General features: G+C 49.2%; 4 protein-coding genes across 10 annotated transcripts; 3 read left to right on the forward strand and 1 right to left on the reverse strand.

The window, feature by feature from the left end:
• The first annotated feature begins 20,780 nt into the window (after positions 1–20,780).
• On the forward strand, positions 20,781–57,950 carry WLS (Wnt ligand secretion mediator). Of its 2 annotated transcripts, none has more exons than XM_056356099.1 (12): positions 20,781–21,223; positions 36,556–36,828; positions 46,102–46,226; positions 47,397–47,558; positions 48,504–48,640; positions 49,012–49,180; positions 49,367–49,464; positions 49,622–49,685; positions 50,564–50,707; positions 52,336–52,422; positions 53,899–54,052; positions 54,584–57,950. In XM_056356099.1, the coding sequence occupies exons 1-12, from the start codon at positions 21,118–21,120 to the stop codon at positions 54,691–54,693; spliced, it is 1,629 nt and encodes a 542-aa protein (XP_056212074.1). In that variant the 5' UTR covers positions 20,781–21,117; the 3' UTR covers positions 54,694–57,950. The 2 variants fall into 2 exon arrangements, with proteins under 2 accessions (XP_056212074.1, XP_056212075.1); XM_056356100.1 differs by having other exon boundaries at positions 20,786–21,223; positions 52,339–52,422.
• Positions 57,951–64,891: 6,941 nt separating this feature from the next.
• DIRAS3 (DIRAS family GTPase 3) lies at positions 64,892–67,050 on the forward strand. Its single transcript, XM_056356543.1, has 2 exons — positions 64,892–65,922; positions 66,158–67,050. The coding sequence occupies exon 2, from the start codon at positions 66,242–66,244 to the stop codon at positions 66,836–66,838; it is 597 nt and encodes a 198-aa protein (XP_056212518.1). The 5' UTR covers positions 64,892–65,922; positions 66,158–66,241; the 3' UTR covers positions 66,839–67,050.
• A 15,370-nt stretch (positions 67,051–82,420) lies between these two features.
• On the forward strand, positions 82,421–109,254 carry GNG12 (G protein subunit gamma 12). 6 transcript variants are annotated; one of them, XM_056356221.1, is made up of 6 exons: positions 82,440–82,507; positions 86,038–86,164; positions 90,718–90,775; positions 91,405–91,502; positions 105,938–106,054; positions 107,107–109,254. In XM_056356221.1, exons 5-6 carry the CDS (start codon positions 105,959–105,961, stop codon positions 107,230–107,232), a joined length of 222 nt encoding a protein of 73 aa, XP_056212196.1. In that variant the 5' UTR covers positions 82,440–82,507; positions 86,038–86,164; positions 90,718–90,775; positions 91,405–91,502; positions 105,938–105,958; the 3' UTR covers positions 107,233–109,254. The 6 variants fall into 6 exon arrangements, with proteins under 6 accessions (XP_056212195.1, XP_056212198.1, XP_056212196.1 ...); XM_056356220.1 differs by lacking the exon at positions 86,038–86,164 and having other exon boundaries at positions 82,421–82,507; XM_056356222.1 differs by lacking the exon at positions 91,405–91,502.
• A 4,046-nt stretch (positions 109,255–113,300) lies between these two features.
• GADD45A (growth arrest and DNA damage inducible alpha) lies at positions 113,301–115,233 on the reverse strand. The gene is made up of 4 exons (XM_056356528.1): positions 115,068–115,233; positions 114,883–114,984; positions 114,559–114,775; positions 113,301–114,107 (listed from the first exon to the last, which is right to left on the reverse strand). The coding sequence occupies exons 1-4, from the start codon at positions 115,202–115,204 to the stop codon at positions 113,994–113,996; spliced, it is 570 nt and encodes a 189-aa protein (XP_056212503.1). The 5' UTR covers positions 115,205–115,233; the 3' UTR covers positions 113,301–113,993.
• Positions 115,234–121,896: the final 6,663 nt, after the last annotated feature.

Raw genomic sequence — 121,896 nt, forward strand, 5'->3', positions numbered from 1 at the left:
CTTAACTTGTACTTACTATTATCATAAAACCCACAGGGGTTTCTTCTTGCTGCTGCTTGTTTTGTCAAAGATCCAGTAATTGGTAACATGTGAATTAACATTTTGCAGTAACAGAAGAACAGAGTGCACAAACAATGATGAGAAGCTGTGTTCTGAAGTCACTTTAGCATTTAAATCTGTGGCAAGCATCAGGGCTAGAAAACCACAATCTTTAGGAAGCAATGGACTTACACATCAAATAGGTTACATTTCTCCTGCTGGTAACCACCTATGTGAATATTTACAGCTAAAATGGAAACATGATTAAAAATTAATGAAGTCATCACAGATCCTTTTATGCGATGCCTATGTTTTTTAAAAATCTTTGCATCAAATTCTGTCATATCTTCACACTGGAATTGTTTTATACTTGGTTTGTATGTACTCCCTTGCAATATTATATTGCAGTACGCTGCTTTGTTATAATTTTAGTTATTGCTTTACGTGTTTAGCTTAGTTTGGTGCACTACAAAGTATGCATATGGTCCATGTATACGGGTTGTGAAACATAGTGAACAACTACTAATGCCAGAAAAAGAATTAAAAAGTAAAATTGGAGTCAAAACACCTTGTAAAGTCTTAAGGTACATTTTAAAAGGTTGATGGAAGGGTTTTGAATTCTCCCGTCTCCTGTGGGTTACTTCTATTATACAGGCTAGTGAATTACTTGGATCATCTTCCCCCTGATATCCTTGACTTAATTGAGCTGTAGTGTGGGAAACATTTATTCAACAACTGCAGGCGCCGGCACTGCAGGGGAGCTCTTTAGCTGGGCTGCAAAGTGAGGACTGTAAGATTCTCAGAGATTGTTCAATACAGCCGTTAAAACACAGCAATGGATAAAGCCTTCTTGAAACCTCTAAGTCACTGGATAGATCTTTTGATTCAAAATCTTTTTGAACTAGGGTCACCTATGGTTCCTTTGCAGCTCTCAGCCTCACTGCTGCATAAAAGAGGCCTTCAAATTTCACCCATTTTGTCTGACAAGATCCTTTTTTCAGCATTCATCCTTCATGACCACAATTTAATCATTTAAGATGACAAAAAACACCTAACAGTGGGTTCTCAATTTTAATGAAGTAATTTTTAGCTGGTATTGTCAGTAATAAAGTAAAAAAGGAACACAGGCTTTCAAACTGGAAGCAACCCGGTGCTTTTAAAAAGTGATTCCAGGCAACTGAATGAGCAACGCTAAAGAAATGGAAGGAAATTTAAATTCCTTCTTTGCCAGATACTTTATTCCAGTATTTATAGCAACGCTGTAAAATCAGGACTGTCCGAGAAAGCTCTGTAACTTAAAGGTCTGTAACATACCTGGCCCTGCTTTGTGACAGTAAGCACAGCGCTTACTTACCTTGTCTTAGTTTCCTCTGGTTTTGACACTGGGATGAGAAGTACCTATGAGTAAGGCTGAACGTAGGCACGATACAGAAAAACGATGGAGCAACAGGTTTTCTGCTGGCCTGTGGGACTGGGCGCTTCCTGCAGCAGATGGAGCTGGGGGACCGAGTGTGTAGTCCTTGTTGCCCCTCCAGTAAATCCAGTCCACACTGGTGACCTGAGAATCGGTGTAAACAGGGAACTTTGGAATGTTTGTATAGAGGATATTCTAGAAAGCCAAGAAACCATGGCTGGGATATGCAGTTAGCAGAGAATATTGCCACAAAAACCTCAAAGAGATTTCCAGTTGAAATGTTTTTAGCTTTGAAAATATAATCCAACTTTCTCATTTTTAGGTCTCTGGCCATTATTCTCTGGTCCCAGCACAACAGCAGCAGTGTATTTAACAGCTTCATTAATACCAGATTAATAATTATGTACCACAGGAGTGGCTATTGCATCAGGAATTTTTATACCAGAACTGCAGTAGCATTCTGATTCATCAGAACTCAGAAGCAACGTTTGTAAAGGTATAAAATTAGTTGAAAAGATATGTAATCTGAATCTAAAACAGTACCAATATATTAAAAAAGAGAAAATGGGAGCCTGTGAGCTGGCTGCACTGCAGAACAGGTAGCTTACACAGAGTGGGGTTAGTTATAGCTGCTCAGAGTAACAGTTTCACCCTCCACCCCTTCACAGAAAAGACTGAGGCAAAAGCGCAAGCTGTTGGCTGAGTAATTAATCCACAGAGAATGGCTTACCCAACGAGTCAGCTTTGTGCAGAGATTTGAATTGTAACAGTTTGAAATGATGCATTTTAATTTCTTTCCTTGCTACAATGTGATCACAAGTTATCTGCTGTGATTTTTTTCTGTGCAGTATTCCAGAAGGTGTTTCATATTTATAATTGGCCACAAGATCCAAATGCCAGTTGCTGTTTTCTTTGTGATTATTTATTGATTGTGTTCATTACATTTATATGTGTAAATGTAATATCTAAATATTCTCAGAGTTATCCTACTATCAAAACATGCACAAAACAGTAACAAAACTAAAGTATAAAAATGGACAAGATCTTGTGGTCTTTGCTGATTTATAAATTGCAGATTACTAGCTGTGTGTGAATCACACAGGTGGGAAAAACAGATCATCTGTCATGTCTTCTTCCTCTGGATCTTGAAAATAGGAACTGGAGCTGACTCAAAGGCACACTGCAAGAAAATGCAGTTTTCTTTTAGAGAAACTTGCTTGGGGAAACAGAGATGCGAAGCTTTGCATGTACTTACAAACTCTTTTGATCTTCATTATGAGTATCTGAGACCTTACAATTTCTTCAAGCATCAGGACAGGACAGTGATGTTATTTTATAGTAAGGCCTATATAATGATAGAATTCACATGCATGTTTTCACATAGTCCCTAGGTAATCAGTTGGATCCCTTAGTGACTCTCTTCTGAGATTCAGGTTAGTTTCTGAAGTGTAACACTTCCAGAGCCTTCCCACCATTCTGCCTATGTCAGGTCTTTAGTTTGGTATTTAATTATTGTCCAACCTGTAAAGAAGGAGGAAACCGAAGCAGAGCGTTTGGGACCAGCCACAGGGCCTTGCACCCTGGCACCTACCTATCTTCATCCCCAGATCACCTGTCAGGTGGCAAACAAGGTGTCTTTGCGCTCCCAAGATCTTGGCTTAAACATTATTTATGCCTTTTCTTGCAACTTGGCCAATCTGCATAGAACTCTGCTAGGGAAGTCGGGGCATGCTTTATAAACTGCCTGTAAAGCTACAGCATGTGGCAGCAGCCTGATGTTTTCCTCTGCACCCACTCCCAGTTGCACACAGAGAAAAGTGGGGAGAGCAGAGGCGAGGGGCTTTCACACCCTGGCCCATTACATCACTTTGGCACTGCCCACTGGTTATTTGCTCTCTATATCACTTCCCCCCAGGGGGGCTCAAAGAAATCAGCAAATCTCCCCCAGCAGAGCTACAAATCCCTAGCCCAATTCATTCAGGCGCAGCGGGAAAGCTGGGGATTAATCAGAGGGGGAATGCTGTGAATTCCTGCGCGCTCTTTCTTTCCCTGACGCAGCTGGTGGCGAGGATACTGCCAGATGAAAGCGGGGCTGTCAGCATCCATCAGCCTGGCTCTGGCGGCTGCATTCCAGGGGACGGACTGGCCTCAGCTGGTAGCTCGGGTGCCTCTTCCCTCTGCCAGTTTAGAACCAGGAGGAATCCAAATTCAAGTACACCTTGCTGTTCCAGCTTTTGATCTGTTTTTCAGAGTTCCAAATTCTCTAAGACAAAATTAGAATGGGGATGTTTTGAATGTTAGGCCACAGCATCAAAGAAACAGGGGGCAGGAGAATTTATTGACAGCCCATCTTCTTGCTACTTGTTCTTTTTCTGATCTTAAATTTCCTAAATGAGGTTTCTGTGATGTAACAGGGAAGCTATTCTTAAGGAGCTTTTTATGGGGAATCATAATAAACTGAACAATGATGTCATTGTTCAGTTATGACTTATTGTTGTAGTTCACAGTGGTAAAATACCCACTGATACTGAATTTTTCCTTTTTTTTCCTCACAGAATCCCACTATATGTAGTAATCATCTTCTGTTCTCCAGCCCCCACAGCGCTGTCCACGTGTATTACCATTACATAGCTGCACTGCGATCATACATAGGAGTCACTGAGTGGGTGCCCGTGTTGTTTATTGTATCTTATTTATCAGAAGAGTGCTCCACTGCATTGAACAGTAAACAAGTATCAGAAATACTGTGATAAATGAACGTTAGAACAGCACAGCACGAAGCAGTGGCCCAGCAGCTTCACTGCTAGATCTTACCATAAAATTGGGCACTCATTAGGTCTGCAGTATTATTCGAAACATGTCCCTCCAGGTTTCCTTCCATGAAGACAGTGATCCCCAGTAATCCCCTGCTGCGCTGACCACCAGCGATCTGCCACATCACAGTCAGTAGCCTGCAGCTGGCCGGCAGAGTCATTTTCTATACAGTAATGATGGGCTGTGAAAACTGGTAGGAAGGGGGAAAATTGCAAACGATTGCTCTTAAGACAATTTAAGTTCAAGGGCCAGCCTGTGCCAAGACTAATCAGAAATGTGGTGAAAAATATATATGCAATCTTTTACCAAGATGAGAACCAATGCATATTTAATATAATTTATAATATTAATTAAATTTGTGAGTACATATGATTTTAAGTAGCAGTATACTCATGTTCAAGGTCTTTATTTAGAAATTTGGGATTTGGTTACATTTTAACATTTATAATTTCAAAAACTGTAATTCTGTTTCATTGCTATTTGCCATTCTGCAACTACTTTTTCTTTCTTTCTTTGATTTGATTTGGTTTGATTTGATTTGGTTTGATTTGAAAGACCATTTCAGGCCCATTTTAACACCTGTCTTTCCAGAATAAGAGCATTTACCACTTGGCCATGCAAATAGTTGTGCCAGGGTGGCACAAGGCTGGGAATAAGCAGTCAGAAATAGTAAAGGAGCTGTACCTTAAGCCAGTGGTGCCACTGAAAACTGTCTCAGGAAACACAACCGGGTGCAGGAGGGGAGGTAGAAAAATGAACACGGCAATGAAGATGAATTACATGGGGGAAGAAATTCTTAAATCAGCATTGCTGCTGGAAAAATCGTATTTTTATCCATTTCTACTGTATCCTTGGTGTCCTCAGGCTCCTGAACTTTGAATGTGAAGAGCTGAGCAGGCCTATGCTATTCAGTACCTTGACATGCTTTTCTGTGGTTCTCTGAATGTATTTATCTTGTACATGCATATACAAAAATCTGTTATTTTAGTTATTGTTTTCCTTTCCAACCTAAAGCTTGTATTCCTACTAGCAAAGACTTGCTGGAGACTAAGTGGGCATTGTTTGAACGCTTCCTGTCTAGCTCCACTGGGATACTTCAATCTGTCTTGCTAAAGAGAAAAAAGATTAATCATTCTTGGGGTTGGTTTTTTTAGAATACTTGATTCTGACAGCGAAAGCAATTTGTGTGGCTTAACTGTGATGCAGACACTTTCCTCCTGTTGTTTGAGTCATAGTATCTTATTTTATCCAAGTTCTTAGAAATAACTCTCTGAAAGGTCAATCTTAGTTTAGTAATTGGGATTTTGGGGGTTTGGTAGGAACAGTCTAGTTCCGAATAATTAACCTGGGCAGCTTGTCATTCAAGGAAGAAAAAAATAACTCTACCATTTGTCTGCTTTCCTCTTAGATTTCTGCACAGGTTACCAAGCCCTAGGGTCTCGGTGTACAGTTGTACAGTGTGTCTCCTCACGTGTTTACCCCTCCCAAGAGGCAAGGAATGAGCAGAACGTGTCTGAATTCCTTCTGCGCAGGATAGCTGAGCTGGGGGTAATAATTTACTGCAGATACAGACCGACAATAAATTGGTACGCCCCCAAGAGTCTGGAAGAAACAGAGGAGGAGCAGTGACTCATTTCTGAGTCATAGAGCCTCCCCGGATTTATCCTGGGATGATGTACTGTATACAACCACTCCTTGATCTGGTCTGTCTCGAAAGGACAACTGAGCCCTCAACAGCCCTGAATATAATTATGGAAAAATAAATGCCAGCAGCAATCATTCCTTGGCAGCAGCAGGCTTCATTATGTTTTGTAAGATCTTCCCTGTATCAGGTCAGTATTTTGATAAGAAATGGTGAAGAAAATGCAGGGCAGATTGGTTTGGCTGCTCATTCAGTCTGCGATCAGAAGTTGTCAGATGACCCCTCTGCAACCCTTGGCATAAGTTATGAGAGCTGCTTTGGGAGGGTATTGGGGAGCAGTCAGAGATCCCTGCACTGTTGAAGTGGTGGACAGCTGTGCAGCAGCAAAGACAATGCTTGCTGTGCTTTTTTTTCTCGGTTTCTTCTAGAAGTTGTTTCTCTGAGAGCATTTTCACTGTTTAGTGTTGTTTGATGCCTGAGGCTGCATCAGTCTCCCACCCAGCCAGGATCCCCATGGCTGCCCACCGTGGGTGTGCTCAGGGACCTGCCCTTCTCAGCACCGACTCCTAACAGCAGAGGAGGATGGAGGTTCAGACCTCTGGCACAAACAAGGCGTCCTATAATCAAAACCATCTGGGTTTATATGGGTCTTTTTGAATTGGGTAGAAACCACCACTTGAGAATACCAATTGTACCAGAAGCTTTCTCAGTCAAATAAAATTAATGTAAGGGATTTGTACCAGTCCTGTGCTCAGTCAAGGGGAGTATGAGATAACAGGAGCAGAGGTATCTGGAAAGCCCTGCAGTATTCTGTGGTTGGGGCTCCAGTGTAATTACAGCAACTTCAGACCCTTGTATGGCAGAGCATATAGGAATCCTAAAGCTGCTTTAAAGTCATGGTCCCTGTTCTTTGCCAAAGCACAAGAACAGAGGGGCTGAAAATCTGGAGTTCAGGCTTTGACAAAATCTGTTCTGAGGTGGGAGTAGTTCTAATTCCCCATAACCTTGACAGGATGGCGTATATACCAGGTTTCCATCCTAGAGCTGTGACTACGTTTGTCTTACCAGGCACCAAAATCAAGATTTGAACCCCTGTTAATGAAGTATTTTGGCTGAAGGCACTTGAATCTCTTTGCAGCGCTGACTATCCTAGCCGGCAGAATAGCTGTGCTAGTTGTACAGTGGACTGTTTGTTGTTAATTTTCACAGATTTTTCTTTTTATGGATCACAAGTATTCAAAGACTTTGTGTGTGATTCGGTGAACAATCTAAAAGGAGGAGGTTGTATTCCCTCTTTTTTCTACCTTTGCTTTAGTTCAAGCCTTATGGTTCCACTTCCACTCTATTGTTCAAAGTACAGCACTCATTAGACCTTTTGGTGAGCTGATTTAACTCCCCATCTGGCAAGAAACTCTTAGCTTTGCAAGATAAAAAGTGTGCTTTCTGCTTGGTTGGCAGTTGGAGAGGCCCAACAAGCATCAGAGCCAGCACACGATAAGCTTCAGGAATGCATGGCTGTGAGGAGGAGGCATGGTTCCTCCCCCTTTAAGGATCAGAGCGCTATCAGATCAGCTCGCTCCATCTGCTGTAACTTCACCCTGAACCTCCCACCATGTTCCAAATTTGAACAGTCAACAGGTTAGGAAAAAGTGAACAGGCTTTCAAACTCAGACGCTGGTGCAGGATGAGGGGACCAGCAAGCTAAAAACAACCACAGAAACTCAACTAACAGTGCAAACGGGACGAGAGAGTTCCTATTTCTCCTTGTCTGTCTAACAGACCTCTTCTGGCTTATGATGCCTATTTCCTTCTGAAAGTTTCATGAATAATGTATCTTAAGTACATTAAATGTTGGATATTTTGGCAGGGGTCTGTCTTAATGACAGTTCTGTTTTAAAGGTTATGAATGTCCACTGTAAAAAATTCATTTATTCCCATTGACTGAGATAGGTATTGATAACAGTCTCAGAAGATGAAGCCTTCAGTTGCTAAATGGTCATAAGCCTTACAAATGTACATTAAAAAAAAAATTCTTTTATTCCTATTTCTTTTGCACACATCAAATATGGTATGCAATGAGAGCTTTAGGTTAAAGATTAGTCCTAAGTTTGATCTGAGAAGATGTAATGAACTAAATGTAATAGACACCATGCTGAACCGTACAGTATCACCAGTAGCAAGTACACCTGAACAGAAATGCAAAATTCATTAGAAACATCATTGCACAAGAAGGACTATTTATTTTGACTTTTCTTTCTTTCTTTTCTTTAACCTCAAGAACTTCAACAAGGCCAAACATAAGGTCCTACACACAGGTCAGAGCAATTCCAAGCTCAAATACAGGCTGGGGGCTGAATGGATTGAGAGCAGCCCTGAGGAGAAGGACTTGGGGGTGTTGGTTGGTGAGAAGCTCAAAATAACCCAGCAATATGCGCTCGCAGCCCAGAAAGCCACCAGTATCCTGGGCTGCATCAAAAGAAGTGTGGCCGGCAACTCAAGGGAGGTGTTTCTCTCCCTCTACTCTGCTCCGTGGAATCCCACTTGCAGTACTGTGTTCAGCTCTGGGGCTGGCATTAGAAGGACTTGGACCTGCTGGAGCAAGTCCAGAGGAGGCCACGAAGATGACCAGGGGGCTGGGGCCCCTCTGCTGTGCAGGCAGGCTGAGAGCTGGGGCTGTTCAGCCTGGGGAAGAGAAGGCTCCGGGAGACCTTAGAGCACCTGCCAGCACCTAACGGGCTGATGAGAAAGCTGGGGAGGGGCTTTTCCCATGGGCATGTCACGATAGGGCAAGGGGGAATGGCTTCCGGCTGAAAGAGGGGAGATTTAGGGCAGGTCCAAGGAAGAAATTCTTCCCTGCGAGGGTGGTGAGGCCCAGGCTGCCCAGAGCAGCTGTGGGTGCCCCATCCCTGGCAGGGCTCAAGGCCAGGCTGGACGGGGCTGGGAGCAGCCTGGGCTGGGGGGAGGGGTCCCTGCCCGTGGTGGGGGGTGGGACTGGGTGGTCTTGGAGGTCCCTGCCAACCCAAACCATGCTGTGATTCTGTCAGATGAAGTCCTGCTTCATGAGCAATTCTTGCTTCCTGCTGCATGAGCAGCAGTTCTTATTGCAAATCTGTAGGCAGTTCTAATCCACCTAACTATTAAGTAGTAACAAGCTCTCAGAACCAGTACGAGGATGTAACTCAACATTAGGTATATCTATTTTTTCATATAATTTTATTGAGTACAGTTTAGGAAGCTTGACTAATATTTTTTACAATAACTGAATCAAAAAAAGCAAGTTGCTACACCTATAGAAACAGCAGTTACGGACAGACCTCCAGATGAGAATGTTATTTACAACATTAGATTTGTGATCGATGTCTGTGAGAGAGTGTTGCTAGAAATAGTCATACGCGGCATTTGCTTCCTGCTAGCTCAGTACAGTTCATGCCCCAGACATTCTGCAAAGAGTCTTCTGGATTTTATCTTCAAGTACACATAGAAGAAGCAAAGCCACTCGACTCAATGGAGAACAAAAAAAATTGTCTGTGTTCTTAGATTGCATAGCAGTGTCATGTACTCACCGAAGGCAAGTGACCACTAACTCTGCCTTTGCCTTATGAGGTTATATTTTCATTCCAAGAAGAATGAATATATACTTTCATTCCAAGTCTTGCATTTATGCAACTCTGGGTTAGCAGATCATAAACAGGAGGAAAGCTTTGCCTGCATATGCATCCCACAGTACGTGGGGTGTTGTAGTAAATCGATAAACTGGTCCTCCAGTCGCAAATCTCTTTGAACTCAACTGTGAGGTTTGTCTCTGGATCTGATGCTGCCACCTGGTGTCTAGGTGATGCTCTAGGCTGGCTCCAACCGGGAGGTGAGGGCCACCCCTGGCCCCGGGGCTGTTGCCATCTATCCTATAAGAGCTTGGGGTAAGAGGACAGGGATAAAACAGGCTTGGTTTATGCCTAGCTGCACCTAAGGATCAGCTGGGTTATCTCCAAATCCACAAAAAGCTAATTCCATCTACCACGCTGTCTGCAGCGGCCGGTGAGGAGGAATCTGCGTTGTGACAGTCCTCCGCACTAGCTCCGGTAGTGAGGAACCGGGATTCTTCTGTCTGGAGCAATTATGGCAAATTCTCATTTCATCTCCCATCTTCCCAGCAACAGCAGGTAGAAGAGTGGCCCTGGAGACAGAACAATCCCCACAGAGGGGTCCAGGGCTTTAGGATGGGTTAGTGCCAGAGTTAAAAGATGTCTCCTAGGAAGCAGAACCAGGCTTCACAGTAGCTTTCCATTTACAAAACTGGCCGCACAAAGTGAGCAGGACGAGAGACCCAGGCTCTGAAGGGTGGGAGGGTCTGGCCGGGCTGGCACTGGGGGTGGCTCTGCTGCCGTGTGGGGCGGCAGCACTGGGGGGCAATGCTTTTGGTAACGGTGGTTGATTACACAGCCCCCCCGCTTTTTCTTGTGTCATGATGTAATGTTGGTAAAACTGTGTAGCCATGCTGTGAATTAGGTTAGAAGCACTAAAATAACTTTGATGCTGTGATTCTGTGAACTAACACCCACCACACCTCTCTTTATTTTTAACATAGATGAATTCCTCATCCAGTTCACCCAGCAAAAACACTTCTACAAGAATTCGCACAACCTCTTGATGAACCGGATGGGAAATCAATCCAGCTGGAAAAATAAACATCTACATCCCCATTCCAACATAAAAATTGTTTCCCTGCCAGATCAGTTCCTCAGCCTGTGCCATGCTGTGCAAAGCCAGGACAAAGTGAAGAAGAAGTGAAGAAACCCAGCCTTTGAATGTGAGATGGTCTAAGGCTACACCTGGAAACAATTTGCTCTCCACCTCTTTTTCTTTCTCTCTTTCTTTCTCTGCAGCATGCCTTTCTGCTTGGTATCTCTCCACGGTACCACAAACAGCTTCACGAGCATGGAGCAGGGATAATTCCTGTGCCCAGGGCTGGGCAGAGGAGAGGCTGCCTGAGCTGCTGCTGCTGCCAAAAGAAATGTCTTTGGAACTGGGGCCAAGTAATCAGGTAAAATGCTTTCTGTCTGCCTATGCCAAGCAGTGTCTTTTGCTATTCTCCAAATATTTATGTCTTTGCAAAACATAAACTTTTCAACAGTGGTCTCTTTAGCACTTATTTCTAGCACTTAATGTGAAGTTGCTGTTTCCATGCTCCTAAACCTCCTTCGATATGACTAATTCACACTGGGTGAGCTCCTGACTTGTCTAACCAGAGGCACGTAGCCCCATAATATGAGAAACAAACTCAGACAGAGAAGTGACGGGAAGTGGTGACGGGGATAGCTGCGCTGCTGCGTGTTCACATACCTGCAACTGAAGTTCACATGTCGTTATTTCTTTTTCCTTTCTTTTTTCCTTCTTTGTCCTTTCCCGCAGTGGTTAATATAAGAATTTGAGGTTTAAAAAGTGCCTGCCTCTGAACTTTCCAAAACTAACAAAAATGCAGGAGAAGTTTGGAAAGTTAATGTAAATCTATATTCAGCCGGTATATTACAGTTCAGTGTCTCCTTCACTATTTATTAATAATTTACACACTTAGCATATCTTCTCATCTTAAAATTCTGAACTCCTCACTGATCTATACTAGTAAACACCCCGTCACATAAGAATTTCCCCAGTTAGGATGAGTAATTGAGGAGCTGAATTAATCAACATCGTGTGTTCTGTGGCAGCCAGAAGATAAAACTCCCGAGTCCCCGTTACTTCATTTACTTTCTGCATAAAGCCTTCCTTTTATATTTTTAGCGCTTAGAGGATGGCATGTACATAGCAAGTTACATCGAAATAGCACACTCTCCAAAAAGTTTGCTATTTTCTTAATGTTCATGAATATTTCAGGAACTCGTGCTAAGAGGTTTCAGTGCATTCCAGGACAATGATTTCAGGTTTCTGTTTTGCCTTAAGAGGAAACATGGCTTACTGTGACACATTCTACATGGTTTGCATTATTCTTTCAGACAGGCTTTATTACTGTTACAGAATCGGATGTCCTGAAAATATACTACCTTTTTTCTTTTTTTGTAAGAAGGAGTATATGTTCTCCCAACCTTCTCCCTGTTTTTCCATTCTTGTCATCAGTCCTCGACATGAGATGGGCATAGTTTTCAGCTGTTGTGAGAGCAGAGGTCTCTCTAGAATTTCATTCTTACAAGTCATGAGCAACACTGGAGTTAAGGAATAAAGTTTACTTTTCTCACCCTTTCAGTTTATTGTTTTCCATTGCTTGAACTGGTAAATACACTTGGATAAAAATTTGCCATGACAGCAACTCACAAGATAGCCACATTAGTCTTTTCCAGCTGAAATGTCTGTGATTCTATTGTAAAATGACTACAGCGATTGGCATCAGCATATATTATAGTATTTGGGAAATGTTAACTTAGTCACAGTACAAGTTACATTTAAATATTTAAATGTGTGATTGCATTAGTAATCTTCCTTTTCTTATATTGATGCATTTTTAACACACCGTAAGACCTCTTGAAAATAATGCTCTGTTTAACAAATACATTTTCTGCCTACAAGGCACATGTTCTCAGAAAACTGAATGAGCGCTTCAATAGCATATAAAATCCATGTCAGAGTTCAAGATACATACTTACACTGATTGCTTTTACTTTAAAGAAATGCCTGATAGCAAACTAAGGAAATTATTCTAATTTAAAACACTAGCATGTGAGAGAAACCAATATTTAAAAGTATCTGGGTCATTCCTTCTTGTAGTTAGAGCAGAGAACTCAAAGAGCGCTGAGACATGAGCTCCAGCAAGTCCCTCTATTGTAACGTAACACGAACTTGCCTTACAGCTGGTTTAGGTGGGTTTGCTGTTAATTGGAGCAGCTGAGATGCAGCCATTTTGCCAATTTGCATTTGGGAGCAGAAAGGCAGAGGGCTCGCTAATAACCCAGACTGCCATATATGAATGTGAATCATTGCATGAAGACTAGAGACCACAGATTATTTTTCCCTTAAGTTAGCCATGTCCTTCATTAACTATTTTAGACTCGGAGTAAAAGGAGGATGGCCAGGTTCAGCAATGCAATGTTCTTTGGCCACATTAAATATTTGTGTTATTTAGCTCAGTTAAATGATGCTAGAATAGTCAGTGACACAGAGACAGCAATTTACTACTCCAGTTACAAGGCACTTCCCTGCCAAGGGACATGGAGCTGTAACTCCTAATTACAGGTGGATTAATCTGTGACAACTGAGGCAGTTATTACTGCCAGCTGCACTCTTCTGCCGTGGATCACCTCCTTGCAGGTTTGGGATCTGTCTGTGCTTCTTGGCCAGCTCCGTTTACAGCCCAATATAGTGATGTAATTTGAAATCAGTGACAGTTAACATAAATACGCTGGGTTGTGAACTGGGACAGCTGAGGAGCAGAAGGTTCCTTGACTAGGATGTGTAGCTACAGGGATGGAAACCTCCAAGGAGCACAGCTCACAGCAATAATTGCTTTAGCCACCCCACCTCTCATCATCTGCTCTTGGAATAAAAGCCCTGCACTTGGGCTCAGATGGAAAATAAGATTAACAAGAAAACCATTTTTCTTTCTGAATTTTTACCCTGTCTAGTACACGCACTTTTATTTAAGAGGACAAAAATCCCCTATCTTGCTAACTCCAATTCAGTCCCTAGTCTGTGGGGCAGCTTGCCTTGATTACATTGTATTAAATTACTCATCTTGGATATATGCTTCCCTTTATTTTCTCTGCCAAGAGCAAAAATATGATATTATTTGGCAAGAGGAATGTGTATCTGAAATGTCAAATTACAGCTCATAACTATTACGGGATAGTTTTGGCGATAGCCCTTTGTGATTGTTCCAAAACAGATGTCTCTTTCTAGGAGATCCTTAAAACTAATACAAGCTTTATGTTTGGTTTTAGGTGGTATTTTGAGAATGTCTCACAAGGACATTATCTGGGTGCATGCATTGCTTTAGTTTAACTTCTTACTTCTAATTTCTCAAGACTTTAGAGTCTTCAAATTGCATTAACTGATAATTCTGCGTGTACACACAGCGCAGACATTGAGAATTGCAAGGCCTTTTTTACAATATCCCGTACAGCCAACCTATGTAACCACATGTTATTCAACATAACAGAAGAAGAATAAAATGATAAAGCTAGTTCATATTTGTCAACATTTTCATCTGTGTTAAAAGACTGTTACCACTGGAACTTGATTAAATCTCTCGTGCCTCTGCCATCTTAACTAACTAGTATCAGCTTTAACTAAAATTGAATTAAAGTGTGTTGCTTGGTGTTACAGCTCTGAAGCAGGTACCACCATTACAAATGCTCAGCCCATGTGCATTTGTTCACTTCTCGTGGGAATACAAAAAAATGGCTTTGTTTTAAATTTAGCTGCATCTGCTAATTTGGTCTTCAGCACTGGACTTAGAATGGATTGAATTCATGGGAGTATAAAGGCTTAACAGAGAAATGGTAGGAGGCTGTCAAAAAACCCTCTGGAATTCATTTTTTGTATTCTGAACACCGATAGGAGCGATTGAACCATGAAGATTTTACTATAAACAACTGTACAATTCAGCAAGTAGAAAGAATTAATTTTTGTTAGTCTTACTGTCCTAAGATAGTATACTGGACATAATTTTTAATATAAAAGTATCCATATCTATTATTTTAATATTACAGTATCCATATCTATTAGTAATACAGCTTTCTTTGCTTGCTTTTGAGGAGGTTACAAACCTGGGAAAGGCAGTCTCCCAGCCTGGATGAATGCTCAAAGCCATTCTGGTGGTTCGCTGCTCCTGCATGTGGTGCCAACAATTCCTTGGAGACCCTTAACCGTGTTTAAGCTGGTATTGGTGCTGTTCATCACTGGAGTGGATGAAAAGACAGACACGTAGGTAAGGAAATGCCAGACTGGTGTGGTCTTTGTAAAGGAAAGCCATGATATTATGGTAGATGCCAGAAGTGGCAAGTTCTGAATGGGGTTTGATGTGGAGATTCAACACAAGGTGAGAAGCCCTGTGAGAGGTGGAGTGACTGTGGTAAAAGCCATTGCGGAAGTTTGATGCGAGGTGGGAGGTTCAGTCTGAGGGATGGTGGCTGAGGAAAGACCCGGCTATAGAGCGAGCCCTAAGAGAAAATAAAAGAGCAGATCTCTGAGCTTGCATTTTCACGAGGACTGAGAAGAGGTAAGAATAACTGGTGAAGTGGTCCATGGGAAAGCTGTGAGAGGCTGAGCACAACCTTGGCTGATCATACGTGGTCCACTGCACACTGATCATGCAAACTGACACTTGGCAAAAATACCAGGGATGCCATTTGAACTGGTACAACAAATTTAGACCAGGCTAGCATGGTGTATTGTCAGCTCTCAACTGCAGATAAGCAAAGCCTTCCAAGTGACCTGAGTTACATGGCTTTTGAGCTGTGGCTTTTTTTTAATGGATTTTGTAGAGGTGGGAAGTAGTCATGTGGGGGTGGAGGGTGTTAGGAGTGTTTTTGATGAGAGAAGTCTTCTGGGCCTCCAGATGATTACTCAATCAATCAAATAGAAGGATTCAAGTAGAGCTGTACTTACTGCCAGATGATCGTTATGTAATGGAAGAGGTTTGGATAGAGGAACTTGGAAATTCAATGATAGACTAATGATGAATCTTCCCTAGGCTTGTTCAGCTATCCCATTGCAGAAACTCTGCCTCTTGATGATTGGATTAATGGTTGAAAGAGACAGCTTGGCAGACTCAAATAAAAGGCTTTCCACAGATTTGCTTTGGAGGGCTTGAGCCTTTTAACCACATGGTAATTGTAAAGACTATAAATAAAACTTAAAAATCTAGCTTAAAGTGTCTTTAATAAATTATTTTAATGCAGTGTTATTGGCCTCTCCTTCAGGATATCACAAGTCTGCACTTTCAGTCTGACAAGCTAAAATGTGCTCTCTGTCAAATTATCAGCTCAGTTTTGTCTTGCATGTGGAATGGAAGCTTTGATGCCCCTATTTGTAGCTGTGGTGCTTAGGGACATGGGTTAGCGGTGGGTTTGGCAGTGCTGGGTTAATGGTTGGACTCAATGAGCTTAAAGGTCTTTTCCAGCCTAAATGATTCTATGACTCTGCTGAAGCTTCATCCTAATGCAAGCAAGGTTTGCCATCTGATTGAAAGCACATCAGAGAAGAGCCATCAAGAGAGAGTAACCTGAGACTGTTCTCTCAATGTTTTTCAGATGCTGGTCCACACCCAATGAATTATGGCTTTTCTTGCCCAGTTCCCTACTGAGACAGGCAGGACTTGGTGAGAAAGCAGAGGGCAGAGTGGAGGCAGTTGCTCTGGAGGACCTAAGTGGGACATTGCCACTCACCCAGTGCTGCTGAGGAGTCCGGTATGTACAGAGTGGCTGCGAGCACATGTTTGGGGCTGTACTGTATAGATCTTCTTAGCTATTTGTGGTCATTGTATGCTTTAAGATTAAAATCTGGGTGACTGGGTAATTCCCTTGCTAAGATTGTGTTTCTTTCTTTCTTGCCATCTTGTCATCAAAGAAACCATGCAAGGAGTCCATGACTCCTGGCAGAGATGGAGCTTTGGGTTGCACATGTAAAGCCTGAAGAACAGCATGGGATCTCAGATCTAGCAGGCTGGGTGGCACTTAAGTAAAAGGCATCATGCAGGGGGAAAAAAAAATAAAATTAAGCCTAGCTCTCTTCCCAGATGTAGAAACAGTGGCAAAATTCAGCTGTCCTGGTTCCTAATAAGTGGATGAATGTTTAGCCTTGAACTACAACGGGGCTTGGAAATCCCTCAAAATATTTATGTTATAGAGTGGGGCTTGCTTGAGATGAAATATTGCATATCTGTCGATTTCCTTCCTAATCCAAACCGCAGTGGGCAGTTACAAGTTGCAGATCTCTGTCTACTCACCCATCTCAACCCCCACATGCTTTTTTTTTTGATGCGTGCTGCGCTAAGTTTTACATTTGAGTATCTTTACAAACCATAGAAAAGGCTTTTCTTACAAACATAAAATGTTCCCCACCATCTGTGCACTAGAAATAACATAAAACGCCCTTTTCCTGTTCTATGAGAAAATTTTCCATGTTATCAGTATTTGTAAGAGAACAGAACTATAAAGTTACCTATAAAAGCAGTTAGGAGTACTGAGAAGTAAGCGGTGCTTTTGAAGGCTTTTAATCGTCTTTCCCCTGTAGCAGCAAACTACACATTATTCATTACTAGGGGTAACTTTGTAATGTATTAGGTGTGTTCAGAACAAAACGAGAAACTGCAGTCATATCATCGAGCAACACCAACACCCACGCTGAAAAATACAGCCTACAAACTGGAGACCAGAGCCAAAGCTTAATCCCCACAGGTCTGGTGGTGTTATGTTGCATGCTGTGTTGTAAATAAAGTAGGCAAGTACGAACAAGCATTCAAAAATTTATATCTAGGGGTAGATGACCATAATTTAATCATCTTTTTGTCCACTACTATGCTTTGTATTTTACGTGTGGGATCAGAGTCCACTGTTGTGCTGGTATAAATAGCAATACTACTAATATTAAAAAAACCTTGCCTTTGTAAAGCAAAAATGAAGCAGCTCAATAGTGGACTGCTATGCAGTGAATTAAGTCCAGATTACTGTGGTGGGGGTTTTGATTTTGGGGTGGTTTGGGTTGGGTTTTTTGGTGGTTTTTGTTGGGGTTGGTTTTTTGTTTTCCAAAGCTAGAAATTATTACTATGAGCATGTCATTTGATTTATTTGATTTTCTAATCTAGATCCTAGATATTCCTCTGTCGAGCCTTTATGGTGTATTTGAAGCATATGTCCTTTTCTTACAGTTGTGTTTGGAAAATACCTCTGAATTCTAGCCTTTTTTTTCCAAATTATTTCTATTAACCATCCAATTAACATAAGACAACAGAGGAGAAAAAATACTGAAACTTCCAGAGAGTTTGATCTCTGTGCAAACTGAGCATCTAAAGAATGTTTCCTCAAAACTTTTGCAGTAACTTGTAGCACAGACACATAGCACCAAAAATTAGGAGTTTGTGGAAATTCCGCTGAGCCCTTACCTACATCTTTAGGCAGCTAAACCTCTTCGAAAATCTGGGCTTTGGGCCCAACCCTGCAAAGAGTTCTCTGTGGAAAGACTCCTCCTCCTGCCTGGGGCTGACTGTAGGATAGCTATTTTAATAGCTGAGGCTTTCAAAACAGCCTAAAGCAGTCAGGAAAAAATAATGTAGTAACCAGCAAGTAGATGAGTTCCCAGATGATTGATTCCGGAGATCTTACAGAGGTAGAAATTGTGATTTGTAAACAGCTGAAAAGGAAAAGCAATGGCTGGAGATGTACTTTCTAATATGCTTTGGGGCAGTTTCTTTCTTGGATGATTTTGTGTGTGGTCATTTTCTGGCAAAAGCGAGGTCCCAACTCACTATGGTATTTGCTCTATACGCCCTTTGGACGTGTGTCAAAAGTCACATGTGATTAATATCTCTAAACTTTGCAGTATTAAAGATGTAGGAATGTGGCAGAGATGGCAAGTGTCTTATAAATTTATTGTTTCCTATGTTTTTGTTATTTTACTTTTTTCACTTAAGAGTTTTTATGATGGCAAGATCTTTGCTCTACCTCTTACATTTCTGTCCCAGAAATACATTGCTTGGAACAAATAGGACATTTAACAGACGACTGTAGCATGCAACTTTTGTAGAGTCATTAAGGCAGATTGGATTTAGTGGCACTCGTGGCTCCAAAGATGTTTGGTCATACAGGTCCCTGCATTTGGATACCTGTGGGACCTTGAAGGGTGGCCTGGACTTGTAAGGCTCTCTCCCAGTCAGCGGTGATTACAGACCGTAAGGGAACTGATGGAATTCAAAAGCCTGTGCCATTTCCAACGGAGAAAATAGCAAAAGTTGTCACTCAGAATCAAATGTTAGATTAGTATTAGATATTTCAAAATAAGCCTTTTTAATAGCAATTCAATAGCAATTGCTCTATGCGTTGGTTTTGTTATTATCATTTCAATATAAAGTATTTGGTATTTTAAGTCTTTAATTGTCTCTGCCAAAAGCCACTAACAGGCTTTGATTTTGGAAGCACGTCTGTGTGAATGATCCTAGTGGGATCATAATGGGTACAAAGGACTTGTCCATTAAGAGCTATTTTTAACATTGAAGTCATAACTGTAATGTAAAAGTAAAGATTAAACTAAAAAAAAAGTTAAACTTGCAATACGCTGGAAAATTAATCTGTCCTGCAGTCACAAAATGTTTAAAATTATCCCTAACACCTATAATTCCAACTTATATTGGCGGAAGAGAAGAATTATTTAGCTCTGCAAATTGAGAAAAGATCGCAGAAGTAAAACACCACAACAGCACATGAGCTTAATTTGATTTTGTTTTTCAAGCCCAACTTTGGATGCCAAAGACTTAGTGCTAGAAACCCAGGATAAGCATTTGGGGATCACCGCTGCAATGCTTTTCAGATGGGTTCTGTTGTAGCCAGGATCTTGATCGTAGCATGGCATCTTATGACATCATCCAAAATACCCCGTGGGATCACCGGCCGGCCTCTGGCGTTACGCCTTCGCGTGTCTCTGACACACTGGGAGCCCAGCACATTGAGTGCTCCTGGAGGCATGGAGCCTGGAGGACTGGGCTCGAGGCTCAGGAGGGCAATCAGCCCACGTCCTGAGGGGGACACCAGCTGCCAGCTGTGGTCCCTTCTCTGGTCAGGGAAAGGGTGCAAAGCAAGTGAGTGCTTGAGGCCTGATCTTGGGCAGGGACACATACCCTCCATCTTTCTGAAGGGCACCTCTTCCTAAAAATCTATCAACAAAACACCAGGTACATACAGTTCTTGCGCTCCCCTCCTGGCGTTGACTACAGGTTGTATGGCCAAGGTCTGGCACAGTCATTCCTTACGAGTGAAACCCCGCGCCTTCTGCTTCTCTGCTCTTCCTTGAGTTTCCAGATTCACTCTCTGTGCTGCTTACCCATGCCGTTGTAATGCGCCACGCTCCCATTAGGCTAGGCAAGGCAAATCAGCGTGCAGACGCTCTCTGTATCCCAAACTGACCGAACGCATTCCTGGAAGCCCAGCAGGTTTGGCTACAGGGCTACCACCTTGCATTGCCACCACTTCTGCAATCTTCCTGCCATTTTTTGTTGGGTTTTTTTGCATTTGTTTCTTCTGAACTTTTTTTTCTCATCGCTGACTCTTTGCTTCAGCTTATTATTGGTTTGTGCCTCTTGAGTATTCAACCCGATTTTCATTTTGGTAGTTCTCATCTATGTTTTTGTCACCAGTTCTTCCCTTTCACGGCTTGTTTGTCCTCAGGGAGGTTACTGGCAACACCCGGTCTGGTTGCGCGCGATGGCACTCTGTGCAGTGAAGTTGCACGGCGAGGAGGGCGGCGTAGCACGGATCCTTGTGGTATCCCATGAACTGCTGGAAGGCACTGCCGCTGAAAACCAGAGACGATGGCAGGGGGTAGTGGAGTCATCCTGGGTCAGCGCGTAAAGCAGAGCGCCTCAGAGCGGGCGGCAAGCATCTTCCCGGCTGGACCGCAGCATCCCCGCTGCCAGCCCTCGCCTGGGAGATGGGGTCGAAGGGAGGGTGGCAAAACTCGGAGAAACTGCTTGGCGCGGGCTAGAGACGCATCGAGGGAGCGCTCGGGGAAGGACAAAGCATTGCCTGGGCGCCACGGGGCCGCCGGCAAGCCGGGAGAGGCAACGGCGCGTTTCAGCCGGAACGGAAAGCCGGGTGCCGGCGGGGGGCCGGGGGGCCGGGGGGGGGGGGCGGGGGCCGGCGCCTCGCGTCCTGCTGCCCCCCCGTGAGGCTGCCGCCGCCTGCACCGCCCGTAGGTGCCCGGCAGCCCGGGCGTTCACCTGCAGCGCCGGCCGCGGCCGCCCCGCCCGCAGCCCGCCCGGGGAGCGGCCCGGGGGGCCGGAGCGGGCCCGGCGGCGGGGCTGCAGGACCGGGGAGGGGCGGCGGAGGCGGCGTCATGTGACCCGCTCCCAGCTCCTTTAAAGCAGCCACATGCAGCCGGGCAGCGGCCACAATCACGGCGGGCGGCGGAGCGGCGGCCGGCTCCCGGCGGGCCCGGCAATCAGTGCGGAGCCTGCCCGCCCGCCCGGCCCCCCGCCCGGGGAGCGGCGGGGGGCGCCCAGCGCCGGGCGAACATGGCTGGGGCCATCATCGAGAACATGAGCACCAAAAAGCTCTGCATCGTCGGGGGGATCTTGCTGGTTTTCCAAGTCATCGCCTTTCTGGTGGGAGGGCTGATCGGTGAGTGCCGAAGGTGCAAACTTTCTCTTCCTCCTCGCCTCGCTCGCGTTGTTTAGCTACTTGTTACAGTATCGCTGACTCGCTCCTATGATCTAATTAGCCCTGCTATTGTAGTTAAGAAAACACGGCTCCCTGGGCCTCTTTGTGCACATTTCACTCTAGTGCCTGCAAGAAAAGAAGGGGCAGAGAAAAAGTTTTTCTGGCCTGGATTCAGTCCGTACTTAAAGAAAGAGGAAGGGGGGGAAAAAATCTTCAGTATGGCGACTGGTCGCGCAGGGAAGCCTTGCATTGCAAAGTTGGGTTCTTTTTCAAAAATATATTTATTTTTTTAATTTTTTTTTTTCTCCTCCACTCTTTTTCTTACCTCTGCCCCTCCCCGTTTCTCGGCCTCCGAACCGACCGCAGGAGGAAACCTCGCCGCTTGCCAGAATGATAACAACAAAAAAAAAAAAAGTAAAAATAAAAAAAAAAAAAGAAAGAAAAAAGGGAAATTAATGGGCGCTGCCCCGGGCGAGGCCAGGGCTGGTCCTGCTGTCCCGGGGTGCGGTGCCCGCCGCCCCCCCGCCAGCAGCCGCTCCCCGCGCCGCCGCACTCGCGCTTTTGTCCGGGGTCGTTTCTCCCGGGGACCCCCCCTGCGCCCCCCGATCCCCGCTGGAAACCGCACGGGCTCGGCCGGGGCTTGTGGCTGCCCGGGAGGGGGGTTGAACCCGCACCCCTCCCCTCCCCGTGCTGCTGCCCCCCGCCCAGCCCCGGGGGCGGGCAGCGCCCCCCGCGTCCCGCCTGCCCCCAGCCGCTTCCCCGCGCCGCCGGGGCAGCCCGGCTTTTCGCACGCGAACCTCCTCGCATAAAACTTCTTTTTTAAGCCCAGATTGTGTTTGTTTCTTGAGGAGCTCGCAGGGAGCGTTACAAAATCCTTGGGGAAGCGCTGGCACGGGTGGAAACTTTGGCAACAAACTTGCAGTCGGGAGTTGCCATCGCTCTACCTCCGAGGGTTTTTGGGTTTTTTTTTATTATTTTTATTTTTTTTCCTGGAGTTGGAAGGAGAAAGATGGAGGAGAGCATGGTTTTGGGGCAGTCCCGGGAATTTTTATTTATTTATTTATTTGTTTTTTTACTAGAAAGCAGCTGAGTTATGCGCCAGCTCCTTGGAATGAGCTTCGTGTATATGTGGCTACTTTGGCGATTTGCGGGGGGGAGGGGGGTGGGTGATACCCTCCTGCGGAGGAATCCTGCCCCCCCAAACCCTCCCCGCAACTCCCTTCTCCCTCGGGGCCAGGGCTGGCTCACCCAAGGGACCGTCCCCCCCCTCCTCTGGTGCAGGCTCTTCTCGGGGGCTGCTGGCATTTTCCATACGGGCTGTGGATAGCTGAAGTCCCATTGCTCTGAAAGGGCGTTGGGAAAATTATTGCACTTATTTGGGAGACTAAGGTTGGACTGTCCAAGCGGTGGTCTTTATATTGAAAAAATATCTGTGGCCATTCTTCAAAGCAGATTCTGTGTTTTCTGGTGCACGCCAGTGCTTTGTATTTGTGCCCTCTCTAATTTTCAGTTTCTAAGAGCTATAGACATACTACTACATAAAATTTTGAAAAACTAAAGTTCCCCTTGTTCTCTAGCTTCCTCGTCTTTGCTTAATCACAAAGTTGTCGCTGGCACATAGTGGATAAAACCCAGTTTTTCTCGTCTTGTGGGCCTGAACCAACACTGGAGGTTGTCAGGATTGGCTGGGTTTCCCTCCCCCTTTCCTTTTTTCTCTTAAGAGCTGGTTCAGGAGCGGGTTACTGAACGCGATGCTGATTCATTAGATAAAACGTCTTGGCCTGTGTTGTGTGGAGAAGCCAGGCTCGGTGTTCAACTTCGGTGTTTTTTCTAGTAGCTTGTTGCTTCCAAGTTTAAAAAAAAAGTAAGTTGCTTGTACGAAAGGAGGGTGTTGGTATCAGAAAGCCAGGTTTCTGTTGTCATCTGGGGGCATGTGTGATAAATAGATATGTTTCTGTTTACAGGGAATGAACAGAAGTATTTCTGTTCAAGTTTGTAGGGATTGCGAGATGAAAGAACTTGGATGCTATTAGTTCAGTCTTCCATCTTCCCTGTTCCTTCCCTCACTGGCTGCTTCTGCATCCATGATGGATCCCCATCCTGGGTGGGGGGCCCAAGCTGATGTTAGGGCTGGAAAGCTGCCTAGGCAGGTCGGTGATTTGGGGCTGGATCTCAATGCCTTGCACAAACTCTGAGTAACTTCATACAGCTGGAGTAAGTGCATCTATCTGCGGGCGAGTCCTAAAGGGTTATTGTGGGCAAACAAACTTTAATAGCTGGAAAACCCCACTTCTGATCTTCTAGCAGATTAAACTGCCCTAATCAATCACCCAAACTGGTTTTTCATCCACAGTATTTACCACTTCTGAGTGAAGAGGCTCATACACACACCTCCACACCCTTCAGTGTAATGGCTGTGGGGCAGCAGTGCTGAGGGGCTCCTCCTGGGAGCTGGAAACTTAAGCGTATATGTGCCTGTGAAACAACTCTTTTTAAGTTCTTACATGTAAACTAGTGTGGTCCACATCTGGCACTGCAACACACGGGCAGGGCATCGCACCTCAGGGGTCTACATGAAACTTCCTGGGAAGCTGCCTTGGATCTCCCCTCGCCCTTGGGGTCCCTGTGTCCCTGGAAGCTCTGAGCCAGTGGCATGTGGTGGACCCTTAGGCTTGCAGCTGTGGGGTCCTGGCCCCTTCAATTAGTTCCTAGCACGAGGCATTTTCTAAGAGGCATCTGGTGAGTAATGGGTCGGTGGCCGATGTTCTGTGGTGTGGCTGGAGGCAGCTGGTAGGGAGTGAAGCGGTGGTATGAGTGCTCACACTGCTGATAGCTCTGGCAGCAATGACATGGCCCAGCTGCTTTTCAGAGAGGTGTGACACAAGGTGGGATGGGAGCTGAGGTGTCACTGAAATAGCGTTCTTGGTCTGGTTTGATCCAGCGCACCAAGGATCTAGTTATTTTAGTTTATTCAGGTCTAGACAAACCAAAATATGTACACAACTGGAACACAGCTACAAAGCTAAACCAGCCTTTCCTTTAGCAGTCAGTTAGGTCATAATTCAAAACAATGACTAAGTGCTCTATTTTAACAGATTACTTGTGCAAGTCCAAAATACAAAAATGCATGCATTGGTACCTGATACGACAATGACAACAAAGCTTCATTTTTCTGAAACTGGGGGTTTCTGCCAGTGGTGGTTCTCTAGCTGGTTTTTAAGCAGGTAACTGTGAAATGTCTGAGTTTTAATACTGCTTGCACATTTCTGACAGCTCTTTTTATCTAGAAGCAGGAGTCTTATTAGCTGTCACATGGGTTTTGCTTAGAACTCTGTTGGCAAAGCATGAGATGTACATGTATGGGAGTCATTCCCTTACCGAGGTGAAGCTCCTGTGACGGTCTAAGGAGGCTTTGCAAAGATGGGGGGGTCAGAAAATGCCTCAAAAGAAAATTTTATCGAGCCATTTCTTTGTTGTCATGCTGTGGTAATGAACTGTTGGCTCCAGACAACTGGGACTGTCGCAGCTTCAAACTGTCCTGTTTTGAAACGCTGCAGAATTTTGGGTGTCTGCTCTGTTCTGTGGTAAGCATCTTGTTTAAAGGTTATGCTTCTGGATTGCGCGTGTTATGTGTTCAGTAAGGATGTGTCAGTACTTGATAAAAAATTATTCATAAAATTAGTTGTAATACAGCCTTGTGTTCACTATCTCGCTATAAATGCTAGCGTACATGTATTACAGGAGAATGGAATCAAACAAGAATGCTTTCTGTTATCATTCAAGGCAGCATTAATCTTTGTGAGAAATTAGGCTAACGCTAATTTACAGTCATGCTGGCAGTCCCAGGAGCCCTTGCATGCTATGCATATGTATGCTCTGCCTTTTCAATCTATGGTGGGGGTTTAGCCAGATACCTGGCATCCTGGCTGGCTCCAGGAGTACTGCCAGGCTTAAACAGGCATTGAGTTGTGCTAACCAAGTATAAGAAGCCAGGTTAGCTGGTGACGGTCTTGGACTCGGCATGACGACAAACCTTCCCACATCTGGACTAGCTGCAGCATCTGTCTGGCCATGCTTGTTACTGGGAGTTTGGATCAGGGTGTTTCAATGGAGGTCACGCCACGACTGCTGCTCCAGGGCCAAAGCTGAGCTAGGACACCTTGTGTCCTCCCCTGACTGCTGGCTGGGTGGTAGAAGTGTTGTCTGTATGGAAATCTGACTTGACTCTAGTGTGGGCTGAATGCCTCTTGGTTTGCTGTAAACCAAAGCTTTTGATTACAAATTTTCTTCCTCTGTATACCTTGTGGGAAGCTGTTGTCGGTGTCCCTCTTTCTAATTTCCTTTGCATCCTGGAATTCTTTTATATATATACACCATTTTACAAAGAAGAAGAAAAAGGGAAGAAAGAAAACAGACTTTACTGCTCAAATCCGTCTGGAGTTAATGGGGATAGCAGGAAATTTTGGGTTAATCAAGTCCCAAAGCGTGGGGCACTTTTCATAATGCTCCGTAGCTCTGCAGCTCCCGCAGAGTCCTGGAGAATGCTGAGCCTCTCAGGTGCTGCTGGCACCCAGGCAGGATTTCGTGCATCTCGGTGGGCTTTGTGCCACTGCCTCATCGCCACAAAAGCAGCGGGGCAGCCGTACAAACCTGCAGCCTCTGGCACGCTTGCTGGCTTGCTGTTAAGGCAGCTTGTCCTGCACTGAACAGTGTGGTTTGTTCTAGCAACCCAGGGTCAAGAAATTACCCCACCTCCCCTGCAGCTTTCTGTCTTTCCCCATTGCTTTAGTCGAGCAAAGCAATGTGTATCTTTCCCCTGGTTTTCCAGTACCACAGGAGGATGTAGGAAAGAGCAAAGCTGGGCAGATAGGCAGGCTGAAATGGAAGGTGCGGGAGGAAACGGAGCAACAGATGTCTGTGCAGCAATATTCCTGCTTCAAAACTGGTATTTTTTTTGTTTGGTTGGTTTGTTCCTTTAAGTTATTGAAAAGGCAACTGCTCAATAACTTATTTTATGCAAGTTACTTCCAGGACTCCAAGGATGCCTCATCCCAAGTCACAGATAGATAGATAATCTTGGTTTCAGTTCAGATGAGCTGCCAATGCAGGAGAACCTCTCTGTGATGAAGAGAAAGTCCAGGAGCAGGCATACATACAGTTAAGGACTGAAAGTCTGGTGCCCAAAAGTACACTTTACAAATTTAACTGATTGGAAAAGTGGAGGTATTTATTTAGCACATGAGTCTTCTGAGGCGAGGGGGATGCATTTAAGAAGGTGCAGGTTCACTGCTCCCTTGCCTCAGCTTAAGGTTGAAAAAACAGAATTGTTTTGACCGGAGCAAATAAAACTCTTACTTGCGTGTCTCGCCCAGAGAGATAATGAGTCATGTGTATAAATGGCTGAGTAGCTATCAACAATTCCAGTTCATTATCTAAATGTCTGATTTGGCTCCTGAACAGTGAGTTTCCAGGATTTAATTTTCTTTCCTGGGATTTCATTACCTTCTTAGGGCTGAACTGATCTTTTGACGGCAGAATACTCTGATTTCTAAGGTATGTGGATATAGCCTGCTTAGGGAAGAGTGTGGGCTCCAGGACAAAGACCATTTTTATGTGCCTGACTTTCTTTCATCACTGGCCTCTCCAGAAGATGGGCAAGCTGTGCTGAATAGGTCGGTGCTGTACCGTGGACATGAATGCCAATAGACTTCTCTGTATAGACACATTCCTTTAGTGCTGCAGCCTTGGCAGAAGCACTGGGAGCCGATGAAAAAGCAGACATGAAAGGTCATGTCTATTTAGTTTAGGTCTGCTCAATTCTTCTTTTTAAGAGCTGTAACTGTAGCTGAATGGGCAAATGTGCCAGAAATTGAGAGTTCCCAGGCAGCAACATCCGCACTGGGGGCCTGAGGAGCGGGTGGCACAGCTGTAAATCCTCCAAGGTGCTGGGTTTTTTTTTTTTTTTCTCTTCTCTCAGTTGCATCACTTCCAGACTATTAGACTGGGGGGAGATGCATCAGGGAAGCTCTCTGCCTTGTAGTTTATGTGAAGAGGATGGTCCTCTTGCTCCCTCTCTTTTTTTCTTTTGTGTTGATTCTAACTAAGCAGGTTTGGTTTTAAAACATGACCTGAACGCTTACCAAGCAGTGGTCGTGCTGCCTCTCTGCGCTTTGCAAGGGATAACCCTTATGCAGGAAGTCTTTTTGTTAGCAAATAACGTTTATGGTCTTTGAGGCCAAGTTATAACTCTCTGATAGCCTCGGAAAGCCTTTGAAGGGTGGCAAGGTGTCAGTCTGCCCCAGGACTGCCTGCTGCTGGCCCCAGCCTGGGGATCTGCTCCCTCCTATTCAAATGCAGATGAAATTCTTTACATATCTTGAGCATTGGCGGGTTCAAGGTATCTTGTTATCTGTAGTGTGCCACTTGGGGAGTTTCAGGCTGTCGCTCAGGAGAAAAGCTGCTGGATAACGTCAGGTCATACTACTATTTTAGACCTCTGTTTGCAGGGATTTAATATCTTGGCTGGGCGTAGCAGGAAATGCATTTCATCTGAGTCGAGAATTGACAAAGGACGACTTGGAAGAAGATCAAACTGCCTGTGGCAATTAGTAGATCAGTTCTGCTTTTTTTTTCTCTCTCTCCTTCTTTTAAATAAAATATTTCTGAATATATATTTCTGCCTTTATGGAACTCATACTGCTAGTGCTCTCTTCATCTGCATTTGTGGTTGCTGTTGCATATGTATATGAATCGTGGAGGTCACTCATTTAGTTCTCCCAGCAAATATATTTGTACTCTACTGCCTCATAAAGATTTTCTTGTGTTGTGACTTGCCTGGGGCTGAGGGAATAATCCCTTATCTCCGAGAGCAAGACTGTTCCCCAGAAGCCCTTTGGTTGGTAGTCGGTGGCAGCAGCCTTGCAGGGTGCTTGGACTCTGTTCCCACAGTGGGGATCCCGACTACACTTTCAGTTTTAAAGGCTGCTGGCACAGCTGCTTCTGTGGCTCTTTGAGAACTTACTGAAGAAAATCTCTAATTTGTGCTGCTCTAAAGAGGCTGTGTGCTACATGGAAAACTTTTCTGCTGGTATGGCCCAAAGCTGCGAAAGTAGCATTGAGGAACAAATCTTGAGCAAAAAAACCCCAAACAACACCAGCTAGCCCTCCAACATGAATATGCACACGTATCTCGAGCTACTGCATGGTTATAGGGAGATAAGCAAGCATAGAAATTGCTCAAAACCTCAGCATGACTGTTCTGCTGGCTGTAGTGTGTGGTTAGGGACCTCCACATCCTGGCAGCTCACTTCCCACCCGGGTCTGGTAAGAGGGTACCTGGAGTTCGGCAGAGGCCTAGGCTGCCCTCCGTGATACCAAATACCGCCTTCATCCAGCCGTCCTCTGAACTGGGTCAGGACTCCCACCACCTTCCACATGAGGCAGAAGAGCCTGAGCCAGTGCAGTCCCTAGAACAGGCATGGGCACAGCCCGTTGCTGGCTTGCTCTCCGCATCCAAAGCAGGGGACCTGGATGCAGAACACCAGCTTGGGTCAGGAATCTCCCAAACTAGGCTCTGGTGGTTTGGGCAAGTTCATAGTCATGGTCCGAAACAAAAAACAAACCCAACCCCACCAAAAAAAAACCCCAAAAAAGGACAGAGAAACCTGTAGTATTGAAAAAATCCTATTCGAGATGACAGAAATAGAAGTGTTCAGCTACAATAGCATGTCTGGCAGCTCCCACTGTAACTAAGGATGGAAATGGTGCCCTGAGGCTTTAAAGGACTATGGCCTTGATAAAGCTCGAAGCCAAATGATGAGAAAGAAGGACCTTCCCCAAGGGGAGTGAGCTTCTGGGGGGGGAGGTGTTTTGTTTTGTGCTTTCTTTAGAGATGAGTGAGGAGATTTAAATATACAGCAATTCTGCACATAAAAGCTGCCAGTGTTCAGAAAAAGGCTTTCTTGTAGCTCATGAAATAGTAACTAGTAATAAAAACCCAGTAACTTAAAGACTTCATTAGTGGTCACTGTCACTAATGTATTAAACCGGTAGCGTCAAGGTCAGGAAAGAAAACTTTCACAGTGCAATAAATACATATTTATAAATAATAAGTATATGTAATGTTATTCAGGTTCTCAGTGTTCTAGTTGGAAAAGCTCAGTCTGTCCGATGATAAATTAGCTTGTTTATTCCTATCCTGCTGTTGGTTAGTGTAATGAAGCAGAAGTCCATTGTGTGTGCTCATTGGGTAGTGGTGGCTCTGCACAGAAGGGGGTAATTGAGTAGAAAAGCAGAATGCTCCTGGTGCATGGGAGAAGTTAACACCACATGAGGTCAGTAGGATTCAAGCTTTAATCAATGTAGACACAATGCAATTGAGAGTTTCTAAAGGGCTTGTTTATAGTGCGAGAGCAAGGGTCAGTAGTTAATCTGAAATGCTGTAGGTGTTCTAGATGAGAAGGTACAAAATATATATCATAGAGGTAAGTATTCATGTGGGAGAGGAGAGGGGATGTTATCCTTGTAACTGGGCTGAATGCCTTGTTTGCGGGAGTATGGAGGAGGGGAAAAGGAAGGAATTATTCGAGAGTTTATTGTGGGAGCATTTTAAAGATCTACTTAATTTTATTGAATCTAATAAACTGAGTGATGGTGGCTCTTATGCAATCTAGGCATATGTATTATTGTAAAATATTGAAAAATTGAGCTCACTTAGAGTAGAGTTTCTTTAATTTAAAAAATTAAGTCTAAATATAGAAAAACTGTTTCTTTCTTCTGAGGAATAGTTCCTGAGTTAAGCCTCTTTACAGGTAGGATCTTATTTGCTGCTTTTTTTTTTGCTTTTTTTTTTTGCTTTTTTTTAATAGAAAAGAAAAGAACAGATGAATGCTTACCTGAGATAGATTGCTTCAAGGACAGTGTAGCTGAAACTGAAGGAAAGCTACTTACTGAGGTACTAGAGAGAAGTTAAAGCTGTCAAGCCTTGAACTGGGGCTTTGAGCATTTAAAAAAAAATTAATAATAAAAAGTTCTATAGCTGCTCAGTGCTATTTGCTGACATCTTTCAGGGGAAGTCCAGTGAGCTGTAAATGGTGCTGAGTTTCTCTAAATGAGTTTTCTCTGTTCCACTTGCCCTCGCCCATCGCCATGTGCCATCACCACCGTGCTTTGCAGGAGAGGTAAAACCAAGAGATAGGTGGGAATAAGTTTTGCTTGTGGCACAAAGATGTTGAAAAGGTATTTATTAACAATGGATAGCTGTTTGGAGAAATTAGGCTTGCTTTCTTCTACCATTCTTAAAGGCATAACTGGTTTAACTCTTGGTTTTTTTTAAATGTGAAGGTGAAATGTCATTTTTCCCTATGCTTGAAGACTCACTAAGATCTGTGGCCACCAAAAGGCCTCCTTCCTCAAGTGTTACTTATTGTCAGTCTTTGTACTTAACCTCAACTCAGTTAAGCTTTGGGACCCTAATTTTTCTGTAGGGGCAGCGAAGCATCAGCTGTAAATGCACCCAACAGCGGGAGGCAGTGAGTTGGGTGGAGAAGAGCAGAAGCATCTGTGGGGGTGAGGGGACAAAGCACTCAGAAGATCTGGGAGCTCTATGGAAAACCAGCTGTGACTTTTCAGAGTGGAAGAGTGAACTGTGTTGACCAGTCGTGTTTATGTCCGTACGATGTGCTCCCCGGCAGGTGCCCTCATGCAAATATACACAGATTGTAAATGTGATTGCTGCTTGGCATGGGGAGGCTTCACCCTAACAAAATAAAGGTTGGGATGCTCTAATTAATTAATTATGCTTGTATTGATTGGGGGAACAGGTGTTTACTTTTCTTTTGAAGTAACCAGACCAGGAGGGTTAAGTCTCAACTAAAACTTGCCAGCTCCCCCACCACCAGAATACTCCTGTTTGTGTAATTTAGTTGGCCGCAGTATTGTCTTGAACGGAATTAAAACTTCCGCTTCTGAGGATTTCTGGAAGCCAAACTCAGGAGCAAAGTGGTAACCAGGGTCTAACCCAGTGATTCAAGAAAGCATGACGCCAGTGACGGCCAGCCCTGGATCCCCCAGGTCCCTTCCAAGTACTCTGCTAGTTACCAGTTTGCTGGGTATTTGGGGTAGGATGCTGAGTTCCTTCAGCGGATGCTGTGGGGTTTTACTGTAGAGAACTTAGGGGAGCAGAAGCAGCGTTGGATGGCGCAGGGTGTCTCAGCTGTGTGATCAATCACTTTGGCTGTTTGCCTAGGCTCGTACTCTGTTTAGTCTATGTGAAGTGAAAGAATTCTGAATCTGGTTGAGAAGAGGGAGAGAAATCCTCTCTACCTTGGCAATGAGGATGGTCACCAGTGCTGAGAAACTAAATGATGACATCTTTTGCTGAATCAGGTCATAAGATTTTTGACCTCTCTGGCTACTAGCTATAAAGTATGCTGAGATGTCTCTTTCAGATCCCTTTAGCTGGAGTTGCTCTATAACACTGCCATCCTTGGGTGAAACACCACTACCAGCTCAACACAACACTGAGTGGGTTTGGATCATTCAAAACTGAAAGCAATTCAACTTATGTCTGCCCCCCCCAAAGTCTCCCTTGCTTTTAACTGCTGCTGTTTCTTGGGGACATACCTTGAGAAAATTCATATGCTTGAGCTATACGGCTTTTTTTATATAGGCTATATGGTGCTGCCAATATGAAAAGAGAGAAAAATCTCCCTGGACATAATATGAAAAAGTTGGTTCAATCCATAAGACGTAGCTGAAATGGCTTTGAAAGTTCATCTGAAACTTGCCTGGATGTCTGATGTGGTTTCGCTCCCTGGGAAGCGGTGGCTGTGCTGCTAGAAGGCACATTGATCTCCGGGGGCTCGCTGGCTGCTCACGAGGAGCCATGCTTCCTTGGCAGGGACAGCAGGATCTGCCTTGACCTCCTGTAACTTGGGATAGCCTTGAGGCCTTTGCAGTGAGCCGGGCACCTCCGAAGCCTTTGCTGGAGGAGATGTGGTGGGCCGTGTCCTCGATCCCCAGCAGTACACAGGCTGGCTGTGCCAGCCGGTCGCCTCCTACCTTTAAGACATTTTGTGTTTATAGCATATATGCAAACAAACTTCAAAGGGGCTAAACTACTCACTCCCCAAACTAGTATGAAAAGCAGTGAACTGCAAAAGAGAGGTTGCTCAGACTGCGTTGGTTTTATTTTCATGTCTGTGCTTGCCACCGTTTTCAAGGACGATTTAATGAAGGTCTGTCCCGTCGGAGCTAAGGAAGGTGACAGAGGTGCTTCCCTTGGGCACAGGCACGCTGGCTTCTTGGAGATCCTGCCTGTCGCTCTGAAAGCGTTTGCTGTGAATCATCCTGTCTCTAAACTTGTCTGTGGGAAGTTTTTTCTCTTAAGTAGGGGGGTTGGAAGTATCCACCGACAGTGCTAGCAGCTCTGGCAGCCTCGTGCCTACGGCTTTTGGCATCTGTGACCGCAGGGCTTGAAGCCCTTGGTGTGAGGGGTCCCTGCCCGATGCCTTCCCGGGGCTCTTTCACGGGGGCTCCCCAGGCAGCCCCAACCCAAGTGAGCGGCCTCTTGGGGAGCCACGTTCCTAACCAGCTTCTGCAAAACTTTCCTGATAAAAGCCCTGCTCTTTAGTTACTTTGTTAACCCCTCCAAATGGTACCTGCATTAATTACTGCAGTGCCTCTCATCACAGCAAGCAGACTGGAACACAGGCCGAAGCTTATCCGCTGTATTATGCATAAATGGCTATTTAATTATTTACAGGCTGACATATATCATTTAATATATAAAGCCAAAGCATCTACCAGCCCACAGGCAGAATAGCTGAAAGCAGCCTGCTTGGCACCATGTTTTAACTGAAATCCCTCGATGCTAGCTTTGTTTTGCATAGCACTTTGTAATACTGTTAGTTGACTTGGCTGCAGTTTCACAAAGCATTTTTTTCCACTTGGTTCAACACTCGCTTGAATTTAATGGGACTGGAGCCAAATAAGTAATGGGAGCCAAGTGCCGACGTTTGTTTGGTGTGCAGTTCCCAACAAGGAATATATATAGCGATTGTCTCTTGCTCCTCAAAGCTGTAACTTTGGCAGAGGGGATACTCAAGGGAGCATGCCAAGTATTTAAAATCATAATCGGTCGGTGATGAAAACATGTATTTATGGCTATAATGAGTTGCATCAAAGCAAGAAACATTAGTCTTCTCTGTAGAAGTAACAACGTCTTTTAATTCAGAAATGCCCACTCTTAAATCACACCGAGATTGGTCAAAGTTAAAAAGCTTGGAGAGCTTGGCCTGGATAGCTGGCTTATTTCACAGCAATATTCCTAATACTCACTTACAGCTGCAGTTTCAGCCGTGGTTACTAGGTTCTGCATCCAGGCATGATGAAGGAATGTTGCACCATTTTATGCATTTGTGGCATGTCATTGAAGTGTTCTGTAATCCTGGACTTGCAGCTAGGTTTTTTGTTTGCTTGTTGAATGCTTTTTTTTATTCTGGTTTTGCTGTTTCTTTCTGGCCCATCAATGATTTGTTCTTCTGGGGGGGCTGCTGTAACACATGAGCTTTCTGTGGTTCCTGGGGGACTGCTGGATGCAGCGAGGGTTTGAGAGGCAGCAGTGCTACATCTCTGTGATGTGCTTAGGCTGTGGATTGATAGCGAGAGCAGGTATGAATCTGGGAGTATTTCTGCTTAAGCAAATCCCTTTCCTTTCAGCCCACCCTTTATGCTAGCATCACTGCTGCTCTTCAGCAAGAAGAAACTTGCTGCTGTCAAAAAAATTGGAAAAAAAATGCAGTTTATAAACAACTGCTTTTTAATAACTTCCTCCCGACTGGCACGTTGAGTCATCTCTCCCCTGCCTGTAGGAAGGAGTGCGGATGTCATCTTTCTGACGAGGTGGCACGTTAGGGAAGATGCTATGCAGGGTTCCTGGCTTGGATCCCAAAAAGCAATAGAGCTGGTGTTGTGATGCTGCGTCCAAATTACCAGGGAGCCAGGTCTGAATCATCTGGGTGTAGCGTGTGCAGATGTCGGCATGCTGAGCCGGGGAGCCCTGAGCTGGCCCTGCCTGGGCTGAGGCTGTGGGTGGCTGGGTGGGCATTGCTCAGGTTTTTTTCTTATTGGAATACTTGGAAGTTTGTAGGTAGGGTGTTGTTGCTTGCTGCTGGAGTTTGCTGGTTAGCTGTGATCTGTCCAGGAAGTTACAGAATCATAGGATGGGTTGGAAGGGACCTTAAAGACCACCTGGTTCCTGGGCAGAGACACCTTCCACTGGAGCAGCTTGCTCAAAGCCCCATCCAGCCTGGCCTTGAACATTTCCAGGGATGGGGACCTGGGCCATTTGTCAGGACGAAGATGGTGACAACGTGAAAATAACCTTCTGCAGGAGCTCACGGGCTGGCCAGCTTATCCCCAATTTTACATGACCACCTTGGTGTCTTTTCTCTGCAGACTTTGACATGAAGTCATCTGTTATTCTGTGTGCCTGGGTATCTGTTATTCTATGTGCTAATTCTGTTTTAATTCATAGACAGGGACCTTTCAATGCTTATCACTTGTGTTAGAGCATTTTTACATTATTAGGTTTAATTTGAACTTAAATTTTTCAAGTTCAAGCCTTATTTTCATTTTTAAAAGGGCTGGATAGTTCGGGGTTTTTCATCAATGTCACTTCACAACTTGGTAATACATAACTTTAATTTCTTCAAATTCTAGTGAAAACAAATACCAAGAAAACTCTTGAATAGAGTTAACCTGCTCTGTCTGTTTCCCCAAAGCTGTGAAGCTGGAAGGAATTTGTTACAGCATGTCAATGGTACCTCTCTGGTAATACTTCAAAAAATAAGACCGTTCTGGCTTAATTGCAGGGAAATATATGGAGCTGGCCATTCTGCCAAAAAAATACTTTCTATGACAAAAGGGGAATAGATCTGTAAGGGACAGGAGAATTATCAACCTTCTGGTCACTGGATGTTCTGACCTGTGGAAGCCCCTTGGATCATACTGGGGAGACAAGGAACTGGAGCAGCTCTAGCTCTGCTTGTCTCCATGGTTTGCCAGTTCTGTGATGCATTAAAATAGCATTAAAATATTTATTTCCCAAATGATATTGGAAACAGGGCAGAACTGCTGTCATAAGAAGACTGTATGGCAGAACTGTGTTGGAAATGTATTTGAGTTTTTAAGAGCTTTTTTTTTTCTCTGAGATTTGGAGATGTTATATGCTGAAATTCTGGCTGAAGGTGCAACGTGTTTCTCTTCTGCTTTCATCCCTATTTGTATGTCAGGGTTGGGCTGTTTCCTCATTGACATAAAGCCCAAGCAGTATACTCCTCCGTAGTTTTGTCTGATCTGGGACGTTGTACACTGACCTGATGTAATCACAATTAGTATCTGATGTGCATGCACCAAGCCTTGTGGCTTGCTGTGGCGATGGGGCAGTGCAGAGTTTGGGGAGCATTTCAGAGCCAAGATCTCTGCTCAGCTTCTCTTCTCCCAATATCTCAAAAAAAACCCCAAAAACCAACTAGGGGAAAGAGAGACAAATCTTTGGTTGTAATAGTCATTAGTTCACACCTGACTTACAGGAAGAGGAAGAACTACCTTCCTGCAAAAGGTTTTCCTACCGTTAGCAGCAGTGGGTGAGCAAGGATCTTTGGAGCATCATGGAGGCAGCCAGGGTACCCGGTGTTTTCCACAGGGGGAGTTTTAGCAAGGCTGAGACGGCTCCCACAGCAAGTTTGCTGGGCTGGGTTAGATGCAAAGTGGCGCTGCTGTCTTCCCTTACCAAGCAGTGAGAAAAGCCTTCCTGCTCAAGGAAATGTGTGTCTGTGCGTGGTTTACATCATTCTAAGTCCTGCCCTGCTCTGCAGGACCACACGGTTTAGGATTAGTTCGTCCATCTAGGTCTGCGATACAGGTACGTGCTTTGCATGTGCGTGGATTGGCTTGAGTGAGCAAACCAGAAGGGTGTATGCACAGAAAAAGACGCCAGTAACTTTCATTATGATTTCTGGTGTAACTAAGGTATCTGAGACTGAACCAGCAGATTCCAGCTGCTTTAGCTAATCCTAATTTGATCCCACTACAAAGTCAGTAATATGTCTGTAGATGCACTAAACTTAAGTAATTAACTGCAAGATCAAGGATCTGTGAAGGAGAATAATTTAATGCATTTGTTTTAAATTGCCTTCAAATAGTTGAATATATAGCTGCATATTTTGGTGCGGAAACCACTATATAAGATATCTCAAGATGCTAAAAATGCACTTCTTTTCCATTTACAGCTCCCAGCCCCACTACAGCTGTTCCTTACATGTCAGTGAAGTGCATTGATGTAAGAAAAAACCACCACAAAACCAAGTGGCTGATGCCCTGGGGACCCAACCACTGCGAGAAGCTCAAAGACTTTGACGAGGCGGTGAGCAAACAGATTGAAGCCAACGACATTGTGTTTGCCGTGCACATTCCCCTCCCTAGCAAGGAGATGAGCCCCTGGTTCCAGTTCATGCTTTTCATCATGCAGCTGGACATCGCGTTCAAGATGGACAATGACCTGAGTAAGTCACTCTGTCATTTGTTAGTAGATTTCCCAATGCGTTTCTCTTAAAGTCACTTTTCTCTTGCACCATACGTTAACTGCTGCAGTGCCTCCATGCAGTGAGGTGATGCAGGAGCACGTTCTAAAGGTGGGAATCGGTAATGAGACATCTCAACATATATCTCTGCAGGCAGGGCTGTTCATGCCACACTAGTGAGTAGCTAAGCCAATGATGAGGAGGTTCCCTGTGGAAGTGTGTAGCCCATCACGCTGGTTTCAATCCAGCAATTTGCTTTTGTAGCATACACTCCTGGGTTTTATACAGTTTTTCAAAATATTCCAGGATGCTCAGTGCACAGCAACAGTTCACAGTTGTTAATACATACAGCCCAACCCTTTCAGCTGCTTCTTTCCTCCTGTTTCTACGTGTTCCCATCCCATGCCTTGTGCTGGGTGTGCACGTGCCCAGCCATGAGCTGCATCATGCAGCCTCCCCAGCGGATGCTCGGGTTTGGCTGGACGAGCTCTCTGAGCAGTGAGCAGGTTGAGTTGGTTGCTGCCATGCAAGGTAGCGCCAGGGCCGGTGCTGAAGATCTGCTGGAGCAGTGAGGAGTGGGGATGTCCCTTCTGGAGGCACTGCGTCTGCCGGAGCAGCAGCGTCACCTCACACTGCTCTAGTTTGGGTGTCTCACTCTGTGTTGAGGTGGTGAAAAATCAGTGTCGTGAGGGGTTTTAATTTTTTATTTATTTTTATAAATGTCCCTGCCCCCAAAATCCTTTATCTCAAGACTCAAACTGGTTTCCCACTGCTGAAGACTTTAAGCCATGCTCTTCTGCTCTGTCTTTGCCAAGCCCTTTTGTGTGATAAGTTTCTAAAGTGCAAGCCAAAGTAGTCAGTAAATGAAATTATTGATCTGTAAGCTTATATCAGGAGCTTGTAAGAAGGAATGCTCGTGTCTGGGTTGTTAAACACGTGCTCTCCATTGGGCAGCAGTTGCAGAAGAGTTGATGTTTATTTACTGAACCTTTGTCGCAATAGCAACTTCAGCCTTTTCAGTTTGAGGTTGGTTGTTCAACTGAAATAGCTGCCCTACCTTCCATCAATTGTTGTGAGATACATTTTTTTTTTTTTTCCTGGGATTTGATACATGCAGATGGAAAGTCGCTTCTGGCCTTGAAACTACAGCTGTCCAAATTAACTGGAGGACTGTATAAGTACAGGAACTGTGGAAGAAGCTGTCTTACTGGGATTCACCCTTAGTACCTGCAAGAGGATAAAATAAATTAAAAAAAACCCCAAACCAAAACCCAAAACACCCAAAATCAAAAATAACCCTGCAAAAACTCTTCAAAAGGATGTTGGGAGCAGCCAGGGCAAGACTGATCTGCCCCTTACTGAAAGAGGAGCTGTACATGTGTTTGCATGTTTTAAAGTGTTTGGGAAAAATCCCTCTCTCGAACAGCTGTAACCTAACAATGAATAAGTAACATTCAACCACACTGGTTGAACTGGGGCTTCTGTAGCTGTTCCTCTGGCTGCAGCCTGCCTGGAGGTCTGGCTCTAGTGTTCACATAACTGTGTGGCAAATCAGTTCGGGGAGCAAATCTGCCTTGGAACCTGGCTGCTGGGCTGGGGCTGGGGAGTAGCGAACCTCCGTGCTGGTGCCAGGGGAGCTGGAGCCTGCAGCCGGTCACCCAGGGTCTGCTGGAGCTTTCATGGCAGCTTTGTTTCCTTCGCTGCCTTGCCTGCTCAGCGTGGACCTGTTCTTCCCTAGCTATTTAATGTATCATCATTAAGATAAGTTAAAGATGAGATTGTATAAAGCTTACATATTATTCTTATCCCTATAATTATGTCTAAAATACAGAGAGAGTAGCTTTGTGATTTTATTAGGGCCTCAGCTTCTTAGGCTTCAAGAGATGATTGCATTTGGAGAAATAACACTTTGTTCAGAGGCTTTTAAAGTCAGACAGCTAAGCTGGAGTCAGTAACTGGCTGAGCACCTGTGAGCAGGTTGCTAGAATGCTAAACAAGCTTTTGACAGTATTTCTCCTGTCTGGGCAGAGAGCCTTTTCGTTCAGGTCATTATTTGTGCTGTTCAGTGACCAAGTCCTTAAAGGTGGGAACTTTTTTGGGGATTTAAAAGCAAAAAAGCTTGTCTTGGGCTGCCCTCTGGGTAATAAAAGCAAGGTTTGATGGTGAGCTGTACCACTTCTGCAGCCGGGAAAGACTCAGATTCTGGTCATTATCAGTTCAGCAGGTGCTGGTAATTTTGCTTTAAGAAGCATTTGGAGGCAAGGGACACTACTACTTCTTGTGGTCTGAGCTTGCTTGGCACATCTTGAAGGTTTTCTTTTGTTGACTGAAGAAAGTATTTTAAAATGCTCTTTTCCTACACTTGGTGCCAAGCTGAAGGCAGATGTAAATTAAGTGTAAAATCTGAGAAACTAGTGAGTAACACAGTTGTTAGTTGCTAGATTGTGTTGTAATAGATTAAAAACCAACAACAAACAAACCCGAAATAATTGCATATGGGTCCCTGTATTTTGCTGCTAACTCTGCATTAGTGTTAAGAGCTTCATCAATTGAGTAATTGGAATCAGGTCATCCAAAGAGGCAATACTGAAAATGTGAAATAACCTCATTTCTTCTTTTAAATACACAGTTCAAGTTTCTTCTCTCTTAAGCTTTGAGGGACCTCAAAGCCAGCAGTCATCCTGCTGTAGTTAATGCTGGCAGGGGCTGGTGCCAAACCAGGGATGGCTCCTGGAAGGCTTCGCGGCTGTTTAAGCCTCTGCTAGTCACAGTCATAATGACTTGTCTTGAAGCTGCCCCAGACCATCTAGGAAAGTAGCGCCGCCTGGTAGCTGCAAATGCTCTTACCCGCCTGAAGGAGCTGGCTGCTGGGCTCCCCGTGAAACACCCTGGGCTCTGCTGGCTCCCGGAACCCTGCAGTGTGGTCTGAAAATGTTGAAGTTCATGCAAGATGCGCTGGGTCCTGCGCTCAGCCACGCTCCCTTTCTCAGTCTTTGCTGGGGATGCTGCTGAGCCATACCTCAAACTGTCACCCGCTTTCCTCCTCAAAGGTGTTTGGTCGTCCCCTTGCCCTGCAATCTGTAAGCAAGGCCCATGCACAGAACAAAAACTTGCATCTGCCTCCAGTCTGCGGGCTCAGCTTTTCCAGGGTGCTGGCTGTTGCAGCCCTCCTGGGAGAGGGATGCTCCGGGGCGGTGGGGCTGTCTGTAGGGAGTTGTCAGGGTGACTCACGCGTCTGATGCAGGCGATGCTTCCCCTCATCTCCGGAGAGCCGGAGTCATGGCTATGTGTCAGCCCTCTGCATCCCACCAGCAAGGGTTCTCCAGGGGTGGAGGGAAGGGGCAGCCCTGGCCAGGTGCCCCAGGGAGCAGGAGAGCTGCACCAAGCCTCCTGAAACACCCTGTGGGACCTGCACCCTTCAGAGGAGGAGCCAGCCTTCATCACACTCGTCTTGGGAACTTGCTCCAGACTTGCATAATGCTGATGTTTAGAAGTTTTTTCAAAATGCGGATGTTTAGAAGCTGAGCTACTTCCCTTGTGTTTCTCCTTCATGGAAAGCCGGGAGAGACTCAGACTTGCTGTTTCTCAGAGGAAAAGGCAGTTTCTGTGCCCAAGCTGTCCCTGTCCTTTTTTGATGCATTGTGCATTCAATTATTAAAAAAACCTTTCCAGAACAGGCAAAAGCAATGGACAGAGAAATGAGATGAAGTTATCTTAAAACTGCCTGTACCTCAATTGCAAAAGCTGCGATGGGAAATCTTAGTGCCACTCACGAAGACAGCAACATCTGCAAGCAGGACTCCTGCAAGCAGGACTTGCTCCTGCTGCGGTGCAAAGCGCCCTGTTTGCAGGGAGCCCTCGGGTGCTTGCCCAACCGCTGGCACAGGGCAGCAGCCAGACCCCTGCATGGCAGTGCCGGTGTGCATCCATCCATCCGTCCATCTGCAGTGCCACCGGCCGCATCCCCAGGGGAGCAGCAGCCATCCTCTGGTTTCCAGCTGTAAGAAATACCTTTGTGCACAAAAGATTTCTTCTAAAGCTCAAGTGTTACTCCATCACCGCGCAATTAGGTCTGGTTCCCATCACTGGATTTGGGGAACACCGGGTGCTTTCAGGAGAGGGATGAAGGCTGTTTAGCTCATCAAGGACTGTTCTCCAAAATAGCTCCTGCCCTTGGAAGGACAGTCCCTGCTCTCAGACAGGATGGGTGTCCACATGGCTCCTGGAGCCACCTCTCCTTCCCCTCCGCAGCACTGTGGCCATCTGTGGGTGGGGTTGCTGGTAGCAAATGTGCAAGTCCCCTTTCCTCAGTAGGTTAGGTGGTCATCTCTGTTCCCTGCGCATCAGGGTCACTTCAAAAATTCAGTCCTGCTTTAGTAGTTGCTGCTGGGGTCTCGTGGGCAGGATACCTTGGAGAAGGCAGAGAGGATGTGCTGTGAGCTTGGAGGGGATTTCTCTCTCTTTTAATTTGTTTTTTGGGCTGGTCTATTGTCATGGGTCTGGGCCATCTGCATTTGGCAAGCAGCAGGGTTCTTAACAGGGAACATCAGTCCTTCTCTCTGAGCTGCTTTGCAGTACAACCTTCTGCATGCCAAGAAATAATTCAGTGGTATCTGTCCTTAGCTGGAGCAGGGACCTGGGTGCTGCTTGCTCCCTGACTGCTGTAGGCTTCAGGAACACCCAGAGCTGGGCTCTTCCTGCCTTTCTTTTCACCTTGTGGAAAAGAAAACCTGTAATTCTTAATACTGAATTGACACCCAGTAGTGCAATGTCCCTGGGGCATCAAAGTGATGGTTGCACTGTGCTGGGCATTGGGTAACGGCGCCTTTATTTTTCAGATAGTGTAACAGTATAGAAGGGCCTTGACAAATCTACAGTCTAAAACCCACACATTTTCCTCTCTTTTCATATCTAGTGAACTTAAACTGCTAGTAAGTGAGACTTCTGGGGTTTCTGCAGTTGGAAAGCAATTGTGTACAGTCAGATGGCTGAGCACTGCAGACTGCTGTTCAGATTCATCCAATTTTGGTCTCTTTGGTAGGTTTTGTAATTTTAGAGAGCTGGTGAAGCATGGAAGTGTAATGCAAATAATTCTAGCATTTCTTCTGTTTGCTTGCATATGCTTCTTCCCAGACTGCTGTATTAGTATGCAGCTGGCACAGAGGCATCTTCTGAAACAACTTCTCTATTTTTAGACTGTTGTAATGTGAGTGAAGATATCCTGTGTGAATATCACACTATAAAGTGAATCATGGAAAAGATCCTGGGCACTGAAAGTCTGGCAATAAAATGCCAGTGTGAAAAAAATAATATATTGGTGGTGCTCAGAGCATGACAGGTACCGGGGGGGTCCCTTGCTGTCAGAGGGTCACAGCTCTGATGTGCTTCAGAGCATCTCATAGCCCTGTGAATGGAGAGTCATCGAGAAAGCTCAAAGCTGGGAACCCTAGCAGGAGCATGTCTCCTCGTTGGTCATCCCTAGAATGTGTAATCATCTAAACAGGCCTGTCTTATTTCTGCAAGGGTTTTAATATAATCTCATGATATGGTGAGGCTGTCAATCAGCAGTTGAGCTGCTGATACCAGAAGTGATTTACCAGGCTCCAAATTATCCAGAGGCCATTACAAGATCTGTATGGGCAAGGTTAATCTAGAGCATGTCGTGCAGAGGTGCTCTGACATGGTTCTTGTGAGGTGAGGTTTCCTGGCATGGGTAATTTCAGCTCTCAGTACTGAATAAGACAGAAATTTCTACCTACCTATGCCTACCTTTTATTGTTGGGAAATTCTGGAGAATCTTGATTAACGTGCATGAAGCGAATAATTGCTTTCCTCAAACATGTTAACGTCTCAGAAGCTGAGCGCAGGTTTGCAGTGGCTTTTTCTCTTCCTTCCTTGCATGTATTCTTCCTCTTCTGCTGTGGCTCAGCCTTGAATAATTAAAATACTCTGCTGTCTCTCAGCACTTCCAGAAGTAAAAACTGACTTGACTGTCAGTCTCTTGCCTCGTGCTTGCTCCTCCTATCCACTGTTTTGACGGTAAATAACACTGGTTTAAAACACCTTTTATCTTGAAGCCAAGCACAGCGGAACATCAGCTGCTGCTTCTCTCCCTCTTCCCCGGTGCATGTATGCCTGTGCAGGCACATCGCCTGCCCTTGGTATTCACAGAGCTGCAGGAGCATTGATGCTGCGCATGAAAAGGGCACACACCACAACCCCCAAATTGTTAATCACCCTCTGACATTTCTATATTAATGTGGATAAGGCATGAATCTTCTTAAAATTCACTCCTCTGCCAAACAGTGTGTCGCTGTGGACAACGAGGACTGCTACTGAAAGGCTGCGAGTAGACTAGGGTAAGACTACCAGTCTGCTGTGCTGGAAAAAAAAAAAGAGTGGGTGTTTATGCCCGTATATATACCTACATATGTATTTTATGTTGACAGCCTTGAAGGGTCTTTGTACAAAACTCTTCTACCAGGAGCCGTTGCCCCAGTGCAGAGACTGATGGAAATTCAGAGGTAGCTTCTAATCCCTTGGTCTAGAAAGGCACATACTAGTATATCTTCTGCTTTCTGGTTTTCAGACTCGATGGCAGCAGCAACATTTGGATTGCAAAGATGAAATAATGAAAGCTGTTTTTGTTGGATTTAATCCCAAGCATTCCAGTTGGTTTTATGGCTTCTGAAATGAAGTTTGTAGTTCTTTTTAGCTGGGCCAAGTTTAACCTTATGTTCCCATTTATCTGTGTTGCTGGTCTTCTAAATAGCGGATCTGAGATGGCAAATTAGTGTTTCATGGAAACCTAACTAATGGCTGCTGTGGAAAGGAACTTTGTATCAATCTGGATGGTAAAGGTCATGTGTGCAAGAAAAAAAAAAAGCTCAGAAAAATCTTGATGCATCCACATCAGATGCATAACAGAGCCACCTCCAAACACTGTATAAATAGCAAGTCTAAACCACAGATACCATCCACACCCCTTCCCATCATTTTGGATGAGTGTGCCACCACATATTCCCAACAAAAATATAACTGAAAGATGACAAATATATGGGGGACACAGTGCTTGAAAGACTCATGCTTACTTGTAGACATGAAACAGCCTCCCTTCAGAACTATGAAGACCAGATTATTTTTGTTCTTGGAGCTGAACTTCAAAGTTCATCAAGTCTTGTTATGTCTCCGCTGCCCGTTGCCCTGTGCGTGCTGCTGCTGCGAGAGCAGGCAGCCCTGCGTTCGTACAGAGGGTTCCCAGTGAAAAGCTGTGGGCACCGGCACTGTGTGCGCCTTCCGCGTCCTTACAGGCTAGAGCACGTGCGGCGGCGCCTGCAGTGACGCAGCCCCAGTGGAGAGTCTGTGTGTGCCAGTTTAGATCTGCAGAGGCGTTTCTGACCTGAATGAGCTGAGGACCGTGCCACAGTGTGCTTCTAGGGAGCTTGCAAGCGTGAGCGGGTTGCAGTGAGAGCCCAGTGCCTTGCTGTTGGCACAACAAGTGGTTCTGTAGCCATCTTCCAATGCTTTTCCGCGGCGGATGGTTCTGTAGCCATCTTCCAATGCTTTTCCGCGGCGGATGGTTCTGTAGCCATCTTCCAATGCTTTTCCAACAGCTGTGGCTCTCGGAGTTTGGTGATCTGGTGGTGAAAAAAGGGTAAGTTGTAGTATGCACGTGCTTGTTTCAGAACGTGTTCCTCTTTCAGAGCCTTCTCTGGGACCTGTGCCTGGTAAATAGGAGGGTTTTACATCTGGTAGAGCTGGTACAGACTTGCCTCAGGTTTTCAAAGCATATTTGTGTTGGTACTTGGCAGGCTTCAGCTGCCCCATTTCATGAACTTGCTCAGTTATGGTGCCTAAATAAGTGTGTTCCAGCCCCACTTCCTTCTTGCAGCGATGACCTCCTGGCAGCATCCTGGCAAAAGCATATCTGAGGGCAGTTATATCCCATACTGTCACTGTGAGCATGTCCAGGAAAGGATGAACTGTTTCCACACAGATTTGATGCAGCAACCTTATCTGGGCGTATAAACTCCGTGTGTGTTTATTGACATGCAAGTCAGTGCATCTGTAAAGGCAGAAACAAGTTGGTACTGGTGTGGGCCCGGAGTCTTATGTAGAAGTCTTATTCAAAGGTCTTATGTAGAATGACTGAAGCTAAACAAAACATACAGAAAACATCAACTCCATCGTGTGCGGTAGTTTCTGAGGTTTTTACAGCAAGACCAGCGTATCTAAACTTCAGGGTGTTTATTGTCTTTTTAAAGGAACTTTGTGTAGCGTTTTCTTGTTACTCTGGAGACTCTGGCTTACCTTTTCAGAGCAGAGAACCCAAGCTGTGGGCAATTTTGAAGCAATTTGTACTTTTGTTGATGCATTTTGACTTCTCCCAGCAGTGCCTTTCCCTACCTCCTCCCTTCCCATCCCACCTAAAGGCCTCTGTGACCCTTTGTGTTTCTTTCACTTCACATCTGTCTGGCAGAATACATCTTTAAGGGGCGAATTCTAGATAGACCTTTTTATTCAAGATGTTAGGCTTCAGTGTTTAAGGATGGTGAACCTACAGCCAGAAGAAACTGAAGGTTGCACTGATAGATGACTTCTGCTATCATGCTTAAGTGAGCAAAATGCACCATTAGTTGCATGGTTTCTCCTTTATACAGTTCTTCTAACCATATACAGTTGTATACGTCATCTTTTTTGTGGTTTTCTGTAACTAAACACTGTTTCAATGTTGATGTAAAGCCAGTGCTGTAATGTAATATAGTTGTTCCCCGAAGCAAAGGACCGATTGCGCACCCTTGCATTGCCTGCAGAAGGTAGAAGCCTGTCTTATTGTCCCTCCTCTAACCCACACTGAAAAGGCTGCTGGATTGCTTCTTGGCTTACTGTCTACCTCTGCAGCTGTCTAGGTTCCAGTTCTATGGTTATTGAACGATAAAAATGAGTTACTGTTTCTAATGCTATATGAATAAATAATGCTCTCACCCACAACCATAACATAAGCTGTAAGTCATGGTATGTTAGAAAGACATCAGACTTGTATGAGCAGTAAAAATTCTGTCTCCTCTCTGGTAGAGAAGAAAAATGTTTTGAAAAAGGTAACTCTATCTGTATTGTTTGGAATGCAAAAATTTCCGTTCCCCTCCATAGCTGTGTGCCTCTCAGAGGTCCTTTTGGTGTCTAGAGGCTCTCCCACCCTTCTGATGTGCTGTACCATTCCTCTCTAACGAGCCTGATGTCTCCTTACTCTCGCAGAAGAAAACGCAGAAATTACCCTGGATGTGTCATTAGCATATCGCGATGGCGTGTTTGATGATTGGGAAGAAATAGCACATGCGATAGAGATCAGGAAGCTGAAATGCACCTTTGGCTCACCAAAAGTAAGATGTTTTGATGATGCTGGAGGTAGGGGGAGGTGTGGGAGTGTGGTGGGAGTTGATGTCTTCCTTTCCTTCATGGTGCTTCCTGGAAGCTCCAAGTTGTTCAATCATAACTTTCAAATGTGTCACCTTTCTTGTGGCTCAGAATCTTTGAAAACCTGATGAGCTTCTCACATGCAGTTGGTTCTGTTTGGCAATGCAAGAGAATGGGATAAAGTTGGAGGTAGACTTAAAGCCTAGGAAGAAAACGTGTGAGGTGTTGCAGAGGTGTTGGCTGGAACTCAAACGCTTCATGATCTGTATACCCCAAACCATCCTAGAGAACTTGGACCTTTCCATCTTGAGCTTCTGTGATGGACAAAACCTTGTTCTTCAGGAGTGGTGAGGAAATAGCCCACCATTGGCACTGCAGCACTCAAAGAACCTGAAGAGGTGGGGCGAGAGTTTTCTAAAATAACTTCTTGATGCCTCAAGCTTCAAAGCTTAGGAGCAGAGAGCATAGCTAGCAGTTGAGAACTGAGCATCTTGTTTAAAGATGTTTCTTTTTGTGCTGCAGACTGTAATTCCTGTGCATAAATTGATCTGGTGTCTCTTCACCATGCCATATTTTTCAGCTGTGTGTCTTGTTCTGCCATTTCACAGCCCCTTTCAGCCACCCACTTATGTCTGCAGTAATGCCTGTTCTCTTCCATACAGCCACATACGCACAGTAAATACATATGAGGTGCAGAGGGACTATTGCTAGCAAAACAGGGCTTAAGAAACTCCACATCCAGACATGTGTGAGGGGGTTATTCTGGTTTATTCCAGAATTTATTCTTTGTTTTCTGGCTGAAGTTGTCCTTGTTGAGGGAGGAGGCTCAGATCCCAAAGTAGCTTTTCGTCTTGGAAGGCTCCCTTGGCTTTAAGAGTATTCAAGAGCCTGAAACGTGAACCTGCTTGAGGTAAAAAGCTATTGACTCAACACCCCAAAAGAATCAGAAACTTGAGGGAAAATGTCCTCAAGCCACTGAGTGCACAGGCTCTCCTCAGACGAAGGCTGGAGTTGGCAAACGGGCTCTCGGTGCTAGCGAGGGCCCAGCTGAGGGCTTTTGCAGGCCCTCGCCGCAGAGGGTGTGCTGCTCTGCCCGGGGCTGACCGCTGTGGTGCTGCTCTGTGCCCTTTCGCTAGACCCTGGAGTCTGAAGGCCGTCACTACGACTGTGACTTCCTTCCTTTCATGGAGATCGGCAGCGTGGCCCACAAGTACTACCTCATCAACATCCGTCTGCCCGTGAACGAGAGGAAGGGCATTAACGTGGGCATTGGGGAAATCAAGGATATCCGCCTCGTGGTAAGTGTCCGTCTTGCTTCTGTCCACGATGTCTGCCTGGGGGCTGCTGCAGCTCCTTTCTAGATCTCCCCTTTGATCTGCAGCAAGGTCTTGCTCTTCGTCATGGCCAGCTCCTGCCTGCAAATGTAACTTTCCTCCTTCCCAAGGAATACTTTCTTAGACTGCTGTCTTCTGAGTGCCCTCCTCAAGCCTTGAGCAGTGCCACCCTCCTGCACTGCCCTGTGAGCACCTTCGGAGCTGAGCTCTCCCCACGGCTCCAAGGGCTCCCCTGGGTCCTCCTCCCCACCGCCATCTGGCTTGGGTGCAGAGTCCTCCACCCGATTAAGCCTCTCGCAGGTAGGAGCTGAGGAGAAACAGAACAGCAGGGTTCAGAGGGGACCTGTCTGTCTTGGAGTTGGATATGGCCATGCAGTTGTTTGGGATGGCTGTCCACTATCCTTGCTCGTGCCCTCCCTTGAGGCTTGGTGACCATGGGTGCTTTTGCCAGCTGGAAAACCTCTCACCACAGTCCTCTCAGCAGCAGCAGCAGTGAGCCAACCGGCTGTGGTGGCTGCAGACAGCAGTGGGAGGGCATGTGTCTGGAGAAATGCATTAATTTGGCTGATGCTTTTCCCACCAGTGGTGACTTGGCTCCATGAGTGTGTTGTTACTTTTCTGAGAGCAATTCTGCCAGCTTTCCCACGCTGTGTCAGAGTACCCCTCTCGCAGCTGCTCTCCACCTTGCAGTGGAAGCTCTGTGTGCTGGTATCTGTTTCCAGGACCTTTGAAGCCTGCTGAGATGCCTGGGTGCTGGTAGGCACCTGCTCCCTTTCCTGCACTGGACAAACCACATCTTTCAAAGAGTAGTTGTGTCCGTGTGTGCTTGCGTGTACTGCCATGCGTGTGCCTCTCCTGTGAGGAGAAGTGTGGAGTAATGATGTTGCATTCCACCGTGGTTTTCCTTAGGGCATCCACCAAAACGGAGGCTTTACAAAGGTGTGGTTCGCCATGAAGACCTTCCTCACCCCCAGCATTTTAATTATCATGGTGTGGTACTGGAGACGGATCACGCTGATGACACGCGCTCCTGTCCTGCTAGAGAAGTGAGTAGGGGCTCACACGCTGGCTAAGGTGACCCTCAAGCAAGAGGACCCTGACCAAGGTGGTTGTTGCTCCCAGGTGGTTTGAGGAGGCAGGAATGGTGCCTTCTCTGTCCACTGCCTCCATCCAGGCATACTGGGAGGAGGAGATCTCAATAGCTTCTCTTTTCTTTCCCACTAAACCCACAGAGAATGTGGAGCTGTTTGCCTGTGGCTGCTCGGAGGGGCTTAGTCCTGGAGGGGTTGCTGGCAGGAGGTGACGCCACCCAAACAGTGCTGGATTTTCTTCTGTTGCTCTTCATGCACAGCTTTAGTTTCTGGGGGTATGTCCTTGCATTGCAAACTGGAAAGAGATGGTGTTTCTGCCTCTCCAGGGTGATCTTTGCTCTGGGAATTTCCATGACGTTCATTAACATCCCCGTGGAGTGGTTTTCCATTGGATTTGACTGGACTTGGATGCTGCTCTTCGGAGACATTCGACAAGGCATTTTCTATGCCATGCTTCTGTCATTTTGGATCATCTTCTGTGGGGAGCACATGATGGTGGGTGCAACACGGAAAGGAAGGTGGTTTCCAGCCCCACTTGCAGCAATATGTGGCAACTTCCTTGTACTTACTGAGTGCTGGAAACGTTGCTGTGGGGACTTAGACCACATGAGAGGACTTCACACTAACTTTGCTTTTTCCTTTTTTCTCCTCCTCCTCCCCACCTTGTGAACCTCTGATTAGGACCAGAATGAGCGGAATCGTCTCTCGGGGTACTGGAAGCAGGTTGGACCCATAGCTGTCGGCTCCTTCTGCCTCTTCATCTTTGACATGTGTGAGAGGTAGGTGCAGCACTGCTCCCCAGGGTGAGCCTTCCATCTCATCTCCTCTCCTGCACTGGAAAGCAGCATGGCTGGCTCTTTCCAGGCTGCAGAGCGGATGTGGGGCTCTCCAAGCCTGCTGGCTTCTGTGGCAGCTTGGTGTTTTCTCTCTTTGCAGGGGAGTGCAGCTGAAGAACCCCTTCTACAGCATCTGGACCACTGAAGTTGGAACGGAGCTGGCTGTATCCTTCGACTCAGCTCGGGGCAGGCTTAGTCTGCATCGATAGGAGGGGGAGGTGTTCCCCTCTTGCCAGATACCTGTGGGTTTGGGAAGCCCTCCTCCTTTTGGCAGGCTGGGACTGGGGAGGAGGGGGGCTCGAGTGCTGTGAGAGATGCTAGTGTCATTGGGAAGAAGCAGTCCTGGCTGGCTGGGAGCTGGGTACCTCCAGGGACTAGTGCTGTGCTCAGGGAAGTCACTGGAGAACTGAACATCTCCTCAAGTTGTCCGAGATTTGGGGGAAGGCACAGGGGATTTAGGTCCTGGATGTCATTGCAGTAACTGCAGAGCCCACGCCGCTCCAGCGGCGCCCGCTCTGCTTCCCCCCAACCCCAGCTGCGACAGCATCTGCTCCAGGGCCCTCCATTTGCTGCCATTACCCCAGCACATGTTGCTGAGGCATTTCCATGAATTCCCCTCTCGGGTGCTGCTGGAGGAGCTTGCCTCGCTGCCGTTAATTTTGATTACTGGGCTGAGATAAGCTAATGCAATTAGTCCCTTCCACAGCGTCCAGCCCTCTTCCAGGAGCCCCTCTGAAGATGGTTGGTAGGTGACTGCTCCCCAGACCTCCTCTGCAGCTGCCACCCAGGCAGGCGTTTCGGTGTGCTACCCCTCCTCGCTGCCGTGCCAAGTGCTGGGGGACACTGGACTGGTGCTGCCACAAAGCCGGGGTCTCACGCAGCACTGCCTTGATCGCGGGCAGGCTGCCATCCTGAGTGATTGCTGCCCACTAGAAGTTTAAGTATGATCTTCGGGATATAAAAATAAGTGAATCACCTGAATAATGTTTTTTATTATTTCTGTTTAGCTCATACTGTTTTTCTCTTAACTTGTGCTGCCCAGATGGCCTTTATTATAGTCGCAGGAATCTGCTTGTGTCTCTATTTTCTCTTCCTGTGTTTTATGGTCTTTCAAGTGTTCCGAAACATCAGTGGAAAGCAGTCAAGCCTCCCAGCCATGAGCAAGGCTCGCCGGCTTCATTACGAGGTAATGTCCCTCCTTGTTGGACAAATGCTTTATTTTTATAACACATTTTTGACCCTCAAAGTCTATTCTGAGACTTTGTCTATTCTAAATTGGAAGATCTGATCGGTATCAGCTTTCTTGTATCGCTCAAATCCCCTAAATGCCTTTCTGTTTGGCTGTCATGAAGCTGCTGCTTTATTCAGGTCTTTAGTCCTAGCTCTCCTTTCTCATGAGTAGTTGTCATCTTCCAGCTTACTGAACAGTGTTGGAGGATAGAAGAAAATGGCCCAAATGACCATTTAAATTACTGTGTTCTGTAAGCACATCAGTTCCCCGTACCTCCAGTTCTTCTCCTGTAATATTAATTGCTGTGTTTAATGGAAAGTGTTGCTCAGACTACCCTGTTTTCCCATGGTTTGAATTTGGATTTTTGGGGTTGTCTTTTCCTAACCAAGTTGCAGGAGGGAAACTGTCCTCCTAGGATCAAGCTGTGAAGTGTTCAGCCCCTTATCTCTGCTTTTAGCCTGTGATTTTTTTATGTTGTTTCTGTCCTAGCTGTCTCTAACTGCTGCAAAACGTGAGGAGCTCACTTCAAGGGCTTAAGCTGAGAGGGCCTGTTGTTTGCGTGGGTGTGTAAATATTTATCACCAATGTTGTTCTGTTAAATGACGGTCACTTCTGATTTAAACAAGTCCCTTACCACCCATCAGGAATGCATGTAAAAAAAATAGAAAATTGGACTTGAGAGAATTTGAAGACAGTTATTAGCATCTTTTTCTATCTTTCCCTTAACAAAAGGCACAGGACTTCAGCTCATGTTGTAGAGCTGCTGCTGCCGTGCTCTACATACAAACATCTGGCAAGCATGAATCTGATCTGGAAGAGTTAAATTAATAGCCATTTGTTGTCACAGTGTGGCATAGTAATTACGCACACTGACATTTCCACCAAAATTCCAGAAACAGGTTAAAAAAAACTACATGCACACAAAAAAACAAAACCAAAAGAATTTTTAAGTAAAAATGTAAAACTAGGAAAAGCCAGTACGGTATGCAGTCAGATTCCCAACCAAGTGATCCTGAGCCATAGTTTGGCTTATCTACATTATTCTGTAATAGCCAGCGTCGTTTTGACAAGCGTTGGAAATCGCTGCAGTTTCCTCCCAGACAGACTCTGGAGGTGAGGATTAGTCTGGTACGGACCCAGTACCCACACTCCAGAAACACCGACGCGTCTTGCTAAGCCGTGCAAACTTTCTGCCAATGTTTGTTTTACAAAAGCTGCGAACTATTAGGCTGGCTTCTAGTGAAACCCATGCCTTACACTGACCTGCCTGCTCTTCCACGTTAACTCTTGGTAAATCAGTCACAAAAAGCAAATGTAATGGAAAGCCAGAGCTGTCCAGACATGCACACCCCGCTCGGAGCATCCGGGAGGAATGCAGACGTGTGGGGAGCGGAGAATATGGGCTGTCGTGAACACGGCGCAGAGGAGTGGGTGGAGGTTGTTTTGCTTTGGGGTTTCGTGGGTTGGACCCTTTTTTTTTCTTTGTCTTTTTTTTTTTTTTAATGCTTGTGTCTTGTATGTACTAAAACCAAAAATGGGTTTTGTGGATTCTGTTAATGTGACCAGTGACATTTCTCTCTAAGCAGGGGCTGATTTTTAGGTTCAAGTTCCTGATGCTCATTACCCTGGCTTGTGCAGCAATGACAGTCATCTTCTTCATCGTGAGCCAGGTGAGTGGTGACTTGGCTTCCTCTGAGAACATCAGCCTCCAGTTCCCTAGCCGCTAACAACGGCTTGCTTGGTGTCCAGACAAGGCATGCCTGTTACAAGAAGATTTGCTAAGCTGCTTTTTAAGAAGTTGTTTTTATTTATTTGAAACACTACCACAAAACTGCTCGGGCTGAAGCCTTCAAAGGCCTTCAGCTCACGTCAAGGTTTGGGGCTGTGCTCTTCAAAGTATCAGCTAACACAGTTTAGTCATTTCCGAGAACTCAGCAAGAGGAGAAATGTTCTGTTCACATTGAAAGAATCCGGTGGCTTTGTATGCCCACAGAGAAAGAACAGAACTCAACCTTCCCTGGGTTGACTTTGCAACCCTGCTGTTCCCAGCCATATCTGTACCTATTTATTCTGAGCTCCGATGCAGTCTCTGTACAAATGATCTTATGTTGCTACTTAAATGTCCTTTGATGGTTTGCTCCAAGTGACTTTTCAGATGGCATCTGTTTCAAAGATGCCATTTGTGGTTGTTCCTAAGCATAGGCAGCTTGGAGCTTCAGGAGAGCCATGGGTACAGCCTCACAAGTCCAGTGTTGCAGAATTACAGGAGCAGTTTCTCCCTCACTGCACCACTTAGGCTTCAGGGGTACGTGGTGGGTCCCAATGCAAAATACAGTACCAGATGATTTTACTTTTAAAAACACCTCTGTTGGACTGAAGCAACAGTTTGAGCAATGCCACTTGGCGATCCGGCTCATTGCTGAGCATCGATGGCCATCACTGCGTACGGGCAGAAGGTAAATCATCTTGTCCAGTGACTCTTTTTAAGCTAACAGTTTCAGTCTTTCCCCTTACGTCTTTTTCATTAACAGAGAGCCAACATTGCAGTGTGAACAGTCTGTATCTTCAAGTAGTATTCACGTTGATGATATTTTCGTAAAACTTGACAAATCTCTGCATGTCTAAGGCTGATGCTGTCAGCCTAGGCCCCTCGCGTAAGACAGAAGCAGCCCAGACAGAAGCAGCCCGGCAGTATTCAGCACATTAGCTCTTCGCATTATTCATGATGGTTTTCCTTCTATAAAAGGTCTATTTATAGAAGTCTAATGTTTTCAGATGTAACTAGTTGTCTCCTAGGTACTGCCCTTTATGTGGCAGTCTTTGCTGAGCGCATCGCTTACAGCAGGAATATATTGCAGAACGTGAGAGATTTTGTCACGTTTAAGACTGATAAATCAAAGTTAAAGAAATCCTGATGCGATCATTTCCTAAGGGCCATTTTTTCCCTGCAGATTGAGGCTGAAGAGGAGAATCCTAGCCTGACTTCTGCGTCACTTAGTCTGTTACACTCCATTTACTCGATCCTGTTGAGTTGACACTGTTCTTATTGATTTACTCAGAGTTAGTGCTTAAGGGTGTCACTTCTGTATTGTTACAGAATTTGATCTTACTGACCAGCCCGTTTGTGGCTGCTTTCTCCTGGGCAGGTGACCGAAGGCCACTGGAAGTGGGGGGACATAACTATACAAGTGAACAGCGCCTTCTTCACTGGCATTTACGGGATGTGGAACCTCTATGTCTTTGCCCTGATGTTCCTATATGCACCATCACACAAGAATTACGGTGAAGACCAGTCAAATGGTAAGTGCCTCTAAGTGATCCGAAGGCTCGATATAAAGTGGGTGATACTTCTGTGCATTGGGTTTTGTTGTTGTTGGCCAAAGTGCACATTCAGCACCTTGCAGTGTTATGCAAATGATGATTTGGTTTTCCTAGCAGACATTTTAGTTAATGACTAGGTTAGACAGGTTTGATTGTTCAGCCAAGGCTGTCTAAAACCTAAACGGTTTCTGTACTTTTAGCATTGCCTAGTTGTAATTGCATAGCTCAAATGGAGGGGCGACGAGAGGAGAAAATAGAAATCTGGGCGAGTGGAGAGCGGCAATGCTGTCGGATTCATTTATCAGCAGCCTTCAGTAGCACAGAAATCATCCTTTGGCGATATGCTTGTATTTAAATAACTGTGTAAATAAAAGCATTTACAGAAATGTTGCGTAGGTCATAGCTCAGGTTGCTCCTGAAAGCCTGGGGGGACTAAATCAGATCTTTTGCTTTCTGATTGTCAAATATTTTATTGTGAGACCAGGCTAATGAAATAACTTTGTTTCTCAGGTGACCTGGGAGTAAACAGTGGGGAAGAGCTTCAGCTCACCACCACCATCACCCATGTGGACGGGCCCACAGAGGTTTATAAGCTGGCTCGCAAGGAGGCTCAGGAGTAACGCCGAGGTGGCCTCAGCTGGGACCCAGAGCAGGGTGGGGAGCAGAGGACAACCCAGTGTCCTTGGCAGGAGACCTCTCTGACTTAATTTGCTTCTCGAGCACCCCGTACCTAGTGTATTTTCACAGAGCAGTGACTCCAAGCAGAACGTTTGTAAACTCTTTAATATGGTGTAGTTATTTCTGGGGGGAGGGATATGTATATTGTGTTACACTCAAGCATGTAAAAACCGACTAGAAAAGCATTAAGGTTGCAAAGTCGTGCGTTCAGATGTTAGGAAGGGGCAGAGCTGACACTGGGCGGTTTTTATTTGTCTGTTGTGTGCCTGTGCGTAAAGGTGGTGCAGGGAGCTCAGTCGGGGAGCATGTATTTGCTACTCCAAGTTTTCTTCATGTGTGCTTTACATAAGGTGTTGGTTGTGGAGAGGAACTAAAGTCTCATTGTAAAAACATTTAATTCCACCATCTAGAATTGTATTGAACCTTGTCTGGCGTCTTTAGTACGGCTCTGCAGCAAGCCTCTGTCATCACTGAAGTGAAGCACAGCTGGGGAAAGGAGTAGATGGTTTGTAATGGGTGAGATTTTAGTAGAAGCAGCAATGTGCTTTCTCAGTAGGTTTTACGGTTGTTTGTTCGTGTAGGGGAATGTAAAAACTGGATGCCTGAGCTGAGCGGCAGGAGAAAGGAGCGCTCCTGTCCCGGGTTCCCATAGGTACTGGTCCCACAGCCAGCTCCTGCCTATTCTCAGCCCCTTTGGCTTCCATGGCTTTTGTTGTCTTCCTCCATCTCACCTTTTTGTTACAGCTCATTCATTTTTATGCTGCTTAGGTGCCATGGGGAGAAGAGAAAGGCCGTGGGAGGGACGGTGCGTTCTCAGCTCCCGTGCCTGTGAGCTGGGCAGTCCCACTCCTCCTTGCACTGCTGGGGTGGAGCACGCTTGGCAGAGCTAGATTCAACCAGGGATTATCGGACTTGAAAAAAAAATCTATTTGTCATGCACTAATGTTGATGTTTGCTTTTCGGAGCAAAAGCAGACGATGAGGTTGCTCACCCCCGTGCTGTGCTTGGGCAGGTCTGGCTGTGAGATGGTTGGCAGTGCAAGGGGAATGGGAACTGACCCGGGGCAGAGGCTTAAACTGGACCATGCTGGGGACCACTTAAGAGACATGTTGAATGGCACGTATGGGAGGAAGCATGGCCAGAAAGGTCTGTGCTGCTCAGGGCACACCTTCCAGGGCCTGGAGGATTCAGAGGGCCTCCTTAGCTGGCATTAGTAAACATCTGTGTTAACTGCTAGTAACAGTAACTCAGCCTCCCAGTTTTGTCCCTAAAAGCTAAGAATCTGCTACTGCTGTCTGTTGCTGAAGGGTCAGAGATTAGGGGAAGCTTCCAAAGCCGCTGGACAGGCAGTCGTAGCAGGTACTGGTAGAAGCACACTGGCCTGGAAGAAGGGACATGTTGTCCTCAGATTCTTACAACTTCTGAAATTACACATCAATTTTGAGGGTATTGAGGCTGCAAAATGGAAGTATAATAGGGAAATACCAGGCATGAGATCACCGATGAAACCTTAACCCATCTCTAGCCAGTGTGTGCGTTCCGACATGCAGTGAAAGCCCATTGCATGCTGGCTTCACTGTCACATTCACGTGTGTTTGTGGGTTCGGGGCTCTGGGCAGGAGCTGAGGCCATGCTGCTGTGGCTCCAGTTTGTACCGGGAGGTGCTGGTCCATCACGATCCCCACCCCAGCAAACAGCTCGCACTCGGTGATGCTGCGGCTGCCCAGCGTGCCCCAGCCTGCAGACCCCCACCGCTCTTTGCACGCCGCCGCTCAGTTCAGCTCTAACCATCATCTCTGTCGCCATTTCAGGCAGGTTAGTAACAAAACACAGCACCAGCTCTCCTGGCCTCTTGCTTTCCTTTTCCCCTTTCTTGAGGTGAGTCAACACCTCAGCTGGGGTGAGGTGTTCAGATAATTCTTCCTCATTTTCCCAGTCCACTAGGGAATGGGGCCAGAAGGCTAGCGACTGCCCCTCAGCTGCGTGTGGGGCCAGCTGGGCCCCCCATCTCCTCGCCAGCCTTTCCCCAGAGGATTTCTCACAGGGTCTGCTGGCTGCACCAGGCATCGCGCCAGGAGGTGCTGGGCTGTTACAATCCCAGTAAGAACAGCACTCCGTGGAGTAGAGTGTAAAATACCATTTACTGGAGCTCAACACGATGAAGGAGAAGAGGGTAGTGCAGATAACCTTGCATCCTTTTGGTTGCTGGGAGCCCCAAGTTGTGCACCATCAGATGGGTCTCCGGGGTGTGGTGTGGCAGGCAGACCCCATCTGCAGAAGGGCTGCTCACTTTTTGTTAAATGGAGCTACTACAGGATTTTCTTAAAAGAAAGCAATTCTGTTCCTTGTTCTGTTCGCCCTCACAGGGATCCCCAGCTGCCCCTGGCAGCATCTCAGCCAGGATGCAGGGCCAGAGCCGAGGAGCGCTGAATGCGTCACTGCGTGTGGAGTCCCTTGTGTGCTGCTGTGCCTGAGCATGTAAAGTCACCGTAGCACAGAAAATGTCCTAAACAGTACTTAAGGAGGTAGCTTTGGGTCATTTTGGATACTTGAACTGAAACGCTAACCATTTTTTATAAGTTTGGGGTTGACAGTGCCCCTGTACTGAAAAGAAATGTGGTTTAAAAGAAGAGAAAAAGGAGGGCACACTTACTGTATGTGGAATAAGTGCTGGGACCGCACCTTCAACACAGATGGCGAAGGAAAATAAGTGTTGGTAGGTCCGAGCAGTGTTCCTACTTGCAGTGGTTGTTCAGTTACAAAGTGAATTACATTAACGCACATCATCATAACTCTGGCATGCTCCTGGCTGAGTGCTCGACTTTGCAACTTTAACATCCTTTTTATGTTGAGTTCTTACGTGATATTTATGTTGTTTCGATAGATGTGTCCATGGTTTCTTTTACAGCTTACTATAACATTGCATTTTGTAAAGACTCCCTATAAATGGGGAGTTGCAGCTTTAAAACCAAATTTTGTGTCAAACACTAACAATTTGTTTATGGGGCGCGTGTATGTGTGTGTGTTTTTTTTTATTTCTTATTTCCTAACCCCTACTCATATGTCTCGGAAATAGTCCCTGGGTCTTATTAAAATATATCCTTTTTTTGTTTAGGTTGAGTTCAGTTTTTACAGACTGCTTTAAGCAACCTGGAAAACGCGTAGTTTTGTTAATTTAAATAAAACATACAATATTGTGGATTTGTCGTCGGCCTGGTTCACTGATGGAGACTGCCTTCTGCTGTGATCTGGTTTGCTTTTATTTGGTCTTTCACTGCAGGCAGTTGCAAGTCACACAACTTGTTGCTGAGAAAAATGGTTGACTCACTTGGACAATTTTTTCCTGCTTCTCTCTCCAAATGCTTTGTGGTGCGGAGACATGGTGCTTCAATGCTGGTGGCTTTTGTGACTTTTAAAACCTTTGCTTTTGGACTAATTGTTAGCAGGGTGTCTCTGCCTAGTCTCTGGAGCATTGATTGCAGCTCCCTTCACCCAAAGAACGGGGTGCTGAGTCCCCTGTTCCCACCCGCCCCAGGCAGCTGGTCTCTTCCCATGGCAAAACACAACCGCTGGGTTTTCCTTCAGGCTCTGTCCTGTGGACCTGCCCGTTCCTGCCTGCCAGCCCCGGAGCTGTCACAGCTTTGCTGTGAACCTTGCCTGTTGGCTGTTACCCCACTGCGATGGCAATTTGGACATCCTCCATCTGCTGCCGTAAGTGAAGTCGGTGTGTCCTGCTCTCGGAACCTGCTCTCCCCTGTGTTGGCTGCCTAAAATCCAGGGGGAGAAAAAAGGTTTCCCAAGACTTGCACTTAAAGTAATGGAGAACCTGATGACAACAGGTGAAGTTCCCATTGCAAAATGGGATGCTTTGATGAAAGGGCGCACAAGAGGGGAACAGGGCTGCAGAGTTTTAGGCAGAGCCAGTGGCTCCATCTCTGCTGCTGCCTGTGTTGGCTACAGCTTCTCCACCACAGCGAGGAGCTAGGGCTGCTCAAAGACAAGCGAGAGGCTGTACAGCAGTTTCAGGATCTAATGAATTTCAAAAGAGCAAATTCATGAATTTTAAATAACTGTAAACCCACCGCCACCTTCCCACACGCTTCTCTCCCCAGGTTTCTTTGCGAGGCTCTTTGTCGGCAGCTGCCCTGGCAGACCTTTGCTGCCCTCTGCTGCCAGCAGAACAGGGCTTTCAGCCAATTAAAAAAAAAAATTAATAAATCCCTCGCTTCTAAAAATGGGAAATTTACTTGTGTAGGTTGTTATTACCTGGAAGGTGCTGCTCAGGACACAGTCTGTCCCAGGAGCTTTGTGCTTCTGTGCCACCAGGCAGGGACACAGCGAGAACTGGAGAGGAACGGGAGAAAAATACTGGAGAGTTTCTTTAAAAGGCTGTCGGGTGTTGCTGTGCGCAGCCAAGCCTTGTGCAGGGAAATGGGTTACAACAGACTTTTGTGGGTGAGCTGGGGACCACAATTTTTGAGGTCGGCAAATGGGTTTTGGTTGGAACAGTTTGGTTTTCCTTACTAGAGTGCCTTCTGTGTGTTCTTGGAAGTCTGGGACCAGAGGCTCCGCCTGCTCTCAAGCTGGTTTGTGACTGAAGAGCAATGCAAGGAGCTGCAGCGGATGCCGGCGCAGCTCGTCTGCCGTCCCTTTGCTCCCAGGCGCGCCGGTGCAAGGTGAGGTGGCAGCGGGCAGCGCTGGGCTGGGCCACCCGCGAACAGGAACCTCAGCGTGGGGCGGCAGCGCTGCCGGAGCCCCCTTTGCTCCTTCCCCCCGGGGGGGCCCGTGGCCAGCAAAGGAGCCGCAAGTCTGTGCTGTGATACCTGCCACAATGTTCTGGGATGCACTGGGGGAACTGGGCTTGTGACCCTGATGCCTGTCCCCTTTCACGAAGGGGAACATTGGATCTAGGAAAGGCTCAGGGAAGGGCAAGAAAAACAACTGAAGGTCACACAGCTGTCTCTCCCCGCACACCTGCTGGCCGCCAGCTCCAGCACAGCTTGTGGGATGGATCTGGCCTGTGTTTCCCAGCTTAGAAAGGGAAGAAGCAACAGGTGACTAGGTGAGTTTGAGTGTCCCAGCAGCAATCTGAGGCTGTCACCTGGTCTGATGGTGCTGTCAGCCCTGGCTGGGGACAGGGAGGTGCTGTCCTTTCCTCCTTGTCCTTTTTAAACCCACTCCCAGCAGTCCCCAGGCAATTAGTGTCTTGTGGGACACAGAAACCCGTCCCCTCTCCCAGCGCAAATCCTGTAGCCCAAGGCTATTGTGTGGGATCTCGTTATGATGAAAATAAAGGATTAGCTGTACTGCTGGGGAAAGAATTGCAGGAGACTGAACTGTAGGAGATGGGGTGTGCAGAGCTGGGGACTGCTGCTCACGTCTGCTCTGGTCCATGTTACAAATGACTGTTGCTCCTGCTCTCAAAGATGAGACAAAGTCAGTGCGTTTTTGTTGGGGTAAAACAAACAATAAGCAGCAGCAGATTTATTTTTAGAAGGATTTTGCTCTGTGGCTGGCACACAGACACGTCATGGGTCTGCTTTCCTGCTTAGCACCTGACGCTACACTGTACAAGAGCCGATGGCTCTTTTGAGTTTTTTCCTTGTCAGAGGCTATTATAGGAAATCAGTACAAACTTCAGGCTTTAGATCTAGAGCTCTAAATAAAAAATGAGATCTCATCATGGCTATAATCACTGGCACCTTCTGCCTTTCCCTCTCTGACACCTAAGGAGGTAAGTCCAGAGCTGGTGCTGCACAGGGCAAGCCTTCCCGGAGCAGGGGCAGAGGCTCAGCCACCTCCAGCTGCCCACACTGCTTCAGCAGCGCCTGCTCTGCTTCCCCCCAACCCCAGCTGCGACAGCATCTGCTCCAGGGCCCTCCATTTGCTGCCATTACCCCAGCACATGTTGCTGAGGCATTTCCATGAATTCCCCTCTCGGGTGCTGCCGGAGGAGCTTGCCTCACTGCTGTTAATTTTGATTACTGGGCTGAGATAAGCTAATGCAATTAGTCCCTTCCACAGCGTCCAGCCCTCTCCCAGGAGCCCCTCTGAAGATCGTTGGTGGGTGACTGCTCCCCAGACCTCCTCTGCAGCTGCCACCCAGGCAGGCGTTGCTCCCCACTCCGCCACCGGTGCTGGTGCTCCCCGCTCGCTCGCAGGCAGGCTGCAGGTCAGGTGTTTGTTTCTGACTCAGGTGAGTGGACATGCAATGGCTCCATGCAGTGAATTCCTTGCCGAGATGGTTTAAATATTGTCCTGTCCTTTGGCTGTTTCATTATCTCGAGTCAAGGAATGTTTATATCCGTTATAATAGCAGGCATTTGGGTTTCTTCTATTTTTTCCATCCTTGTTTTGTTGTGCTTAAAGCCCTTGAGAGTTTTCAGAGGAAAGGCACTCTTCCAGGTACAGTCAAGGCTTGCTCATGAGATGGATGTTCTGTCTCAAAAATAGATAAGCGGCTCTGGAACATTTTCTAATAAATATTTTACAGGCTGAACTACACTCCCAAGTATCAGCATTACTGGGAAACATCCTTTCTGATAAGCAATATGCACCAGTGACACACATCCTCTGGTTTAATAATAATTTATGTAATTCCAGAGAAAAACTCTATTCCTGCCTTCAGCTGCTGTCTCGTACCCCTGCACAGGAATCGGTGACACTCAAAGCAGTATTAGGAGCATGGCTATACTGGCCGTGATTATCAAGCTCTGCATCCCACAAGAAAAGGAAAGCCTCGGTGGGCTCCAGAGGCGGGCCTGGGTTAACAGCTGGACTTGATGATCTTAAAGGTCTTTTCCAACCTAAATGATCCTACAATAAAAGCAGTGGAAATGGAGCACAGTGAAGACTAAGCAGGACAGGTGCCTGTTGCTGAGCCTTGGGGTGCTGTGCTCCCTGCTGGACCCCAGGTCAGCCCCCAGCAAGACCCTGAGGGCCTTTTGGAGCTGTTAGTGCTGGGCCATGCCCCAGTGGTACCCAAAAGTTGGACATTTTAACTTCAGGAGGTCAGAACTGGAGTTCACAGCACTTCCTCTGTAGTGGTACAGGAAGTAAAAGACATGGGTTTCTAATCTGGAGTTGCCCCAACCGCCCGTGGTCTGGCACGATTCCAGCCTGGCTGCTGCTGTGGTCTGGGCAAGGACGGGCTGCATGGGAGGCCACATGGAGCTGAGGGCTGTCAAACTCTAAATGAAGCCTGTTTCTGGGGTGCCCTGTCTGTGCTCGGGAACAGGCACCCCTCACTCACCCTCCCTGCTGGGAGCAAGTGCAAGGGAGACCGTGGCGGGGGCTGTACGTGCGAGCCTGCAGCAAGGCCACCCCTCCATCCCAAAAGCAGTGACCTGCATGATTTCAGCTGTGTAGCTCCAGGATGAAGGTCAAAGCAGACCCTGCAGTCTCCTCTCCAAAGGAATCCGATGGAATCCCGACCTGCTTGCTCAGCAATGGGAAAGGGGGATTTGCTACCCTCAACATGGATAGAAAAGCTGCGAGAAGCACTGCCTGGGGTTGGTGACGCAGGAAGGTACGTCCTTGTGCGATGCCCAAGTGACTGTATAACAGTAATTATATCTGGCAAAGTCACTACAGAAAAAGGATCTGATTATCTTCACCTTCTGCGGGTCCCTACTGCTCTCCTGCACCAGCTCACAGCTCCGGGAATTCCCTGGGCAGTTTTCCAGGGCAGAAGGAGGAGGAGGCAAAGCAGCACAAGGTGTCTCGCCCCTGATTCCTCTGTGCTCTGCTTCCCGGAGGGGCTCTTGGAAACAGCTGATTTCCATTTAAAATTCCCTTTTAGAATTTCTCCTTGTTGTCAGCTGTTGTCTGCTCCATCCCAAGCAAATCCTGGCCAACAGGGGCATTCAGCTAGTGTCTCGTGGCCATGTCCCTCCTGCGCTGGTCTGTCCCACCCAAGACAGAGGTACTGCACAGGACATGTCTCTCCCCTTTCCACTCTTTCTCCCAGGATGCAGGAGACCTTCCCACTCTTTTGCCTCTGCTAAGTTGACTCACGGCTCCTTTCCTACTGTTCTTACTGCAGGAAAGACGCAAATCCTTCCCCGAACACAGAAGCCTGTTGGTTTTTCATGTTGCCTTACTTGCCAAACAAATACTTCTTTGAAAGAGCTGCCCTGTGGCTCGTGCTGGTCTGGCTCAGCTCTGTACCCAGCTAGGTACAGCCCTTGGCTGCACAACATGGGCAACACTCAGCTGCCCAGCTGGGCTCTGTGGCTGAGAGGGACCTGCCAAAAAGAGCAAGACCCCAGGCTGAACCACCTAATTGGGTTCAGATGGACAGTGGCTGAGGGATGGTAATCCACCCAAAACCTCGGAAGACTTGGAAAATATCTGAAAATGGGGTGTCTGCCTTTGAGCAAATGTGGCTAGCTGAGATAGCGAATCAGCTACTAATCACTGGTTAGCATTTCATTGTGGCTAATAAATACCTCATAAACACCAGAAATTATGTTTTTATAAATCAGCTGTGGAAGTCCCCATTAATCAGAATCGTTTAGGTTGGAAAAGATCCTTAAGATCATCAAGTCTAACCGTTAACCCAGGCCTGACAAGGCCACCGCTAACCCATGTCCCTAAGCACCACAGCCAGAAGCTTCCACACTCATCCCAGCCTGCAAGCAGCAGCATCGCCCTTCTGTGACTGGGATGTAATTATGGCTTTTGAAACCATGGGTTATTAAGCACTGCATGTTGGGATAAGCAATAATTTCTTCGCAAGTTTCACCTGTGACAGTCACCGCTGGTCTACACAGGAGGAGCAGGGGACTGGAGCAGGCAAACTTGCTGTCCCAGATATGCCACCAAAGAGCCAGGCAGAAACATGTGTACTTGGGGTGCACAGGAGGCAGGGCAGGTGGTCTGCAAGAGAAGCTGGGGAGAACTACATCCCTGTAGAGTTTCAGAAGTGTTTTAGAGCTGTTATTCCCCAAACCAGGCCCTGCAGCCCACAGAATCAGGGGAAACATTTAAGGCACCATCTTTAACCATGTTTTCACTTACACCATCTGTGCGAGGGACAGAGCTCTGGACTGTCCCGTCCTGAGGTCAGCAGCACAGGGAGGCCCTCGGGCAGCTGTACCAGCTGCTCTGGCTGCAGTTTGTATTGCTGCAGTTTAATAACAATAAAAAAAGTAAAGCTTTGCAAAAGGGTTTCTTAAACACCCCTGTCTTGGCCAGCACAAGAGTTACCGAAGACAGATCCTGAAGACACCCCTTGGCCAAGGGTAATACTCAGTTTTGAAGCCTCCCCGTTGGAGCTGAGCTCTTCACATGGACATTTGTCCCCCTTGCTCTCTTCCTGCTTAATCTTGTGGCCTCGGAGCACCACAAATGCCCTTTGTCACATGTTAAAATTGGAGTATTCCTCAGCTCCCAGCCCAAGCATGCTGCTGGGGACCCCCTCTGCCCCCGGCAGCTCTGCTCCACGCCGGCTGCCTCAGGGCCACCTTTTTCGTTTACAGACTTCCAGGGGGAAAGCTCTGGTCCAAGCCCAAGGTCAGTCTCAGAAAAAGAACACCCCATTCTGGAGAAAATAAGAGATTTTTCATCCAAGCAATGCAACACCCCCTTCCCGGCCACAGTTGGACACAGGGACGATTTTAATTGTCACGGTGGGAGATGCTGCTGTTTGTACAATCTGGCTGTCTTCAGGGAATCAGGGCTGAACAAACTGCATCCATCAACCCCAGCGTGAACCCTCTGCTCCACAGCTGGCGTCCTCCGGCCTCGGCGCTCTGCAGCCAGCAGCCAGGGCTGAGCGGACCCCCCCAGCACGCCCAGCAAAGGCAACCAGCCCCTGTGGCGGCCGCCATGGCCAGCTGGCCAAGATGGCCGTCTGAGGGCCGGGAATGGCCCCTGGGGGGGAGGCCGGAGCGGCCCCGCTCTGGGTGAAGACGGGCAGCTCTGGAGAAGCAGGCTGGGGGTCTGCCCGCGGCCTGGCCCCTGGCTGGCGCCCGCCTGGGCATGGCTGCCTCAGCCCGGCGAGTGCCCCTCCTGCGCTCCCGCCATGGGGGCCGGCAGCCATTTTGGAGCGTGAGGGAGGGCAGCGCCTCGGCGGGGGCTACAGCCGGGATAGGGACGGCGGGGCCGGGGAAGGAGCTGCGCTCGGCCGCTCCCGCCGCTGGGCCATGAGGCGGCAGGCGAGCGGGCCCCCTCTCCCGCCCAGCATGGCGGCGGCCGGGGCGGCGCGGGGCTGAGGGCGGTGGGAGCGGCTGCCGCGGTCCCGGCTCCCTCGGCAGTTGTGGCGGTGCAGCAGCCGGGAGGTGGGCGCCTTCTCCTGCCAGGCACCGCGCTCCCCGCGCCGCTGAGCCGGCCCGCCGTCAGAGGGGGTGCGTGGGGAGAGGGCGCCTGGGGAAATCCCCCATGAATGCGGGAAATACCCTAAAGCCTCTTGTTTTGTTTGCCAGCGTGAGGGGGCAAATCAAAGCAGCGGACCGTAGCGCCCTTAGCCCGAAAGATGTGGTGGCTTCTCTGGGGGAAAGGCTGCAGGAGTACCTCAGGTCAGCCCTGCCGCATTTAATGGCAGCGCGGGTGGAAAGCTGACTCGTATTTTAAGTGTTGAAATAAAATCAGCCTTAGATATGAGCCGTGGAGCAAGCCGGGGGGGGGGCGGCAGCGCCTGGGCTCTGCGGTGCCGGGCGCTGAGGGAGGCGTGATGGAGGGAGACACTCACTTGTGTTGCTGTGTGGGATTAAGAGGGGTGGAGCACATCCCGTCTCCAACAGCTTTAACCACCACATTCGACTTGTTGTGTCGATTATTATTTTTATTTTTTGACAGGGGGGTCGAGGGGAAGGCTAGGTTTACGGTGCCTTTTTGAGGCCCGGGGGTCCCGCTGCGGTACCCGCCAGCCATCGCCAGGGACGCCGCAGCGCCCGCCGCCCCCAGCCCGGCAGCGCCGGCATCCCCGGGGCCCGCCCGGGCGGGTGGATGGAACGTAGAATAAAAACGGAGAGAAAACCAGCAGCGCGGGGCCGCAGCGTGGCCGCGGGTGCCGAGCGGGAGCGGGGCTCTCCCCGCAGCCCCGGAACCGAGCTGAGGCGAGCCCGGCCTGGCCGCCGCGCCGGGGCTCCGGCCGCAGGCGCCGCTCCCCCCCCGCCGGTAGGCGATTTTAGACTGGTTTGGCTGGACGCTGGAGCTGATGGCTACAGGTGAATTCGTTTTCACTTGTCATAACGTTAAGTGTGCGTGGGATGTATGCCGAGGAGGGGGTGGTGGGGGGGTGGTGGTAGTGGTTTATTTCTCTGTAACGCAAGAAAAAAGGGTGGGAGGGGAGCGACTTAATTGCTTATTTCAGAAACGCACCGTAAAATTACCGAGATGGTGTGAACGTTGCCTTTCTTGTTCCTCTCTCCCTGTTGTCCCCTCCCTTTCCCCTCTCTGCAGGCCACCTCTGTGTAGGGGTGTGTAAAGTTGAAGAACTCGGGCTTTTTCAGTTAAAATCTTCACTCGTATCGCAGCGCAGCAAACATGCCTGAACAAAGCAATGATTACAGGGTGGTTGTGTTTGGAGCAGCGGGGGTTGGCAAAAGCTCCTTGGTCCTTCGTTTTGTAAGGGGAACTTTCAGGGAAACCTATATCCCCACAATCGAAGATACGTACCGGCAGGTAATCAGCTGTGACAAGAGCATCTGCACCCTTCAGATTACAGACACCACGGGAAGCCATCAGTTCCCTGCTATGCAGCGGCTGTCTATATCCAAAGGGCATGCTTTCATCTTGGTGTACTCCGTCACCAGCAGGCAGTCCATGGAAGATCTTCAGCCCATCTTTGAACAGATTTGTCACATTAAAGGGGACATCCAAAAAATCCCCATAATGTTGGTGGGTAACAAAAGTGATGAGACCCAGAGGGAGCTGGATGCTAGCGAGGGGCAAGCGTTAGCCAGCAAGTGGAAGTGCTCCTTCATGGAGACGTCAGCCAAAATGAACTACAACGTGCAGGAGCTCTTCCAGGAGCTCTTGAATCTGGAGAAGAGGAGAACTGTCAGTCTCCAGGTGGACGGAAAGAAGTCCAAGCAGCAGAAAAAGAAAGATAAACTGCAAGGCAAGTGCTCTGTTATGTGATTGACTTTGACTGGACTTGCACCACTGCATGGTGTAATCGGAGTATGGACTCCCCCAGAAAATAGTTTCTGATGGAGTTTTCAGACAAATCCATGCCTTACAGAGCTATTGCTTTTTGCTAACATCTCAGCTGGATTATTTTATGGGTTGGTTTTAAAGAGGATGGCTTTCTGCATGTTTGTTTTTTAAAAACAATAAATGTTCAGTGTTAGTTATGACATGTGGCTAGAAATTTTTAATGCAAGAAGTTTACAGAAGAGAAGAATGTCGGTCAGAAACAAACATCTCTATTTCAGTGAGTACATGCTAGTTCTTAAGTATTTCCAGTCTATTAGCTCAAAAGAAATCATAGTATCTATAATATGTAGACTTCAAAAATTGTTTTCAGAAATCTGTTGACCAGAGCAAATCTTTATCAAAGCTGGGCATTTGCCCTGCAAATGAACATGTATGTAGCTCCAGATGCTTGCGGTTTTGGCAAACTGCTTTGCCTACCAAAGACGCAGGTTTTCCATGGTAGAAGTTTTCCTGTGTGCTATGCAATTCCTCAGACTTTTGCAGTTCCGTGAGCAATTACAGCTATACCTGCATATGATGAGGCTGTTTGCTTTGTTATCCCCTTTACTCTGACTTGCCCTGTTCACTGAGGCAGGAGGTTCCATGTGCTCTGGCTCCAAGTTCAGGGTTGATTCTCAGCATCCTTAAGCAGGAGCTGCCTCCTTCATGAAGGTAATCGGGTTGTTTTAAGTGCCAGTTGATGGGGTAGCTGGTTGTCTTTGCAATTCACCTTTTTCAGTTGTCAGTCTGGTTTTGCACGTAGCTGAAGCTACATTTGCAGTCTTCCTGGAGTTCTCTTAGGTGTTATTTTCCCCCCTCTCTTACTTCATCCATGTTACTTGGGTTTTAGTTGAGACATGACAAATTGATTCAGGTAACGCTGCTTCGGTAAGAAACATCTACTCTCGGAAGCTGCATGTTAAAAGCAAACTTCTCTCTGATGGTAAGTGTCTGCTAAAAGTCTCCAAAATTAAAGGACTAGAGGTATGGGCTTAGTCTATCTCGTCTCCCTCCCCCTGCTGGGTTTTGCTTGGGTTTGGGTTTTTTTTGCTATTGTTAACTAGAGACAAGCATGATAAACCTCATCTGCAGTGTGTTGTTGAGAAAGATTTCAGGAAAGTGCAAGTATTCACTATCAGCCTGTGCCATAGATCTCCTGTTTTGTGTGTTAGTCCAAGCAGAAGACTGTAAGGACTTCAGTATCACACTGCAGATTTGATTTTTACACAACAGGGTAGTCTTGACGCAAGAGACATCGGGGAAAGGAATTGCTTCTTTTTATAGCACTTTTCTAATGAAATAATGTTATTGTTGAACAACACGCGGAACGGGAGATGCTGGAAGGTTCGTACCCCTTCTTAGTTTGAAAGCATTAGTGTCTATTAATGCCTGCTGGGTTTCTATGTAAGATGCTAGAGGAATGCTAGAGATGCTGTCAGCTGTTATTTGTTCACGTGTTGCAGACCCATGCACAAAGCCAAGAAGTTTGTATCCGTGTTAGTATCTCACGTATTTGAACAACTGAGAGTCGGTGCTGGCTCCTGATTGCTCCATTGTCTCCTGTGTGTGTCCATGAGTGGCTTTTCTAGTCTCCTCAGGCCGTTCCTGCACAAACCCGGGGGTCAGTTAGCTCCGCGTGTGCCAGGGGAGCTTGCCCCAGTTACAGCTGGAGCCCTCGCGCCGTTTGATTCAGCAGAAAACCTTTTAATTCATTACGATTTAAGAAACCCAAGCAAGTTATGCATGAGCGTTTGGTGCTGACTGACACACTACGTTTACCTGCCAAAATAAAGTGCTGATTTGCTAAGTTGATACAAAGGCTCTACACCTGGTTTTTCTTACTGGAGATGATACCCCACAAGCTTCCAGTGGTGGTGCTGGTGCAGCCCTCTGTGCTGGTGCTGTGTGTCACCTTCACTTGCGTTGCAGTCAGGGGTGGGTCAAGCTGAAGGGCCACTGTAGAAGCAGCTGTAATGGCTTTGCTTGAAAATAACTCTTGCTTTTTCCTCTCTAACTCTGGGCCTGGATTTTGATCGTCTGTTCTTTGTTTCTAAGCCCTTACGCAATGCTTCTCTGTGGGTCGTTTTTAGCATCTGGCAATTACTATTGCAAAGACTATTTCAGTTCCATTCCAGCCTTTGAAACCCCTATAAGACAATTTATATTTAAGCTTTTTCAAAATGTCATGGGGCCTAATAATGTCTCTACAACTCCCACTGCCTTCATGGAGATGCCTGTGCAACGGCAGAGCAGCGTGTCTCTGCAATTATTCACACAGCCGAAATGTTCTGTAATGTGTCATTATCACTGTGGTGTTTTCCCTGTACATGGTACGGAGATCACGGGAGGACTGGGGTCCGGCAGAGCACAAGAAACAACTTAACATGAACAAAACAGGCTCAGTCCCGCTTGCCCCTGGGGGAATCGCTGGCAGATCCCCCTCAGCTGCCTTTGGTGGCTGCGAGGGGAGTCCCACAGGGCTGCGTGGGCCATGCAGGTGCTGGGGTGCTCCTGGTGATGCAGGATGGTGCGTGGTGGCATCGGCACCCCAAGTCCAGCCTAGGAACCAGAGCAGACTGGGAACAAGTGATGCCGGGTGCGGCTGCCTTTCGTGCCGTGTAAATAATCTATGGTTTGGTGTGCTAGATCAATTGTATTGTAAATTAAAACTGTATTAATAAATAAATTGTGTAATTGTATTTGTTTCCATGTAAACCAAACTAGTCTGATTTTTGTGTGTGTGATTTATCATTCTTGTAAGAAGGGACGTTTATTTGAATTGAACTGACGCTTGTCAGGATGTTGGCTATTAGAATTTCCATACAAATCTAAATTACAGGGCACAGTCTTCCAGGGAGCTATGTAGAGAATGACTGTAGTTAGTAACAGAGTGAAAAAGACCGTACTGCTTGGGGACGCTCATTAACCGCGCTACGAAACTGCGGCCATGTTCCACTTGTAAGTGATGGTTACTTCATAAAGCTTGTATTCGGATCTGCATCCTCGTAAGGCGGATCTGGTGGGTTTGTGTGTGCTGGGACAGGTGGTGACACCATTCCTCTGGTGCTGGCATAACCAGTGCTCCTGGGCTGACGTTCTGGAGCGGTGGCGTACTGTAGAATTAACGGCCCTTGGACTAACTGGAGAATAGCTGAAGACCTGCCATTTTTAGGGACTCGCAGGTAAGTTTTTGCTAAAACCATACTTGGAAGTCATGCCTCTTGCAGGGAGCATTTGGGGAGTTCACTGCACGCATGCTTAAGTGTATTTCTCATGTAGGAGCACTTTGCTGAATTAAAGGAATAATGATTTTTCTTCAAGGGTTAAAGAGTTCTGTAGTGTAAGCAGTATGTGTTGGAAGTAAATGATTTAGCCATTTTTTTGATAAGTGCAGTTTAAAAAACTGAACAGATCTGGGGCTTTTTGTATTTTTTTGTGTTTTAAAAAAACCCAAAAAAACTCCAAAAAAACAAAACAAAAAAACCAACCCAAAACAAGGCAGGAGATATTCTCATGAAAGATATTCCGGTAAAATCATTTGTCTGAAGTAAACAAGCAGTTCTGATGTCTGATAGAGCTAGCTCTTGTATTGTATTACAGGCTTTGTCCTCAACTGCTGTTTGCCAACGGCATGCTTTTTCGTCAGGCAGCAACAACATGTTTTTTGTGGAGCTATTTATGCGTCTGTAAACTCTTCAGCTTGGAGACATGCCTTGACACACTGCTCATATCTGGCAAGCAGAATGGTAACTCACAATTTCTCAAGTTCGTTGTTTTTCTCTTTTTTGGGGGCAGTGGGTTTTTTTGTTTGTTTTCCCGTGATTTAATCAAGCTTCATTCAGGCCCAGAACTCTCTGGTTTTCTGAAATGTTCCTCACAAGTTCAGATGTGGTGAGCAAGGTCATGGAAGGTGTTGATACAACTTGTTGAGCTGCTGTTAATGCCTCCATAACATCTTTCCAGGGTCAGGAGGTGAACACAGTTGACTAAAACTCTGTGCAACATCCTGGATGAATCATGAGACCTGTCAGTAGCCTGGGCAGCTGAATGAGGGCCGAGGCATTTCAGGCAGGGTCACTTACTGCATTTACTCGCGACCCCCTCTCTCAGGACTTAACGAGGACTAGCAGTTCCTGTCTTTGACCAGCTAGGTATGTATTTCCAGAAATAATTTAACCCTGTCTTTCAGTTCTTCCACCAAGCAGCTGCTTTAATTTGGAAGCAACACAAACTGAGTTGAGCATTAACATGAGTTTTCCTTAGATCTGTGTTTCAGGATCTCGAGCTTGCTTTAAAGCTTGGCTTGAGTTTTGCTCACAAAGATCACTTCCTTGCTTTCTACTACTGTAGAGCTCTTAAATAATTTTCATAAACAGCATTGCAGGGTGTTTCCGGGAACTTGTTAAGCAATACTCGGACTAGGAGGTGTTAAATCATAAGTGTTTTATTAGACAAAGATAATAGCACTGCAGGCCTTCTGTTTCTTTCCTGGAGGAAAAATATTATAGCACCTCTCATTTTAAAGCTGTTCCAAGGTTTCCGCTCTGCAATCCAGAAATCCAGACATTTCTCAATTAGTAATATTTATTATTTCCATGCAACACTTCTCGACTGGCTTGAGGCAGCTTCCTTCCCGAGTCTGGCCAACAAATCAGTGTCAAGAGAAAACAGCAGGGAGGAGGATCACGAACAGCTCTTCTGTGACTTGCAAGAGAAAAATGTGAGCACTAGCTGGAGTGTCCACCCACACATGTATTTTAAAAACAAGCAGACAGAATATCGCTGTATTCTAATTCCTCTTCCCAGAGCAAAGCAGGCACCTGAGTAATGCAACAGCCCTGAATAATAAGCAATATCACTTTATATGCATGGTCCATAGCTGCAAGGTACTCGGCACACTCCAGAAGAGTAAAAGCACATCTTAATCATCATCTTCCACCTTCCACAGTTTGTGGTGTAAATTAAGTACGTGAAAGCATCTAAGAGCTCATGAAAATGCTAAAGATGGCTTAAAACTAATTGCAGCGCAGCAGTCTCCTGGTTAATGGCTGTTGCCGCATGCTAGGCTAGTGCTGCTACCCCCAGTGATTTCCTTCCTCCCCCCGCCTTTGAACGTATATCTAGTAATGCAAAGGGACAGGAGGAGCTGAGAAGGGAGGGAATGATGGCTTTCCTCTTGTGCGAGGTCACCATATCCCTCATGGCAGAGCCTCACCTCGCTGGCATGGCAGGCACGGGGTCTGCTTCACCCGGCCCGACTGCTGCTGTTGGTTCTTTTCAGATTTCCAGCAAGTCTGAAAATTAGAGGAGGAAGGAATGGGGCAAATTGCCTGGCTTAGCGCACAGCCGGAGCCTTCCAACCCAACCATCCCTAACTGCTCCTGCAGCTCTCCTGTTGCCCCCCACCCTGGCTGGGTGGATCAGATGGGTGTGTGGGGAGCACCGTGGGCCATTGCTTCTTGGCAGCCGGTGCTGAGAACTTGCTCCTTGACCTGAGGAGACGGCAAATATGATTTGCTGCAAGACAGCTGCTCTGTGAACCCTCCCATGAGCTCTTCTGACAAGGATAAATGGTATGAGGTGATGGGGTCTCTTCCCGCTCCAGCAGGACACTGAGACCTGGGAGCAGCAGCTGGCATATGACAGGCATCCTCAACAGTGCTCCCAGGGCCACGTGTCCACAGAGACTCAGCTCCTGGATTTTATCAAGCTATTTGGGGTCAATTCTCTATTTATATTTATTTAGCTCTGGCACGTGCAGTGATCTGTATCTGTTGGAGACTGACTCCTACTTAGCTCCAGTGAAAATTAAGCACTTGGGCAAGTGCTGGCAAAGAATTGGAAGCTGAAAGCAACCAAAACTTACTTCTCCTTGTGCACAGCGTTCCCCAAGTAGTGCTGAAGTGACTTGGGTGCTCAGTCCCTTTGGCTCTGGGAGTCCAAGTGAATAAGGCACTGCGCAGCCTGCATAGTTTGCTAGTGTGGCACTCATACCATCCCCAATATGCAGAATTAATTCAGCCTGCTCTTCTAGGCTGCTCCCCTCGACCAAACGGCCAGGCAGGGCTGCAGCTTTTCTGTCTGAGCTACTTAAGATGTGGGTCTAGACAAATCAATGAGCGAAAACCTGATCCTCCAAGAGCCGCTGTAAGCAGAGGTAACCTCATTGCTGCCGTGAGTAAATACAGTGATAACTCCAGAGCAAAGTACATGTGTGCTCCTGGTTGGAAACAGTCTTTTACTGAAAGGTGTTGGATCTATCTTTAATGACTGCAATTTAAAACATTTTACTGATAACAATATACTATTAACACACCTGTGATGAGACCCCTGCCCCTCACCAGCTGAGCTGATGATGTCTCCTCCAGGAGACGGAGATGGTTTTCCTGCACCTGTGAATGCTGCCCCACCGCTAAAACCTCTGGGCAGCACAGGAGTAAAAGCCTCACGTCTCAAGTGGCCGCAAGAGTCTTGTTGTTTCACCTCTGTTCTTTTTGAAAGGGCACTTGTGAGGTGACAGCTGTTTGTACCCAGACGTGAGGCTAAAATAAAACCCGTCACTAACATAACAATACGCACGGCTGAGCAACCTGCGTGTGCAGTGGTGCTCCGGGCTACCCATGAGAGGCAGGGATGCTGCATTTGCAGTTCGTCGACCAGAAGCAGGCAGAATCTGGCAAACATCAAAACATCAACATGGACTGCTCAGCAAAGCCTCTGGGTGAGCTTTAGCCAGCCCCTGTCTCCTGGGGCTGAGCCTGTGGCAGTGCAGGACTGGGCTGGAGGTGCCCATGAGCGGCTCCTGCAGCCCCCCAGACGCGCGAGAGGGGGGTAGGACGTGTTCAGGGTGTGCAGCGGTGTGACGCAGTGCCCTGGTGTGATCACATCCTCAACACCAAGAGGCAGCACAGCCAGATGGTGAGAGCTGGCCAGCAGAAACCAAAATTTTTTTCTCCCAGTGGAGAACAGAAAGTCTTTTTTACCCAGAATGACAGTATGGGCAAGGATGTAACATGTACCTTGATGAAGACTCTCCTTTTAAAAATGCATCCTGTTTTCCCACCCAGGTAACTGTAAGACGAAAGTCATCTCTGATGGATTTTTTTTCTGCATAATTCTATTGTTTTTTTTAGGGATCAGTATCTGAAGAGCTTATGTGCGTGCACTGCCTTGTGCTCACGTATGACTACAAGGTTTCTGTTGCCCGTGATGGAGGGATGGTTGAAGGTCCCGCTGTTTGCTGCCACCAGCCAGGCTGTCCCCGCAGCATGAGGGTCACCCGCCCCACTCCCCGCACAGAGAGGGCTGTGCTGTGGTGTCATGGGGGCTGTTCTGTTCCTGACTGGGCTCCCTTCCACCCCCTGGAGCCCCTGCTCCCACCCTGCCGCAGGGCAAGCGTCTGGCCGGGTGGGAAGCAGGCAGAGCACCACACCAAAGTCTCTGGCGTGGAGAGCAGCAGGGAGCTTTCTTTTTATATCTGAGTGATGCATTTGTGCCTTTCAGACTAAAAATACCTAAGGATGGAGATATGAAGACTCTTCTCTCCTATGCTGTAGTTTTTCCCTTGTTCCTTCATGGTTTTCTGCAACCCCTGCATCCCATTATCTGCCTCAGGCTGCCTGTGGGCTCCTGGCGGGCGAGGGATGAGCAGCTCACACCCAGGTAGTGAAAATCCCTCCCTGGAGGGAAAAATCTGAGTCAGGTGGAGCCACTGGACCAAGACTGAGGTCTCGTCTGAGATAGGAGTGATGAAAATGCTTCTTCAGCCAGTGCTGGCTGCCCATGTCCTGCTGCCGTGGAGCAGACAGCTCTTGACTGCATCACCGTTGGTGATGCTACCGCGGGCACGGAGCATCCTGGGGGGGCAGGGGATGGAGCAGACCCCAGCCAGCGGATAAAACCTACCTCTGCAAAGTGCTCAGCCCTGCACAGGGCTGAACTAAACGTGGAGGTGAGGGAACAGCTGAACAGGCTCCCTCCGCCTCCGAGGAGCAGCACACACCAGAGCTGCAAGATCTAGGTCTGTCCCCGTGCAGTCCTGGCATGTCATTCCTCCAAAGTAAAGCCCACAAAAGGAAAGGGGAAGTAAATGAATAAATAAGGGGATGTTTGTGCTCAAATTGTTTCAGCGATTTCTGCCGTCAGATGCTTTACCAGCTGGCCAAGCTGGAATGGAGAGATTGGCTGATCTCTTGATTATCTGCAGAGATCAGCCAGAATGTGGCTCAAAAATGAAAACTATTTCTATTGACTGTAAGAAATTACTCTTTCCCACAGGCGTAATTCCAGCCATTGATTTGTTATCTTGTTTTTTAGGTGAAAAAATAGTTTCTACACACAAGAAAGAAGATGCTGATGGCTGGCTGATGTTTGTCCATAATGTGAGTCACATGTAACAGAAGGATATTGGCTGGTTAATATTTTTTGCTGCATTTATTGCTGCTCGAAACAGCCTTAGCATGGTGCAGGGTGCCACCTGACATGGCCCCCCAGCAGCAGCTGGGGCAGGGCTGGGGGTGGGTTCGGCCCATGGGACAGGGATGGGGTGATGACCAGCCGCATCTCTGTGGTGTGCCGGCCGGTGCTGGGGGTGCTGCGACGCACCCTGCAAGGGAGGCAGGTTGTGTGATTTGGAATATATTCAGCAATTTTATCAAATTGTGAATGCCTGGGGAGATCTAACAGGTCTGCATTTTCTTTACGTCACGATTTAATCGGTCAGAGGGTTTTGGTTATATGGAGCATGGGAGGGTTACAGCCCTGTCAGGCAATTTTTGGCCATCGCGTGTTTTCAGAGTGCAGGGTGGTGCCCGTTGCTCTTGTCGTGTGCACAGTGTGAAACAGTGGGGGTTTCTTACGGGACAACGTAATTTATCACATGTGCTTCTTTTGGACAGCCTTTTCCAGGGAAGGCTGGGTCTACCAGCCCAGTGGTGGGGATTTAAGTGAGATACTCCATCATTTGTGAAAGAAATATATGATAAATAGTAAAGGAAAATAAGCATAGGGAGTGTTCAGACCATATTGCTGGGGGCTGGCTCCTTGGGGCGTGGGTGGCCAAGCAGAGGCAGCAAAGCCAGGGGAGCCTGGGCTCTGGTTTCTTCTCCGGTAACACTGTAGCTGGCTGGTAGCTCTTCCCCCTTTATCCATTTGCGGCTGCTGCAAGGAACCAGGGGAGCCTTTTCTGAGCCTTTTCCCTGAGCATCGCAGGTGCCGGTGCCCCTTCCACCGACTAGCCCTCCCTGGAGCTCCCCCACAGGCTGACCCCCTGCCCTCTGCTGTGCTGGAGCTGGCCAGTAGAGGGGAACAGCTATATTTCTCTCTTGGTCTTTCTCCTTTAGCAGAGTCCATTCAACAGAACAGCCAAGATACTGATATTTTTTTTCCGCCCATTAATTCAAACTTTGTTCTGGGAATGCAAGAACATGCAGTGCCGGGGTGGCTGGGATGGAGCCAGCTGCTGGCAGCATCAGGGCACGGGGCCGTCACTGGAGGGAATGCCAGCTGTTAACGAGGACCATCACAGGGAACCCTGTTAATGGGGCAGGGACGGTGATGGGAGAGCAGGGACCGCTCTTGGCCAGGGACCACGGTCACAGGCAGAGGCTCTAACCCCTGCCCAGAGGAGGGATGAGGGATGGCCGCCCTGTAAATTACATTGCGCTGTCTCCTGTACCTCCAGTTCTCCTTCCCTGCACATCGACGCGGAATCTGATTACTCTTCTGCTCTAGGAAAACCTTCCCTGACTGCTGGCTGTGCGTATCCACCTGGTTTATTTACCATGCACCTTTTTGTAACTGTTACCCTGGACTCTGTGCCCAGTGATCTAAACCCACAGGGTAGCTGGGACCACCCCGTTCCTGAAGGACATGACGACCACCTCCACGCCACAGCAGCACCTAACCAGGAGCAAGCTCTACCCTGCTCTCAGCTGTTTGCAGGATTGTTCTTCTGTGCATTTCTAGTTAAGTACAAGCTCAGCAGAGCCACCAAGTCAAAATTCCCATTCTGCACAGAGCTGGGGGGGGGGGGGGGGGCGGCGGGGAAATCACTGTTTTTTGAGGGGGAACATGACAAAACTTTGAGGCTTTCCTAGGGATGGGAAAAGGCTAAGAACTGAGCTTTTCTGCCCCACCTGCTCTTGGCTGGCTCCTGCCTGCTCCATTCTCCCTGCCAAGACAGGGGTGATGGCTGGGCCCCGGGGGCTTGGCTGCAGCACAGGCCAGCCCGGCCAGCTTGGACCCCCATGCCCATGTTGACTTCTTGGGGCACCTTGCAAAAGAAGTGGGCAATTAATGCACTGTTCTGGTGTTTCATTTTTGCTGACTACTGCTAGTGTGTCCAGCACCTTGCTTTGAGGTGCAGGTTCAGGAAAGCATCTTTGCTGCTGGTACTGTTGGACCAAGGCACCTGGCTGATGTTTTTCTGACAAAATAAGTCTTTTTTACAAAATGATGAATGCTCAAAGTTAAAATGCAGTATAAAAAGTGTCAGTTTTAGAACAAACTCCCACTGAATGCAGCTCTGGACACAGGCACCGGGTGGGTGCATGGCAGCTCAGCACTGTGCTTGCGCTGGGTGCTCAGGCTGACCCCACCACGGCACAAAGACAAACTGCTGCTTTGCCCTTGGAAAGGCCAACCCTGCTGCTGGCAGCCCTTAATGTAGGCTTGGCTTTTGGTCAAATAGATGGAAAAAAATCACTTTATTTCTTTTTGTGCGTCACTCCCCCCAGGATGACGCACTTGACCTTTGGGCACTGCTTGTCCAGTGCTGTGACTGTGAGGCTAATGCTGATTTTCCACGATGCTGTCGCTGGGGCTGCAGGTCCCCTCCTTCACTGCAGTCTTGACAACATCTCTGAGCACCCCAGAAGTTATTAGCTGCTTGCAAACACACACGACTTTTCATTTCAAGGTCTGCTGCCTCTCTGTTGCATTAGGTGCTGCATCTTGTTCCCTGGCAGGGAAGAGGTGATATGCTCACCCCTGGAACTGGATTATTTGGGAGATGCATGCTTGTGCCTCCTCTCTGCGATGCTCCTACCAACAGTGGCTCCACTAACTGCCTTTAAGGAAAGATTTATGCAAGCACTGCTATTTCTCTTGCTCAGCTGGTTGTGCACCGTATGTTCCAGGTATGATCATTTTTCAGCGTACATGCCTCGAGGCGCCTGGAGCATCCTCTGTGGCTGCTGCTGCTCGGCGCCCCTCAGCACCGGGCTCTGGCGGGCAAGCGCCTGCTCCCGGCAGGGTGCTTGGAGCCTCCCCGGGGCACAAGGCACCGCTTTGGGGCAGGAAGGTGGCTGTCTTTTCTAGGCTGGCCATGTGAGAGACAGGCAGCCCCCCTGGAATGGGCTTTGCTGGGTGCTGGTGTTTGGGAGCTGGGTGCCAGGCACGCTGGGGTGCTGCCCTTTTCCTGCGGGCATGGGCGAAGCTCTGCCTTTCCCATGGTGCTGGCCCTGCTCCTTTAACCCACTGACTCCTGGTTCATGTACTGGAGGGTCATTAGGGCTGGGAGTGATCTAGCTGTTTTTCTCCAGCGTCAGAAGCAGCAGCCCCCCAGCTTACGCAGAGGAACACCCCCCACCCCACCCCCCGGCTGGCACTGGGCAGGGCAGGAGGCGGGGGATGCCTGGCTGGCGATGCCTTAGAGCTGCAGCATCTTCTCAGCCATCCCTGAAACGGGCCACAGTGCATCCGAGGCAGGAAGGTGCAGCAGTGTCAGGCATGCAGAAGAAATCTGGCTTTGCTTTAGCGTAGCCAAAGTGCACACTGCGACCAGATCTTCTGTCTTCCAGGTTATTGCAGGGTGTCCCTTGGCTGAACTCTAAACCTTGTTACACAGGAAATAATGAGAGTTCAGCAAAGGCAAATGATGGTAGTGGACAGGATCACACCCTGGGTACCGCACTGAGTCCCAGAGGTGTGGCTACTGCTAGTACCTTGCATTCAAAACAACGGCTGCAGGGAAGTTTTTCACAGTTCAAGTTTGAACCATTTCTGGTCACTGATTTGTGTCGTGTCCTCAGGAAAGTCATTTCATCTCCCCGTATCTGCCCCAGCCCTTCTGAACAGCCAGAAGGTGGGAAGCAGGTAAGCTCTTGAAGCAAAGCCTCTTGAATAGCATGGGTGTCCTGATCTAGGCTTAATAACACTCTTCTCATACACACTAATGATAATAAACATTATATTTTTTTTTAATGTTTGGAGGAGAAAGGAAAAACTGTGCTTGTATCACTGTAGATCTGAAGAACTCAGTCCTAACTTCAGACAAAGGGTGAGACAGCTTTTGGCTTAATATCTGGGATAGAAAAAAAGGAAGGAAAGCCAAGAGATCTCCTCGTGCTGACTCATTACCCAGCCGCTGGTGAAATGGAAAATAAAAATTTAATAGAGAAAATATGAAGTTCGAACTTGCTTTAAGTTTTACAGTCGCATTGCTCTGAGTTGGCGCGGCAAAGCTGGGGCCATGCACGGTCACTTGGTGCAACTCACTCTTTTTTTCTGGAAGCATTCAAGAGTGTGGGATGCTGCAGAGACATTTAGCCTGTCGCAGAAATGCAACGCTCCTGTGCAGCCTGGTGTCACGCCAGCTCTGTGACAGCCGGGTGGCTGCAGCCCTGCAGCTGGAACCGCCACCAGCTTCAGTGGCATTTTTCCAACGTATGGTCGCTGTTTGGCTGCTGCAAAAATGATTGCAAATGGCATATAAAAATGACATTTTGAAGAGAAAGTGGAGAAAAAGAAGTGAAGCTCATTTGTCACTGAAAGGATGGTGGGAACAACAAATCCTGTTGTGGCTGTGAGGGGGTGATGCTGCTGCAGGGCAGGCGGGCGAGGGATGGGGCGAGCTCCCACGCACACAGCGACTGCCACACTCCTTCCCCCCGACCCTCGCTGTGGGAGGAGGTTGGGTCTGTGCACCAGCCAGGCTTGGCACAGGCTTGGCACCGGTTTGGTGCGAGGAGCCGCAGAGCCCCCACCACCCCACCACTACTGGCAATGACGTTCACTGCCATCGCCCACGATGCCACAGTAAAAAACGCATTGAACCTTCCACCTTTCCTGTAGCGTTTCAGTGGCAGCATTCACTTCCCAGGGGTGTGGGGACAGAAAGCAGAGGGACCCTTTGTGGGACAAGCCATGGAGGTGACAGCCCAAGCCCAGTGTACACTCCAGTGTCCTGAGGGCGTGCTCCAGAGCCCCCAGTATGCCCAGGATATGCCCCAGTGCACCCAGTGTGCCCTCCCCATGTGCCTAGTGCATGCTCCAGAGCCCCCAGTGTGCCCAATACCTTCCCCAGTGCAACCAGCATGCCCTCCCAGCGTGCCCAGCACATGCTCCAGAGTCCCTGGTATGCCCAGTGCATACCCCAGCGCATGCCCCCCCAGTGGACCCATTGTGCCCTCCCAGTGTGCCCAGGGAGCCCAGTGCATGCTCTAGAGCCCCCAGTGTACCCAGCGCACCCACTGTGCCTAGGATGTGCTCCTGTGCACACAAGACACCCCCAGTGAGTGCCCAGCAGGGTCCCTGCTCCCCCGTGGCCCCTGAGGGCTGCATGCAAGCCCCAGGCAGCAAACCGGTGGGGGTGCGACGGGACCCCCTGCCAAAGCTCCGGCTCAGGGCAGGCGATGGCCCCGCGGTGATCAGGGGCTGCTTGCCCGGAAAGGCTGCACCGCAAGGCAACAGGTAGTTAATTAACGCTGGTTAATTAACCTCATGATTAAAACTGGATTAGTGGGTAGTTGCTGCCTTAGCCCGCTAGAGGGCATTGCTTGCTGGGGCCCGGCTGGCTGGCAGCGGAGCTCGGGGAGAAGTGGCTGTCTCGTCTTGTAATTGGGGATGGCGTGAGGAATTCGTTCTTCTGGTAGTTTTCCTAACGGATTTGGGGGGGTTGGTGGTGGATTTTTTTTTTTGCGCCAGGGCATAACGTGTGACAGTGTCCTTCTGTGCAGCCAGCGCCCCGCTGCACGGCAGCAGGAGCAGCGCCGTGAGCAGGATGGCAATGCCAGCCCCTCACCCGCCAACCCCGGCTGTGGAGGTGGGCTGGTGTCACCTGGGAGGGCCTGGCTGTGCCAAGGGGAGCAGCAACCGGGCACGCTGGTGTCAGACAACACGTGGCCATGGAAAAGAGTGAGGGGGTGTGGGGGTCCTGGTGCTTTCAGGCTGGCTGTGGGGCTGGGGTACAGCTCAGGAGCTGCAGGGGGACACATTGGGCACGAAGTTGATGTTGGCTGGTGACAAGCACAGCAGCTTCCCCATCTCTCCCCGCAATGGGACCGGTGTTTTCTCCCACCCCAGCTGCCTCCTCTTCCTCCCGGCTCCGTTCTCCCAGCCTCAGTGCCCCATCCCTTGCAGGAAGGTGAGCAGGTGAGACCCAGCTGCAGATGTTGGGTGCTGGGTGAGGGGCTGCATTCCCCTCCCATATCACCCCAATCCTCCCTTCGGAGGGGAACTCGGGGGCTAAACCCCACATTACTGCCAATAGACAAGGAGATCTGGGAGGAACATCACACTCCAAATGTTCACCTGTCATCCTGGATTTTAACAGCAATGAGTTTGGTGTAAAAGCAAGACTGAGACCAAACTTGATCTGATCTAACGAGCGCTCCAGCAGGCTCCCAGGCAGCAACCTGTGTTTAAGTGTTAATCAATGCCCTCCTCTGCCTCTGAAGACAAATGTATTCCCCAGCAATTCCCAGCATCAAAGCACCCAGCCTCGCAAGCAGAGGCACGCCGGGCCAGTTCAGGCAGCAGACAAGCCTTTGCAGATGCCAGGGCTGCTCCTCCCTGGGGCTGGTGCTGCCCCTGTTCTGCAAACCCCACAGGATGCCCAGCTGGTCCCCGGGCGTGGGGAATGCTCCAGCCAGTCCAGCATCTGGGATGCTCTGCCATCACACCCTGTGTGCCAGGTCTGCTCCGGTCCCTGGGCAGCACACTGCTCCTGTGGCAATGCCTCCAGGAACAGTGTTGGTGGGGCTGAATCCAGTCTTCGAAGCAGGAGAGACTGGATTTGGTTGTGCAATCTCCTGTAGATATGGAAGGGGCACTGGGCACATTGGTCACTTTACACGTCTTGGTGGTGTTTGGTGGGTGACGGGGTGGGAGAATGGGCATTGTGTCCCCCATGTTCTGCTCCTTTGGGATAATTAAATTAATTTATTTAATTAAATAATTAAATATAAATAATATCTTTCATAAGAGTGTTTAGGCTATACCAGTCCCTGAGCCTCATCAGGGAAGATGCTGCAGCTGCCGCTGGACCCAGCTGTATGAATCCCCTGATGCAATGTAGCAAGGCTTGTGCCCTCCTGATGTCACACCAGCCCCAAAAATGCCGCTACAATAAAATAAGTTGAAAAAAAAAAAAAGAGAAAACCCCAAATAAATAGATCCTTTTCTAACCTGAACGCAGGTAGCCCATGGGCTGGGCTGGCTCCGCGCCACTCCCCCTTGGCCACGCCCACCTCATCTTTGCCCCGCCCACTCACAGCCGGCCCCGCTCCGCCCCTCGGGGGCGGGGCCTGGAGGGAGTGGGCGGGTCGAGCGCGGGCGGTGGGCGGGGCCAGGCCGCTCTCTCCGGTCGCCTGTGGAGACGGGTGGCGGGCGGTGAGTACCGGGCCTGAGCGGGGAAGAAGCACCGGCCGGGGGGCTGTGGCGGTGGGGAAGGGGCTCGGTGGTGGGTCTCGGTCTCCGCAGGTCGGGGCACGTTGCGGGGCCGTGGTGGGGCAGCGGGAGGCCCCGGCGGGGCCCCCTGGGTGGGCCGCGGGCGGGGCCGGGCCCGGCGGGAGGGCTGGGCCCGGGTGGGCCCCGGGTGGGTTTGGGGGTGGTTTGGGCTCTGGTGGGGTGTTTGTTTTGCACCTTCTCCAGCTCGCCTGAGGAGCAGCCCCGGCGAGAGTCTGCACGCAGCCCGGAGCTGCTTTGATATGGTTCAACAAGTTGCGTGTGGCTCCTGAAAGGGATGAGATCTGGTCAATTATGTAAAAAAAAAAAAAAAAAAAAAAAGGCCTTTCCCTTGGAGTCAGGCTCTGTGCGGCAGCACGTGGCCTTCCCTCCGTCCAGGCCTTCCCTCCGTCCAGACCTTCCCTATGGCAGCGCTGGATGCGCAGGGCTGGGAGTAGGGGACTGCAGAGGGGCAGCCCCAGCCTTTGGATAAATCATTTATGCTGTATTTGTTTTGATTTTCCCACCTGTGGGATGGTGGGCTCCCCTCGCCCCCCCTGGGGTCGCGGCGCTCCACTTAACAGAGGAAGTTTCCCATGTGTGAGGAGTTGTGGGATTAGTGTGGGAAGGAGTTTAATTAGTGGTAAGCGTCATTATTCAAGGAGGTTTCGTGCTGATACTGAGATTACACACCCTGTTGCAGTAATAAGTTTACTTCAGTAACTTAAATCGCAATACTGCCTTCCAAGCTCAAATTCTTCATTTGTGGGGGGAGCAAAAAGGGTATTTGAAGTGTAGATGGTGGGTTTAGCCTGGTGCTGTTGGGAGGGGGCACCCACACGGGGCTGATGCCTGTCCCAGCCCATCCGTCTCCTTCCCCCCTCGCTAGCACCGGCCCCACCGCAGGTGTTTGGGGGACACTGTGGCCTCATCACTGCTGGAGGAAGGGCAGCAAGACCCGTGTTGGTGTGTGGCTTCGAGCTTGCAGGGGGCATTTGTCACAGTGAACGCGATGGAGACAGACATCAGAGTTACTGCGATGCAGGGGAGGGCTTGGGAAGCCCAGCTGAAAACGTAGGAAGCTGGGCCTCATTAGTTCTGACGATCAGGAACCAGCTTGATTAGTATGGCATATCAAATTGAATTCACAGCAATTTGTCAGGTTGTTAGCCGGCATTTTTATTGACTTAGGGCTAATAGCTTCAGTGACAAGTTACTTGTTTGCATTTGCCTTGGTTGTAAATCAGTTTAGTAATAAAATTCTGTGAGTAAATAGCAAGTACTGGATACCAGTTGCATTTTATGCTACTCCAGTACCACTAAATGAGATTGAGGGATTAGTATGCAGTTAATGACTTCTCAATCCTGTATTTCATCCTTGCGTTGAATGTATTGTAGTCATTCAGGATATCTTTAATCAAGCATTAAAGCGGCAAATAAATCCTGGAGTTGAACAATGGATGGAGTCCAGTGCTTCGGTCGAGCTCACTTTCGTAACCACCCAGCTGACGGGACCACCTTCCTTTAAAAACTACGCTCTCCTGCTATTTGGAGATGTTTCTGAGGGCTCCCAAACAGCAGTCATCGCTGTCAGAACCACTGCCAGCATCTCTGATCTCTTGCTGGCATTATACTTAAAGGCAAATATTGAGTTGGGCTGTAGGTTTCAGGTACTTCTTTTGCTTCAAAGATCCGTCTCTTTGGCTATTTAATAACGTTTTTAATGAATACTGAAGATTCTTCATTTCCTGGGCTCTGTTCCTTAAAAGACTTGGGATATTTGAGCCAGATTCAAAAGAAGTTCTCTAGAGTGAGGTCTGAGATGCACAGTAACACGATGATGGCTCCGCAGTCCCTTCAAGTGATGCTGAAATGGTGAGTTTTGTTTTGGGAGATGCTAAACATGACAGCTCTGCAGGGTGGGAACGTGCTTCCTTCCTGGGCTCAGCTTCCCAAACTCTGATGCATCATGCTTTGATGAGGCTCTGTTGCAAAAGCAAATTCAAATTGCTCCAGAAATTCATGGTACAGCCCAATAAATCCTTACCCTCAGCCCTCTTACTTTGTCCCCTCTGCCAGAGCAGAGATTACCACAGGAACTGGCTTCGTGGGGACGGAGAGGAGTACTTTCCAAGCAGCTTATAGTTAGCATGGGAAACACCGCTGCGACCTTGGCCAAGCTATGTATTCCTGGGAGGATTGTATTGCTGCAAATTCATCTGCACTTGCAAAAGCTGCGGGAATGGGTAGGGCTTGCGGGTCTCATGCTTTAGCACAGAAATGCTCTTGTTGCATGGAGGTGGGAATCGGTAGTGAAACTTTCATTAGCTTTAATTGGAGCAGAAAGCAAGTTCCCCAGATCTTGGAAGTAGTTGTGGACTTGCCATTTCTTGGGAAATTGAAGTTGCAGATGTTCGATGACTCTCGGGATTTGCTCCACATTAATCACTGCTGGAGTTGTGCAGCTCTCTTCTGAATTTTGCAATGTTACACAACTAGACCTCAGTTTTCTTGAACCTGAACGTTCATCTTGTATTCAACATTGTGGTCTCTTCTGAAATGGCATCTTTTCTTCTCTCGGCAGCAAATAGAGGAATGTAGAAGGGAGGGAGGAGAGACAATATTAATGACGTGAGCAAAAAGTTTTCACGCTGTTTTGTAAAAGGATTCATGAGAAGTAGGAGAAAGAGCAGAGGTAGTGACAAAATTCCTCACAGTGGCTGAGTTACACTAGGATTCTCCGTGGCGTTTTCTGAGGTAGACAGAAGCGGGAAGGTGAGGGGAGTGGTGGGGTTACCCAGGGGAGGTGGGAGCACAGTGGGGGTACGTCTGTCTCCCAGAGGGGCACACAGCTTGGAGGGATCCAGCATTCCCATGCAGCACAACATAGCACCCGTTACTGTGGAGCAGCTCAGCCTCCTTCCAGCCGGGTGTCCGTGGAGGGGAGGAGGTCCTTAAAACTGGGAGCTGGGGTACAGTGTACCCCGTGCCTGTGAGCCTCTTAGTTTCTGGGGACCCCTGGGCAGTGTAGCCTGCGTGGGTGTGGGCGGTTCATAGCTCTGAGATGCTTGAGGATGCCACTGACTGTATATTTTTAGTTGTGTTCCTTTGAATATTTGGTAAAGCAGTCAATGTGTTTATGTTCAGCTTCCTGTATCTGTATCAGTGTCTTGGCATGTGATGGAGTTAAGAGTGAAAACCAAACCGAAACAAAACAAAACTCTGTTGTGAGGATTATTTGTATTGAAGCAGCTAATGACTGCAGGATGCGGCCCCTGGGATGCTGTGGATCCCGAGCCTCCGCCCGAGGGGTGGTAGCCCCTGTTGGCTCACGTGGACTCGCCCAGGGCTCATGTATTAGCTTTGGGTTGTCTCCTTCTTGTTTAAACAGTCAGCTCAACTTGAAGCAGGCACTAGGCTTACTCTTCCATTTATTTACACCATTTTTCTTCCTGTCCCTTCTCCTGTGTCTATAGAAACCTGCTGTTACTTTTTGGCACAATTTGTTTTGGAGGTATATGTGACCCGAGCCTTACTGCATCCCTCTGCTGTGCCTCTGCTCCAACACGCAGCATCTGCTCAGAGCCCTCACTTGCTGTGCAGGTAACGATCCTCTGATGCCAGCTCTCCCGAGCGGCTCCAGGCGGGAAAGCTGATCTGTGGGATGGGGCAGCCCAGTTCCCTGGCCCGGGCTGCGCTGGCAGCTGCACAGGCTGATGCCAGCGGTGCTCTGTTGAATCATCCCTTCCCTGTTCGTAACCTCTCCTTGTGCAGAGGCAGTTGAAGCACACAGAGGAGGTTTCGCCTGCTCTTACTCTCTAAATGATAGTTATCTTTGCGCAATTATAGTAATCTTTGTGCGAAAGCTCTCCCGGGTAGATGCTGATACTCGGAATCGCTTCTTTCCCTTGCTGGGGCAAGAACTGGGCAATTCAAAAGCTGACATTAAATGCACGTGGGAGTGGGTGGCTCTGTTATTTGTAGTGGGGATGTAGGATTAGCCATGGGGAAGAGAGGTTTTGTGGTGCTAGGAGAGAAAAAAACAACCAACCCTCCCTCGCAGGTTCTGATGATGCTGTGGGATGCAGTGCTGCCCTCACCGCTGTGCAGCCTCCTTTGGTCGTGCTGGGGAAGCGTAAGGAAAGGTGTGCGGTGTTCTCACGAGGGACCAGTGGGTATCGCTGCAAAGGGAAAAATGGGCTGAGAACCAGGAAAAACTGTCGTGGCCATGAAAGCTAGTGCTGTGGGTCTGGTTTGTGGAGCAGGAGTCACCATGGGAAGGGTTGGGAAGTTGGACTTGGCAGTGATGGAAGGGTATAAGGGTGGCCTTGCAGAGAAGGCAGAAACAGGCATATTCTGATTGCTTATAAATTGTAAGTTTTAATTTAAAATTGGTTGTAATGTAGGAAGTTTGTCTCCAGAAAGGCCTTTCCTGAGCTGTCTGTCCCTAATTGGTTATGTTTAGATTTCTGTCCTCTGTTGTTAGGTCTTTGGGCTTAAATTATCTCTGCATCTGGTACAGTGTGTGGTTCTGAGGTGCTTGATGTATCTGTGTATACCTTTGCAGTTAAGAAAAGAAAAAAAGGTTCTTTGCCATGTCATTAATCATCTCGATGAATAGCCAAAGTATTTCCAGAAGAAAATTTCCTTTCTGTTTTTAAAAGTAAAATCGAGCAAATACCATAGGTAATTACGTTCTTTCTTGTCACAGTGTAGTGCAAGAAATTCTGTCCCAGGGTGGTTCGTTGTAGTTTGCATTAGAAAAAGAAAGTTCTCATGAAGGATCCTGTGCTGTAGTGTGGTGCAGCTTCTCGTGTGTTTTCAAAATCTTTCACTGATGATTTTCCTCTCCCTTGTTGATTCCGCTCTTCAGTTGTCCTTACTAAACACCACCAGCACAGCTGGCAAGAAGTTATCCTCCCTGGAAAGCTACGCTGTTGTAGGAAATACTAGAGGTGAACATAAACCAGCATGAAATATGAATTTGCAGTTGTGTAGCAGTTCTACAGAAGCCCGAGAGGCTTTTGTTTCTGAACCAAAATAATTCCTAAAGCATCGCCAGCTTCATTCGCCAGGAAAAGGGTCTGTGCGGAGGAGGAGGAAGTTAAGCAAGTGCAACAAGAAGTCTCAGAAATGAGATTAAGTGGAAAGAGCTAGTTATTTTTCTTAATGAAAAGCCATAATCTTTCAGCCAAACTTTTGTTTTCCTGCATCATCTTCCTCTTTGCTATAGGGTATGGTATAAAAGATGTTACGTTCTCCTGTTGCTTTTCACAGCTGTCTGGGGTGTGTGTTAAACTATCAGGGTTGCTGCCCTAAAAATGTAAAAGTTGGTGCTGTTGTAAGTAAAGTGCTCAAAACTCTGTTTTGTCAGTCATTGCTTTGGGTAAGTTTGAGCAGATCCCAAAATACCTTTTCAGCTGTGTTTTCAGTTGAGCCAAAAAAAAAAAATATTCAAGCTTTTTGGTGTAAGCTTGGAGCTGGGATAAGCAGAAAGTACCACTGGCAGTTTTGGGAGATGGAGCGTCTTCTTCCCAGCTGAATCTGGTTTATGTTACTGTCAAACTTGCAAGGGATTTGTCCTGCAAAGCAGGGATGCTCCAGCTGGAGCTGGCTGCTGGGGCCTGCAGCACAGGAGGATCCGGGCTCACGCTGCTGTCCTTGGCCAGAGGGTCTGGGACGCGTCTGGCAGCGGCATTTCCTCGCTTCTCTCTCCCACGTGTCCTTCCCTGATTTATTCCTTCCCAAGGATGGCCTGACCTCTGAATGCTTACGCTCTGACTATGCAGCATGTCTTACAGGAAGGTTTTGGAGGGGGTGCATTACACTGGCCTCAAACTATGCTAGTAATGTTGGGTTTGTGGGGGTTTATGACTAATTTGATAGGAGCTTTGATTAGGCAGGAATATTGAGGCTTTATGGCTCTAGGGAGGAAATTGGCCCCAATGAGCCATATTTATTTTTTAGGTGCATTAAAGATTCTTTTGACTATGTATTTTGATCTCCATCAGGAAGCAGAAGTCAGTAGATAAAAAATTTTCTTACTTTCCCTTAACAATTTTCAGGGTGTGTGACTGGAGTGAGAACTTGCACAGGTAAGTAAAGCAGAAGCTATTCTGTTAAAACTTGTATTTTATGCAGCCGTCACATGTATGTAAAGGAGGGTTATGTGTTGCACTTATTTTTTGTTTCCTTGCTGTGTGTCAAAAGCACAAGCTTGGCACTGGAACAACAAGGACTGGCTGCGACGAGGCAGTCTCTTTTTGAAGGCAATTTATTTTCCTACTCCACGGAATGACTTTTAACAGCAGCTATTAAAATGTTGACGCCGTTTCCAACACGGGAAGTGCCATGTGATTTATAAAGGGGATGCTGTCTGTGCTGCCAGTACCTCTCTGCCTTGCTAAGGACCGTCCCTTGGGAACTTTCAGTGCTTTTTCTTCCCCTGTTTTTTCTGGGAATGAGGGAACTGAATTGCTGTGGCTTCTCTGCCCCCGTTGTTGCTGCCTGGTGAAGGCTGGGGGCTGCGTGCTAGCCCAGCCCCTCTGCCAAAGCCAGTCGTGGTCAGTCTGTGCCACGGTGTGCCTGCCCAAGCGGCCACCCGCCCCTGCCCTCTCCCTGCTGGTGGTCGTTGCCATTGCTTTGCCCCTGTGCATCGCTCTGGGTTTAGCATGCCGGGAATTGGCTCTACATTTCGTGCATACCGGGGCTGGTAAATCTCGTAGCTAATTGCGTTATTCGGCCGGTTACTGAGCAGCGCCAGGGCTCTGTGCCAGATCTCTGTTGGCAAATGGCGGTTGTTTTTCTTCCAAAAAGTGTCAGTGGCAGTCCTGGATTCTGCTGTGTCCTTAGTTAATGAGTTATCTGTGCCTCAGCTGCTTTTCCAGTTTAGTAAGTGCCTGGTGCATATAATCTGTGTTTTGCACTGTACTTGACAGTGGGTGTCTCTACAGGAATACAAAAGTATATAAACGTGCGTTAGCGTAGCAATTGCCAGTCAATGTTAGATGGTTATTTGCTGGTTTTAGAACTTGACATGTATATTTGTACACGTGTGTGTGTGGCACTGAACGTGCATGCCCTTAAGACTTCACGCAGCAGCAAAGCAATGCGAATAAAGACATCTTTACTTGTAAATGAAACCCCCCCTCTAGTTATTGCAGAAGGCATGTCGCTTTATTTTTTTTTTGTCACCTTCTCTTTTACCCATAGCATCAAGGCACCCAACTTGGTTTGTGTTTGTATTGTAGATAGATGTTTTTAAACAAATAAACCCTTGTGATCTTTGAGGTGTTCTCCAGTTGCTGGTTTCTGTTCTTGGTGATGCAGGGTTACATATCAGGTGCCCAGTTCTACTGTCATTCATGACCAACACTCTTCGAAAATTGTTGCCCTCATTGAATTGTCATTGTCATATAATTTCAGTTTAAAATCAGTGGTTTATACAATGAAAATTGAAGAAAGGTATTAGATATAGTGTGCACTGGGTTTGTCAGTCTTGCAACAGTGAACCGTATCTGGTGCAGGAACTTGTACTTTTTAGGATTGATAAGATTCCGAGGTTTTTTTTATGGGTGTGTGAAGGCCTCTGTAGGAAATGTGGGCTCTTGAGTTTGTTTCTCCTCTTGTTTAAGTCCAGCTGGCAGAACATATCAATGGAGGCTTCCATCCCAGAGAGGTCTACAGAGGGCAAAGTAGTGCATGCGCTCAGCACCGGCTACACTGGCACTTAATATAAACGGGGTCAGGGTTTTATCCTGGGTAGTTTAACTCATGTTAAAGCCAGTAGCTTTTCTGTAACAGCTGCTTCTAAACCTCGTGTGCTGTGGCTCAGGGTGGGACCTCTGCCCAGGAGCGTGGGCTTCAGGAGGAGCCGTAGCAGCAGTGAGAAGGCAGCGCAAGAAAGGTGTGAAAACTTACTGACTTCATTCACATTTGGGAGGTGGCTGGGGAAATTGGCTGCCCATGGCTGTGTCCTCGGGAAGGGAAGTAGGAGAGCTGGCCGTAAGACAGGTTTGAGGTAGACTTTTTAGTGAGTCCAGTCTCAAAATACTGTGATCTTCGTGACTAGAATTAAACCCTAAGTGCTAACCCCTCTTAGCTTTGACTTTCTTGCACTATGAAGCACTGAAAATTTTTATTTTGCTCTGTTCCAGGACCATTACACCGATAAAATCAAAGCAAGCTGGACAGGTAGCGAGACTGCCTGTGTAGGTGAGTTTCCCGTACATGCTTATTCCTTTCTTTCATGCAAAATATGAAGCAGCGTGACAAGTCCGAAACCACAGTGATGTAGTTTTATTCTGGAGTAGAACAAATAGAAAATGCATGGCAGCCTTATGGAGGAGAGGCCACAAGGCTGGCACCGGCTCTGTGGCAGGCATGGCAGCCGGGCAGGCTCTGTGCTTGTGGCTTGGTACAGCGCTGGCAGCTCTCTGCTCTAAGGCATTAGCAACAGGGGTTGCTGACAGTCAGTCACCTCCGTTCTTAATTGCCTGACTGCACTCACGTTTAATATTAGGGAGCAGAAATGCTATTTTGCATGGGCTGCTTCTACCGTGGTGGTTAGGCTTTTCCTTGTTTACTCCACCAGTTAGCAAGGGGCAAGCGTGCAAGTCCTCATAATTTCCCTGTTTGCTGTGTTAAGTGTATATTGTTTGACCATCTCAGAATGCAGATGATTCCTATATTCACCCTGTTCTTAAAATAGGTACTTTGATAAATTCGTATAGCCAAGAAGCTTGTGAAATGCTTCGCACCCTTTCGGTGGCTTTGAGCTGAGAACCATGGAGCTCCTCACAGAGCAGCTCCTGCCAGCATCCTCTGCTTTATCTCTCTTTCAGACTAAGAATTTGCTGAAGGTCACGTAACCTGAGGCCAAGCTGGATCTCGTGACTCCCAGTCTGGTGATTTAATCACGACCGCTCCTGCTTTACATGCTGTAAGATGAACTGATTTTGGTACAACTAAAAGTCTCTTTGCAAATGTCTCATTGTAGTTTGTGTATGTCTTACCTGGTGTGAGTTAGCTGGGTAGTGCCCTGCAGGGAGAAACAGGTACCTTCTGTGGAGAAACTGCACTGCAGTTTGTTAGAGAGCGCAGGTTGTCTTTTCTAATGACTTCAGGCTAATGTCTTCAGAATAATACTGCTCAGAAGTTTTTCGAGGTAACCTTGATCTAGAAGTCAGTTCTCACGGCTTTCATTTGTCCTAAAGATATAAAAACTTAAGTCACAAAAAAATGCAGAGGAAAATAGAAGCGGGTTTTTCCACTACTCGTTTCCCAACAAGTAAATTGGGTTTGACAGAATCATATGTATGTAAGCTGACTTTGAAAATCAAATGTAGCTGTAGCTCCGTTTTGATCAGCAGGATGGGGCTGGCATAATTTGTGAAATGAAGGTCATGAAGGAACGCATCCTTAATTCAATACCCAGATCACTAAATCCAACTGAATATCTTGGGATTGTCTGTTTTCTTTCATTTCACATTATTTTGGATTTTATGCATTTTAGAAAGACTAATTAAGACACTGGCAACATTGTTTATAATTTAGAAAAAGATCTTGACTGTAAAATCTCTAAATATTCTCAAGTGTAAATTCTCTGAAGAGGCAAACATGATGAATCGGCATTCCGTGCTTTAAGGAGCTTTTATTTTTCGTGTGCGCCAATGAGATGCTCGTCTCTGGGGAAAGCAGGTGTATCGGCATGCCCAGACTTCCCATCGCTAACTTAGCCCTAATTACTGCACCTCCTCCGAGAGCGGTGGGTGGAAGGGGAGTTTGTCATTGCTGTATCTTTTCTGCTGTAAAAGTAGTTTTGAAATCTGCTAATGTATACCATAATCCAAACAAGGGGCGCATGGACCGAACAGAGCTGAGGCGTGCCTGTCCCCCGCTTTCAGCTCGCTCTTATACCTCTTGAGGTGTAAAACCTTGTCCCTGCATTTGCTTCAAGCTCACATCACACGTGAGATCTGTACTTGTGCGGACTGTATAAAAGGGCAAGTGACTGCACAAAATGGAAGCTTCTGTGCCCCAGGAAAACAGAAGTTGGGTCTTTTGGGGCATCTGAGTTTCCCTGCTCCCTTCAGCTGCGGTGCTGTGTAGGGCATGCATCCCAAAGCATCCGTGTCCTTCCCCGAAAACACCGTGGGCAAGTACTGCAGCTGCCAGATGTTTTAGCTTTTCTGTGTGCACTGTAATAGCGTGATCCTTGAATACGCAAAGTGGTTGTTTTTGTTTGGGGAGGATCTTGTTTTCTTTTAACCAAACCCAAACTTTTTCTAGCGTGTATAAAATATTTGTGCTGCGATTGTAAATCTTGCCTGATAACTATTTAAAAATCAAGTCCTTCTCGCCTGCCAGGAACCAGCTAGCTATCACTGTCACCGCTGCTACTGGCGGTTTGGTTCGCAGTAGCTGCAGAGGCAGGAGCAGAAACCTTCCCTGGCTGCTGGTCCCCTGTGAAGGCAGCTCGCGCAGGCACCGCAGCTGCTGAGAGCTATTTGGGCCTTGGCTGGGGCTGTGCAGGGGGAGGGCTGCTTGCAGCCCCCCATGGTACCCCCAGAGCCAGCAGCGAGGTTGTGAGCAGTCACCGTTGCCATTTTCCCTGGGGAGTTTGCATCATGGGTACTGTGTTTGGAACTGCAAGGTGCATGAGTGTCTCTGAGTCCTCCTCCTCCCTGTAAACTCTGGTGAATCGCACAACGTTGTCTCTCCTTTTGTCGCACGTGGTATAGGTGTCATAAAGAGAGATTACCAGAAAGCATCTTTAATCCCCGTTTCTTTTTATCACTGAATCCTGTTTTCTTGCTGAGGGCAGGGCTCCGATGTTTTCCTGTTAACCAGGTTTTATTTTCCGTTCTATTTAGTAGCATAGCAGCAGGAAAATATCCCTCAGCCGGGCGTCTCACTGTGGTTTCCACTGGGTGTCAGCACGGCCCCGTAGTGGGGCCGGGGCGGCAAGAGCCCTGCCAGTCGCCGCAGGCTTTCCCTTTGGCTGCACCCACCGCTGGAAAAACTAGGCTGGCTGCATAACCAGAGCAAGGTGCTGGCTGGGGTGCAGCTTTGCAATGATGGGATCACCCCGCGCAGGCGCGAGAGGTGGGTGAGCTGGGAAGGGGCTGTTTTGCTGGAGATAATGTTTCCTTCTCAGAGCAGAGCAACCGGTTGGAGCAGGAGGAGTGTTGAACGTGCCCTCCTTGTTCCAGTGCTCTCTAATTAGGGTTTCATCTAGGACAGTGGGTCCCCGTTTCTGGAAGATGAGCATGGATAACTTTTGTAGTATTTACTTTGAAGGTGTGGATGTGATAAAGAGCGCTCCCAGAGAGGTGCTGCGGAGATGCGTGTGCAGGACTTGGCCTGTGCTGGGCCGTGCGTGGCAGGAGTGGCAGGTGAGGGCTGCTCACCCTGTGCTTCCTCCACAATGACCCTTCCAGTCTTTTTGCATGCTTGATATGCATCCTGGTTTCCCAAGTCCTTTATAAAATCCTTGGGCCTGCTGCCTGTCCTGCCAACGCGAGGCACGTCCTTCATGCCCCTCAACTCTATATGCTGGTTAAGAAGAAGCACCCCTGAGGGCAATTTGGGTTTCAGGTGGGCAGAGGCGTCCCCTGGACGAGCCTTTCCTCCCACATGCCGTCAGGGACCCTGTACCTCTCCCACCCTCCGTGCGGGTTCCCTTGCAGGGACTGGGCAGCAGCAAAAGGCTTGTGCCCAGTCCTACTGCACAGTGGAGAGAAGATGCCATTGGGGAAGGGGCCTGGGGGTCCTCAGCCGCATCCCTACACCGGGTTGCTTGACCTCAGTGCAGGAAGAGGAGAGCACAGTTGCCCGGCCAGCCATGGGAGCTGGCATCCCCTTCACCAGGCAGCTGTGGAAAGGTGCTGCTGTGTGCGGGGGCATGCAGGATCAGGGGGCAGCACGTGTTGGCATTCGCTGGAGCTCTAAATGCTGCACAGCAAACAGCATTCCCCTCCAGGCCTGCTCCAGCGCAGAGGACAGCAGTTTGGCTTAGGGTGGTGCCAGGCGCTTTGAGATTCATCCAACAGGTTCTCCCATCAGGGACCTACACATTAAAAAATCAAGGCCATGAAATACCACAATTACAGAGACTTCTTGGCGCTTGCGTGCAACCGCGTTTCTGTGTGCTGACATACCTGGTTACGCTATGATGCACCCTTGGAATAGAGTTGTTTATTTCTGCACTCAGCTACAGCCTTTAATGCCAGCGTCAGGCCTCTTGGCTTGGACTCGGAGAGTTTTTAGGTTCTGCAAGTCGTAACAAACCTGCTCCTGAGCAGGCCCCGTAGGAAAACCAACGACCAACATTCAAGTCCCAACCAGCCAGCAGCCTTCACGCTCCCACACAAGTGCCTGGGAAAGCGGCACGTGCAGAAGCACTCGCAGTGCCTGGGGAACCCAAAGAAATCCTGCACCGAAATACCTCACACCCTGCTGCAGCGCCAGCCACACATAGCAGCGGTGTGCGTAGCCCACTGCATAGCTCCGGCATCGCCCCCCTCCTTGCAATACTCTCCAAGGGCCATTGCAGCTCCTCTTCCCCACTCTCCATGAGGTCCAACCTTGACGGCAGCTGCCAGTGCCTCCCCACGCTGCTTGCAGCCTGTCTTCCTCTTGCCTTCTCACTCCTTCCAGCATCCCCAGCCTGTGCACCGTGACCTGCTTAACCAGGTGGGGGGTGAAGGGGATATTTGCCTCCTGCAGCGCCTGTTCCCCCTGGAGCAGACCGCTGCTGGGCTGCGTGGTGCAGGGCAGACGTTTGAAGGTCTGCTGAGTAAGTGCTGAGGGGGGAGAGGAGGGTCTGTTCACCATCAGGAATGGGACAAAGTCTTTGCGTGGGGCAGAGGAGCTGCAAAATTCTGCCTAGCTGGGGGATCACCCTGCTGAGAAACAGGTGATGAGCTCCTTGCTGTACTGTCCCAGCGGTGCCCTGGGCAATGGCAAGGCTCAGCCTCAGGAGAGGCAAGGAGCTTTACAGAGCAAAAGCAACCATAAAATTTCCACTTCCCTGCCCAACAAATTTACTCTCTGTATTTTCAGAAGCAAAACTGCTGACTTCAGAAGTAGGAATAAGTCCTGGCTTTTTATTCCTGCTAGCTCTGGAGAGTGCAAGCAGGTAAGAGGAGACAACTGGATTTGGGGTTTGATGGTGTTATTACCGAATGGTTTGCAGAGTCCCAGCTGAAGGTGGCTGGAGTGAAAGGGTGCCAGGGAGACTGGTGCTGGCAAGTAAGCTCACTGCCAAATGGTTTTGCAGGCAGCCCTGGGGAGTCGCAGGCAGAATCTTTATTATTGGCAGGGATACGCGAAACAGATGCAGCTTAAAACTCTTTCAGCGAAGACTGGGCAGGTTGCAGGACTGGGGCAGTTCCACTGTAAACTTGCAGCATTTCTTGCGGAATCACTGAAACTAAACATGAGCTCCCATGGTACCATATTATGGTTGGTTTTGGGGCAGAAATGCTGCCCAAATGCCACCTGGCACCACTGAGCAGCTCCTCGGGATGTGTGTGCTTCCCCCGGCAGCCACGCCATCCTGCAGAGACGGTACCAGCCGTGCCCAGTGTTAGCGTCGATACCCAGCTCGGCACGGGCTGGATGCAGCCCAGCCTTGAACTTGTCAGGCTGCTTGTTTGTTTCTTTTATCCCTATTCCTGTGTTTTTAAGAAAAGCAAAATAGTTTCTGTGGTGATGTTTGCTTCTGTTGTTTCTAGCAGGCAGAAGCGGGCAGCAGCATCCCAACATTTCTGAGCTGGAGGAGCTCCCAGCAGCAATTCAGCCCTGGGTGTGGGAGCAGCAGTGGCTCCCTGGGGTGCTCAGCCCTCTGTCCTGTGGGCGTGCAGCCAGGGGCACCCAAGCTAAGGCTGGTGCTGCTGCAGGGCCATGTGCGGTGGGTGCTGTGCAATGCCCTGGGCAAGGAGGGATCCCCTTGGGCAGCATGCTGCGGGGGGATAAGGGAGCACCAGGAAGGCCACTGGTCCCTCTTGGGTTTGGAATTGCTCGTGTTCTCCTTTGCCCGGTGTTCCCTTGCCAAATTTGAAGCCCTGTCGTGCCACCACCTCCCTGCAGCTCCTGCGCCCAGGGCAGAGCACAGAGGGCATTTCTACCTCACTGCCTCGGCACAGGGCCCCTATCACCCACAGCACAGCTTCTCTGGCTCGGGAAGAGGAGATGCCTTAGAAACTTGCATTTGCAGATTAGCTGTAACTTTAGATTTACACTGACCCCCAGCTGTGGGCTGTTGCCCTGGCAAACCAGAGGCTGTTGGCGTGTTAAAGCCCTGTATGTTTTGTATGCTTCTAGTTGCCATAGTTGTTAGTGTCATTGTCCTGTGTTTTCTTCAATCCATTCTGTTGATCTACAGTTTTGAGGTATTTGACTTAAAAGCTAGTTTACTTCCAAAGAAACAGTAACAGGATACTCTTCTGAACCTTTGTTCCACTGCTAGCTGGGGTTTCGAGCTGCCGTATAAGCTGACTTTACATAACTGGAGCAAACGGGGAACTTCACGGCAGAGCTGCTGGGTGATTCCTGGGTGTACTTTAGCCGTGGTGATTTAATTACATTTCACTCAGCAGGTGGCTTGTAAGTCCTGGATCTAAAAGAGTAAAAAAGATAGATTGGTGTTTAATTATCCCAGTTGGAGCTCAAGTTTAATGCCTAGCTGCGTACCTACCGCGGCTGTTCCAAGCGCCTGCTGTATTTTAACCTCATTACGTAAACCCTGCAGAAAGAAATAGGGCAAGGCCTTGAAAAATAGGGTTTTTCTAGGGAAGAGGGGCAGCTCCACCTGTTGCAGGTGTTTCTGTTGTTATTTATAAGAAAGAAAGAAAAAAATCCTGCATAAAGTGCGTGGAAGTTTCACGTGTGTTTCCCCAGCAAAGTGTGGCTGGTGAGCATCCTCCTCTTCTGAACAAACTTAAGTCCTTGGTTTTCCATGGAAAAAGGTATTTTCCCCAAAGGATGAGCTAAGCCTTCCCACTGGCATATTTGATCCATTGGTTTGTTGACTCTGCTGTTAATTACAGAGCCCTCACCCAGCGTGTGCCTCTGCAAGTCTGCCGGACCTGGAGAGGGCAGGCAGTCTTGCTCCCTCCCGTTGTTATTAGCACCTTTCCCATAATCATTCTTTTTGCTTCTGACAGCTTTCAAACTGAGCACAGGTGGGAATGAACAGGGAAAAAGGTGACCATGAGCGTGTTTGTGGGCTGGACATCTGTCCCCTCTGCAGCAAGCCAAGGGGTTCTGTCAGGGTTAATGACTACTGCAATGGAAACTTCTCCCAGTTGTCTGTCTCACTGTTGTTGTCTGCTGCAGCCTTCTTGTATTAAGAAGGGAAAAATCAAAGCTGCGTGATGTGCTTGGCACTGAAAATCAAGATAGATCGTCCCGGCTCACAGAAGAAACACAGTGCTGCAGCCATTGCCTTGCAGCTGGGGGGTCCAAAATGCAGGCATGTAGGGGGACATAGCTGGAGAAGGTAGACAAACCTGTGAGCCCCTCGATCACCAGCATGGAACACAGGCACAAAAGCTTGCTTGTGTTATTATACTAGCTGGCACAGCTGGAAAAATATCATAGAATCATCTATGTAGCTGTTGATGTTTTCAGAGCACTTTCTGCAGACAGGCTTTGCCTTGGGCACAGTGACCAGAGAAGGCTGTTGGTGGGACTGATTATTTTGTCTCTTTTTAGGTTGTGAGTCAGGCAAGTGAGAGTTGCAGCCGTGCCCGCAGCTGCTCTGGGGCTAGGGAATCTCTGTCACCATCAACCTCAGGTCTGGCAAGCCCTCGTTCAGCTTTATCCCTTGGCGAGGCACAGAGATTGTCACTCACTGCGTGTGCCTGCAGCAGCGGGCAGGGGACCCCCAGCTTGCCTCCTGCCTAGAACAGTGTGAAATCACACCAGCTGTGTTTTGTCTTAGGTGGTGGATGGAAAAACTTGTTGGAACTTGGGTTTTGGTCCGTTTAATAGAGAATGAATAGTTGTGACTGAGTATGGAGAGATCCTGATGGGGAAAGTGGTGGGACGAGTTGGGCTCTCAGGGTATCTCTGCTTTTGGCTCAGGGCTGCCAGCTGGGCATGAAGGCTTGTTTCCTAGAAACTGGAATGGTGCCCTTCCCATCAAAGTGGTCTTTTCTTTAGAGAGTGACTTAATTCTCCTGGGAGACGTCCTTGTCCCAGAAAAGCTTGCCCTGGGCTCCGAGGGCATGAAACCCCAGGTTCTGCAGGACTGCATATGCCGCTGATACAAATCTGCGGAGTTTTCTGCAGTTCGCTGTTGTCTGAAATCAAGTGTACCCCATGAGAAATCCTGCATCTCGAGATGGCTGCAGCAGTTTAGTTATTAGGGTAGGTTGCCAGGAACTCGGAGGGAAAACAGTATTATTGGGTGATGACCTAGTTGTTTGTAAATCTCTCTGTAGAAGAGATTTAGTAATCTTAGAGGACTATTAAAGTAATGCTGCCTATGTTTGTTTGAAGATGAGGAAACACAGCAATTTAATTTTCAAATGTTATGGTTTGGATGGTTGTTTTTTTAAAACATCTAATTTATTAACAAAGCTAACCAGCTGGGAAAATAAGCACTGAAACTTTCCTAATGAGGTCATTTGTGTAGGATGGGAAGGGACTCCAGAGAATCTCAAACCTCTCCAGTGGTAAAAGGGGTTTTGGGGTTGTGGCTTGCGGGTGGGGAAGAGAAGGCTGAGTAAAGTCAGCCTAGGCTTGCCCCAGTGAAATGAGAGCAGAACAGTTTGTCTTTTAATTTTGCAGTATCTGTTTTTAACCTTAGGTCTTTTTATAAAAAGAAAATACTAAAACTGGAGAACTCCATGAATCCACGAACCTATCTTACTGCATGCATTACTTGATAAAAATAAATTGCTTTGGGTTGTTTGGGCGTGTTTTTTCACCCTGTAGTTTTTCAGTATACTAAGTGAAAACTGCAGTCTGGAATGAGAGTTTGGGCTCGGTTTGCAGTGGATCCATGCTTTCATGTCCATGTGAAACAGCTCCTTGTTACCACAGAAATTATTATTTTAAAGCACTTGCAGTCGGTTTGCAATGTACCAGCAGAGTTCATTATCACATTCAGCAGCTGCATTTATCAGCTCTAACAGCACGTGTTGGAAGCTCTTGGTTGAAGTCTCATTTTTCATGAACATGTGAGCCTGTTGGGTATGAGGAAGCTTTTGCAGCTGTGGCCATCTTCTGTGGGTCCTTCTGGGCAATACCCACATGGCAGCGAAGCTGTTGGGTTCGCTGTGCCAGCGCACAGGTCAGTTGGCCACCTCGGCCCCAGGTACCCGCCGGTGCTGGTGAGGAGGCAGGGGGAGTGGGGTGAACGCAGGGCTTTGGCGCTGTGGGTCTATTCTGATCAAAACCCTCAAAACGTGGGGTCTTCTGATTTCTCACTGTATTCTTTGCAGAGTAAATTTCCCAAAGTAGCCAGTAGTCTCATATCTATTATCTTTTCTTAAGAGTACTACCTAAACATGAGAAATTCTGTTTAAACTCCTCTTCTATCATTTCGGTTCCACGTAGCCAAGTGCTGTTCTATATCTGCGTGTCTCCCACCTGGTGCCTGTGGACCCGCTGTCTGTCTGTAGCAAGGTCCTTTTCCTCAACTGCTGCTGGGGCAGGAGGATTTTTTATAGAAATGACAACCCCAATAGCAAGAACATCCTCCCACATGGGATCAGCACCTCTCTTGGGCCCGGGGAAGGGTCGCTGGTGTTTTCGGTGAGCCATGCCTTGCTTCGGGCACGTAGGCATGGCGTAGCCTACTGGGGAGCACAGTCTGCCACCCCGAGATGGGTGCCAGGGTGGGAGACAGCAGCAAGTAGCCCCGAGGGCTGTGCTGGCATGGGGAGGCACTGCCTGTGAGGATGATCCTGTTACCATTTACAAATTAGTTAACTTGGGCTCTGCAGCCGTTTGGCCTCATTGAGCACCAGGATTAGGTGATGAAACCCGGATTCAGCAAAACCCTCGGTGCGGTAGTTTCCCGTTGCAATCGGTGGCTTTCAGTGGGAAGGAGTCTCAAAGCTTGGGCCCAAAGGTATTAATGGCTTTGAGCAGAACAGGGCCCAGGCGCTATTTTTGTGTGTTGGAAGGGGGCAGCAGCAGCAGAGCAGCCCTCCCTCTGCCCACTTCTGGTGGCACGCCAGCAAAGGCAGGAAGCCTTGAACAAAATCCACCAAATCCGTGTCCTTTTAAACTTCCTTTCTGGGAACTAGAGCTTAGCAATTAGCATTTCAAGAATTAAATTCCTCAAATTATCAGCTTAAATGCCCCAAAAGTCTAGTAACAAAAGACTCCTGTTGTGTTTCTAAATGCTGTTTTAAATGAGCACACGGTGCTGTAGCATGCAGCCTGCTTGTGCTGTCCATCGGATCCGAGGCAGCAGCTCTTCGGGCAGCCTCGGTGTGCCAAGACGTGCAGGTCTCCTGGCTCCCTTCGCCTGGCACCAGCATCACAAAATCATGGGGCAGGTTTACTGGTGGAGCTTACGCTTGTTCTGGTTCGGGTGCTGCTGTCAAGAGTCCCAGAGAGCCTGAGCTTGGTCCTTCCCACTGCCTCCAGCGAGTGGCTGTAGAGGTCGGGGTCCCCACAGGCAGGACCTGTGGCAGCGCCAGGGCAGATGACGGGTCCTCTGCAGCCATTGTGTCCCCCTCTCTGCGGCACCAAGCCCTGGACGTGGTCCTGACCCTGCCAGTTCACGTCGGCTAAAAGATGGTCTGCCCCTCAGGACGTGAGGTAATTCTCCTGATACTATAACATTCTGCTTTTGTGCCTGTGGTGAAGCACAGAGCGCGTTGCTGTGTTGCCTGCTGTGGTCCAAGCCTCCCCGCTCGTTCGGTTGGCTGTCACTTGAAATGGAAGAGGCCATCTTGTCTGAGTCACGGCACTGCAGGGCTTACGTCAGAGGTGGTTAGTGCACCACAGCCTTTGCCTTGAATTCCAGAGAGTTTTCACTTTGTGTTTTGCAAATAATATGACATGCATTCAACATACACCTCCTATCATCTCTTACAACGAGAAGCATGCCTCAAGTAGCTTGCTCTTTCCCAGCAATAAAGCAAAATGTCTGAACATTAAACCTTTACAGATTTATGACTGTTTCCAGGAGAAGGTGTTTATGCTGTGTCAGCCAGCACTCCTCCTCCTCTTGGGTAATTTGCAGATTGAATGACTAAATGTGCCATCAGAATGCATTTTAATATTTGGGTGCTACAAATACTAGTAATTCAGGACGCATACACTGTGTGCTTGCTGTGGGATGTGACGGCTCCCTGGTGAGCGATAACTGGGCTGCAGTATGGTGGAACTGGGTTAGTAACTGAGAGTTTGTGTTGTGATGTTGCTACAGAGGGTATTTCAGATTCCCGTGCATGTTAACTCTCCTCCTTGCAACCAAAGCATGCAAAGGCATCACACCTCCCAGGAGCAAACAACGCTCCCAGAAGTCCATACCCGCAGCCATGCCAAGTAAGCAAGCTGAGGGCGCTGGGAGATGGCAGCCCGGGTCTGGCAAAACCAGTGCGCGCTCCCAGGAGTGGGGGTCTCACGCCTGGTGCTCCGGGCACTGCCTGGCCTTGCACGGTCACAGCTGCCTCTCAGCTGCCCTGTGCTGAGTCACGGTTTGGATTTGTCACCTCCTGCCTCGCCGCTTATGGATTAAATGAGGGATGGAGGAGGGATTGCAGGGCTGGAGAGCAAGCCGCTTTTGTGCGGGTGGTCCTGGCTCATTTCCTTCGTGGCACTGTGGAGTGGCAGGGCGGTGTGTGCCAGGTGAGGATGAGTGCCTGTGTCTGCGGTTAGGACAGTGCCATAGAGGGAGAGCTGCTTTGCAGACCAAAAATCCTGTTGGCTTCTTTTAATTTTGCGTTAATTACCTTCCATGGGTGGTAAGCAGTGAACCACGTGCAACCTGGTCTGTAAGTGACCTCCCTGGAGCACAGCAGGAACTTGGGGGAAATTTTGGGCCAATAAGGGGCTTGTGGGGACCTGGCGCGGTGGATGACTGCCACAAACCAAGGCTCGGGTTACTGACCTGGCTGTTGCAGGGGTGAAGCAACCATGCTTTACAAGCTGTTCTGCGCGCTCAGGGTGAGTCAGCTGGCAGTGTGTGCTGCCAGCTCGGCTTCCCTGGCCCCCCATCACAGGCGTCCACTCTGCTGAAATTTCCTTTGCTTTGCTGCAGCTTTACTCCTAGTCGCTGCATGCAGAAACCTTGAGTGGAAATTACGTAGAGGAGCGAAAGGTACACGCTTCAGACACAGCGTGTCCCTGATAACGGCTGGTGCCTTGCCTGCTGCAGGGCACTTGCTTGGAGCTGTGATCTCTAAACTGGCACATGTTTAAAGGTTCTAAAATTACAAAAGACCTCCTGTGATTTGCCCTGAAATTGGACATTTGGAGCATGTGCAGCCTTTAAACTAGTTCTGGGTTTCATGCTTTCTGCCACCATCCTTTTCTTCCTCCTGGATGCAGAGTTACGGGGAAAGTAGGGCAGCGAGCTAATAGGGGCTGTTAACACGGCAGCTCCGATTCACGCAGATTGGAGAGATCCATGAGCACGTTCTTAATGTTTGTTGCAGGAAATAAGTTTTTAGTGATACCTAATGCTCAGTTGTGAATGTCCCCCCGACCCGCGCGTGAGCAGCAGCCTTACCTGCTGCTTGGCAATCACTGTGCCCAAAGCTGTTGCAAGAAAGGTCCCCCCACACCGTGCAGCTGTGGCAGCATCTCTGCGCTGCTCCTGTTGCAGCTCGCTGCTGGCATTTGCTCTGCTCTGCAGTGCCGCGTGCCACGTGCAGCCTGATGCTGCTCTCGCTGGGCTTTGCTGTTGCTGGTGCAGGGGTAGCTGGGAGGGCAGCAGGCTGCTTCGGTTGGCGTTTACTGCTGGGATGCTCAAAGAGCAGCGAAAGTCAGCCGTGAGCTGTAAAGTGTGACATACCGGTTGGCATGCTGCTTGCAGTACTGCTCGCCGGTAGATCGCAGGGCTGCAGAGAAAGCTGAGCACACTCAGTGCTGCAGCAGCATGGGTCGGTGCATCACTCCTAGCAGAAAAGGCTGAGGATGCCAGGATGGGGGATGCTCGCTGCGGGCTGCGCACACTTCCCAGCCAGCAGAAAGCTCTGCAGGTGCTTGCGCTGCTGCCCCAGGAGAGCTGGGGGGGGTGTGGCAGCCTTTTGTGGCATCCCACACCTACTGTGGGGGGGACACTTCACCATCACGGGCTGTAGTGGCCTGATGCGTACTGGGAGTGAACTTCAAACCCAGGGCTGCTCTGTGCAGAGGGAGGGAAAAAAAATTTAAAATCTGGGCCCTGCTGAGCAATCTAGAAATGACGGCATGTGCTGAAATGGGGACTCGGTACAAAATAATGCTGGTCCCAGCTAGCTGGGCAGGCATGAGCACTGGCTGGAAAAACAGCACTGCTACCCAGGCTGAGGCGTGAGAAACCTGAAGCCCACAAGGAAATGCTGTACGCAGCGCTTGGAAAGGTCACATGTAGCTACATTGCACTTGAGTCCTTGTAATGCGGTAAATTATTTAAGCCACGGAGCCAATTATTCTCGTGGATCTGTGGAAAACAAACAGCAGGGTTTGTGTACGGTCCTGCTAGAGGTTGTGTGCAAGGACTGGCACAGAAAGGACAGGTTCACAGGCTGGGGCTGTTCTAAACCAGCTGCTCCTTGAACTCCTAGGTACCCAAATAATTCAGCGATAAGCTCTTTGCTGATGCAGTGCCTGTAGGGATATTCTTTTGAACACGGTGCTGCATGATCCTCAACCCTTCCCTGCTCCTTCTGTTCCGTGCATGGGTGGTTTCCTTCCAGCAACAGCAGCTGAATGGCTACAGGGGATGAGAAACAGCCAGGGATGGCAGGAGCATGTGGCAGGAAAGGTGCTGCAAGATGGGATGAGGTGGCCATCAGTGTGGCACGGGTGAAGGGACAGCTCATTGTGGTCTAATAGCCAGGACAGGCCTGAGCATGCCATGCATGTTATGTACAGCTGAAGAAGCTGAGGTTTTCTGGGACTACCAGGAGGTTAAGACCTCGAAATCCCACGTGGCATGAATGCCAGCGGAGTGCTGACTTACAGCTTGCAACTAAGCGTACCTTCGTGGATGTGACAAAGGAACCTTGTTGGGGTCCTTGTTGCGGAGTGTCTGCAGAAAAGCTGCTCAGGGGCAGCAGTACCAGCACTAGCAAAACCGACCCTGAATTGCTTACTGGTGCTGCCTGTCCTATTGGACCTGGGCTCGAGTCAGAGCTGGCGTGCGGGACGTCTTCCTTCGCTGGCTGCGGTCACACGCGTCCGATCCTGGTTCACTCCTTGCCCTTTGGTGGGTTCGGGAGTATGTCTTCTTGGTCCAACCCGCAGGGGAGCACGTGGCATCCTGGCATGGGCTGGGCTCCCCTGTGTGCCAGCTGCACGCGCTGCCCTCGTGCATCCTGCAGAGAGCTGCAAACGAGGGTCACGCTGCAAAGGCTGTGCTCAGGCCGCTGCCGGACCGGCCGGCTGAGACCAGCGGAGAGCATCCTCCCTTCTTGCTGCGCACCATCCAAAAGCCGGCCCCACGTCAGCATTGATGCTTTGCCTTCTTACCCAGAGAAGAAAAGTCCCAGTGCAGCTTGTTTGTTTTTTTCTGCCACCCCCCGCTTGATGCCACATGGGAGCAGCCAGCAGCTGGGAGCGCATCTCTGAACTTTGCCTTCTTGTTTTCCTTTTCCTCTGACGTGTCGTAAAGCTGCCGCAGCCCTGACGTGCAGCTTGGCTGAAGGAGGCGGAGAGGCCGTGCCCGTCCTCCCGGCTGTGGTGGACTCAGCGAGGGGGCAGGATCCGGCCATGCAGTCCTCCTCCACCTGTGTGAGGGAGAGGAGGGGATGCTCCTCCATCCCAGTGCTCCGGCAGCTGCTCTCCTCTCTCCCGGCCCCGCCTGGGGCAGGATCCGTCCCGCCGCAGGGCAGCAGCTGGGGCAGAGACTGCCCACGTTGCATCCAGCCCCTCTGCAAATGGCAGGCGTAGGGGTGGGCGCGTGGTGCCCGCTGTAAACCCTGATCACCTGTTAACACAGGGCAGAGTGGAGCAGAAGTATGCACAGGAGCTCAGTGCATTTTTTTCTCAAGAGTGTTTTAGTTCCAGAGCGTCGGTTGCCGAGCTGCTTCTCAGCTAGCTGACTGGTCCTGTTGGGTGAAACAATAACAAAAAAAAACCAACCAAAAAAAAAAACCAAACCACTTTTTTTCAACGTGTCACAGTTGCCTCTGTGTAAAAGCGGTTTATTGTGCTTTGCCACCTTCTGGAAAAATAACCCAGTGTCTTTCAAAACAGAACTTCACTGCTTCGCTGAAAATGTCTGGCAAAACGGCGAGCACGACCAACAACATAGCTCAGGCCCGAAGGACTGTCCAGCAGTTAAGAATAGAAGCCTCAATAGAAAGAATAAAGGTGAGAGCGCATCCTTCTTCACCCCTCCTGTTTCTTCTTGCTTTTTCCCCCCTCCTAGCTGTAGGGCAATCACAGAGTGTGCGTGTGTGCCCACAGTACAGTGTTCTCCCCATCTCAAAATGTGAAATCAACATTTCATCCCAACGAATCTGAGTAAATCTAATTCTTGCGGCCGCTTCCCAGCAGTACCCCAGGTAGCTCGGGGCTTTATGGACTTGAGGGAGACCCAAAGCAAAATAGGAAGTGCAAATCAAATGTGTGAAACAGAAGGCAGGTATGTGTTTCCAGTTTTGTGCATATTGTGTGATTATTTTTTTTTTTTGTTCCATCCTTCGGCTGGCTGAATGCTGCATCTACAAGGAAGGTGAATGTGTAGGAACATTATAAATTAAAAAAAAAAAAAAAAAAAAAAAAGAGGAGGAAGGTAGAGGAAACTGGATTCCTTTAAGGAAGAAAAGAAGCTGAGCTTTTTTTCCAGCTAGCAGGGGTAGGATATTGGCTACACTAGTAATATTGCTTTCTCGGGCTTTGCTGTGCTCTTTGACTTGCTGCCAGCGCCTCTGGAAGGCCGGCAAACCGAGCGCATGGATGCACCGAGCAGCGGTGCCCTTCCTCGGGAGTGGGGGGGTGCGAGGAGGGACCCTGCATGGCATTCCCACGACAGCTAGGACATTTCTGTGTACTGTCCCCAACCTCACAGCCAAGAAGTTCCTTGTTACAAACCTACTGTATTATTTTGAAACTCTTCCTCTTTATTTTTAGTTTTCTGTAGAAGCCGTGTAGGAGCCAGGCAGTACTTTTGCCTGGTGTCACACGCTAACCGAAGAGCACCGGGCTCCATCCTCTTCTGCTCCCTGCAGATAAAGCTGGAGCAAGCCCATGGCAGCGTGTCTGTCCCAGGAGACACGCACAGAGAATGTGCTCATCTCAGAGCAGCCCTCCCATCCCACACAGCTTTGTACAAGTCGGCAGTTCTTGGCACGTTCGAGCATGTTACCATAGGAAACACCGTTTTATGGTGGATTTTTTATTTCCCCCCTTGTCTTCTGCAGGTGTCAAAAGCATCAGCAGACCTAATGCTCTACTGTGAAGAACATGCCAAGAAAGATCCGTTGCTAATGGGCATACCTGCTTCTGAGAACCCTTTCAAGGACAAGAAGACTTGCATTTTGTTATAGGAGGGCGGCGGCTCCTCCGCAGCCCCCTGGGCAGAGCCAGCCACCGGTGGGCATGTAAGCAAATACCCTGTAAGGTACCAGCTATTAACTGTGTAAGAGCAGCTGTTCTTTTACCAAGCGTATAAATGATTTCTTAAGCTTTCTAAAGCATTTCTTCTGTTCCCTATCTTTATTAGGAAGCGAGGTTTCAAACAGAATTAACTTCTTTCTTGTCTGAGGGAATGGGGTGTTGGGCATCGAGCCTGCGAGCGCTGCACTGCCGTCCCTGTGGTGGGATGGGCAGGGTGAGCCGGGGGTCTTGTTTGCTCCAGGAGTGGGTCCCAGTTTCACTTTTCAAGTTACACAAACAAGACCAAAGTTGCCTGAGCTTTGCTGATGGAGCAGAGGTGAAGGTGTAGGAACCCGATTGAACATCACTGGTTTTACGTTTATTTTTTTAAAAAAAATATGTATGCGGGGACGGGTATGTGTGCCTGTGTTGGTAGCGTGAGTTTTTGCACAGACACATTTAAAAGTGCATTATCTAGCAAAAGCTACCTTGAAAAATGATTGTAGCAACTGCTGGTGAACTCCAAGGAGCCATGCCTGCAGCCTTACAAGCCTTAGAAAAGTAAAGACGTTGCCTTCTCTTGACAGGGGGTTTTAAGTGTAAAACCTAAAATGTCAAGAATTGGAGATCTGCAGATTTATTTTCCTGCTTTTTAAGAGGAGTTGAAAAAGCAGAATTTTCAGCTTTGATTCTGTTTCTCTGCATATTCTTCTCGAATTAAAAATTGGTGTTACTGTAAAAAAAACCCAAACACAAACCTGTCAAAAGAATCAAAGGCTGCACGCTAGTCCTGCCCTGGCTGCGTGCCGAGCTGGAGGCATGGTTCTGTCACTCGAAGTCCCAGTTATATTTTATGCAGGGAGTCAGAATTTGGCTCTTTTTTTTGTTTGTTTGTTTTTTGGGGGTTTTTTTGGTTTGTTTTGTAAAATGCATTTTTAAAGGGGAAAAATGCCAAATTATATTCAGATTGTGGTTATGCAGATATAACTGGGGGGGGCTTTCCATCAAGTAAGTGATTTTTATATATACACGTAATAAAGTCTCTATGTGTGTGTGTGTGTATATATATATAAAACTTTAATAGTCTATTTATACAAACATTGCATATTAACGGAAAACTTTGACAGGATTGAAGATAATACTGACTTCAGCTGGCTACAAATGTGTTTCTCTGTAGCCAGTGGTTGAGAGGTTGAAGTTGTCATCTGCCACAACAGTGCATTTCTGTAATGGTATTTACAGAATTTATTAACCACTTGTAATTGTTGCATATTGGTCATTTCTATATTAAATTATATACACATGATTGATACATATATTGAGAAATTATATATTTGTTTAACAAGCCTCTTTAACAAAGAGTTCAAAAATCAGCGTACAAGACTGACAAAATTGTATCGCTTGTTCTGTGCTTACATGCAAATTATTTTTATAATTAGAATATTTTTCTAGTGACAATTTAAAAAACAATAACGTAGATCCACACTTATTTTTTTTTACTGTGTTTGTGTCTACCGTTTTATAACACATCTTGTTAAAAATAGTAAATAACTTAGTTTGGGTGCGGGAGACTAACTGCCGAGAACTCCGGCTGTGCTCAGAGGTGTGCAGGCAGGTACGTGGGGCGCGGGGAGGGCAAATAACCTCATGCTGTTGCCTGAATATTGTTCTCCCATTAATCTCTTGTCCCTATAGCCATCTGCATTTTCATTTCGTTAGAGCTCCCTGCCCTCAAAAAAACCCTCACCTGTGTAGCTGCAGATACCCTGTTTGTGTCTGGCTTCCTTTGCCTGTTGTCTGCCCTTAAGTAAAGCCTGCAGCAGGGTCTGGGGGTGGTGCGGCCGGGGGGCCTGGCTGGCACACTGCCCTGGGCTGGAGCGTGGCCACCTCCCATCATTCCCACCCATCACGCCGTGTCCACAGTGGCCTGTAACTCTGTACTTTCTAATAAAAAGCTTCTGGCATGTTCCTCAGGCTCGCTCCATCACTCCTTTCCTACGAACCCCCTGGCATTTGTCAGGCCAACATCAAGCATGCCATGGCTGTGGCTCTGGCCCAGCCCCACAGCTGAGAGTTAAGTGTATTTTTCAACTTTTTCCTTGCAGCGCTGGGGCAGGATTTATGCCAGCATCTATTTCACGCTTGCATACACATCCAGAGAACAAAAGAGTTGATTGTAGGTGGCCGTGATGGCATCAGTGATCAGAGGCGTAGGATTAAAACCACCATACAGGGTTGGGTCTTTTTCCAGGTGCTTTCTCGATTTTAGGTAGAAGACTTGAGATCAGCAGCTAACGCAGCATCATGAAACTGCCTGCTCCTGATGGCGTTTAATGTTACAGATTTTTGGTAAACTCTTTATTTTTTAAATGCAATATGTAGGGGCATGTGAAAGCTCAAGTGATTGTGTTTGTACTTTGCTCTTTTGCTATAAATACTCCCATGAAAGAACAGGAATTGTAAAATTCAGGGGAAATACAGACTGGTAGAATGAGGAAAGGAGAAATGAGACCATCTGCATCCACAGCTGTTGGGGAAACCCACGGAGGCGGCGCAGCGATGCAGCACAGACATACCGCGTCGCCACACTGCCCCTCTTTTCTAGCGGGTGAGCCCCATGCCATTTCAGAAAGGGCATTTATTCCCTTCCCCCTAAATTAAGCAGCCAGCTTGTTATTTGTGGGTTTTTCTCTGTATTTTCTAATTTGACTCTTCAATGCTGTGTGTTGCGTTAAAGGGAGAAGGGATGGCTGGTGGCTTGCAGACCTGACTCTTGCTAAAATAGACCTTGCAAAAATAATTCTGCTTTTTCTATCCTCCCAGCTTATCGTCGATCATTTTCCTTGGCCTCCTGGGGCTGGTGAGCTGCAAAGGTTAAGACTCGCTGGATGCATCCTGGATGGGAAGTAGAGTGCTGGGGTTGGGATGGGGATGGCCTGGTGCAGGTGTGACCAGTACCCCCTGCTCTTGACCCCTCCTAATCTGTCAAGGGTCCCCAGTGGGCTGTCCCCAGCATCTCAGGTGACAGCAGGACAGGTCTCCTGCAGCCCCCAGGTGGAACCAGGGTGCGCCTGCTGAGACCCTCAAGCATGCTTGTGTTTAAACCTTATCTCAGGTGGGACCTGTTGGTGTCAGACTGGTGGGGCCAAAAATGGGGAAAAGGAGCTCTCAGAAGATCTGGTGGTGGTTCTTCTGGGCTGGCTGTCGGGGGGGTTGTTCGGATGAGCGCTGTGGTAGGGGTGAGACCTGCAGGACACCTCAGCTCTGGGTGTTCCTTATTAAAAAACACCAGAGTTTTGATTTGTTAGATATTGGGAAGAAATTCTTCATGGTGAGGGCAGCAAGGCGCTGGCCCAGGCTGCCCGGAGCAGCTGTGGGTGCCCCATCCCTGGCAGGGCTCAAGGCCAGGCTGGACGGGGCTGGGAGCAGCCTGGGCTGGGGGGAGGGGTCCTTGCCTGTGGGGGGTGGGACTGGGTGGTCTTGGAGGTCCCTGCAACCCAAACCATTCCATGAATCTGTGATAAAGCCTTGGTTCTGGTGTGGGGAGATTTTTTTAAATTGCATTTTTATTATTTTCCGCATCCTTCATCCCCAGGCAATCCTGACCTATCCCTCATCCAGTTTAGCTTGGCATGCTGGGCTGGGGCCATCATGCCCATCCCCAAAGCCCATGGGGAATGGCCTCCCCGGGGCTGTACCTGGGGGCTGGGGTCCCAGGTGTGAGGCAGAGCCCTTCCCCGGGGAGCTGGGGTCCCGGCTGGGCCACTCTGCCAAAAGGGATCAGATTTTGCTTGAACTTGTTGCTCTGGCTCAATGCGTTTTGGTTTGAGTCAGCAGTCCGGTTTGTTACAAGGCAGAAAAAGAGGCTCTTCCCCAAGCCAAAGCTTTTATACATGTATATCCTTTTAGAAAGAGAGAGATATGTACATATATATATATATAGAGAGAGAGAGAGAGGGAGAAGAGGGGTTTCTTTCAGAAACGTTCCCCCGTGTTAGCAGGTTTTATGTGGCGGGGCCTGAAGCACCCTGTCCCCACATGTACAGCCCAGGCCGGTGGCCAGCCCTGCTGGTGGGGAGCAGGACCCCTGATGTTGGCTGCAGCAAAAAATTAGCCCAAAATTAAATAAAATAAGCCCCAAATTAGCACCAGGCCAAGCAGCAGCTCATGTTCGGCTCTCTGGGTCCCTGCTCCAGCATCCAAAGACATCCCATCACCCCAAAGACATCCCATCACCGTGTGCAGCTGCCGCTTACTCCTCCTCTTGGCTGCTTATCGGAATTAATGTCCTTCCCAGTGTGTGTTGGACGCCCTTCCCTTCCCTTCCGCCTTTCCCGGCAGCTGGGTGCTGCTGGGCTCCGGTCCAGCCTTGCCCCATCCCTGTGGTGCTGGCTGCAGGGGGGGTCAGGGCCCCTCTTGCCTGGGTGGTTTTGGGAGGGCTTGGTACGTGGCCAAGCAGGAACACCCCCCCTCTCCACCCAGAGCTGGCTGGTTTGGGGTGGGGGGGAGATGTGGGGGTGTGGTGGGCTGTGTGTCCCCAGGACCACCTGTGGGTCCTGGCCAGACGGCTTGTAGTGCGTGGTCAGGGGCTGGGAGAAGTGGGGGCTTGGGGGCGTGGGGGTTGGATGGAGTTTGAGCTTGGTAGAGTAGCAAATGTCTTCAATTAATTCCAAAAACTTGATTGATTCAGCCACCTTCTGTTACACACTTAGGAAAGAGCAACAGAGTGCCTGGGTACGATGGCAGAGGAGGGTGAAAGATCCCAGAGCTGGATTTTCACATGCTTTGGGTCAGATATCATTACATTTTTTTCCCTCGATATCTGACATTCGTGTTGCTAAAGTAACATGCAACAGAATTTTTAAAAATGTTCACACAGGGGCAAAAGCCAGCAAACCAGCTCAGGGGGCGTATTTGCTTTTGAAATGCCGTAATAATGCAGCTAAAACCAGAATGTTCAGAAAATTCCCTGTTTGTGCAGCTACTGTGGCTGAGCCTGACCTGACCTCCTTGGTGGCTGGTGCCAGGGCTCCCCCGTGTTTCCCCTGGGCGCGTGCTGTGGGTGGGCAGCCAGCATGACTCCTGCGTGTGCTGCCGTGGGCCCGCTCCCATCCCACATCCCAGGGCACCGAGGATGGCCTGGTTCTGAGCTACGGGCCGGGCACGATGCTGCCATGGGGTGGGTGACGTGGCCCTGCAGCACTGTGCGAGACAGGGACGGGTGCCCTCATGCCGCAGCATGCTGTCCCACACGTCTGGGGAGCAGGAGAACTGGTCCAGCCTCACCACCTGCTCTGGCACCGATCCTGCTGGGGCTGGGGGCAGCACCCCCCCACGCTGGGGCGCAGCGAGGGCTCTGGGGTCTGGCCAGCTGGACAGCATCCAGCCGGGTGCTGCGAGGTGGCAGCGTGCCGGGGCGCACCACACACGCAATCAGGGAAACCCCAATGTAGGTCACTGGTGCGTCCCCCCCAGGCAGCACGGGTGCTGCTTCCCTGCGCTCCTGGGGCACTGAGAGATTTCTGCCATACGGAGCTTGGCTTTTTGTGTGCCAGAGTACAGAATTCATTAAAGCTGCTAAGCTCAGGGGCATGGGGGGCACAGGGAACAAACCCAGGAGGGTTTGTAGCAGCCCGTGGTGGGACACTCGGCCGCTGTCCTGGGAAAGGAAACAGCGGGTCAAGTTTTCCTCTGCCGAGGAATTGGGTTTCCCCACCTTCCAAGAACACTAGCTCTGCAGAAGCCTGTAAAATGCTTCCTCTTGGGATGGGTCTTTCTTAAAAAAACACAAACCTCTGCTAAGTGGCAGTGTTTGAAAAAAATAGCTAAGGTTTCCAACCTTTCCTGCAGCACAGCAGCTGGTTTTTCATTTAATGGCTTGGGAGGGGCCAGGGCTAAACCCACACAGGACCAGCACAACAGGACCTTGCCCGTGGCCAGGACAAGGAAGAAGCAGCTGCCAAATGAGTCCTTTTGACTGTACACTGATGCACGGGGTAAGAAAATAAAACCCAAGAGCAAGGGGTTAGGTTTAAACTTTATTTCAAGAGAAAAAAAAAAAAAAAAAAGCAAAACCAAAACCCCCAAAACCAAAACACTATCCAATTTCAAACAGTTCTATTAACATTGCTGCTTTTAACAGCCAACTGGTAAAAAGATGTGTGATTGCAGACCAACTGCTTAAGGGCATTCTGGTTCTCAAACCTCTGAATATAAATAATTTTTCATCAGTATCATAAAATAACTTATTATATATCTTAGCATAAAAACTTGAGAATTAGCATCCCAAAAATACAATAAAATTGTTTGTAAAATGTTTTGATTAACCTTTTTTGCTCCTTAAGGTATTCAAACCAGAAATTGTTAAGTTGCACTTTAAAAAAAAACCCAAAGCCGTGAAGGGTGTCGGCGTTTTCGGTGGGGCAGGAACGCAGCGCGTGCACCCCAGCACAGCTCCTTCCTCCCAACGCAGCCGCTTCGCTCCACACTCAGCCCCGTCGCTTCCGAGTTGCTTTTCTTCAGTCCCACACCAGATGTAGCTCAACATCAGCCTCCCCCCCCTTGACAGCAGTTTTATAATTTTTTTTTTTTTTTTGCCTCCCCCCCCTCCCCGTAATCCTCGTGCCAGGGCAGGGAGTTACTTCCTGAGCAACTGCTAAAGTATTGCAAAACTCCAGTGCAATTGGGTTCAGTTTGTGCGGCGGCGGCGCGGTCACCGCTCGGGGAGGTTGATCACTGGCACCCACTGATCCATGTAGCGACTCTCCCGGCAGAAGCACATCAGCTGACTCAGCGCTGGATCCTTCCACGGCGAGGCGTGGGGGTTCTGGAAAGGGAGAGGGGCTGCGCTTTAGCAGAGGGGCACAAAAACACAACACCACCCCACCCCGCCCCCCGCCAATCCCCAGGGGGGAAAAAAAAAAATAGTAATAATAAAGCACAGCAGAAAACCCAGGAGCATGAATCATCTTAAATTGCCGGTAAGGCAAACAGCGGCCAGCCCCAGCACCGCGAGCCAAGCGCAGAGAAAAAAATAAAAGGGGGGGTAAAGAGGGGGAAAAATAATCGTAAGGGAGGGGGGAGAAGGGGGGAAACAAATAGTAATAATAACAATCATAAAGGGGGGGGAGAAGGGGGGAAACAAATAATAACAATCATAAAGGGAGGGGAGAGGGGGGGAAACAATAAAGGGTGCAATAACGTGGGCAACGAAATAATAAAGGGTGCAACGGCGCGGGCGCTGCAGCCCTGGAGGGGACCCGGAGGCGCGGGCGCACCGTGACGAGCACGCAGTGCAGGTCAGCGGGCGGCTCGGGGCCGGCGGCGGGCAGCAGCAGCTGCGCCAGGCGCGCCGGGTTGCTGACGCGCAGGATGTTGATGTCGTTCTCGCAGCAGAAGGCCTGCAGCAGCGTGAAGTGGATCTGCAGGGCCGCGTCCGCCGCCTCCTCCTCCTCGTCGGCCGCCAGCAGGCACAGCACCACGTTGTCCGGGTCCCTGCGGGGCGGGCGGGTTGGGGGCGGGCGGAGGCGCACACGCCGCGGGGGGCGCGGGGGGCACCGCCGGGGGCACCGCCGGGGGCACCGGGGAGACGGGGGACTCACACGTTGAGCAGCTTGGCGGCCTCGTAGACGCCGAGGGTGAGGCTCCGCTGGCTCAGCGCCTTGCTCAGCACCTCCTCCAGCGCGTCCCCCGCCTGCTCCATCCTGCCGCCAGGACAAGCACAGACAGGCCGCCGTCACCCGGCCCCGCTCCCGCTCCCGCACCCACCCCCCGCCCCGGCCCGTACCTCCCGGCGGCGCGGTGGTCCCCGGGCAGCTCCGCCAGAGTCATAGTGCAGCCGCGCCGAGGGGCCGCCGCTGCTGCCGGTCGCTCCCGCCGCGCCGCCGCCGCCGCCTCTGCGGCACAAAGGCGCCCCCCGGGCATTATCCCCCCCGCGCCCGGCCAACCCGCGCCGGCCACATTTGCATATCTTATTTCTATTGGTTCATGCAAATGAGGCCGCTCCTCTTCGCCGCCGCCAGCGCCCGGCCTGACCCCACGCCCGCGCCGCCGCCGCCGGCTCGGCCGCTCGCGGGAACCGGCGGGGCGGCGGTTGCTGATTGGCTGCTGTGGGGGAGGGGGCGGGGCCAGGGCCGGGGGGCGCGCCCGTATCGGCCCCGCCCGGGCGGCTCTAGCGCGGGGCTGCGAGCGGGGTCTCGTGGGCGGGCGGCCGGCTGTGGCCCTGCCCCCCCTGCACACACGCCGCTGCACCCCCCGCACCCCGTCCCTGCACCCCCCCTCTGCACCCCCCCCCGCCTGCACGCACACCCCCCTGCCCCCTGCCCGCTCCCCTGCCGGCTGCCCGCCCGCCCTGCCCGCCCACCCGCTGCCGTTCTGGGCTGCGCGGGGGCAGCACCCACGCAGCGCCGAGGCACCGCTGCCAACACCTCCCCGCTGCCTGCAGCTCCCGGCCCACTGCCAGCACAGCCGAGTGATGCCCCCTGCCCGCCCTGCCCGTACCCCCCGCCCGGCCGATTCACCGGTGGCACTGCCAGGCCTGGCGGTTACATCCCTGGCGATGCTTCTGCAAGACCCGTGCACGGGTGTGAGCAACGTGTGCCAGGGCGCATGGCCACGATCCCTTGGCACAATGCTGTGGCTGGCAGCTCACGGCGGCGACGATGTCGCTGCATTTCCATTAACTTTTGGGGCCGTGGGAGGCAGCCGGGGGCCACGGGGCTGATCCTGAGCTGCACGGTGTGATGGACCCCCCCTGGCCTGCAGAGTGCCCACACGGCTGGGGACAGGAGCGCAGGGGCTGCTGACCCCCCTATGCCACCGGCCTCCCAGGGACCCCGGCTGCCTTCGCACAGGCTCTGGCTTCCACCTCCACGGTGTCCCCTGGGATGTGGCTTCTGATGTGCATCCCCTGTGAAATCTTTTGCTGGGTTTGGTTTGGCTCCTCCTTGCCCTGCTCGGGGCCAAGGCTGAGACTCTCCCCCTGGCTCCCTGCTGGGGTGGGGGATCCCCAGGCCTTGCCTTAGAGGGCACCCCACCGCCCCTCGTACAGCCGTGTGGCACCCAGGGGAGGCAAATAAGGCAGCAGAATCTTAACATGAATGTGCTGTGTGCAGCAAAGGGTGCAATTTCTGGAAGCCTTGCTGGCCCGGAGAGAGTTTGGGAAGAAACCCCAGATTCTGGAGGCAGCATCGGCAGCTCTGGCTTCCAGCTAACATGCCAGCGGGGGCCAGCACGGCGTGTGCTCACTGCTCACCATGGTGCAAGGCCCCGGGTTCAGGCGACGATGGTGCCCAGGTGGCTGCATCGCCCTCCTGCCCGGGGCGTGTGGTGTGGCACCCACGCCACAGCTGTGTGAGCAGCGGCACCGTGCCCGGCACCTCTCCCCGCCGAGCAGGAGGGAAAGGCAAGCAGTGGTTCCAGCGCACGGCCGGCGTTTCTGGCGTGGCGTGCATCCTCCCGCTGTCAGGAGCGATCTGTTCCCTCTCTCCAGTTTGTTTTCAGCAAGGCCACGCTGTAATTTCCCGGTGAGTCACATGCGTCACAGCCTGTGCCATACCACGGGCAAGGAACACCTTTCCTGAGCGCGGGCTGGAGCCTGTCACAGAGGTCACAGAGTTACCTGGAGCCACCGGTGGTGGCACTTGGGCAGAGCCGCCAGCACGCGCAGCGGGCAGGCTACGCCAGCGGGCAGGCGGCCGCCCCGGCGCCCTGGCATGCCCACCCGAGGCACAGTGCGTTGCTGGTGGCGCTTCTGTTGCAAATGACGCCTGCCAGTGCTCCCCCCTGCAAATACCCCTGGTGAGGGAAGCTGTGCTGGGCTCTTCTCCACTACCGCTACGGCAAAGTGGCGCGCCATGTCGGTGGAGCCGTAAGGCCGCTCCGCAGCTGGCTGCTCAGCTAAGCCGTGGGTGTCTGAGCCCCGAGGGGGAGTGGCTCCCCCAGCCCCCCGGGCCAGCTGGCTGCCAGCGAAGGGGGCACCATGTCACCATCGCCGGCCCCTCCGTGGGGTTGAACTTGGGGTTTCTCCGGGAACTTACTTTTGCTGCCATATGGCTCATCTCAGCCTGGGAGACCTCCAGGGAGGATTACTGCTGATGGGAGCTGTGTCAGAGATCACGCTTTCTCAGCTGTTGCACCTAAAAGCCTCCGTCCTGCCACAGCGAGTGCCAAAAGCCTTGCCCAACCCGGGCTGCGAGCTGGCACGGTCCCGCAGGCTCCAGTGGACCCTTGGTGGTCCCTCACAGAGCTTTTGGCAGTGTGTGTTTTAAAATTTTGCTTGTGTAGGTGTTTTCCTTCGGTTCATAAACAGCAGCAGCCTTTTTTCAAGGCAGTGTTTGCTGAAGCGTGGTGCGCTGTGCTGGTGAGCGCAGCTGAGCGAGGCAAAGCAGCATGCAATAAGCTGCTTGCAGAATCACTTAATTAGCCATTTGGAAAACGAGACCGGGGTAGGAAACCGTTTTCCATAGCAGAATACAGAGAGCAATTTAAGTAGCCCCTCAGTCGTGTTGGCTCTGGCGAGGAAAGCTTCCAAAGGTTTGCATATGTCCCCCCGGCTCGGCGCTCGCTGCCCATTGTCCCACCGCTGCAGCCCTGATGAGATATGACACGACTTAACGAAGCCCACAGCGTCAGGAGAAAGGGGGGGAAAAAAGCCTCTTTTGCATCAGGTGGAGGGGTGGCAGATGGCAGGACCATAGCAAAACAGGTGGGAGCATTGTGTGGTGACCCTCCGAATTAAGTTCGGTTAATTTGCTGTATCTCTATTAGCAACTACAGTCTCCGGCTTCGCTGCGAGATCTCAGATTGTATCTCACAGGCGGTCTGGCCGCGCAGCCCCATCTGTGGCCGGCCACAGAGCTAAATCTGTCTCGAAGGCAACTGCAAAGCAGCTAAAGCCTCTTTTCTCTCTCGGTGGCAGCAGCTCCCCGACCTGCGCTGGTAATGAGAGCAGGCGATGCTCTAAAACTGCATTTTCTTTGCAGGTTTCCTGGCTGGGGACAATTTTCCTTCCCTCCCTTTGCTCTGAGAAGCAGCAAGGATGCTCAGGAGGCATGCGGGTCCCTCCTGCTTTGCAGTGGGGAGAGAGATATCGGCTGTGCTGGGGATGTGCTGTGCCCGCTGTTCTGGGGAGCCCAGGATGGAGTCGGACCCGCAGTTGTCGCTCCACCAGCTCCCAGCCAGCAGCTGTCACTAAACTTGCCTTTCATCGCCTGCCAAAAAGCATCCAAGGCGTTTTGCTCCCCCCCTGCCCTTTAATCCTGACTTTCATAATTCACCAGGCTGATGCCTGCAATCCCCTCTGTGTCCGGCACCACGGGGAGGTGTTACGTGGGGCCGTGGGGCCGTGGGCTTTAGCTGCTGGGTGGCTGGTGACAGCGGGGTGAGCGCTGGGTTCACACGCAGGGGTTTCGGAGGTGCCCACTCAAGTCCTGCCTGCGGCTCGGTGGGAGCTGCCGCCGTGGGAGGATGTTCTCGGGCAGCCGGAGATGTGTTTCCTGCATGTCGGAGCTTAAAACCAGTTGTTTTAAGTTTTTGGCAACTAGACCAAACACCAAACGGTGTCAGTGAGAGGTGACTGAGACCTGACCCTGCCGAAGCGGCTGGCAGCCGGCCAAGCCCCTTCCCGGGATGGGGGATCTGCCCACCGGGTGGTCCCGGCCACCGCGGCTGCTCCTGCACCGTGAGCCCCAGAGCGCAGCGCCAGGGGCCCCGCAGCTCCCTCTTCGCTCGGCTCCCAGCCCGCGAGGCCCCGTTCCCCACGTCAGCACCCACTCCTTTGGTCCCTTGCTTCGCTGTGTCCCACGAGGGACCTTCGGTGCCATCCCTCCCCTGCCGGGGCTCTGGCCCTTGGCTCAGGGCTGCGGTAGCACGCGGCTTGCCCGGCCGAGCAGCACGGCGCTGCCGGCGTGGCACAGCCCTGCGTTCCGGGTTAGCGTTTTCACTCCCCTTTGAATCTGCTGGATAACAAGGGCAGCGATCGCCTCTGCAAAGCAAACGCCAGCTTGCACATTCCCCGGGGCGGCCTCTGGTCCAACAGTCACCGCGTTTTCCCAGTGGCTCCCAGTGTGGTGCTGCCGCGCTGACCCCAGCCGGTGCAGCCAGCTCTGGCCGCCTTCCCCTCCCTGGGCCGAGCCCCTCGAGCTGGCCGGTTTTACTCGCCTGGGTCTGAATTTTTATTGGGGATTTTGGGACAGCAGGAACCCTGCAAATGGGGAACACAAGTGGGAGTGCTTCACCCTCGTCCCCCACCCTGGCTGAATGTCTTTCCCTCCCTCAGCAGGAGCGTGGCAGCCCGTGGCTGTGCTGCCTCAGCAAGCCTCTGCCCTGCTGCCGGCCACGGGGGCTCAGGCAGCTCCTGGTGCCTCTGAATTCAGGGCAGCAGAAACCGGGGCTGCTCCCCGAAATGTGCCGGAGAGGGCTGCTGCTGGCCCGGGCAGCAATGCTCCCCCTGCCCGCTGCCACCCCTGCCGCTGGCTGCACCCCACCGCCCTTCCCTCCGCGCCAGGATGGCGTTCTCCTGACCCCGTGCCTTCGCAGGTGCCTGCGCCACCCATGTCCGTGCCACAGCTGTGGCCGGGTGCCGGCAGCCCGAGCCCTCCCACCCAGCTGAAGCCAGAGCCCAGGCAGCACCGGGCAAAGTCCGGGAGCGGGGACACCCCCTTGTCGCCCACAGGTGCCGCTCCCCAGATAAACCTGCAGTAAAAGGCAAATAACAAACTCGGTCCAATTTGATAATTGCATGGAGTCACCAAACGGCGCAGGGGTGGCATTCCCATGAGGGGGGATCAGCTCGGTGCGGGCCGACGCAGGGGCCACCCCAGCAGCACACATGATGGGTCCTGCTTGCCCAGTGCCTGCAGGAAAGCCCCAGTGCAAGCAGCTGGGAGGGCTGGTGTGTGTGTGCTGTGTCCCAGTGCAAACCCAAGTCCTGGGCACACGTACCCTTTCAGGTACGGCCTGTGTCCTGCTGCGCCTGCGGCCAGCACGTAGGGCGTGTGGGGACAGGGTGTGCGGTACGTTCATTTCATTTAATTGTCTCCTATAAAGCATCGAATTGGGAGAATGTTTAAAAATAAAAGGGGACAGGACCCTGAAGTGCAGCCCTGAGTTTGATGGCCGTTGCCGTAACGACTATTGCAGTATATATAAATGAAACTGTGACATTTATTTACCTGAAAGCAGATTTTAAAATGTATGTAACGGCCAAAAAGAGGGGAATCTTCCTTGCAAGGATGCTTGCAAAGCTCTTAAGGACGACTTTGACATCGACCCACCCTGGGCTTGGCCCCTCATGCTGCGGCGATGCCCGGCACCTGGCAGGGCAGCAAAGCCCCTCCGGTGGTTGTGCCAGAGACCTGCGGGGGTGACACACGGTGCCCGGGGCAGGGAAAGGAGGGGAAGGGGACGGGGGGCCATGGAGAGGGGGAGATGGAGGAGTGGGAGCAGGAGGGGGAGGGCAAAGCCGGACCCCGGGGCGGGGGGGGCAGCTGGCGGGGCCCCCGTTGTCACGCAGCACCAGCCAGGGGCTCTCGGGCCCCGCAGCCCCCCCCGGCAGCCGTGCCCCCCCCGCCCCGCAGCCGTGTGCCCCCCGCGCTGCCCCTGCCCGCTCCTGCGCCCCTGCGCGGCCGCAGGTGAGCGCGGAGGCCGCTGCAGCGCCCCCTGGCGGCGGCGGGGAGCCCAGCGAAGGGCGCTCCCGGCACTGGCGCGTCAGCAAAAACAACGGTTTTTTTTTTAAAAAAGTAATTTTGCAATAAGGAAAAAAAATATCCCAGGTGCAACAGGCAGCAGCAGGTAAATGCGGCCTTCAACAAAGGCGCTGCCGGGGGCTGGGCCGCATTTGGGGGCGGGGATGAGGCCGGTGACCCCGGTGGCATCCCTGCGTGCCGTGCACGGCTGGTGGGAGCAGCGGGGCGGGGCGGGGGGGCTGCTGGCGTGGGGCCGGGAGCCACCGGCGAGCCGGGGGGGAAGGCAGGGGGAGCAACCAGAGGCAGTGGGAGCAGCGTGGGATAGGGGTGGGGATGTCCCCTCCCGGTGGCAGCCCCCCACCAGATCTGTCCCCCGGCACGGGGAGTGGCTGCAGCCCTGGGGGGAAGCAGGGCCTCTCTGCCCCCCAGCCCAGAAGCTCTTTAGGAGGAATTAGAGGGTGCAGAAAAATGCAGCAACACGTGCTCGGGGCACCTGCAAGGAGCTGCTTCTGGCTGGCCTCATGGAGCCACGATGTCCTGCAGAGCAGGTGCAGGGCCAGGGGTCCTGCTTCCCCGCTGTCACTGGGGGGACGCGGTGCCACCGCAGCATCCCACCTGCAAGGGGGACGAGGGCCTGCCCTCGTGCCTGCGGAGGTGCCATGGGGGCCTGTCCCCATGGGCCCTGCCTGCGGATGGAGTGGGTCATATCCAAGTCCATGAGCAGTGATGACCGCAGACGGCGCCGGCTGCTTGCCTGGAGGATGCTTCTCCAACCAGCGCAGCGGCACTGCTGGGGAGCACCTGCAAACAGGGTGGTTGTCAACTGATGGCAAATTAGCACTCGTTAACTGACTTCCAGTATTGCAGAACTCAGTGAACTGGGGTAGGAGCCCTAGGATCGCTTTGTTTTCCACCAGCAAGCCCTCCCCT

Source organism: Falco biarmicus, chromosome 11, assembly GCF_023638135.1.
Source record: "Falco biarmicus isolate bFalBia1 chromosome 11, bFalBia1.pri, whole genome shotgun sequence".
NCBI lineage: Eukaryota > Metazoa > Chordata > Aves > Falconiformes > Falconidae > Falco > Falco biarmicus.

Excerpts from the sequence above, each read along its gene's own strand:
- GADD45A (XM_056356528.1), bottom strand. The coding sequence starts at position 115,204 with ATGCCCGGGGGGCGCCTTTGTGCCGCAGAGGCGGCGGCGGCGGCGCGG. Across the intron at positions 114,776-114,882 it reads GCCGCCAAGCTGCTCAACGT|GGACCCGGACAACGTGGTGC; the intron begins GTGAGTCCCCCG and ends CCCGCCCCGCAG. Across the intron at positions 114,108-114,558 it reads TGCACTGCGTGCTCGTCACG|AACCCCCACGCCTCGCCGTG; the intron begins GTGCGCCCGCGC and ends CTCCCTTTCCAG.
- DIRAS3 (XM_056356543.1), top strand. The coding sequence starts at position 66,242 with ATGCCTGAACAAAGCAATGATTACAGGGTGGTTGTGTTTGGAGCAGCG.
- GNG12 (XM_056356220.1), top strand. The coding sequence starts at position 105,959 with ATGTCTGGCAAAACGGCGAGCACGACCAACAACATAGCTCAGGCCCGA. Across the intron at positions 106,055-107,106 it reads CCTCAATAGAAAGAATAAAG|GTGTCAAAAGCATCAGCAGA; the intron begins GTGAGAGCGCAT and ends TGTCTTCTGCAG.
- WLS (XM_056356099.1), top strand. The coding sequence starts at position 21,118 with ATGGCTGGGGCCATCATCGAGAACATGAGCACCAAAAAGCTCTGCATC. Across the intron at positions 49,686-50,563 it reads AAGTTGGAACGGAGCTGGCT|ATGGCCTTTATTATAGTCGC; the intron begins GTATCCTTCGAC and ends TGTGCTGCCCAG. Across the intron at positions 50,708-52,335 it reads CTCGCCGGCTTCATTACGAG|CAGGGGCTGATTTTTAGGTT; the intron begins GTAATGTCCCTC and ends TTTCTCTCTAAG.